This window comes from Rhinolophus sinicus, chromosome 15, assembly GCF_057876585.1.
Source record: "Rhinolophus sinicus isolate RSI-liver-muscle chromosome 15, RSI-T2T, whole genome shotgun sequence".
NCBI lineage: Eukaryota > Metazoa > Chordata > Mammalia > Chiroptera > Rhinolophidae > Rhinolophus > Rhinolophus sinicus.
In genome coordinates, this window is record NC_142515.1 from 29,855,307 (window position 1) to 29,991,255 (window position 135,949).

At 36.4% G+C, this 135,949-nt stretch overlaps 2 protein-coding genes across 2 annotated transcripts; one reads left to right on the plus strand and one right to left on the minus strand.

Moving 5' to 3' along the window:
- Positions 1 to 11,653: 11,653 nt before the first annotated feature.
- BTAF1 (B-TFIID TATA-box binding protein associated factor 1) lies at positions 11,654 to 96,230 on the minus strand. The gene is made up of 38 exons (XM_019739276.3): positions 95,909 to 96,230; positions 83,082 to 83,205; positions 79,333 to 79,447; positions 77,539 to 77,685; positions 73,330 to 73,493; positions 71,002 to 71,138; positions 68,667 to 68,796; positions 68,324 to 68,392; positions 66,914 to 67,003; positions 66,191 to 66,286; positions 65,917 to 66,093; positions 65,064 to 65,204; positions 64,168 to 64,292; positions 61,597 to 61,717; positions 50,146 to 50,250; positions 48,878 to 49,027; positions 48,440 to 48,582; positions 48,002 to 48,176; positions 46,278 to 46,481; positions 40,409 to 40,835; positions 39,201 to 39,391; positions 37,067 to 37,220; positions 36,524 to 36,633; positions 34,984 to 35,185; positions 33,822 to 33,970; positions 26,231 to 26,383; positions 25,882 to 26,003; positions 25,627 to 25,794; positions 23,980 to 24,057; positions 23,712 to 23,841; positions 21,861 to 22,002; positions 21,641 to 21,771; positions 19,781 to 19,906; positions 18,161 to 18,313; positions 15,780 to 15,991; positions 14,332 to 14,491; positions 13,813 to 13,983; positions 11,654 to 11,933 (listed from the first exon to the last, which is right to left on the minus strand). The coding sequence occupies exons 1-38, from the start codon at positions 95,920 to 95,922 to the stop codon at positions 11,790 to 11,792; spliced, it is 5,550 nt and encodes a 1,849-aa protein (XP_019594835.1). The 5' UTR covers positions 95,923 to 96,230; the 3' UTR covers positions 11,654 to 11,789.
- Positions 96,231 to 106,701: 10,471 nt separating this feature from the next.
- FGFBP3 (fibroblast growth factor binding protein 3) lies at positions 106,702 to 108,948 on the plus strand. Its single transcript, XM_019738544.3, has 2 exons — positions 106,702 to 106,824; positions 107,163 to 108,948. The coding sequence occupies exon 2, from the start codon at positions 107,252 to 107,254 to the stop codon at positions 108,017 to 108,019; it is 768 nt and encodes a 255-aa protein (XP_019594103.3). The 5' UTR covers positions 106,702 to 106,824; positions 107,163 to 107,251; the 3' UTR covers positions 108,020 to 108,948.
- Positions 108,949 to 135,949: the final 27,001 nt, after the last annotated feature.

Below are 135,949 nucleotides of genomic sequence, written 5' to 3' on the forward strand. Positions count from 1 at the left end.
ATACCTAGGAGTATGACTGCTGGATCATATGATAAGACTATGTTTAGCTTTGTAAGAAACAGCCAAACTGTCTTCCAAAGTGACTGCACATTTGCATTCCCATCAGCCCTGGGTTCCTGTTGCTCTATATTCTTGTCAGAATTTAGTGTCTCGGTGTTTTGGATTTTAGCCATTCTGATAGGTGTGCAGTTTTAATTGGCAATTCCCTAGTGATGTATAATGTTGAGCATCTTTTCATCTGTTTATTTGCCATTTCTATTATCTTTGACAAGAAATCTTTCCAAATCTTTTGCTATTTTTTTTTTTTTTTTTTAACCTTGGGTTGTTTTCTAATTGTTGCGTTTTAAGAGTTCTTTGTATATTTTTGGTTAAAAGTTCTTTATGTGTTTTGCAGATATTTTCTCTGGCTTTTGTTTTCATTCTCTTCACAGTCTTTCACAGAGCAGTTTATAATTTTAATGAAGGTCAACTTAACAATTTTTTCTTTCAAGGACCATGCTTTTCATGTTGTGTTTAAAAATTCACCAAACCCAAGATCATCTGGATTTTCTTCTGTGTTCTCTTATAGAAGTTTCACAGATTTGTGTTTCACATTTAGGTTTATGATCTATTTTGAGTTAATTTTTCTGAAAGGTGTAAGGTTTGTGTCTAGATTTTTTTGCATGCGGATGTCCAGTTGTTCCAGCACCATTTACTGAAAAAACTGTCTTTTGTCCATTGTACGGCCTTTGCTCCTCCGTCCAAGACCAGTTGATTATATTTATGAGGGTCTATTTCTAGGCTCTATATTGTGTTCCATCAACCTATTTGTCTGTTCTCTCACCAGTACCACACTGGCTTGGTTGCTGTAGCTTTAGATGGTCTTGAAGTCAGGTAGTGTGGGTCCTATGATTTTGTTCTTTTTCAGTATCATGTTGGCTATTAATAGGTTTTTAAAACTTTATATGCAAACTTTAGAATCTGTCAATATCTACAAAATAGCTTACTGGGATTTGGGTTGGGACTGCATTGAATCTATAGATCAGGCTGGGAAGCACTGACAGCTAAACAATATGGAGTATTCTTATCCATGAATATGAAGCAGCTCTCCTTTGCTTTCTTTCATTAGAATTTTCGTTTGTCTCATGTGTCTTGCACATATTTTTTGGATTTATACCTAAGATTTCATTTTTGGGTGCTAATGCTGCTATAAAGGAAAGTGATGTCCTTTTTAGCCTTATATCCTGTGACCTTGCTATATAATCACTTTAAGTTGCAGGAGTTTTTTATTTTGTTGACTCTGGGATTTTCTACATAGACAACCCTATGTCATCTGCAGAAAAAAGAGAGTTTAATGTCTTCCTTCCCAATCTGTATCTTTTCTTTTAAGTGTAGTAGCTAGGACTTTCAGTATAATACTGAATAGGCGTGGTGAGAGGAGATATCCTTGCTTCATTTCCAATCTTAGAGGAAAGCATCTATATTATTAGCATTAAGTATGATATTAGGTGTATGTTGAAGAAATTCCCCTCTATTCCTAATTTGCAAGTTTTTATAATGAGTGGGTATTGGGTTTTGTCAAATGCTTTTTCAGCATCTATTGATAAGATTGTGATTTTTCTTCTTTAGCCTGTTGATATAATATGGATTGTATTAATTGATTTTTGAATGTTGAACCAGCCTTTTATACCTAGATTCTCTCTAATGTATTCTTCATTTCAATTATTCTATTCATCATTTCTGACCTTTTTTTTATGGTTTCTATTTCCTTGTTGAGGCTCTCACTGAATTCATCTATTCTTCCCCCAAGTTCACTGAGCATCCTTGTATTCAGTATTTTGAACTCTGTATTTGGGGGAAAGGGGGTAATTGGGTGGGGTGGGGTCTTAGGGAGAGAACAGTGTTAGCCGGGTTAATGGAGAGCACAGATTTGGCACCTACTGGCACCTGCCTGTGCCTGCTGACAGGTGAGAGCAGAATTCAACAAAGGAATAATGAGGAACTGCCCTATCCCTGCCCCTCCAGCCCTCGCCCTGAAGTTAGTCAATTTAGTTCTTCCCTTATATCCCCGGTACTGTTCAAGCTGCAGCCCCAGCGCCGGAGCTCAGAGCGAGTAAGTTTGGGAGTGAGTCTGTGCACAGGCCTCTCAAGAGATACGTCTCATTGGACATAATCCCTGCTGGTTTTCATATGCAAATGTTATGGGCACTCCTCTTCCCGGGACTGGTGCCCTAGGTTGGGAATTCTGGTGTGAGGCTGAGACCCCTTGCTCCTCAAGGGGGACCTCCATAGCCGAGATATCCTTTCTGATTCCTTTTTGTTTTTAAAGGAGGGCACAGCTCACAGTGGCCCATGTGAGGATCAAACCGGCAACCTTGGTGTTAATAGCACCACACTCTAACCAACTGAGCTAACCTGCCACCCCTCCTTTCTGATTCTTAATTGCCACACTGTGGGTGTGGGACCTGCCTATTCCACATCTCTGCCCCTCCTGTCAGTGTTGATATGGTTTCTTCTCTATATCCTTAGTTATAGGACTTCTATTCAGGTAGACTTCAGGTGGTTCTCACGGGTGGTGGTTGTATGATTTAGTTGTAATTTTGATGTGGTCATGGAAGGAGGCAAACTGTTTACCTACTCCACCATCTTGACAGGAAGTCATTTTCTAAGTCCACTTTTAAATAACACTATAGCATGCCTCATGGGTAATGCAGATACCTTGTGACATTTCTAATTCCTCTCTCCTGTCCCATATGACATGGCAGTCATTCATTTCACTTATATATAAGCTTTACTCATCAAATACATTGTTGGTATTTTTGAAATTATCTATTAGAGCAATTAAGAATGGAGAGAATAAAAGGCTTTATTTTACCTTAATTTTTCCTTTTCATGTTCTTCCTTTCTTGGTGTAGATCTGAGTTTCTGATCTGTATCATTTTCCTTCTTTCTGGAGAATTCCTTTATCACTCCATGCAAGGCAGGTCTACTGGTGACAAATTCCCTCTGTTTTTGTTTAAGTCTTTATTTCTCCTTCACTTTTGAAAGATAATTTTGCTTGAAACGTAGGTTGGTGGGGTTTTTTTCTTTCACCACTTTAAATATTCCACTTCACTCTTGCATGTTTTAAGAAAAGTCTAATGTAATTTTTATCTTTGTTCCTTTATCGGTACAAACCTTTATAGGTAAAAACCTGTATTTTATAGGTAAAAACCAGGGGTGGTTTTTACCCGTCTTCTTGTTTTTGGTTTTCTGCAGTTCAAATATATGCCTGGGTGTAGGGTTTTGTTTTTTGTTGTTGTTTTTTGTTTTGTATTTATTCGTTTGCTTGCTGTTCTCTGAGCTTCCTCGATCTGTGGTTTGCTTTCTGACATTACTTTTAGAAAATTTTCTCATTACCATTTAAAATATTTCTTTTGCTTCTTTCTCTCTCCCCTTCTGATATTCTGGTATGAATCTGTTTGTTAGTGTCCTTCAGTTCTTAGATATTGTTGTATTTTTCATTCTCCTCTCTCCCCCCTTTGCATTTCAGCTCGGGAAGTTTCTATTGACTTATCTTCATGTTTACTGACTCAGTATCAAGGCCACTGGTGAGCCCATCAAAGATATTTTTCATTTGTTAGTGTTTTTTATTTTTAGCATTTCCTTTTAATTCTTATAGTTTCAGTCTCTTGCTTTATATTACCCATCTGTCCTTGAACATTATTCACTTGTTCCATTAAAACCTGTGATACATTAATAATAGTTATTTAAAAATTTCAACATAATTCAAAATCTTTGCCATATGTAAGTCTGGTAGTGATTCTTGCTTTGTCTCTTCAGATTGTCTTTTCTTGCCTTAGTTTGTTTTGTAATGTTTTGTTGAAAGCTGGACATGATGTAATGGGAAATAGTAACTGAGATAGTAAAGAGCCTTTTAGTGTGAGATTTTATGTTTATCTGGCTGTGAGTTAGGCTCTGTTTAATGTCTGCTGTAGCTGTAGGTGTTGGGGGCTTCAATTTCCTCTAGTATCCTTGTTTTTGTCTCCCCTTTTCTTTGGGTTTCCCTAGAAACTCTTTTCCTATACCATATAATTCACCTATTTTTAAGGGTACGGGTTCAGTGATTTTTAACATATTCACAGATATATGCACCCATCACTACAGTCAATTTTAGAACATTTTCCTCACCTCACAAAGAAATCTCTACCCTTTACCAATCATCCACCTATTCCATACTCCCAGCCTTAAGCAACCACTAATTTTCTTTCTCTATAGCTTTCCCTGTTCTGGATGTTTTGTATGAATAGATTCATATAATATGTGGTATTCTGTGACTGACTTCTTTCAATTAGCATAATGTTTTCAAGGTGCACATGTTGTAGCAAGTATCAGTACTTCATTCATTTTAATGGCCAAGTAATATTTCATTGTATAGATATGCATGCAGGAGTCCCCCTTCATCCCTCGGGATACGTTCCAAGACCCTCAGTGGATGCCCGAAACTGCAGATAGTACCTAACTCTACATATACTATGTTTTTTCCTATACATACATATCTCTGATAAAATTTAATTTATAAATTAGACACAGTAAGAGATTAACAATAGCTAATAAAATAGGACAATTATACTGTAATAAAAGTTATGTGAATGACTTGGGGCCATTATTAAGTAACGTAAGTGTTACTTGAACATAAGCACTGTGATACCAAGGCAGTTCATCTGATATCTGAGATAGTTAAGTGACTAATTGGCAGGCAGGTATACAGTATGGATAGGCTGGACCAAAGAATGATTCACATCCCAGGGGGACAGAGCAGGAGGCATGAGATTTCATCAAACTACTTAATACAGCACACAATTTAAGACTTATGAATTGTTTACTTCTGGAATTTTCCATTTAATATTTTTGGACTGTGGGTAACTGAAACTGCAGGTGAGGAGGGACTACCGTACCACATTTTATCTATTTGTCAGTTAATGGACATTGGGGTTGTTTGCATCCTTTGCCTATTATGAATTATGATGCTACAAACATTTTTGTGTGGCCATGTTTTCATTACACTTGGTTAATACCTAGGAATGGGATTGGTGGGTTATCTGGTAAGTTTATGTTTAACTTTATAAGAAACTGCCAACCTGTTTTCCAAAGTGGCTATACCATTTTGCATTTCAAACAGCAGTGTACGTATGAGTGTCCCAGTTACTCTGCATCTTTGTCAGCAGTTTGTGTTGTCAGTTTTTCAAATTTTGAGCCCTTCTCATAGGTGTGTAATACACCACTACACATTCATGTGCTTATTTGCCTTCTGTATATCATCTTTGTTGATGTGTCTAATCAGATCTTTTGCTTGTTTTTAAATTGGGTTGTTTACTTACTGAGTTTTGGAAATTATTTATATATTCTTTATATATAAGTCTTTTATCAGATACGAGTATGTGATTTGGAAATATTTTCTCTCACTTTGTGGCTCTTCATTTTTTCTAAAGTGTCTTTCAAATAGTGGAAGTTCTAAGTTTTTTTAAAGTACAATTTTTTCTTCTATGGATCATGCTTTTGGTACTATAGCCAAGAAATCTTTGCTTAACCCAATATCACAAAAATTTTCTCTGCTGTTTTCTTCTAGAAGTTACACAGATATAGGTTTATCAAGTATGTCCATGATTAATTTTTAATTGAATTTTGTGTAAGATATAAGGTATATTTGAAGGTATTTTTTTTAGCATATGGATACCCACTTTTTGAAAGAATTGCCTTAGCACCTTTGTATAAAATCAATTGACACATAGTCAATTTGTAGTATATTTGTAGGCAATTAATTCTGTTCCACTGATAAATCTTTATGCCAATACTATAGTCTTAATTACTATATGTTTATAATGACTTTAAAAACTAGCAATGTTAAGTCTTCCAACGGTTCCTTTTACATAGTTGTTTTTGATTATTCTAGTTCCTTTGCCTTGCCACATAAATTTTAGAATCAGTTTATTGATTTTAACAAAATATCCTTCTGGAATTTTGATTGGAATTGTTTTGTGTCTACAATCAATTTGGAGAGAACTTAAATCTTAACAGTGAGTTTTCAATCCATGAACATGGTTATGTATCTTCATTTTTCAAGGTCTTTTTGGTTTCTTTCCTCAGCATGTTGTTTTCAGCACACAGACATATTTTGTAAGACTTATACCTAAGTACTTTATGACTTTGGGTGCTGTTATATAAAGTATGTTTAAAATTTTCAATTTCCAATTTTTTATTGCTGGTACATACAGAAATACATTTTTTTTTTTGTATACTGAGCCTGTGAACTGGCTTAACTCCCAGTAGCCATTTTGTAGAATCTTTGGAATTTTCTACAATCATTGTAAGTAGAAACAGTTATCATTCTTATTTCTGAGCTGTGTGCATTCCTTTTATTAACTTATTGCACTAGGAAGGACCTCAAAGATATCTTTGATCCATCTTTATGTCAATACTATACTTACTTGAATAGGAGTGGAGAAAGTAGACACCATGTATCATTTTAATTTCTTGAAACTTGCCAGGAGTTGCATTATGGCTCAACATATGGTCAGTTTGTGTTAATGTTCCATGTAAGCTTCCAAAGACTGCATTCTGCAGTCATTGGGTATATCTATCTATACTATTTCCCCCAAAATAAGACCTAACTGGAAAATAAGCCCTACCGTGATTTTTCAGGATGACATCCTCTGAACATAAGCCCTAATGCGTGTTTTGGAGCAAAAATTAATATAAAACTCAGTCTTATTTTCAGGGAAACATGGTACATGTCAAGCCATAGTGTATTAAAATCATCTACATCCTGCTGTTTTTTCTGGTCTGGTTGTTCTAAGAAGAGGTGTGTTAAAATCTCTCACTGTGACCATGGACTTGTCCATTTCTGTAGTTTCGTCTATTTTTGTCTTGAGGTATGTATCAATTTGGAGTTGTTATACCTCCTGGTTAACTGAATTTCTTATTATGAGATAAAACTCTTTATTGCAAGTAATCCTTTTTGCCTTGAAGCCTACTTTTTCTGAAATTAATGTAACTATACTAGCTGTTGGCTTCAGTATCCTTCCTCCACTGGTCTTTGAGCTTCTCCCATTGTGTTTGGCAGAGTAGGAAATGATCAATAAATGTGCATGTGACTGTCACTTAATTTTCTATTTTTCAAACATGAAATAACCATATATGTGATTCGTCTGTATATCCCTAAAGTTGTTTCATTTTTGCCTGTTTTCAGTCTTTATATAAATGAGCTCAAACTATACCTTCTATTTCTTTCACTCACCCATGTTTTTGAGATTTATCCGTTTTATTACCGATTTTTCACTGCTGTATAGTATTTCATTATATAAATAGTCCCAGGAGCATCTTATTAAGTCCCATACCTTAAAATATGACCTTCCAAATTTGTAACTCTAGTTGTGACCTTTCCTGTGAGTTCTAGATTCCTATCTACTATCTAGAACTTGTCTACTCAACATATCTCTTTGGTATATCATAGGAATCTCAAATTTAATGACCAAAAGATAATTTTTGACTTCTTATCTTCCCTCTACCACTCCCAAATTTGCTCCCTTTTGTCTTCTGTTATCTCCCCAAAACACCATTCACCCAGCTATGCCAGAACCAAAACCAAGACGGAAACACATCTGGTTTTATGTTGAGGTATAAGCAGGAGGACAGACTGACTTGACTGAGGTAAATATGGTGGGATATGACGAGACAAAGTCCGGGAAGTGGGCAGGGGCCAGAACCTGTAGGACTTGTAGACCATGGTAAGGAGTTCAGGATCAGTCTGAGTGTTATAGGAAGCCACCGGAGGATTTGGCAAGCAGGAAGACCAGTTAGAACAGAATAGTCCAGGAGTTAAGATGATGGTGGACACTACAGCGACAGCGGTGGAGATGGAGAAAAGTGAAGAGATTTGGAAAATATTTTGGAGATGTAAAACTTGCAAATGGATTGGATGAAGGGGTGTGCAAAAAATAGACATAACTCAAAGGTGACTTCTTATCTCTTCTCCCATGATATCCCTTTCCTTCCGGACCCCCTGTTAAGTGTACTCATACATTAGATACTCTCATTCCTTTTCCCATGATTTTTGCCTGCTCTTTCAAACTTTCAATCAATTCATCTGTATGCCATTGTAGGTGATTTTGTAAGATCAGTCTCCTGGTTCACAAATTCTCCTCCTCAAATATGCATTGATAACTATCAAATTCTGAATTTCAATAACTATTTTTCATTTATAGAATCTTTTTCAAATTTGCCTAATTTTTTGTTTTCCTTATTTTTATATCTAATTTTTATTTTATGATCTTTCAGATTATTCTATATGCAGTTCTTAAAGAACTAGTTCTCCTATTTGCATCTGCTGACTTTTCCAGTAGTTCATTGCCTCCTGTAGATTTTGTGTGTGAGTATGCGTGTGTAAATTTAATCTTAGAATCTTTCACTCTATGGAATTCTATGAGACCCTATCTGAAACTGTCCCTATGGAGCAGTTTTGTATTTGCTTCTGTTAGGGTCCCAGAATTTAGTTATTTTCTTGATTTGTGGTTCCTACAATATACACTTAGCAGCAACCCAGACCTTAAATCTACCTGTGGTGCAGGCCAGGGATTCTGATTTCTCATAGATAATTTTGTGTTTCTGGGCTCTTGGACAGTTATGCTAGTCCTGTTTGAATCATGAGCTCTTTGTGACTTTATGGAGGGGATTAAGTTATTGTTCAATTTTCTCCTGTAAGCCACGTCTCTTGTCCCAACAGAGATTTTAGGATCTCAGCTCCTGTATTCTTCAACAAAGCTTCACTGGTTTGAGGGAATTTACCAGAGACTAGGAACCCTTTCCTGAGGCAGCAGGCAATTTTTGCCTCCTTAGAGATGATGGCTGACATTGATTTGTGTAACTAGCAAACATTTCCTATTAATTGGCAAGTTTTTGATTTATGGATCCACACTGAGTACTCTGGCACTTGATAACAGATTTTCCTACAATCAGTTTCACTTTAGATCCCAATGATGCCAGCATGTATTCTGGGAAATTGAGGCGGTCTGTCTTTAATCAGGGAGTATAAGATTGTATGGAACGGATGTGTGACGTAATGCTTATTACTTCTCTATAATTTCTATTCTTAGAGGCAACAGTGGGGGAACTGTAAATGGTCACATTCTCAAACAGCTTCATGGGAGTATTTACTTTTGAATATGCTTATTTAACCATCTAAAAGGAATAAGGATACACTATACTGGGTTGGTCAGTCCAAGATCAGAGACGTGCACCCTTGTTACCATTATAATAGCTCTTGCTGAAAGACTAGAATATTTTTTTGAGAAACATTTACAAAAAATTATACTCAGAACCCCCAAATTTTAGTATTTCTTTAGTGCTAAAAACTTAAAATATTCTTATAGGCAATGATAACTCTGATACTCTGAATATATAATTATTTTTATATAATTTTTTATATGATAAATTTTCTATAATAAACTGAAAAGGGGAGGATAGTACAATATGGGTATCCATAAACCCATTACCCAGCTTAACATATTAACAGTCTTTCATGTTTGTTGTTTCCCACATGCATACATTTTTAAAAACATTATCACATCCACAAAATTAACGGCTATAAATTTAATCATATTCACTACTCAGTTCAATTTTCTCCATATATCTATTATTGTTAAGCTGCACTACACTCTAACTGGGTCACTTAATTGAGAATACTTAGTTCTTACTGTTTGTGTTTTACTCTTTGTGTTGTGCTTTATTTGGAAAGCTGGAATGTGTGATTTAATTTTGTGTAACTCAAAAGGTTCTTTTTAAATGTTATATAGTCACACTAAGTCTTCTTTTTACCTCCGACCCTGTTGTCCCACTCAGAGGCAATGGATGTGTGATGGAATGCTTATACTTTTCTATAATTTCTATTCTTAGAGGCAAAACTGTGGGAACTATAAGCGGGCAATTAACATTACCCTGTCTCTGCTTCTAGAAATAGACTGTTCTTAAAATTTAAACTGCTTAAACATCTGACTTACAGATCTGTCCTTTCAATTTGGAAAAAACTTGAACATTTCTTTAATGTATTGCTCCCTACATATTTGTAGAAAATATCAATTACTATGAGCTATGTTAAATAGTCTGGCTTATGGAAATAGCAAATAATAAATAACTTTAAAAATTCAACTCAAGTATACTGGCTCAGCTACTCAGTGCTATATACAGTGGATGTTCTATACGAAGTCAAGAGTTTCTTTTTGGTCTTTTACAATTTGAATATAATTCCTAAACAGTGAAGAAATTAACCATTTAATTAGTAAGAAAAAAGGCACTGAGCTTTTTTAGAACCTTTCTATATGAACTAATAACTTCAATCTTTTGCTTTTTCTAGTGCTCATTTCCTACAAATAACACACAGTTGCATGTTTTACAGTTTCAATCTTATTTATTATTCTCTTGTGGAATGCTAGGTTTAATGTTACAGTATGGTTGTCAAAGCTACTGAAATGTGACAAATGTCATGTCTAAATGCTGCAGAACAGTGTAACTAATGATTTTAAACAGAAAAAAGTTATTTTACAGCTGAGGTCTGATGGTTTTTAAACCAATGCCTATGTGTATGGCCAGCCACAAACCTTGGGGATGTAGATTACCTGTACATGTATATACAAATATCTCCCATACATATATATGCACACAGGCATGTATTAATTTATGTGTGAAATTTATAAAATTATATACATATACATACATGCACATCTATATACATATACCCACCCTCACCATTGAGCTCACTTTTCTAACACTGGTTAATCAGCTTCAGGCCCAGTATAACTACATAATTTTAGTGCCAATACCAAGCACCTTTTCGGATGCAGGATAGGTATGTTTGTGCATATAGTTATGTGTATTTATGTATGTTTGTATATATATAAGGAATTATTTCTCCCAATCATGCATTATTTCAATAAACAGTCCTTTTACCATAGGTTTTGGAACTCTAAACAGTGTAAAATCTACTTCTGGAAAACTGTATATGTTCATAGTTACAAAAAATATATTATATATATATATATATATGACCGAAACCTATTGCGTACATATGTTCTCTGAATCTGGCTATATCCTAGCCATTAGATAAATTAAAAAACACCCTCTTAATAGGATGTTATTATGATAGCTTTAAATAGACCATTACCTGTAGAACAGCTGATATATTTTAAAAGTTGACAAAATGGTGTTAAAGATTTGAAAAACACTACACATCTGCATTAAATATATAAAGGTTTCCACCAAGGGCCTGGTTCAATTCATTGTCAAGGATTTTCATGTTCTAAGAGTGACCATTGTCAGTCATTATTCTTAAAATTATGGCTCATTAAGGCTTTTATACAAAAAAAGCCCTATTTTTAATCATTTATAAAAACAAGTTCTTTTTAAAACAAAAAATGTACATGAACACTAAAGTATGCATGGATATTAATCCTGTACAAAGTGACTATGTAAAGATAGGAGGCTCGTTTCCAGTAGGAACGCCTCATGGTAGCACTTGTAAACCTGGTTTGATTCCTCTGCTCTGCAGCTATTCAGCATGTAAAATTTAAACCATTTCACATTAACATTTAAATTTAATACAGTGCAAATATTTGAGAATAACTTGTTCCTCCCAGTGAAACAAGAACCAGCGTTATGCTGAATATTCTTTGTATCTATTTACACATTGAGCTAAAAGTTCACCATAAACTTTGAAATTTGCTGAATATCAGCAGAAATGTAACTGAACTAGCAGCAACTGCATTTACAATATTTGATAGTTACTTGAGAGAATGCATAAAATTTTCCAGGCTGTACTCTGACTCATATTGCTCTTGATCCCAAAGATCACTCAGGTTTTCAAGAATTGATTTCATACTTGCTTTTCCAGAAGTAGAGGTGTCAGCTTTTTCTGCTTTGCCATCCTTAAGAAAAATTGGCAGAAAGATAAAATGATTAACTTCAGAAATTGTATTTTCCTATAAAATATCACACTTGTTTCTAACATTGCACTTATTCAAGAGTTAAATACTTCAAGTGATGGAGAAGTTCATGATCTCCTAAGATAGGTCTGTGGAAAAACAGAATAAGCTAATAATTTGATTCATCATTTTAAGCCTTTTATTTGGAAGAATTATAAGAACATTACAAAGAACTCATTGTTTATTGTGTCACATTGGCTCTGTCATTCTCTCCCCTGTATATATATGTGTATAAATGTATGTATAAGTCAGCTATATAGTCAAATAATCAGCTTTTTTCCAAAACCATTCAAGAGAAATTTTGTAGCTATGCCCCTTTCTTCCTAGACAGAAATAAGCATGTATTCCTAAGGACATTCTCATAATCAAAGTAGAAAGATAAAATTAAGGAAATTTAATTGATATATTAAAATGATCATATATATACATATATATATACATATATACACATATATAATATATATGTATATATATACACATATATAATATATATGTGTGTGTGTGTGTGTATATATATATATATATATATACACACACACACACACACACACACATATATATACACAATTGGCAAAATTTGACTATGGCATATAGTCAAATATATGGAATATATATATATTCCGTAGTCAAATTTTGCTAATTGTCCCAATAGAATCCTTTATGGCAATAGCTCTTGCTTCCCTGGAACATCCCCGAGCCCAGTTCTGCTCACTGAAAGTCACCCGTAAGAATATTCTTTCAAACAGAATAAAAGCATTTGAAGATAGCAATCCATGTTTGAGTCTTCTTTTTTCTAAGTTACACATATCTTGTTCTTTCAGCCTTACCTTATGACATGATTGAAGAACCTTCCTCCATTCCGGCCATCTCTTGGGGACTTACTAATTTGTTACTGTTTAAAATATAGCACCCAGAAGCAGACATAATATTCTAAATGTGGCTTAGTTCCACTGTACAATCTCTCAGATTTGGACATTACAATTCTGTTATTATAACTACCGTGTTCCCCTGAAAATAAAACCTAGCTGGACCATCAGCTCTAATGCATCTTTTGGAGCAAAAATTAGTATCAGACCCAGTCTTATTTTACTATAATATGAGACCCAGTCTTATATTAATGTTTTCCTCCAAAAGACGCATTAGAACTGATGGTCCGGCTAGGTCTTATCTTCGAGGAAACACGGTAGTTTATCAAAGGCCAATCTCATCATAATTATGCCAAGTGTGCAGTTCATTTTCTGAACCTATATAGGACTTTAAAGCCAACCTTATTAGTTTTACATTATTAGACTGACCAGTATTTCCAGCTGGTGCATCTTTTGATTATGGACTGTTATCTGATATATTAGTTCCATCATCCACAATAACAAGAATGTCTACTATTTATTGAGAATCTATACTAGATACACTTTCTAAATGCTTACGTGTATGATTTCATTTTACCTTCCTAACCATGTAGTAATGTAGGCATTATCCTCCCAAGGGTATAGATGCTCAAAGATGTTAATTTGCCTAAGGTCACCAGTAATAGGAGGCAGGGCAAGAAACACACACCCAGGTGTTTCCAGTGACAGCGTCCTTTAGCAAGAAAGGACTAAGAAACTTGGGGCAAGACAAGGGAAACATCAATCAGAAAGTCAAAACTTCAAACATCCCCTAGTATCCTGGAGCATTTTAGCTGGCCATCAAAAATCCCCTCAAAGAGTTGTCTAGCTGATACTGAAGTGAATACCTTTTGCTGCTCCCTTCAGTACTTTCACCAAACAGTCCCAGGAAGTCTGTAAATGCATTAAAGATAGAGCAAATTGTGTATGTTCTTTACCTTATCAAGAGTAAACAGATCAAGAAGTTGATCTGTCCCCATACTCTGCAAACTAGAATTCTCTTGGCTGATAACTGTATTCGCTATGTTCATCTTGAATTTCTGCAAACCCATTATTTTCTCTTCCAGTGTTCCTCTGGTTATCAATCGGTACACGTTAACCACACGTTTCTGAATGAGAAAAAGAAGTTAAGCAAGTATAGCACAAATAAACTGATAAGCTTAGAGGTTCACAGTCACGGGGCTTGCACCAAGCACTTACCTACTATCTAACTAGGACTGAGCTTAAAATGTTTGCAGAGAATCACAGAATATTAGGAATGGATAGTGTCCCGGTTTTCTTAAGACCAAGATGTCATATTTAATGCATGAGGAAGTGGTGCTACAGAATTAAATGACTTGCCTAAGTGAAACACTTATGAACATCAGAGTAGGAACGTAAACCAAGGCTTCCTGTCTTCTTAGGGGAGCACTTTCCCCAGTTCACAGGTTAACATCTGTTGAGTGGTGACTTTTTACCTGCCCAATGCGATGGGCCCGGTCCATGGCCTGTAGATCACGCATGGGATTCCAATCATGCTCCACAAATACCACTGTGTCAGCGCCTGTTAAGTTAAGCCCCAGGCCACCAACATGAGTTGTAAGTAAGAGAACGTCTATAGATGGATCATTGTTAAACCTAAAAGTATAGATATTAAAAAATCAAATTAGTACATGTCTTTCTAAGGTACCTATATAATAGACATTGGACTATTTAACAGAAATTAAAGGGCACAAATGAGAACATTTCGTTACAAATCCATAATATAGACATCTGTGACCATTTGATGAAACTATCTTCTTTTAATATATATAATATCTTTAGTCATAGAAAGAATGTATTCTGGAACATGTCAGATATTTCTTAAACAGAAGTAAGTCCAACTGGATTGTATTTTAGAATAACAGATAAAGACTAAGTTGCAAAAATGTAATTAAACACTAATTATAATTGAACAAAACCCAACTATGAACCATTAATGTATGGAGACAGAAGAGGATAATGGGGGAAAAGGCTAGACCAGTCAGGGAAGGTAAAGGACGAGGGTGTTGAGGGTTGCTGCTATTGTACTTGTCCTAGAAGATAATGACAAAGGACATCTAGTAGCTTCTAGGAAAAAGGAAAACTAACATTATCACTAACAATATTACTAAGCTACCATTTATTACACTCTCACTCTGAGTCAGGCAAGAGCTTTGTACTTTACATGCATGTTTTTAATTGTTACAATAGCTCTATAAGGATAACATCATTGTCCCTAATTTAGAGACTCGGGCTCTGTGCATGACAAACAGGCCCAGAAAACGCTGCCTAAATAGCACAGTCAGGCATCAAACCTGGATCTGTCTGCCTCTGAAGCTCATTCGTGGACTCTGAACTTTGCCTAAAAATCTCTTGGGGATGCTTGTTAAAAGTGCTGACTCTCGAAGTGAGCAGGTCTGGGACAGAACCTAGGAATCTGCATTTAGAAATATGACATTTCTAAAGCAGAGGGTGTAGGCCACACTTGAGAAACACTGCATTAACCAGTTTTGCTTCCTAGCTGGGCCAGCTTCCAACTTGTTTTCAGCAGAGACTGAGATTAGGCTACAGATCTCAGCTAAGCCACTTGTTTGCTTCCTGCTACACCAACTCCCCAGAAAAAGGTGAGGTGGAAAGTAGTTATCTCTATTTTTTGTTGATGCCTTAAATTTCTTTCATATCCTTCGAAGTACCTTTTCTATATAGCCACACTGTAGTTTTTAACTAAACAAACTATCCAATTATATTTCTGTAGTAATATATTTCTGAAAGGGTTTGGGTTCAATTACACAATAAAACACAGTTGCAGATATTTAGCCAAAGAAAATACTTTGTGAGGCAAACTTTGAAGTAAGTAGTAATACACTGACTATAGCTTGACCTACGAGTTTTAGAAGCCACTTACCGTGAAACAATGGAGTGCCTCTGACCAGGAGGTATGCTACCATCTAACCTCAAGTAAGTGACAGAGGGTAAGTGAGGTTTGAGAAGATCGTGTTCTACTATATCCAGCATACTTTTAAGCTGACAGAAGATCAGTATCCTGTGCTGGGCCACAACAGACTCTGTGCCACTCTCCGAAGTGCTGCCATTTCCCAAACCACAGTCCAACAGCAACTGGAGAAAAAGAATCAATTATTACATAGGAGTTCAATAAAAGTAGGCAACCAAGAGTTTTTCAAGCTGTTCCTCATACAAAATGGTTTCTAGATTTTATTATAGTTATATACTTATAGTGTCCCAAACTATAAATGATACTCAAAATTTGGCCTGACTGATATAAAATACAGTGAAACTATGATGCCCTCATTTTGGCCATTACATTGTTATTAATCCCATCCAAGATTATTAGCATTATTTCCTGGCAACTAATTCACACAGCCCGTTTACACTGAACATGCCATCATATCAAACTCAAGTTTACCCTGTATGAAATGTTTGCTAAGTCTGGCAGAATCTATATTTATCTAAGTGTTTTCTTTTAAAATTGACTCTGCTTATCACCATTAAATTTCACCTAGAGTTTCAGTTCATTCCAGTATACTGAAATTTTTAAATTCTGGCTCTGGCCATATTAGATATTTTTGGCATTATTACTTGCTGATAAACATGTTTCTCTATTTCTATTGCCAGATGTTTAACAAGTAAATAAGATTTCTCCTCTACTTCAGAGAGCAGACATATTTTAGATGAAAGCAAGCAAGCTAGTTCTCTCCTGAGACAGAACATTTATTCTGAATGGCTGAAAAGAACTGAGCAAATAGAAAATAAGGGTTCTGGAATAGCCCTCCTTGAGGGCCATTATTTCTGGCCCTCCATGGCCAGAAATAATCTGGGCCTAAGCTGCAGAGTTCCTAAGCTTTTTAATTCCAGACAGTTCAGGGTAACATGAAGCACTCTAAAATGAGAGATTAGTTTAACTAACAACTGCAGGTAAAAAAGTAATGTATAAAAATATACACTAAAAATAATTTAAAGCCTGTAGTATAATTAAAATGTGGATGAAATTCAATTTTTATTTGACAATACACTCACACTAACACACATTATAATCAAACCATTGAAAGACAAAGATAAAGAGAGACTCTTGAAAGCAGCAAGAGAAAAATGACTCATCACGTAAAAGGGATCCTCAGTAAGATGAGCACCTGATTTCTCATCAGAAACCATGGAGGACATTATGAAGAAAGTGAAAGACAATAGAGAGAATGGGAGAAAGTATTTGCAAATCATATCCGATAAGGGCTTAAGATCCAGAATATAAAAGAACTTCTAAAACTCAACCAAAAGACAATCCAATTAAAAAACGGTCAAAGAACTTAGACATTTATCCAAAAAAGATATATAAATATCCAATAAGCGTATGAAAAGACACTCAACATCACTAGTCATTAGGGATAGCAAATCAACAATGAGATACCACTTCATACCTGCTGGGATGACTATAATATAAAAAAACTGAAAATAAGTGTTGGGGAGGATATGGAGAAATTAGAACCCTGGCACACTGCTGGTGGAACTGTAAATGGTGCAGCTACTACGGAAAACATTTTGACAGTTCCTGAAAAAGTTAAAACATAGAATTGCTCTATGATCCACCAATTCCACTCTAGGTCTTTATACGAAAGAAAAGAAAAACCCAAACAAACACTTATAAGCCAATATGCATTGCAGCATATTCACAATAGTCAAAAGGTGGAAACAACTCAAGTGTCCCATCAACACATGACTAGATGAACAGAATGTGGTATATACATAATAATAACAATAACAACGGAATTCAGCTGGAATATTATTCAGTCATAAAAATGAAGTACCAATACATGCTACAACATGAATGAACCTTGAAAATAAGTGAAAAACTAGCCAGTCCAAAAGGACGAATATTTGAAATGAATGATTCTACTTACATGGAATATTTAGAACACATAAATTCACACAGACAGAAAATAGATTAGAGGTTACCAGGCTTTGGGGGAAAAGGAGAATGGGAAGTTATTGCTTAATGGGGACAGAGTTTCTGTTTCAGTGATAGAAAAATTTTTGAAATAAATAGTGATGGTTGCACAACATTGAATGTAATTAATGCCACAGAATTCTACACTTAAAAATAGTTAAAATGGCATATATTATGCTATATATATTTTACCACAATTTTCAAAAAAGCTATACCCAAACTTTAAAAAGCCAAATTAAAAAATAAATGGTAATCTATTGGAAAAGCCCATTTACCTAGTGTTACACATCAGGAATGTTCAACACACATCTAACATTTAAAATACCTACTTGTTTCAGTGCTGAGAGTTTAGGGGCATGTTGAATGTCATGAAGAGAAGAATTCTGAACTGCCAGTTTTTCAGTAGTACTCTTGAACTCTGGATGTTGAGGTGTTAAGACTAATGCTGGATGGTTGCACAGTTTACGTAAGTACTGTAATGCCTTTTAGGGGAGAAAAAAAGTATACACAAGTCCACTTCATATGCCACAAATGTTTGTATCTCAGTACCTTTCCCCACGCTATTCTGTCTACAATGTCTTTTTTTCTCTTTTCACATACTCCTACGTATTCTTCAAGAAACAGCTCAAGTATCTCATCTGTGATGCCTTCATCTGTGCTTCTTGTGCAGCTGGTATTTTATGAAAGCATTTATTACTTGTATAAATTGTACTGTTTATGTCTGTTTCCTCCACTGGACAATGAGCTTCTCAGGGCAGAAAGAGTATCTTATTCGTTAGCTTCTATACCTAACCCTTTCGCACTCAAAGCGCTTGATAATGCTTGCAGATGCTTCTGGAACCAGGCATCATTTCCCAAAGAAGGGTTTCTCAAACTTAAGTGGTATAAAACTTTCTTAGGACCTTATAAATCTGCAAGTCTCTCCCTTCTACACAGTATTCTGATTCTGTAGGTCTGGTGGTGGGGTTGGGGGGGTGGAGCTAGGTGGTTGTTTTAAGTGATTGTGTTTGAGAATCAGAATCCTATAGGATCTCTTTTTTCTTTTTTTTGATTCAGCCACACCCTTTCTCTTTTGCCTTTTACTTGGCTTATGATTTGGGTCTCACCTTTGGCACAGAGATTATATTAGTAAGCTCCGCTAACAAGGCTGAAGAGACTGCTGGACACTACGATAAAAACTATGGGAGAGGCATAAGCCTTTACAAGCACCTTTTCCCTCTTCTATCTTTAAAAGTGCTACAGTACTTAATTGATTGGTGGCAAGGGGGTGCGGAGGTTTTCTATAGTGGAATATTTAAAAAGGAAAAGAAAAAGTGAATTGACACTTTTCATCTCTTTCTCATCTGCTATTCCCTTGAGCACAGAGGCATCACGTTTCAGGACTTCTGTACTTTTTGTATCCTCTGCCCAGAATCCCTTTCCCCCACATATCTGCATGCTTCAGTCCTCCTTCAGATGTCTGCTAAATGTTACTTTCTCAGAAGTGAGGCCATCCCTGATCCCTCTATTAAAGATCACAACCTTTCCTGACTCCTATACTATATAACCTCTTACTCTGTTTTATTTTCTCTTACTTATTCGTTTTTCATTTCTACAAGGGAAGGAATCTGTTTTGTCCACTACTTTAGTTAATCACTGAGCTTAGAAAAATTAGTGCCTTGTGGTAGGTGTTCCAATATTTTTGGAATGGAAAGCAAAAGATTCTGTCTTCTGAAACCCTTTTTTTCATGTAGTAAACATACTGCATTTTGTACATTTAATTTTAATATTAAATTACTTATAACTAATTATGAATCAGTAAGGAAATAAATTGGTACTTTTATCTATTTTCAAGACTGTATACAATTGAGAAAAACTGAAACAACCCCGTATTTCAGTGTTCTATGTAAAATTTGCTGCACTGAAGAACATTCTCCAACAACATTTAAAGAGTAGATTGTAATCTGTACCTGGAATACATGTCCCGTAGCTTTAAGCTTTGGTTTTTCAGTTTCTTCAGAAAGTGCTGCTGAAGAAACTGTTTCATCAACATCACACTTGGCGCGAGACTTAGCAAAATCCTCATAGAGCTGAACCTGTAAATTTTCCCCCAAGAAAGAAGTAATTTATTTTCAACTGCTGAAAACAACTAGCACAAGCCAATAAGAGGAATAATTTAAATCAACCCTCATTAAAGAAAATAAATTATAATACCTATACTTTGCTACTGATTATAGATTATCCACTGCATTTTGGTAAATTCCTTTACAATTACATTTAGAAAACAAGTATGACATATTAAGTTTGACTGCTAAAATATTAAAAAATGAGTCAAATAGTCCTAGACTCAATTTTTCCACTCTGTTCAGCAAGAGAAATATATTACCAATAAAAGGAACCTGAATCCTCACAAGTAAATGAGAAAATCTCCCTTACATGAAGTTATGTGGTCAAGCCTTGATAGGTACATTCCAAGAGACCAAGTTTTAAAATACTACTACTGCCTAAAAGAGATCTCACAAATATCAAGTTGAAAGCATTCCCCTGGAATCTGGTTTCTGCTTGTACACACTAAAACAACGCAAAGGGGAAGAAAATCTAGAGTGCTAAAGAACAGAAGTCAGAATATAAAAACCCATGAAAGCTAAACAAAGCCAAATGCCACTTCCCTCCACAAGCTCCCTTCCTCCAGACTACTTAAGTGTGTTTTATGCTGATAATCATAATACACCACCAGTATATCACCACTGATTTTCTTTTTTTTGGTACCTTTTCTCTGTACTTACTTTAAAATGTCTTCATCTCATTGCCCATAAAATATTCCTTTCAAGAAATATTAACCCTATTTTTACAAATAAGGAATGGAGACCGAGAGAGATGAGGTAGGTAATATAAATGATCACAGAGTTCTTAGCATGTAGATTAGTGCCCACTAAACTCAAGTTGTACAGATAAATACTCACTAATGAGTTAACTGTCTATACACTGGAGGGGAAAGAGGGTAAGTTTTCAGGGTGTGTCTATATATCTTTTATTCATTTGACCATACTAAACCAACTCCTCATACTGAAATAGAATGATGAATGGTAACTTAGAACATAAACACTCAAACAGAATTCTGATTATAGGCCATGTCTTACTAAGACAAGGGATGGTTTCCCTTTATAAAATATTAGGTTGGTGCAAAAGTAATTGCGATTTTTGCAATTATTTTTAACCTGTTAAACTGCAAGTACTTTTGTACCAACCTAATACTACAGAAGGAAAGGCATACAGTAAATTCCTTTGATAATGGTCTCTATGTATGAAATCAGAACTGTGCACACACCAAAATTTATTGGCAATGAATAATAATACTTTAAAAGGGATGAGGTCCCCACTTCCCAAGATTTGAAACTAAGCCCTGATATATATTAGCTATATAACCTTGAGCAAGTTACTTAACTTTCTCAGATTCAGTTTCATTTGCAAAAACGGGGATTGACAGTATCTATAATGCTCTTGTGAGGATATGACATTATAGGTAGATTTTTGGCCCTTATAAACATTTCTTCATCAGTTTAACCTTATAACTTTTTCAATTAACTAGACATATAAGAAAGCAGCTACAATCAAAATGCACATATCCAAATGTATCCACACATCCAAAAAGATTCATTTAGGTCTTATCTACTTCTGTTTGAAACAATATTCCTAGTCTCAAGACGTAGAAGCTAGGTTAGAATGATAAAGCCAAAGGCTATTCCCATTCAGTCAATACTTCTGTGGCTTATTCAAAGCATTCTACTAATAAACATACTACCAACAACCATCATCACCAGATTCCTAACCTGGAGAGGACTAAGAATACAGTAATAGTCTTGAATAATTTTGGGTGGAAGATCCTGTAAAACATCTTCTTTCATTCTTCTCAAAAGAAAAGGCAGGACTTGGCGGTGCAGTGCATCCATCGCGAGAACACCTGTTAATAATAAGAGAAAATGGCTTCAAAAAAGTTAGGAATCAATTATATTCACTTGCACAGAGTATGTAATTATATCTTTTTCGTACCTGCTTCTTGTTCTCGACTGGAGCTTCGAGCATCCCTACTTGCTAATATAGGTTTACCATATCGAGCAGCAAACTGGCGTTCAGTCCCCAAAAATCCTGGCATGAGGAAATCAAATAATGACCACAGTTCCAAAACGTTGTTCTGAATATAAGAAAGGAAAACCAATTATCTTTCGTAGTGGGATTATTTCCTTATTCTTTAAAAAAATGAAACATTAATTAAAGTGCATTATGACGATACAGATGAGTGATTATCACCACATTTTTTAGGTACACAGTATAAGTCTGCATTTTAATGTGTAACATTCAGGTTAGCATTCTTGGAGAAAATACTTTGTCCTATTTGGGGAGAAATTTTCAAGACGACTCTTCCTGAATAAGCCTTGGTTCATAGTATTTAAACCTTACTGGTGACAAAAGTAGTAAATAGAAGAACTAATTAAGATGAAGATGTTTCTGATTCTACTGACATTCAAATTAACAGCAAGATCTAAGGAATTTGGCCAACATCACTGCTTCTTCAACAAAGGAAAACCTAAAAGAGTTTGGTTATAGGTCACGTCTGCCCCATACTTATGGGTTCCAGGAATAGGCACAAGTTCTTTCCAATTCTGTTGAAATTTCATGAAAAAGCAACAACAACAAACAAACCAGCATGTTTTCATTTTTGATGCTTTCTCAATGTGGTATCCTACAGTACCATCCTACCCTCTTAACCCTTCCAGTTGCCCTCCCCACCCTGCTCAAGCTCTGGCTCATGATGCTGGGCTGCCCTCCCACATGATGGACACCCTTCTAATCCCACTTAGACTCTGACCCCCAACTCTGGGCTCTTCGGTGCAGAAACCCACCTTATAGCTTCAGAGCTAAACTATTTAGGTGAGTAAATGGGAAAGAGAGATGGCCTTTAAGCAAACAAAAAAACAAACAAAAACAAAAACAAAATGTTATGAAAGCAATAACGTATTTAAAAATACTGTGAAGTTTCCATGTAAGTTTAAATGGAAGCAAAGTCTTGATAATTCAAGTCTAAAAAGCCTTTTTTACCTTTTAAAGGTACTTTTTCTTAGTTGTATTAAACTTTTAAATACTTGTAATTAAGTTATCTTCTGTGGTCATTAACATCTGTAGTGTTCACTTAATGGACAGAACCCTAGCACTTATAATCAGTCCATCACCAAAAATAATTTTAAAGAGAACAAATACATAAATAAAAAAAATCATCAATTATTTCAGAGTCAGAGGAACTTTCAAAGGCCGCTTGGTGTTTATCCTCCCACTAACTGGAGAGTGATGAAGGGTATCTTCCCATCAGAGCTGGCTATATACAAGCTACATATGAACATTTGGAACAAATTCCTCTGAAAGATAACAGATCTCTCCTAAGTACCGAAAGACATCTACACTCTCACCCATCTCCTTCCTTTTCCAAGATAAACTTCTGCAACCTCCTCCCTTAAATTGTCTCTTAACCTCAGGTATTCACGCTTGTTACTATACGATGATTCACCTTTGAATCAACACTAGCTTTTTCAGTGTTAAATCAGACTGTGGTGTAATACTACAGAAGGAGAATAGCCAGTGTGAAAGAGTCTGGCTAATGTCTCCCACACTTTGGACATAAGACTTCTGTTTACATAGCCTAAAATTATATTTTAAATATGACTTTGAAAACCTAGTTTGCTCAGATCCTGTTACATACCAAATGAACCATTATAAAAGCAAAATAATTACTGGAAATTATCATTCCTATAAACTAAAAAAAAACCTCTTATTTAATTCACTGCCAAATGCCAAACCTTCTCTTCATGTGGCAAGAAAAAAAAAAAAAGGAGACTAGTAAATAATTACCTGTATTGGTGTTCCAGAAAGAATAATCCTGTAATTAGCAGTCAGTTGTTTTACTGCTTTTGACAATTTCGTTTTTCCATTTTTAATGACATGGCCTTCATCAAGAATGCAGTAGTTAAATTTAATATTTCTAAGGGAGAATAAACAAAAAATTTTAGCATCTTTTACTGTATGTTGAGAACTATATGAGGAGTTTTTGAGGTAGGAAAATATTAAGTTTCTTCAAATTTGGTACTAAGTTTTTCTTTAAAAAAATTTTAATTCTTACCTAAAGAAATCTATGTCATTCCTCACAACATCATACGAAGCCACTATCAGATTGTGCTTTTTTACTTGATGCTGTAACCTGTATTTAAAAATAAGTAAGATTAGGAACAGGGAATCCGCAAAATCTGTAATACAATTTCAAAGGAGAAACTACAGCTACCATCATGCTTTCAATCTGCCTACTAAGCTCAACATTCCCTTCTATTTACATTTATGACCCTGCTACGTAAAGGCCATTCTTCTTATAAATGGCCATATTGCCCTAACTTATTCTGAAGAGTAAAGAGATGAATACCTGACTCAAAACGTGGACATTTCAAGTTTATTTGCCAACATCTCTTCTTTGGAGGCACTATCCCTCTACTACTCCATGTTGTGATGGGGAGGGGAGTAGAGGGAAGCTGTCAATCACAAGTCCCCATAATCATGAAAGAGATAAAGCATCTGAATCAGGTTGAGCCATTCAGAGTGTTTTATTTCCTGACCACAAAGGGCTTCCGGTCATGACACAAACAAGGTCAGTCAGTCATCTCCAGAATCAATATGTTCATGATGGGAGACAGAAAATTTGTTTACTGTCATCACCCAGCAGGATAATGTGGGTCTAAGACTGCCCACAGTCATCTTATCCACCAACTGTAGACCAAAGTCCAGCAGAAGCCCATAGAACAAGTTATGTATGAGGAGAAAGAGCAAATGAGAGTAATCTAGATGTGCCTGAAACAAGAATTCACCCCTGCAATTCTCAATTTAGTGAATTACTGGATTTCCTGTTTGCTTAAGCTAGTCTAAGTTTTTATCACTTGTAAATGAATGAATATAGAACAGACCCTACAGTAAATTCCTTACTTGTGTAAGCTGTTAAAGCTGCCTGTATGCAAATCTCACTCTGCTCATTTAATTAGTGGAATGACTTTGGACCTAGATCCCATGTCTTAGACTCCTCATCTACAAATTTGGAACAATAATATACCTATACCTCATAACGTGACTGTGAGAATACACAATATATTTTACATAAATGTAAAACTGCTTAGAACAATGTCTGGCCAGTAAGTGCTCAATATATGTTAGCTATTCTTAATATAGAAGGGCAGCAAATCTATGGACTAATCAGCAATCTATGACTATCCGAGTTTTAAAAGGTGAATTGAAATCAACAAAATTCCCTCTTCTAAATTTGTATTTAGGAACATAAGAGATGTGCTAATTAATACAGAGAGGGGAAAGCTAATAGAACTCTAGCGTTGCTATGGTATCAGGGAAGCTAGAGCAGTCACTGTGGACCAAAAGCACTTCTGGGGAGAGGAAAGGAAGAGAGAACGCTTAGGTAAAGCTGGTAGAGAATGAGAATATTAACAGAAGCACCTAGGAGATGCTATGATCACAAAGCTCCCAAGAAGGACATGGAGAATGGCTTTGGTTCCTAGATCCAACACTTACAAAGCCCAACTGATTGTTAGCAATGGCTCAAGTCCTTGAATTTCGATGAGTCTTACTGATTATATCTTTACAGTGTATGTATACTCACCTTTCTTACATTTCTATGTCTGACAACAAAAAAAAGCTAAATTCATTTTTTATCAACTTTATTCTTCCAAGTTACTTAAAGCAAAAGTTTAACATTTTTGGGTTGTACAGTCCTTACCTTATTCTTTCAGTAGGAGGTCCAGTATAATGCAATGGATTGAGATATTCTCTGGAGCAAAATTTACCTACTTCATCCACCCAATGACCTGTTAATGTTGGTGGACAAACTACCAAGGAAGGAAGTGGCATACATTCTGCCAGTTTTGATCTTGCGTATTCCTGGGCCCTTTACAACAGCAAAACACAGTAAATTAACCAGCTTATTTACATTTCTCAGCATCTGGAAGCCTTCTTTTAAAATAACTTATATTACCTGTGACAGTGATCTCCTGCTAGAATGCAGATGGACTGTAAAGTTTTTCCTAAACCCATGTCATCGCATAGAATTCCATGAAGTTTATACTTATTAAGAAATGCTAACCAGTTCACACCATCCTGAAAGGTTGAAAGACAAAAATTATAAATATGAACAGATCATAAACAGCTTTTTGTCAAAAATGTTTGCACAGACCAAAAATCTGTATTTTTATAGGCAAAAGAGGAGTAAATGAGTATAAGACACTAAATACAAGATTTTACTAAATGAATTTTAAAAACTCTTCAAAGTACATTTGAAAGGGATCATCACTACTTATATTTACAAGGTAAGTAAAAAACCTTACCTGCTGATATTTTCTGAGTTCAGCATTGATTGGTACTGGAATTTTGTAATTTTCTAATTTCTTCCCATCTAGCAATTGTTCCAAAAAGTGTCGCTCCTTGGCTTTCAACTGGATTAATTCTTCTGACATATTTGGAGGGTCTGGAATGCCTGCCTAAAATGATTTTTTAAAGTGTATCAAAACTATTTGCTCATAATTAATTTTTCATCCTATTATGAAATAATTTTAAGTCTTATCAAAATATAAATACAAAGAAAAAAGTAATTCAAAAATAGTATAATTTTAAAGACTGGAAGATAGACTTTAAAGAATGTGGCAGGTATTAAAATGCTATAATGAAACTAGTAAACAAACACATTTGAGGTATTTTAAAGAACACACCTACAACTTACTTTTTCCCACACCATGCATTATTTGATAAAGAGGCAATTAAGTTGTATGGCTTATTTTAAGTGAAATGCTGTTACTGGAGCTTCTCAGTTTCAGTTATGATGTCCCAGGATATTGGTTCTCAAAATGTGGTCTGCAGACCCTTCGGGATCCCTAAGACCTTTCAAAGGGTCATTGAGGTCAAAACTAGTTCATAATAAAAGAAAGATACTGTTTGTTTTCTTCACTGTGTTGATATTTGCACTGATGCTGCAAAAGCAATGATAGGCAAAACTTCTTGTACATCAGAAAGAATCAAAGCAATGGTACCAAATATACCAATAGTCACTGTATTTCTCACAGCCATGCACCAGCATTATTTTTAAAAGCTGGTTTCACTTAGGAATGTCCTTGAAGTAGTAAAAATAATTTTATTAAACCTCAACCCTTGAATGCACATCTTTTTAACATTCTGTGCAACGAAATGTGAAGTATACGTAAAGCACTTCTGCTCCATATCAAAGTACAATATGCTGGGCCGGCCCGGTGGCTCAGGTGGTTGGAGTGCCATGCTCCTGCCAAGATCACTGGTTCAATTCCCACATGGGCCAGTGAGCTGCGCCCTTTATAGCTAAGATTGTGAACAACGGCTCTCCCTGGAGCTGGGCTGCTGTGAGCAGCCAGAGGTCAGCGTGGGCTGCTATGTGCTGTCACAGGCTGCTGTGTGCTGCTGTGGGCTACCGTGTGCTGCCAGGAGCGGCCTGTAGCTAGCATGAGCCGCTGTGGGCTGCTGTGAGCAGCCGACCGATGACCTGCCTCAGCTGGGGGAAGCGCGCAAGGCTCATAATACCACCAGCATGGGCCAGGGAGCTGTGTCCTACACAACTAGACTGAAAGAAACAGCGGCTTGAACCAGAATGGGGTGGGAGGGGGGAGGCAGAAAAAAGGGGGGGGAAAAAGTACAATATGTTGAGGAAAAGCACTCATGAGATTGTTTAGATTGAGCTAACCTAGCCATTTTTCATAGAGCAATATTTTACTTGAATGGACTGATATAAACTACAGGTATTCTGACTTGGGTATTTGACACATTTTCTCAAAAATAAATTTATCACTTCAAGGAAAACAACTGATATAACTTGTTGCAAATTTAAAAATTCAATATTTCAGGAAAAACTAAGCACTGTGAACTTGAAGGCTTCTGGATACAAGGAATTTTCTGTTGATTATATTAATGAATCTGATTTTTTGCTACTGTATGGTGGAAAGTATCAATCTTTAAAATATTTATTTACATAACTCAGTGAACCAATACTTTCCAAATGACCAATGTTACAAAACATGTATAGGTAAAAGACCTAATCAAAAGTATCAGATAAACCAATTAATTTTAAAGTAAGAGATAACCTATATGTTGACATAATTTCGGATTCTACATTGCAAATAAATTTAACAAACTTTCTCTTTTTGAGTTTTGTTATGCTATCAGATTAAAGAATATACACAGTTATTTTAAAAGGCTGTTAAAATACTACTCACTTTTCCAACTACCTATCTCTGAGGCTGAACTTTCTTCATATACCTCAACCCAACGAACAAGTTGCAACAGACTTGAATGCCCAAGAAAATTCAAGAATCCAGCTATCTATATTAGTCCAGGCATAAAAGAGATTTGCAAAAAGGTCAATGTGATTTTTCTCACTAACTTATTTTTGTTTTAGAAAATATTTCTCATTAAAATGTTACCTATGGTAACATCTAATTGGTTTATTATTTAAATGAATTACATTTTACATTTATCAGTTTTAATTTCTATTACAGAAAATATGATAAACAAAAATTCTTTGGGATCTTCAATTTTTAAGAGTGTAAAGAGGTCCTCAGACCAAAAAGTTTGAGAAGTACTGCCCTATGCCGTCTCTTAAGAAATGTAAAACTCTGGAAACAGCATTTAAATTAAATTAAAATACATATTCCATATAACACCAGAAATAGTATCAGAGGAGTGAGGTATGTACACTGAGTCTTAAAAATGACTGCATGCTATATTTTCAAAAGGTTTCGGAATTAACTTTAGAGTAAGATAGAAACTAACATTTTAGTGCATCTAATACCATAAAGATAATAATTAAAATGAGGCCTTTCTGTATAGTGCTTTACAAAGAAATAACAAAATCTTCAAACATTTATTCTCATGGAATTTTTAATAAATGACAATCAGATATAAGGCCATATAATGAGATCTTTTCCCTAACAATGAAACCCTAGGTCCAAGAGTCATAAATATTGTTCAGTGCCAGGAACCCTTCCTGTTGTAAGTATAAAATCAGCAAGAGTTACTAATAGTGAAGGGAATTAAGAGTTTCTGTCAGAATCATTGGTTGATATTCCCTAAATCCTTGACAGTATATATTTCAGAAAAGTACAAGATTCTTCCTATGAAGATGTAACAAAGGAAATCAAGATAAAGTGTTAACAGGAATGAACTGCATGACATTCTTGTTTCTATTACTATGTCTTCAAACTCACTAATCTTTTCTTGTGAAGTATCCAATCTATTAATCCCATCCAGTGTGGTTTTACAGTCATGCATCACTTAACAACAAGGATACATTCTGAGACATGTGTCCTTAAGCAATTTTGCCATTCTACACAAACCTAGATGGTACAGCCTACCACACACCTAGGTTATATGGCATAGCCTATTGCTCTTAGGCTACAAACCTGTTCAGCATGTTACTGTACTGAGTACTGTAGCAATTGTAACACAGTGGTATCTGTGTATCTAAACATAGAAAACATATAATAAAAATACGGTATAAAAGATAAGAAACGGTATACCTGTACAGGGCACTTACCATGAATAGAGCTTACAGAACTGGAAGTTGCTCTGGCTGAGTCAGTGAGCGAGTGGTGAGTGAATTTGAAGGCTGAGGACATTATTGTATACTACTGTAGACCTTATGAACACTGCCCCCAAGCCCTTCCTCCCCCTGCTTCCTTCTTACAGGGTCAGAAATAGAATATTGAAGCTGTCAGCAATGCTCCATGAATAGAGATGTGGGCTGAAATGACTGGAAACACTGAGGAGAAACTGGCTGGGTAAAGTGTAGATCACTATGGTAGTGACTGTCAGGAGGCAGTGAAAAGATCAGCAGGAAGAAGAAATCAAGATGGAGAGATAAAGGAACATAGGGGATTGTCACGACAATGTGGTTTTGGCAACTGCATGTTGGAACAGTGGTCAGATTGAGGAATTCTGTGGTATTCATTTAAAAAGAGGGTGTTTAATATGGATAGGGTGCAGAAATGAGGACTCAATATTTTTACTTTGAAAATTTGTTTTAGGGTCCACTGACTCTATCTGGCACAACAGGCTAACACTGACATGGAATTGATGAAAGAAATAAAATTTATCTATACTTTACATCACTATAACCTGAAAATATTTCCAAAGTACAGGGACAGGATGGCTCTACACTACTACAAAAAGCTTTTAGTAAACGTGGCAGTGGCACTTAATTCTTATTAAAGTAGTTCCTGTGGACCTGTGCCCTTGTACAGGATCTCAGGTCCTCAACAAAGAATTTACAGGAATGTACTCTGAAGACAATCAAGCCAGATCTGGAAGGGCTGTAGCGCCCTCTGAATACGTAGTGCTGGGAGGACAGGCTCCCCCGTGCTGAAACAAGTAAGTGGCTGAGTGATTGGGATGTAATCTGTACACTCAAAATTGAGGTGCTATGAGTGAGAAGGAATCTATTGTCAAAGCACCATAGATATTGCTCCCATCAGAGGGAAAAAATTCCTCCTGAACCACATATCCTTCCTTTTTTTACAGGAAATTCAGCTCCATTATAATCTTATTGGACCACTGTCATATATGTGGTTTACTGTTGATCAAAATGTTATATGGCACATGAACATGACTACTTTTTTCATCTCAAGTTCAATTTGAGTTGTTCTTTTATCTTCCATTTTGTTCATTACACTCTTGCTTTCCTCTATCTTCGTGAACATATGGAGTGTATTTCAATTTCCTTGTCTATTAATTCTATTATCTGAGTCATTTCAGGGTCTGTTTCTATTGACTGACGTTTCTGTTGGTTATTGGACGTATTTCCATACCTGGTAAATTTTCTGTGGATGCTAAATGTAAGTTTTATGTTGTTAGGTGCTGAATTTTTTTGGTTTAAATATTTTAGGTTTTCTTTTCTGGGGTGTAGTTAAGTTACTTTAAATCAATTTGATCCTTTTAAGGCTTGTTTTTGATTTTTGTTTTTTGTTTGTTTGTTTTTGATGGGAAAGAGAGAGAAATTTATTATAGATACGGCTTGTTTTTAAACTTTGTGAAGGTGGGTCCAAATCAGCCTTTTGTCAAAAGCTAATTTGGCCCCAGTACTCAGGCAATATATTTCTAAATACCATACTCAATGCTTTATATGGTAGAAGGTTTTCTGACTCAGCTTGGTGGACATACAAACTATTCTTGGCCCTGTGTAAGCTCAGGGAATTCTTCCACCTACTCCTTTCTATGATTTTCCTCCCTAGTCTCAAACACATATTCTTATACATATGCCCAGATGAATACTCAGCCCTTATGGGGACTGCTGGAGCCTCCTCTCTGTACAGCTACTTTCTCTTGGGTACTCTGCCTTGTAAATTCTAACCATCTTGTCCTCCCTGCACTCTGAACTCTGACTCTTCAACTTGGTAAAACCACTAGACTCTGTTTAGGTCTCACTTCTCAGTCTGATAGCCTGGAAACTCACTCCAGGCAGTAAACAAGTGTACTTCATTTGTCTCCCTTTTCTCATGAATCACTATCCTGTGCTGCCAGTTGTTCAACATCTGAAAACCACTGTTACATTTATTTTGTCTGGTTTTCTAGTTAAGGTAGGAGGAAAATATGGTCCCTGTTCTTCTATCATGGCCAGAAGCAAAATATGCATCACATTCTTGTAATTTTCACATCAAAGGGAACCTTACTTTTTTCTATCTCTAAAATCAAAATCTCTTTTCTTTGCCAATCTGTTATTAAATACTGTTATTCTCCCTTAAAAAAAAAAAAAGTTTAGCTCCTTTATCACCTCACAGTGGATCTGGGCTGATATGGAGGCACTTTCATTCTAATCTACATTCAAACAGAAATTAAATTGATTTTCCTACGACTCTGTTTTGAGCGGTTAGACTAATTTTCCTAAAACACTGCTTGCATCATCTATCTACTCCTTTGCTCAAAGAACACATGATGGTTTCCCATTACTCATTGATTCCAAAGATAAAAAGAGCCAATGGGGCCTAGTATAACCAATTTAGTTTACACATAAAATGATGCAAGGCCTTTCAGTTGGTTAGAACACGAGCTCTGAACAACAGAGCTGCCGGTTCGATGCCCACATGGGCCAGTGAGCTGCATCCTCCACAACTAGACTGAAGACAACGAGCTGCCGCTGAGCTTCTGGAGGGGTGGCCGGATGGCTCAGTTGGCTAGAGCGCGAGCTCTCAACAACAAGGTTGTCAGTTCAATTCCCACATGGGATGGTGGGCTTCGACCCCTGCAACTAAGATTGAAAACGGCAACTAAACTTGGAGCTGAGCTGCGCCATCCACAACTAGATTGAAGGACAACGACTTAGAGCTGATGGGCACTGGAGAAACACACTGTTCTCCAATATGCCCCATTAAAATAAAAATAAAAGAAAAAAATGATGCAAGGCCCAAGAGTTAAAGGATATGAATAAATCCTAGGAAGTAGAAGATGAAAACAATTCTAGAAATGACGCTTGGGTCCTTTGATATAGTAGTGTACTTTTTGTCATGGTGGTTATTTTAACATTTTTATTGTGAAATAAAATATCTATGTAGAGAAAGATATTAAAAAAAATGTACAGTTTAATTATAAAACAAATGCCTTTATAATCATTACCAGATCAAGAAAAATAGCCCTGCCATCACCTTGTAAGATCCCATATGTTCATTACCAGTGATAGACAACTCACTTTCATTTCCCTAAAAGGTAATCACTTTATTTACTTTCACAGCAATTTCCTTCTTAACTTCTCTTTATACCTTTATTACCTAAGTATGCATCCCATATACTTTTGCCTATTTTTGAACGTCATAAAAAATGGAATCTTATGTTGTTGTATATGTCTGTACTTTATTCATTCTTATTACACTATAATAATCCAGTTAACATATCTACTCTACTGAAGATGAGCATTTGAGTGGTTTTAGACTACTATACATGATGCCATAATAAATATTCTTGAAGATGTGTCCTGGTACACATGTATGAATTTCTCTAGGGCATATACCTCGGATGGATTTGCTGGGTCATTGGCATGGGAATCTTCAACTTTTCCAGATAGAGCCAAACTTTTTTTCAAAAAGGCTATCCAACTTATGCTCATACTTAGCTGGTAGGAATGTAAAATGATTCTTAAAAAGTTAAACACCACATGACCCAGTAATTCCATTCCTAGCATACACCCACATAAAAACTTACATATGCATGTTCATAGTATTACTCATAATAGCCCAAAGCTAGTAACAGTTCAAATGTCCATCAACTGTGGAATGGAAAACACAATGTAATATGTCCACATAAGGGAGTGCTAATCAACCACAAAAAGGAAGAAGTATTGACACATACTACAACATGGATGAACTACGTATCTACTTAGTTCCTGAGTTACAAAAATTCCACCAAAATGCTTTAAGTGGCTTGGTGGCAGGGTTCTAGCTCTTCCTTTGCCTCAAGCCAGTTCTATTTTCTGTATTGGCCACATATATTATTTCTGCCACATGAATATACTCCAAAATTCTCCAACTTTTCTAGTCTGCTTTCTCCATACTCCCACAGACTTCAGTTGCTTTACACTTCAATTATCATCTCTCAAATTTACTTTTTTTTTTTGTTATTGCTCACAATTTATCAAATTTACTTTTCATGTAATCTTCAGTATGGATGTTACAGGGACACACAGGAACAATTCTATTTCTAGAATTGTTATCAATGAATTATCATTCTTTTAGGAACCACAGTTTTACTTAAAACTCAGTGTTAAAACATTACCCATTAAAGTATAAAATTCATAATGCTGATAACATAAACATACTGTCTTTTTAATAATCTGATATGTTCTTTAAAATGGGTTACATTTATTATGAAGTTATAGAAAACATTAAGTCCATAAACCAATTATTTTCAACTTACCTCAAGTGGCATGAGTCTAATTAGTGTTGCAAAGCACTGCGTAGCCATGAATCTTACACTGTCTGTCTGATCGCTCATTCTTCCCAACACAGGCACAACTAAAAGGACAATATATGGAACGATACCAACATCCAGTTGTTCCATTACACCTGAGTAAGTTATTAAGGAAATTTCCAAATGGTTCTGAGGTAGATGTTTTTGCAAACAAACTGATACACCAAGATTGTAACTTCTAAAACAATTCTGCATTTCTCAACTGTATTATGAGGAAATAGAGTGACTGTCTCTCAAGGTCTATGATTAAATTATAACAGCATTTGCACTGTTGCTCCTTTGTAAATATTATATAACTTTCTCATGCTTAAGAATATAATGTTTTTCATCTGAGGAAGGCTGGAGGAAGTTTTACTAACAAGATTTTTTTCATTCCTAGAAGTTTCTAGACTTCCAATACCAATATAAAGTGAGTCACATCACAAGCAAGGGAGCACAACTCAATGTCACTCAAAGATTAGTTCTAAATTTCCCACCAGGATCTTGACAATCATAAACTGAACATAGCAGGCAAGTTCGGTCCTCCTGCAATCTTCAACATTTCTGAGCCTGAGTTTCTACTGATTTGATCTCCATCAATCTTTCTTGCTCTTAGAAATATCTTTCAGGTACTTCAAGTTACAGAATGTCAGTGGATGCCACACCCTTAGCAAAGAGCTTGCACGTATATTTCTAGTATTTTAATACATTTAGTCATTTTCCACCCAAGTAATGAACAAATTTTAGAAACATAATATGTTTATAATATAAGAACTACCTACACAGTATCTGACTAATACTAATAAAACATTGATTATAAACCAAATAAATAGATCAGTTATTACAGTTCATAAAATACATAAAATTACTTTTGCTTATTAAAAAGACCTCAAAATTAATAGCAATTCTTCAAATTTTCTGTTTAAAATTTTTAATAATAAAATGTATATTTATAATATATTTATAATGTAATATAAAAATACTTCAAAATAAAATGTAAAAGACTAGTTTTCTTTTTGGAACAAGCAGGTTATTTATGTGCATACTTGAATAAATCAATTTTATTTCAGTCATCCTTAAATAAAATGAATATAATTTCTGAATAGCTTGTCAAAACAAAAAAGGATACAGGCAAGTGCTTCAATTGCACCCTCTTGTTTGATATTGTCATCAATTGCTCCCAGCCATGGAAGAACCTTCTCCAAAAAAATATTCATTGTTTCCATGGTAGCTATTTTGCTCATGATACCTACACAACGAGCAGCCATGTGCCTCACTGCAGTGCTGGGGTACTGAAGGCACATATAAAGATGAGGCAAGTGCTGTACCAACTGAAAAAAAAATATTTAAGACAATCAGAATACTAATTAGGAACTCTAGTGTTTAAAATATAACTATAATAGCAAATACTCAGAGGTTCTCAATATTCTAAGTGACTCAAAATCCAAGGGTATCTCCAATTACCTCAAAACACTGTCAAAACAGCCTCAATTAAAAAAAACTAATCTAAATCCAAACTAAGGTATTACAACTCTTCAAAAAATAAAAACAAAAAAGCAAGCAAGCTGCAGAACTTCTTCCCTGCTCAATATCCTCTCTTAGGCATCAGGGAACACTTAATTCATTCCAAAACTAACAGGGAACACATCAAAAGGCACTTGCAAGATTGTCCTACTGATGCTGGGAAAATGACACCACACATCACCAGCCCCCTCCAAATCTGGTAGCACCGGCATAGGTTGAGGTACATACTTTTTATTCCCTGGATTGAGTGATCCTGATTTTGTTCTAGGTACCCTGTGGTAGGTGTATTTTCCACTTTAACTTCCTGGCTTAGCATAGGCATTATGATCACAACAGCACGACATATCCCATTATTAAATGCCTGCTGCATGAAACGCCAGGATTAATGTTGATGAGAACGAGGTACCTGCTCAACAGACTAGCCTTACATCTCAGTTGAATGCATGTTGTTGATCATACAGGGTAAAAGATACGGATGGATTCTGTTCTTCTTTACTAATGATAAATCAACTCTCCTGGATTCTCCCTTTTACATTAGATATGAAGAGAGAATTGGAGCTAGCACCCTTCCCAACACTATAAATTGCAAAGAGCTTCCTATTGCAGTTATATGGAAAGAATAATACTTTCTTTTATGGAAAAACTAGATAATTCTCTAGTCTATTTTTGTCTTCCCTTTGTCTTATTTTGTAAGAAATATTTTAATAGTCAAAAAACACAAACCAGTGTTCTATCTTTGCCATTAACTAGTTTCATCCAGGGCAGGTAACTTTCTTCTATCTTTACACTTACCTTGGGAAGATGTTTTGTTATACCTGTGCTCTTCCTTTGTTAAAGCTATATTATTAAAATGGTATGAATGAATAGGGCTGCAGCTTGGTTTCCTGTTTATAACTGTCATCAGAGCCCTGTCCCCACTGCCCTGTATGCTAAGGTCCCAGAATGGGTTTTCTATCATTCATGCAACCAACTCTGCCTCAAAGCCCAGACGAGTAGTTGTGTCAGTAAAGGAATCTAGTTATACTATATAAAAGAAAATGCAATTAATTACTAGGGATGACATCAAAGTTGCGTTTTTCAAGTCTTACTATTTTTCAATAAGACCACTTGTTTTACTAGAAGAAAACTACATTTGTATTAGTTACCAAGGGATGAAGCTCAGAATCCATTGAGGCTGCTGCTGTTTCAAAAACTTGCAGAGAATTCACCAATTCTTGGGCAGGGCCATCTCCCTTTTCCAGGAGAGACTTTCCATCTATTAAAAAATATTGATTTAAGTGCATATCACTTTGCAAATAATTTTTCAAAGTCGAGAGCCCACAAAAAATTTTAGCACCTCCCCAGCTACTGTGGGAAAGTCTATTTTGCTTTTCTACAATAAATTTTATAAAATTAAATTCCACGTCCTGAATTTAAGTGCTGGTGTACTATACTTAAAGCAACTAAAGAAGTTTAATATAATTATCCACTTCAGTATTCCTTTCTAGATATGTAATAGAAAAAATAAAAGGCAAAAAATATACAAAATGACATGAATATAAATTAAATGTTTTCACCAACCTTCCATTTTAAAACTTACCAGCTGCTCTGGGATAAAAAGGCATAGGCATTTTTATTTTATAAGAATATGTTTAATGGAAATACTCTGAAATTTGTTAAAAATCCAACTCAGAAAAATATATACACACCAAAATTGTTTATGTCGATCATATTCCTCAAGGGACCAACCATAGCATCCCAGAGATGTGGCAACTTCACTGCCATTTCACCACCAAAATGTTTCACTATAGTTGTCAAGGCAAATTCAGCTCCTCTCCGTTGTACCAGGTAAGGTTTCTGGGCCTAAAATTAAATGTTAGTTGAAAACAGAATTTCAGAAAAAAGTGTTAATGCATTTGAAATTTCATTAAGGGATTATATAAGTCACCATCTAAGAATTCATAGTGTTACCATTAACCAATTAAGCAATTATTGAATATAGTTATTACAACTATAAATGTTTTTCAATAATTAAACTTACAGGTGAATAAAATCCCAAACTAGATTTTTACATCCAGAGTAAAATACTTTTTGGGGTTGGGGATAAGGAATAGAAGAATATGTGCTGTTTCTAGAGAGAGTCCTAAGTCACCTGTTTGATTTTTCTCCCTACCCCAAAGAAACTTACCAGGTAGCAACAACATTAGGAGATAAAATGATCTGTCCTTATTTATATTTAAGGGATAGAATAACAGCATCTATTTAATCTCACCACAAGATTAATAACTTCTTACTTAGCAGTAGTTTTATTATAATACAATAAACTGCCTCCTTCCAGATACATGCATATATATCTTACAAATTATATTTAAGTGGAAGAAGAACTACATAAACCATAGAGGTATAAATATCAAAACCACAGTAAATTTTTGATTAAAATTATTATGGGAAGAATATAATTAGTGAAAAAGCCTTCATTCATAGAATAGTTTAAAAGAAGTATAGACAATTAGTTAAGATTTTGATTTAAAAACTTAAAATAGGCCCATGTTTATAGAAATATATTAAACAAATGTCTTTTAACACTGATAGTTTACTGTTGAACTCAAGTTACATTCCTATGTCTTGTAACCAAACGAGCTAGCTAACATTCCATTGTTAGTAATGTGACAGTAAGATTTTTCAAAAACCACTTTTTTGTCATCTTTAAAGAATATTGTACTGTAGAAAAAGTAGACCAAATAGATCCTCACATATATGAAGTATGATATATAAGAGGTGGCATTATAAATCAGGGAGGAAAGGATTCAATCTGGCTTCATAGAAAATAAATTTAGATCCCTCACATTATACATTTAATAAATTCCAGGTTGATGAAAAGTCAGGTAGGTGACAATTATTTGACACTTAAAAGCTTATCCTCTGAGGGCAGCCAGATGGCTCAGTTGGTTAGAGCATGAGCTCTGAACAACAGGGTTGCCAGTTTGATTCCCACATGGGCCAGTGAGCTGCGCCCTCCACAACTAGATTGAAGACAATGAGCTGCCACTAAGCTTCTGTTGCCAGTTTGATTCCCACATGGGCCAGTGAGCTGCGCCCTCCACAACTAGATTGAAGACAATGAGCTGCCACTAAGCTTCTGTTGCCAGTTTGATTCCCACATGGGCCAGTGAGCTGCGCCCTCCACAACTAGATTGAAGACAATGAGCTGCCACTAAGCTTCTGGAGGGGCGGCCTGATGGCTCAGCTGGTTAGAGCACGAGCTCTCAACAAGGTTGCTGGTTCAATTCCCGCATGGGATGGTGGGCTGTGCCTAAGATGAAGGGCGCAACTAAGATTGAAAATGGCGACTAGATTTGGAGCTGAGCTGCGCCCTCCACGACTAGACTGAAGGACAGTGACTTGGAGCTGATGGGCCCTGGAGAAACACATTGTTCCCCAATAAAGAAATTAAAAATAAATAAAACCAAAAAACTTATCCTCTGAGCATAAACAATAATTCTTGAGAAAAGTTAGCTTTCACTGTTACTTAACATTTCTGCAGTCACTGCTGTAAGACTGAATTAGTTTACACTGATGAATGACTTATGTAGCCACTATCAAGAGGTGTTCTTGCCTGGGGAGATAATCAGTGTTAAGGTGGTAAAAATATGAGGCATGAGAAATTGTAAGAAGTTTGCAGTTTTTCTGAAACATGTTGCTGGAGTATTCCAAAGGCTATTAATCCCAGTTCTTTCACGCAAACCATAAAAATATAATTCTGGAAGCAGATATGACAATTTAGCTCTCAACCTGAAAGATATTTGTTTAAAAATCAGAGTACGCAAAGAAAAAACTATTTACCTCATCAAGTTCAACCAGGATATTTCCACCGCTTCCTGCAGGAAGATCTGCTATTTGAGCTTTTACTGCTTTGGGGGTAGGACCTCGCCTACTAGTGATAGCAAAAGCAGCTTTCTGATGCCTATAGAGTGTAATTATACCTCTGTGCTTGGTGACAGTATGGTGCATTCCATCTTTCTCAGAGTTGGATCCTAATAAGAAAGTTAAAGAACCTTTTAAGCATAATGCTTCCTGCTCCAAAATAGAAACAACATATTCAACTGTCCTTTAAGCCTCAATTTTTATAGGTAGGCTGAAACATTTTCTTTAGACAATGAAATGGGAGTGAAACTGTCAGTAATTTACAACATTAAATGTTTTGATATCTGCATAGGTCCATACTTAATACAAACTTGCAGAATTATGTTAACAAGAAATAACATATGCAAGAATGATTGTGCCTTCAAGTTAAAGTATATTCATTTTTAAAAAATGATTGTTTCTATGCATAAAAAGAAACATTAAAAATATTGCAAGCAAGTTCTCTCTATAAGAAATGTCCATAATTACCATGCATTCAGAAACAATGACCACCGCAAAATATTGCTGCCTCACATAGCACTGGGGATGGGTGGGATTTTTTTCAAAACCTATATTGCTCCGAAGTTATAAGTCTATTACCTTTTGAATAGTTTGCTTTTCCAAGATCTCATTTAGAAACAAAAATCATATAGGACTAAGGCATATGAAGGAACACCGGTCCTTGAGACCAGCCTTGAGAGAGCAGTTCTTATTTTCCATATAAATTCTCCAGATAAAAACAGATAAGTTGGTTAAGCATTATTTGCCAAAGGTAATAGAGTTCACTTATTTCATAAGACGCACTAAATTAGAGAAACCAGAGTTTTGTAGGAAGAACTTTCATTCAACATTTGATACAATTAAGTTTTCTAGCCCAGTTATCCCTATCATGATGGTCTTGAAAGAGAAGGAAAGGATTAACACCTATCTCAGATTTCAGTTTCATACATGAGATACAAGGTCACTTATGAATAGCTTATTTGGGTATAGAAGGTTGTGATTTGATTAGCAATATGTGCAAATTCTCTCAAAGTGGGAGAAAGCTTTAACATAATTGGGATTTGTGCTTAAATTATACCTATAAGTAATGAAAATAAATTTAAAAGGTTAATTCTTTCTCTACCACAAATGAAAGTTTAGATATATACCTTTAGAATTTTCCTGGCCACTTTGTGTTGGTACTGGACATGTGACACAAGGAGTTAGATATGGGTCCACACAAAGTGAGCTACAAAGGTTTTTAATAATTTTTGAATTGGGACAGGGCGTCCTTGTTGTACACTGCTGAAGTAGTTTGGCTATGCAATGAGCTGCATAGTTTTGCACTAGTGTATTCTCTTCCTTTTTAATTGTCTCCATTAATGGTTTTATGATAGGATTTAATTTTTCTGGAAGCTGCTGCAAGCTCACAACTGCACATGCAGCAAAAGTATGCACTCTCAACTGCAACACTTGCCACTCCTGGTTGGTCTCTGTAACTGTCATTTGGACCTGCTGTCGTTTACTATCTAACTGCTGTGACACTTGAGGATTTAAATCGAAAGATGATGTGACTTCATTAAAAACAGTAGTGACCTATTAAAAAAAGAGAAATTAAAATCATTAACGACATTAACCCGAAAATAGTCCATAAACTCCTAAAGAACAGACAACAAGATTTCTGTTTCAATTTTACATTTCACAATATCTAGTATTACTTTAGTATTCAATAAACTAAATAAATGTCTAAAAAATCCCAACTACACTTTACTCTGACTTAACGTTAGAATTATAATTTTTAAGAAAGACACAGTTTCTTGAAAAGAACAAAATTACCTATCCCTTCCCTTAAGTGTATCTAGTAAGTATGAGAGAAAAATCATACTCAACGCCCACATAGTACTTTGGTGAAATAAGAAAGATATAAGCAATATTAACAAACTGTTAATTAAGGAATTGCAAAATTCATGAACTTTCTTTTAGGGAAAAATATTCTTCTCAACCCCAAAACTTGTAGAGTAGCTGTTAATAAGTGGTTAAGTGTTGCTAACTGGATTATTTTCATTCTTTCTTTGTCTTCCCTTCTGGTGAAAATGTCCAAATAATAGGAGGGGACAGGGAAAAGAAAATGATGCAATAGTCATTAATTCTTTAATCACCAAGAGCTGCCTAAAGTTATAAAACTGTAGCATCAGACTACTTTACAAGCCCCATTAAAAGACTATTCACAGAGGGTAAGGAGGGTGGGGGGTGGGAGATGAGGGTAAGGGGGATCAAATATATGGTGATGGAAGGAGAACTGACTCTGGGTGGTGAACACACAATGGGATTTATAGATGATGTAATACAGAATTGTACACCTGAAATCTATGTAATTTTACTAACAACTGTCACCCCAATAAATGTAAAAAAAGACTATTCAATACATCTTTTTTAACAATGCTATTCATATATAATTCATATACAATACACCCATTTAAAGTATACAATTCAATGGTTTTGATTATATTCACAGAGTTGTGTAACCACTGCCATAATTTTAGAACATTTTCATCATCTCCAAAATAAAACCCATACCTCTTAGCAATCATTCCTCGTTTTCTCCCAGCCCCAGTATGTAATCACTTACCCACTTTCTACCTTTATAGACTTGCCTATTCTGGATTTCACATGAATGGACTAATACAATATGTAATTGTATTAGTGACTGGTTTCTTTCATTTAGCATAATCCTTTGGAGATTCATCAATGTTGTAGCATGTGTGAGTACTTCATTCCCTTCTTTTGCTGAACAATATCCCACTATTGTATTTATCCATTCATTAGCTGATGAACGTTTGGATTCCTTTTTAGCTATTATGAATAATGTTGCTATGAATATTTATGTACACATTTTTGTGTGGACTTTTTTAATTACCATCTAAAGATTGGCTGATGGCTTACATAACAAACCTAGTCTTCTTGTTTGATAGGTAAATACAATCATAAAGAGTTCTACAGATACAGTCAGAATAATATTGGTCAGAAAAGCCTGTAACACTGAAGAACCTAACTTTTTCAAAAATGGCAAACCTAATTTTTCAGACTTAGAAATGATCAATTGTATTATGGACATGAGTGATAATGCTGGCCTCTTATTATGAAAAACAAAATAGGCACACAAATAAGATCTTCTCTTATCATTATAAAATACCAAAGACTTTAAATTGAGCTGTATCTGCTTGACCTTGTCAATCTGCTCCCTGCAAAGGAACACAATCACATACCACTTCCGACTCATACTTTCCATTTTGTTTTATTTATTCAAGTTCCGCATAAAATTTATTTGAAACTGATTTTCACTACTACTAGAAGTTTGTAAACACTATCTTAAATACACTATTCTTCTGTCAATTTTCAATGATTCTAGGCAGCTAAGAAAAGCTTTCCAATTACCTCAAATTCGCTCCATTCATTCATCAAAAAATATTTATTGAGCAATACTAAAAGATGTCTTCATACACTCAAAAATTGTAGAGACTAATGTAGAAGGTAGATACAAGACAACATAACATATAACTAGGTAAGTGCAAGTTGCTGTGGGAGCACATGAGTTGCTTAACTCTTCTTAGGAGACAAAATTAGTGGACACTTGACAGGAGGTTAACACCTGTGCTGGGTTTTGAAATAATGCGTAAGTTAAGTGTTGTAGGGACCTTGGCAAATAGAGTGAGGTAGGGGAGTGGAAAGGAGAACATTGTCCAAGGAACTGAAAACAGCTTATCATGGCCTGAGCACAAGGTGAAGATGGAGGAATGTCAAGAGATGAACTTGGGATGAGCATAGACGGTTGAGGGTAGGGAATTCCTGGCAAAGGAAACAGGAGCTTAGACAAAGAAGTGACAATGAGAGACATACAGAAAGTGAATGAGTGTGGTGTATTTCTGCAAGAAGAAAGCTAACTAGGTTTAAGTGGAGGAAGTCTGAGAAATAATGAGAAAAGAGATGAGGAATTTAAAGAAGGTGCTGAAAGTAAGGAAAAAACCCTAAAATCAAGGAAAAAGAAAATAATGTTTTTAAGGAGGAGAGGGATGTATTTAGAGTGACACTAAAGTACTTTACTAGTCTGGCACAGTATACAGAATGAAATCGACCAAGACTGTCTAGCAGCTTAGAGATGAGTCAGGATCCAGTCATAAAGGACTAAGGCCTTTGACTGAGTTGTGGCTATGGAAACAAATAAAGGATACACATTATGAGCCTTTTTGAAAGGAAATGTTAATAAAACTTGTGACTGTAGATAAAACTGCTATTTTTCTGTAAAAAAAAAAAATTCCAGTTTTAGTTGTGTTAATTTGAAGTGATAGTGAGATATCAAGTAAAAATGCGTAATAGAACATATAAAAGATGAATAGAAGATAGCATAGCACATACATAAGAACTAATTGTGAGAATGTTGACAAAGGAAGACCTTAGGGAAATGCCTGTATTGATAGATAAGAGAAAGATAGGGATTCAATGAAAGATACAAAGAGTAGTAGCTCTTAGCCAAGGCCAAGACTAATCTTTTAAAACTGCCCTTCCCTCAATACTCTTTCTCAGACATTCTGATATCTCAGGTCAAAACCACTAGACTAATGAAGTTGAAACAGAACAGTAGTTTCATTGGGGAGTTAAGAGTGTTGAATAACAAAAGCTTGAAGAAGGGGCCATTTGATAGCTTGAAAAAGAAAAATTGCCAGAAGTAGCAGGAAGGGAAACCAGACCATAAAAAAGAAATTTGATATTTCATTCCAGGCAGGCATACAAAGGGGAGAAGGGAGGCAAAAGGACAAATTACAGAACAATCAGAAAAACAACTTTATAAGAGAACAACACAGAAAAAAAATAGCAATTTTAGATTTCTCTCACTGGTGAGAACAAAAAAACTATATAATTTTTTAATTAGAAAGGGGGATAAAAAATGAAGATTGCTATTTCACAGGGAACAACACAAGTGAAGTGACTCAGTTGCTGATCCTATAACTCAAAACACAAAACAAAAAAAACCCTCATTTACACTATCTAATCTCAAGGACTTACTAAGTACAAAGTTACAGTAACCAAGACATTGGTGATAGTATAAGGAGAGGCAGATAGGTTGACCAAATAGAGCCCACATAGAGACCCACACTTATATTTCAATGAATTTTTTACACAGGTGTCAGAGCAATTCAATGGGGAAATCTTTTCAATAAATGATGCTGGAAAAATTGGATATCTTTAACAAAAACAAACAAAATTCAATCTCTATTTCACACTATACATGAACATTAATTCAATGTGGATGATAAATCTAAACATAACAGCGAAAACTACAAATCTTTAAAAGAAAATGTATGTGAATACTTTCACCACTTGTGGATAAGAAAAGGTACCTTAGGTCACAGAACACAATAACCATAAAAGAAAACTGATAAATTAGACTTCATCAAAATTAAAAATATCTGCTCATCTAAAGACACCATTAAGAAAATGAAAAGGCAAAAAAAAAAATTAAATTAAATTAAAAAAAGAAAATGAAAAGGCAAGCCACACACTGGGAGAAAATACTTGGAAAGCATCAGACAAAAGATTGACATCTGGGATATATAGAAACTATACCTCAATATAAAAAGACAACCTAATGAAAAATAGACAAAAGATTTGAACAGACACTTCAGAGAGCAACACCTACAAATGGCCAATATGACATAAAGTGTTGAACATACTAGTCATCAAGAAAATCCAAATTAAAACCACAATAACACTATCAAACAACCACCAAAATGGCAAAAATTAAAAGGAGTGAGCACACCAAATGTTGGTGATGATGTGGAACATCCAGAATACTCACATATTGTTGGTTAGAATGTAAAATGATATAGCTACTTTGGGAAAAGGTCTGAAATTTTTAGAAAACTGAACAAATACCTACCCTATGACCCAGCAATTCCACTCCTATGTATTTACCCAAGAGATATGAAAATATATTATCTACAAAGACTTGTACACAAATGTTTATAGCAGCTCTCTTCATAATAGCCAAAAACTTTGGAACAGCCCATATGTTTATCAACAGAAAGACTTATACTAATTGTGTTATATTTATACAATGACATAAAACGCAGCAACAAAAAAGAATGAATTATTGATACATATAACAACATGGATGAATTTTAAAAACATCATGCTGAAAAAAATCCTTACACCAAACCGCACAGAGTATTATGATTCCATTTATATGAAATTCTAGGACAGGCAAAAGTAATCTATGGTGGAGAAAAAAAATCAGAACAAAGGTTACTTGAGGCAGGTAAAGGAAGGGATTGACCAGGAAATGGTGATGGTACTGTCTGTATCTTCATAGGGGTTGGGTTTCATAGTAGCATTTGTTAAAATTCATCAAATGGTCCATTTAAGAGTTGTGCACTTCATAATATATAAATTTTAACTCAAAAAAGAACAAAAAAATGAAATATTGAATTTTAATTTACATACATGCTGAAGTGTACTGATATCTGCAACTTAGAAATACATCAAAAATATAAGATGGATTCATGGTTGGATAGAGGGGTAGACAGCTGCATACATATGTGATAAAGCAAATTCAGTAAAATGTTAACTGGCAATCTAGTTGGTGGGTACATGAATGTTCATTGTGTAATTTTCTTACCTCTTCTGTTTGAATATTTTCAATATAAGTTAGGAAAAGGGAGGAGAAATACTCAAGAACATATAGAAGCAGTTTTTTCTATACTTTGCCAGTCTTAAGCAAGATTGAGAAATGACAAAAAAATGTAACAGCTTTTCTAATAAAAGTGCATTGGTTTGTCAGAATCTGAAACTTGAAAACAAATTTCTTCCCCATCCTCTATTTCAAAAAAAGTCAATACAATGACTTTATAAAGGGTACAGATGATAGGATATCAAGCCACAGATGGAGGCAAGGAATTCATGTTTTTGTGGTAAACATGATATGATAAATTCCTAATCTTTATTTCATGCTCTATATAAAATTAAGAAAGTTACTTTACTCACCAGGTCATTAGCTTGATCTATTGTAAAAACACTGTTGTTTACTCTATCACCAACTTCAATCTGTGCATCAGCTAATGATGAAATAAGCTGTTTACACTCATTCTGCATTCGTGTGAATGGAACGGCAATTTCATCATAATATAAATGTTCTGAAAGGATATCAAGTAAACGTGGCTGCACAGCTAGGGTAACAGCTTTACACTCCTAAAATATAACAGACAACAAATATTCAGGGCAAATATATAAACATAATTCTAGAGATACATAAATCTTTACTTGCCAAGTTTTAAATTCCTATTGATTTTTGAATCTATGTTCTGTTATCTCCCAGAACAACACAGTTAGTTGCACAGAGAAAAGGTATCACACTCAAACTACTCTAAAATGTAATATGAATATCTACAGAACATGCACATGGAACTATTACATTCCATTAAATTTAGCGCCTAATTATTCTTATTTTACTCTGAATTTACTACAAGTTTACATATATATATATATATACACATAGCACAGATTTTAAAATATATAACTAAATTAAAAAATATATAACTGTAAAAAGGAATCAGTCAGATAAGAACACTTAGCATGCACTAAAAATGTTATTTAAAAACTCATTATTAGATTTCTTAACAGTAGAACCCATAGCTTCACATGCCATACTGTAGAAACAGATATATAATTTAAAAGCTACTTACCTGCCCCCAAATTTAACTAACCCTTCCCACTCTCTCTGGTTGTTGCCTGCCCCAACCAGAGGGGGAATGGCCTCAGTGGTGAGCCATGAGGGGTTCTGTGTGATCTGGGTGATCAGCCTGGGCTTCACAGAGTAAGTCCAGAGAAGCTCTGTGAGGGTCCAGAAACCGAACTGTCAACACTTGCTGCTGAGTCTGAGAGGCACAAAAACACAGCATCACTGCCTCTCCAGCACACCGAGTCCTGCCTAAAAACAGATGAGCCTTGCTTCTTTCCAGAAGCAAAGCTGGGGTCTCAGTTGCAATAGAGCATGGCTCAATTACTTTTAGACACAGCTCTGACAAACTGCTAAGAGGCAGTAACAAGCAACTCTCACAGCAAGTGCAGACAGTTAAATTTCCAGAATTCCAGTCAATGGAATAAACAAAGCCAGCAGGAAGTTTCTTTAATTTACAGAAGCAAGTCTTATACAAAATCATACATATTACTAGAAGTTAAAGTTAAAGGGGCTACAAGGGCATGGCTTATTTGAAAACATAAAGACTTTGATTTAAATGTGCAGATTATTCTTCCTGTGACCAAAAATTCTGCCCTTGCTAGACTACCCATATAAATGGATCTCTAGTAGTACTCAAAGCCTCTTTGGTAGTTTTCAGTGATAATCTGAGAGAGAAATAAAGGAATAAACGACCAACAGTTTCTGGACTGCTTCCATACATACACGTTTTTTCAGGAGGCACATTTCTTAACAGATTATAGGATCAAGATCAAATATTAAATACAGTAGGCATAACTAGTAGTCTCAGGTACGAGACTAGGGTTTCTAAGAAAAAGGTCCAGGGTTAAAGGCAAATGGGAGAGAAACAATGTTTCAATATAATTTGGAGTGCTTTTCTAAAACTGTTGGATTTTTATACAGAGAAAACTTTCACTTTTCCATTTTTTAGAATATAATTAAAATAATCCTAACAGCTAATGAAAATTGGTTTACTTAATGTGATTTCATTACTTTTTGGGCAAAATCTTACCTTCTGTAAAGCAGCCCATTCACAGATTACCAAAGCAACACTAATTCTCTGTAAGGCAGATTTGGAATTCAAATGGAAGAGTAGTAACTGGCCAAGGGATTCAGCTGGTTTAATTTCTTGGGTTACTACATTTACACCTGGATCACAAATACAGCAACAGAGTGCTCCTAACAACCTAAGGGAGAGAAAAGAAGAAGTTACTATAAAAATCACTTGAAGTAGTTTTCTCCTAAATTGAAGCTAAAACTTTTCCCAAGGAAGAGATAACTCTAATCTTATCATTATAAAAATATATAAATCCTACTTAAAACTTCAAAAAATTAAGTTTTCTTGTATTTTAATTTTTTCTTACTTTGTAATTAGTGTAATGGAGGAAGAACTGACAGACACATTACAGGAATCTCTGGATAAACGACTTTTGAATTTATGTATACTCACTTGGCTGCCATCATTCTGGCCCGCATAACCACAAAATCCCTGGTGGCAGGCTCTTCCATGATGGTATCTGCACCTGCAATGTACTCCTGAAGTACTTCTTTACTCTGGCTTTGGCCTTGGCGTACCTTACCACCTGTTTTTTCCTAGAGGGAATAAAGGAAAAAAAGCCCAAAAAAACCACAATAATTAAAGATTAATCATTAAAGTTTAATAGCAACATAAAAAATACTCTTTGTTATTGTCTCAGTAAAAAACAGTTATTTTCACAACATTTTAACAGATAAAAACTACTATGAATTTTGTCAAGATCCTAATGTTTTCCTTACATTAAATTAATGAAATCACACCTACAATAAAGCGATACAGATTTCTTACATGGTTACCATATTAATAATTACAAACTGAACATACAAATATAGTGCATCCCTATACATTTACCTTGGCTCTAGCTTTTACTTCCAGCAACATATTTAAATCAATGGGTAAATGTGAAGGCTGCATCATTAAACAAAGCCAAGCACCCATCCATGGACAAGCAGCTGCTACCACGTACTGAACTGAAGCCTTGCTCAACAATTCCATCCAAACCTACAGAGTGAAAGGGGAATATGAAAGTGAAATGTTTCTAGTAAGGGCTAATAAAACCATACTTAACACTTAGGGATACTGAATTGAAAAACATAATTCAGAAATAGCATAGAGATTAATTTTAAAATTCAATATAGAGGCCTATTTTTAAAATACTGTTTTTGGTAGGTTTGTATCCTAAAACAGGTAATAAAAAATAAAATTTTTCAAAAAGGGAATACAAAGAATTTTCTTCAGTATTTTATGAAAGGCATTTAAAATAAAAGATACTCATACAAATACGAGTTGTCAAAATATCATTAAGTTACTGAAATCCTTTATATATATCATAAAGCTCAATATTAATACAGTCCTATAATCAACTTACACTTTAAGATATAACAGCTCCTGATAAATATCCTCTGCTAACTAAATACCCCAATAAATATCGTAGTATAAATTAAGAACAGTGTAAGTCTTAATTCATGATCTTACTCAGTAAGGTACTTCTCTTGATGCCAAGCATTGAATGGCCTAGGACCAGCAAGTAGAAATAACACCACTGCTAATCTAAGGCTGTTATTAATACCAACGAGCCACCTCAGAGGCCAGTAATTCTAGACTAACTTAACAGGTTAAGGGTACGACAATGCCATTTACTCCCATAAATATTATTAACTATGTCACATGGTTCTTCTTTAAAGATTCCAACACATACAACCAATCTTGCTAAGGGGGAAAAGCACAAATTTAAACTATGGAAATCAGACTTTATATATTACCAATAAATCTCTGAAGATATTTTGCAGGATCAATAAGCATTCTAATAAATAGCAAAATGAGTGATGGAGAAAGCAGACTTTCCTTCATTTTACTTTCTGTATTGCGGTTATCAGAAAGTGCTTAAAACACTTGCACAGGTCACATAATAAGAGACAGAAGCATGGCCACCCAGGACTTAACTATTATATTGCATACAAAACCTATTTTCTTGTCTCACCTTGCAGATCTCCAGACTTTTCAAATCTCTTGAGTGATTTCTAATTTCTTAAAATCCCTGACTAACAACAGTACAGCAATTATGAAAAATTTTAAACTACCAAGTTACTGGGGAAAGTACAGATACATTCACTGTGTACCTTGTGAATGAGGTCCAGAATTTCCTGGCTGCTTTCTAAGACACAAAACTGAAAAATGTGTCGCAGCATATCAGGCAGGATAGGTATAAGCCAAGATGAAGAGTTCTGAAAACAAAAACAATCAAAGCTATCACACATGATTCTTGGGTACTAGCTTATGTGAAGAGCTATAAGTCAAATAAAATTATTACCATGAAAACACTATATAGCTTTAAAAGCTTCAACTAGTGATAAATTCTGATAAGATTTAAGAGCAACAACAGTACCATGTTTATCATATTAGTTTGGTGCAAAAGTAATTGCGGTTTAAAAGGTTAAAAGTAACTGCAAAAACCGCGATTACTTTTGCACCAACCTAATACCAATGGCTTGGAGAAACTTAACCGGCATATAATTGCGGGGAAGCTGGAGAAAGTCTGATTATGATTAACAACACTAAATTTTCCTTCAAGTAAGTTTAAATCATCCTCCATATGGAAGCAAGCTCTATATATATATCTCTGCTTTGTCAGAGAAATTTGAAGGATGATCAGAGTAGTGTTTTAGTTCTATTGTACTCTCCAATAATGCAAGTAAGGAATTGTTAAGATGATATCCAATCTAGAAAATTCTACTTTGAATTCACTACAAAATTAAGGTTAAAGTTCTTAATCTATTTTGGGTCAGGGACCCTCTGAAAATCTGATGGAAACTATAGACACTCTTTTTTCTACAAAAATACACTTGTATACTCATACATATTTAGGTATAACATTTGGTTTTCAATTTCAGGGGGTTCAGGGATTCCCTTAAGCCTAGGTTTAGCACCTCAATCTAAGGAATTTTTCAACAGTTCAAAAGTCCACCCAAATTAAGCAATCAAATAGTTCTTAAACAAATATCTATTGTGTACTCAGGATTCTCAGAAAAGGAATCTCACATGTTGTCTATTGTTCAATTAATTACAGGATCACTGAATAAGACTAACAGAAAAATTTTAGTAACCAGTTCACAGTACCTATCACTACACCCCAGCATAATTTTTTTAAGCTATATAGATAGATAGATAGATAGATAGATAGATAGATAGATAGATAGATAGATAGATAGATAGATCGATAGATAGATAGATAGATAGATCTAGCTATCTATATAGATATTATATATAATGTTATCTGGAAGCAACTGAAATCTGAAAATTTTAACTGAAATTCCAGAAAGCCAAAAGTTCTAGGGATAATGTGTAACTTAAAAAGCTACCTATGGGCTGGCCTGGTGGCTCAGGCAGTTAGAACTCCATGCTCCTAACTCTGAAGGCTGCCGGTTGGATTCCCACATGGGCCAGTGGGCTCTCAACCACAAGGCTGCCAGTTCGATTCCTCGAGTCCCGCAAGGGATGGTGGGCTCCGCCCCCTGCAACTAAGATTGAACACGGCACCTTGAGCTGAGCTGCCTCCCGGATTGCTCAGTTGGTTGGGCTCTCAACCACAAGGTTGCCAGTTCAATTCCTCAAGTCCCGCAAGGGATGGTGGGCCGCGCCCCCTGCAACTAAAATTGAACACGGCACCTTGAGCTGAGCTGCCTCTGAGCTCCCAGATGGCTCAGTTGGTTGGAGCGCGTCCTCTCAACCAAAAGGTTGCCGGTTTCGACTCCCGCAAGGGATGGTGGGCTGTGCCCCCTGCAACTAGCAACAGCTACTGGACCTGGAGCTGAGCTGCGCCCTCCACAACTAAGACTGAAAGGACAACAACTTGAAGCTGAACGGCACCCTCCACGGCTAAGATTGAGGGGACAACAACTTGACTTGGAGAAGAGGCCTGGAAGTACACACTGTTCCCCAATAAAGTCCTGTTCCCCTTCCCCAATAAAATCTTAAAAAAAATAAAAAATAAAAAGCTACCTATAATTTTCTAGCCAATGGAAAACTAATAAATGACAAAGATAGGGTTATATGTTCTCAAAATAGTTTTAAAGAAGTTTAAAACAAACAAAAACATTAGCTGGGGGAGCCTACTCACTGATTTGCTATGCTTTAACTACTTTTCATTGAAAGAGAAAGGGAAGTTGGGAAGAAGAAAATTCTCTTTCTTTTCTCATCAGAATTAGGGACAATCCTAACAGAATTAAGAAAGCTATAATAGCAACCAGCAAATAATTTAATATTCCTCTTCCATAATCTCTTCTCACTTATTATTTTCCCTCATCATATTTACCAACTCTCTTAACCCATCCCTAACCCCATTATTGGAAATCCAAACAGTTGCTTACAGATCCCAAAGCCATCTGTATGGAAAATTGTCTCCCTTATATTTATAAACAGTGTGATATAAATTGTAGTAGTCTTCTCAGGCTACACACTTACTCTAGTGAATTTTACTTTACTTTATAATTATTAAAAACAACGAGGGGGAGGAAAGGATGAATAGGCAGAGCACAGGGGTGAGGGGGGAGGTTCGAGAAACTATTCTATACGATACAATGGTGAAGAAATGTCATTATACATTTGTCAAAACCCACAGAATGAATGTACAACATCAAGAGTGAAACCTAGTGTAAACTATGAACTTTGGTTGATAATGATGTGTCAGTGTTGGCTCATTGATTGTAATAAATGTACCATTCTGGTGTGGGATGCTGATGGTGGGAGAAGCCGTAAATGGGCACTCTGTACTTTCCATTTAATTTTGCTATGAACCTAAATCTGCTCTAAGAAGTAAACTCAATAAATAAAACAAGAAAATAAAATTTTAAAAATAAAGACAAAACAAAAACAAAAATCCAACCGAATGAAAAAAAACCACCCCAGAATACACAGGTCAACATCATCACAGGAATTAGTATTTGAAAAACACAGATTCTCCAGTAGCATAGCATAAAGTCTGGTTATTAGAAAATCTTAGGTTGGTGCAAAAGTAATTGTGGTTTTTACAATTATTTTTAATCTTTTAAACCACACTTCCTTTTGCACCAACCTAATATAAGGTTGGGAAAACATGTACAGGCCAAATCAGTCCACCTGAACAACTGTGCAAGTATCTCCTTTTAGATGTGGTTGCAAAAAGTAACAATGGCTTTACCTCACTATTAGTACTATCATAAAGATAACAAGGTATAGTTTGGCCCATCCAGGGTCAATGTGTCCATTGTAAAACTGAAAGCAGGCCCACCTATTTTCATTAATTTTGCACAGGTCTTCCAGGAGGCACTGATTTAGGCAGATAACCTAGTGCTATTGCTTTGTACTTATAGGTTTATTTAACTGAATGGGTGAGGGAACAGGGCACAGTAGGGAGTGTATTATTTTCAGCCCTTTAGAGATTATACACCTCCCCCTCAAATTTTTAAATAGTTCATGGACTTCTAGTGTGCTACTAAGTAGGACTCTACTAATCAAAAATTTCTTCACTAATCTAGGCAAAGTCTGGAAAGCTTTGGTGAATGTTTAGTATTAATCTAGCACAGTATGAACTAAAATACAGAAAAATTCCTACCACAGACTATTTAATTCACCAGGTTTAAACTAACTATAATCTGGACCACAACACAAGTTGTAAACAAATTCATGTTTTAAAAGGGCTTTATTTTTTTGGTTTGTGTTCAATAATTAACACAATATTAGCACTTCATGTTAGTGCTAAATGTAGTCCCCATTTGTGTAATTACTCAGGGAAATGACTGGCAGTTAGTGTGACACGGATGGGGAAGTCTCTTCCTAGCTATTTTATTCAGATTGACGTTTCCTCCTGTGTTCTGCCTTCCTGGAACCAAGAATAGGAGACTTGGGGACAAACAGGAATAAGTTATCAGCTGTCTCACTGTACCTGAAAATCAAGGTGAAACTTCTAGCCATCTATATACTCCCTCACACTATCGTCCAGCCAGGCCAATTCCTTTCACCTCTTTACTGCCATCATGCTCTCTCCTGCTTTCAAAGTTTCACATACTGTACCTTTCTCTGCCTCTTACACTGCTCTTCACCTGGTTAAATTCTACTTATCCTTAAGGTCTCAGCTTAAACTTCATTTTTAGCAGGATACCTTCCTTGATCTTCACTCACCGCACTAGCTAAGATCCAATAGCACCATCTACTTCCCCTACCAGATACTTACCTCATTATGTTATCAGAGCTTGTCTGTCTTCTCCTGTCTTGTTTAGTTTCCTATTTTAAGCTATAGAAAAGGAGACCTTGTGTCTTACTGATCAGTATCTAGAAAACTGTAGGCACGTAGTAGGCACTAAAATATTTGTTGAATAAATCCATCTTTCTTATGGAAAATGGTCCAAAGTCACAGGGAGTAATTGGTAATATAAAAAATTTCCCAAAATTGTAATTGGCAATACATCCCTGACTGGCAAAACTGGCATCTTAGGTGGGGTGAGAACTTGCCAGTACCCTTTTGCTATGGCTCCTCTTTTATCTTTCCACAAGCATTCCCACAAAATGGGTGGATGTGGAGAAAAGCAGCAATCAGATCACCATTATCATGAACACCTGATTCCTGCTTAAAGGCAAATTAATCATAATTTCTATCTCCACAATAAATGAGTTAGGGTTGCAGGGAAGAAGAACTGGAAAAAAGCTACAACAAAGTGATGACTCACATGGAATTCTTTTGCTAACTTGGCATGAAATCCTATTTTGGCCCACTGCCACACACACACACAAAAAAGATAATTCTGTATTTAGAAAACTTATAATGCCTTGTTCTATTTATATTTATTGAAAGTCAGCTAAGTATTTACACTTTGTTTCCCCTTTTCATATCTTCATAAATTCTGACCAAACCTAATTATGCTAATGTTTTCTAAAGCCAAAGTCTTAGTCAAGTCTATTCTTTTGGTCTTTCTTTCCTTCACTACATATGCATTATGTTACATTTTCTTACATTCTGGATTAAGTATGCCTCAGATTCCAACTCAGTCTCATGTATATCTTCCTGCTAAATATAAGTGTCATGCCAAAGCCTGCCTTTCAAAAAAAAAAAAATCAATGCTGTATGTGTTAGTAACTGAAATTTTGAAATGACTCAAAGTGACTGTGATGAAAATGGAATGGAAAAATTGGTCCAGTCAGCAGAACATGGCTAAACAAGAGATTAACGTACAGAAGCATACCTTCCTATATCGTGGACTCAACTCTGACTACAACAGTTAGTAGTTATCTACACTAAAAATCTAGATACTTCAGTAAAGTAGTTTACTAATAGACATACACATTCACAGATATACTCTTGCATGTATAAACAGTCATAGACTAAAGAGAGAATACAGAAAAGAAAAAGAAGTGGTAAATTCCTTCACTTTGATTGCCAAGCTGCTAGTTTAGCAAAAAAAGTTACACCTTGATTTTAAGTCATTACCAAATGAAACTAGTTTGGTTTCCTTAAGAGTTCTTATTTCATGATCCCCAAGAAGCCAAGCATGCAAATACTTTTACTTGTTAACATCACAGATAAAGGCACAGGGATGTGTCACAGAGAAGTCCAATGGAAATAAGATTCATAAATAACTGTATTAACTGTAATTCTATTAAAGGACATTTTAGAGATATACATGCCTGCATACATACTTATGATGGAATAAATTTTAAAATTAAGGATATCTTCCTTATAAAGTCTTCTAGTTTTATAAAGCAAAACAAAACAAAAAATTACCGAAGATTAATACTGTAATTTTTTTTAAATAAAATACTTTCAAGGGAACAGAGTCATCAGTCTTTATGAGGTATTGATGCACTGAGCCACAGCCAGGCTGAGCCTCATCATATTACCCTGGAATTATTGAGAGGAGTAAGTTGAGAAGTTAGAAACTAAAACCAGAATAGAGCTACTAGTAATTTAGAGATGAAGTTCATTTTTTCATTTTGTACTTAACATGACTTCAGATTTAAAAGTAGGAAAGCAATTCAATAAGACACTTAAATCACTTTGTCTCCATGTAAAATTAAGAGTTGAAAGTTAGCCAGAATTAGTTAGATCCGAATCTGAGTTGAGCGCTTACTGTGAGCTGTGCAGCTATGTGAGCTTGGGAAAGTTTCTTAAGTTTTGACCATCAGCTCCCTCACCTGAAAAATAGGAATTGGAGTAGCCACCCCACGTAAAGTGCTTACCAGTTCACAGTGCCTAACAGTTCATAGCATATAGTAATCCCTCAATAATAGTTTGGACTATTATACTACAATTCAGTATCATTCTTATACCCAGAATATAAGTAAGATTTCCAAATTGTTAGAAAAGAATTCCGAGAAGTGGAAGTGTTAGTTATTGCTCTTACTATCTGTACTATTAAATATTTATATTTGTACACTATTAACACTTTTAAAGCACTTTCATATACAATTATCTTATTTGGCCCATAGGACTCTGAGAAAGGCTGGGTAGAGATTATCACCAGAAGGGTTAAATAAACTTGACCAAGGTCACAAAGTGAACTAATGGTAGAGCTAAGGTTAAAACCCCAATTCTCTGTTAAGTGATCTTTTCATGGCAAGTTGAAGTAAGAGTAGAGTTTATCATCACCACAGGTCTATCATCTCTGGTCCAAATTCCCTGGAGCCAATGTGTTTTGAAATTCAAATAAGAAATCATGGATTTGGATTTCAAAAGAGTTTGCTCGTGGTTATGAATCAATCAATAATGATCTGGCAATGCATGGAAAGGAATATAATAACAGATAAAAGCATCAGACATGGTTTACTCTGATATCTTTGCAGAAAGCAAATAACGTTGGTGGGATCACAAGATTAACAATAACCATTAAATAAGTAAGTGTTTCACTGAATAATGACTTTAAGCAATGGTTCAGATAAAGAAAAATCAGTGAGTTGCAGAAGTTAAAATAGCTTTGTGGCACCAGAGATTTGATGTGTTCCCTGAAGGAAAGCTGCAGAGAGGAAGAAAGGGAACTAATATTTAGGAAGGAGGGTGGGGGCGGGGGGGGCAGGGTGCGGGTGGTGATAAAAAGGCAGGTAATGAGTCATATGCAAAGATAGTTTGATCAAATGAACATAACATGGTTACAGTTGGGATACAGGGATACATTCAGGAAACTTTGACTCCAGGTTATATATTAGGAAATAGTAGGGGAAAAGGTTAACAAGAGCCAAATAATAGAAGACCAAAAAAGACAGGAATTCAATTCTAATATAGTAGGCAGTGACAAATTACTAAGAGTTTGCAAATAACTGAGGCTATGATCCTCCAAATTATCCTGAGACTTAACTCAAATTCTCCCCTTACAGAAATTCTATGACTGTGTTGAAACTAAAGATACAAAGCCTGATTACAAATCCTAAGGAGTAAACTACCAGGGAAAGGAAGACAGTATTTTCAATATATAGAATGAAGAGTGTGAGCAAATTAGAAAACAGGTAATGTTCAAAGGGGATAACTTATTCTTAATATTCTGATTATAGAAACTTGAAGCAAATAAGACATAATTATAACAAATGCCAATTACAGATGGTGGATATATGAATGTTGTTTTATAATTCACTGACTTTTTTTTCTATTTAAAAAATATCCCAAAATTAAAAAAAAAAAGAAAAGGAATTAGGTGGTAATAGTAAAAAAAAGTTTTCTAAAAGGATTTGACTTTGTACTATTACTTGAAAAAGCAGAATACAAAAATCAAACAAAAATAATAAAGGATTTATGTTGGAGCCAAAAGCAAAAGGTATTGAGACTGGGTGACAAGTGCCATGGTTATAGTTTTTAATGGTGAGGATACTGGAGAGCAAGGCTCAGGGCAGTAACAAAACACAAAATAATCTATTACACATCAATATTAAGTTTTACAGACAGTAGGATTTTCAGTAAGGAGATACAGTGAAGATAAAGGCTAGATAGAAACAAGGGGGAAATTTCCTTAGTGATACCGTTATAGGGAGAGAGAAGGGAAGATTCGGGTTTTTTTTAAGATTCGGGTTTTTTTTAACCTTATCACCTGAATCCTCTTGATCTTTCAGCACTTAGTCTAACCTTCAATGCTGCTTCCTGACACCTGTCATATTCTGGTCTTTCATTATTTAACTCTTTGCAGAGGTTATTAAACTTATAATGTAAGAGTCTTATCACAATCGTACTGTAAATTTTTCCAAAGAACCACAGAGGATTTTTTTTTTAATTTCCCAAAGCACCCTGCATAGAATTTTATACAAATTTGTTTAATAAATATTGAGGGCCTATGCTTAAGTGGTGACTGACAGGCCACAAATCACACACAAAGACAATAGAGTTCTGGTATGAAAAATAATAGTCATCATCATCAATTCTTTATATGTGCTATGGCCAAAGTCTTCATTTAAAAGCCAGCAAAGGCAAATTCAAAAGACAAAATAAAACGCCAGGGATAAGAAAAACAACATAATTCAGAACATAGATGTTTTCACAACCATGTAATTTTAATAGCCAATATCAACAATCATTGAGGGACTAAAAAATTTGAAATGGGATTTGGAACAATCTTGTGATCTTATCTAAACTGTAAAAATTTTAAAACACGGGAGGAGACATCACATTAGAAGACTAACAAAAGTGAGAAATCACAATTGACAGCCGAGAAAACTAGGAAAAAGCAACTGAAAAAGAATAATTCAATCACTGAGAGAAGTGACTCTTACGTATCTCAGTAGTCCCACAGTATACTACATTATGCACAGTATAAAAACTAATGACCAATAAATAAGACTGATTCATCAAAAAATATTATCTTATGTTTAAAATACTTTAAGATGATGATCAGGTGTGCAAATCATTTTAACAGTCAACAACTATTTTTGGTAGCAAGAAAAAGCATGTTCTAATTATTTATAAAATTCATTTATATAAAATACCTTATTCCCTAATAATGTAAATAAAGTTGACATTACTAAATAATAAAAAGTCACAAAAGTAAGTTAAAAGACCCTGAGGTGGTTTAATCAACTTAGAAAGGCTAAATAAGAACAATGTGGGACTCATATCCAAAACGTACAAAGAAATCTTAAAAGTCAAGAAGAAGACAACCCAATTTAAAAATAGGCCAAAGATCTGAACAGACACTTCACTAAAGAGATACAGCTGGCAAATAAGCATATGTAAAGATGCTCAACATCCTATATTAGGAAATTGCAAATTAAAACAATCACACACTTATTAGAAAGGCTAAAATCCACAACACTGACATCAAATGCTGATGAGACTCTGAAGCAACAGGAACTCTTATTCACTGCTGATGGAAATACAAAATGGTACAGCCACTTTGGAAAACACTTTCTTATAAAATTAAACCTAATCTTACCATATGATCCAGCAATTATGTTCCTTGGTATTTACCAAGTGCACTGAAAATGTATGCCTGTACAAAAACCTGCACATAATGTTTAAAACTTTATTCATAATTGCCAAAACAAGAAGCAATCAAGATACACTTCAACAGGTGAATAAATGAACTGTGGTACAGCCATACAATGAAATATTATTCAGTAATAAAAAGAAATGCAGGCCAGCCCGGTGGCTCAGGCGGTTAGTGCTCCATCCTCCTAACTCCCAAGGCTGCCGGTTCGATTCCCACATGGGCCAGTGGGCTCTCAACCACAAGGATGCCAGTTCAATTCCTCGAGTCCCGCAAGGGATGGTGGGCTGCACCCCCTGCAACCAGCAACGGCAACTGGACCTGGAGCTGAGCTGCACCCTCCACAACTAAGACTGAAAGGACAACAACTTGAAGCTGAACGGCACCCTCCACAACTAAGATTGAAGGATAACAACGTGACTTGGAAAAAAGTCCTGAAAGTACACACTGTTCCCCAATAAAGACCTGTTCCCCTCCCCCAATTAAAAAAAAAAAAGAAATGAGCTATTAAGCCACGAAAAGACCTTAATTTCATACTGCTAAATGAAAGAAACTAATCTGAAAAGACTACATACGATACGACTCCAACTATATGACATTCTGGAAAAGGCAAAACTGTGGAGACAATAAAAAGACCAGTGGTTGCTAAGGGTTTGGAGGGAGGAAAAGAGGGATGCACAGGTGGAGCACAAGTATTTTTTAGGGCAGTAAAACTATTCTGTAGGATACTCTAATGGTGGATACCTATCATTGTACATTTGTCAAAATTCATAGAATCTACAATACAAAGAGTAAACTCTAATGTAAACTATGGACTTGAGTTAATAATAATGTATCAATATTGGTTAATATTGTAACAAATGTACTATACTAATACAAGATGTTAACTATAGGGGAAACTCTGGGGGGTGCATGCAGGCATATGGGAACTATATACCTTTTGCTCAATTTTTCTGTAAACTTAAAACTGCTTTTAAGTAAGTCTATTTAAGAAGGAAGAAAAGAACAATGCGAAGGGAAGAAATTTGATAACTTCAAGAGGACTATCCAAAGTAAATTTAAGAATTTAGTACTTATATATAAAACATTTAGGCAAAAACCACAGAAGTAAAACAAAAATGAAGTGAAAATTCAGAACAACCTATGCTAGTTTTGTTGTATCAGCCCATGCCTGATCAACTGAGGATTATAGAACAGACCTGATAGTTTTTCCTCAGGAGACTCTGACTAGACAAAAATTAAAAAGATAATGCAAAATAAAATTCACAGATGTTGATCCACAGAAGTGCAACACAATATCATGCTGCAAATTAAAGTCTATGTGGAATATGCCTAATTCACACAGAAATGCATGGTTAGTGAACAGAAAAGAGACATTTATTCATACTATAATCTGTTGTCTAAAAAAGTTAACCACTGCTTTTTAAAGAGCACTGGTTCAAACTGTAGTACCTATAAATAACAACATGATAGAAGAACAGATTCCTTATATTTCCCTAAAATCTGGTATTTCATTTGACCTATAGGATTATTTGAAAAATAGGAATGTGAAGCCTTTTATAGACAGGGCAAGGGCTCCGAGGGTCATCACAGCTTCCATTCACACACACATTGATTATTTTCTGAATGATTTCCGTAGGCATTTAATGTGTGACTCCTGAAGTATACTATCCTTGGAAATATCATGCTTTTAGGATTGAGTAATCCTTAAGAGGAGGCAATGCCTAACAATGTCATCATCAGTCTTTACTTCTTGCAGAGCTTCAAATTCAGCCTGCTAACCTAGGACAGGTTCTGTCAACCATCCAATTACTAACCATACAGAGTAAGCAAAGACAGAATAACAGGTCTTTGAAAGGAAGGGACTATTCAATCTTTCATTCAACAAATATTTACTGAGAGCCTCCTATAGATTAAGCACTATTCCAAGTGCTAGGAATACAACCTAGAGCAAAATATTAAAATATTTTTGCCCTCATGGTGATTCTATTCTTATGTGTCTACATGGTCACCATATCATTTCTACCAGGCCCAGCATTCTCCTGTCTTTGGAAATGTAGCAAGGGTAACTTGGTGGTCTGATTTATTTTGTAAAATTTATATAAATTTCAAGATTACTATATAGTTATTACTTCTTACCTGGTCCTGTGTTGACAATAACGTAAACAGAGTTTCCAATGCTGCTCTTCGAACAGAGGATATAGTGTGATGCAAAAAAGGCCAGACACGTGGAACTAAAACTGTGAGTGACTGCTGAATACTAATAAAGAAGATACAAGTTAATCTTACTCATTCTCAGTTGAAACTCTGTTGATACATTATTTAAATATCATTTCCTTGTGGAATTAGTATCTTTTTTGATGAATAAATTCCTAACAGATAATACAGTTTTCATATGAACATTCATTTAAAACCCTCATTCAAAACTGTTATAGCACAAGAATAGCTGGAGCAAACAGTCATAAAAAGTAGTAGAAATATTAACATTAGGTCTGTCTGTGGTACTAATGTCATGAATTACCTTTATCAAATTAGAATTTTCCAATATAACTGCCCTTATTCTCAATCTGTTCTTACTTAGGAAAATGGGACATGTATCTTACGGGATTACTAATCCTTACCCCTTTCCCACGGCTAACCCCAATGGGTAGCCATTAGATGCACATAACTTACACCCCCCTTTGAGGCCATCTCTGCCACGTATCTAATGAGCAAGAGGTGGTGTGGTAGTAGCTTTTAAATTTTTTAATCCTGATTTAGCATTACTAAGAAAACTCTTCTTTCTTACAGATTTTAAATGGGAAAGCAAGCATCTAGGTTAACAACTTGGACCTGAGGATTCCTGTCACATCCATGAGTAATTTGTAAAAGTCACCTGGAATTAGGAAATGACTTATAAGTGGGATGTGAAATATACACACTTCTGTAGAAGAAGATATGAATAAAAAAGAATATGTCAGTATAACTATTTATCTATTCTTTTGTGGTTCCTCTCAGGAGGCCTACCTTTTAACATTATTTTCATTACTTGAAAGTTTGTATAAATATCACTTCTTACATTAATTTACATATTTAGTACACATGCACATACAGACAAAACCGACTCAAAATATATAAAAACATTATAACAAGGTCTTGTTAGTAGTATAACTGTTCATGCTCCAAAAGACGTGCTGCATTTCTTTTTACATAAGCTGGAAAGTATCTACCAAATATCACAATGTATGAAGCAAATTTTCTAATAAGGCAATTTTGAAAAACAAAATCAAAATCTACATTATTTCACATTGCACTAACAGAATTTTCACTACATTCTTTCATTTTCTTACATTATGCAGCTTTCCTGACACTATCTACTTGGCAATTTAAAAAATAAAAAAAAAATAAAAAGTCCTTTATTTAGAGCAGGTGTCAACAAACTAAGACCCACAGTCCAAATCCACTCTGCCTGGTTTTTTAAATAGTTTTATTGGAACACAGGCACATTCATTCCTTTATTTATTGTCTATGGCTGCTGTTGTACTATAATGGCAGAGCTGAGTAGTTTTGACAGAGATTATATGGCCCACAAAGCCAAAAATAACATCATCTGGCTTCAAAGAAAAAAATGTGCTACCCCCTAACTAAGGGTACTTAAAAACTGTTGTATTTTGCAACTTGAGTAGGGTTTCACATAGATTAACTCATTTATTCCCTAGAGACTTTATTATTTATGAAGGCATCTGAAAATTAGGAAATCTCATATATATACCACCACCTCAATTTTTCTCTTCATTTGCGTTCACAGGCACTTATTTCGCTCTTCCAACTTGTGGGCTGTCCAACTAGCATAAATTTAACATTGAAGTACTACCACTACGTTAGTATTATTTGAAACATTCTCTACATGTTTTTCATGTATCTATGCTTTTCGTTGGTAAAAGACTCATCTACAGAGCCAGAAATCGTTTATAATCATAATCATATGAATATTCACTGAACACCCTCACTAGGCTAACAACAGTAATTAATTTTCCCATCTGTACTTTTTTTTTTTTTAAGTTGCATATGAATTTTTTCTTCTTTTTCTCCAAGGATACTATTAATAGAAACAATAACATTCAGGAGCCAGTCTAAAAGACATTAATCAATTGAGCTTCATTTCACATATCAGGTCAGGAAAATAGGTTACACTTTAAATGTTTTGACTTATGTTAGTGGCTTTACCCAATCTCTGCCTTTGGACGTTACATTATTATGCATTCCCTTCCTGATGAGTAATTCTTGAAATCAAGAAGAGTTGAAATGAACATTATAAAGAGAAAGTTCACAGAGCAGCAAATTTTGGAAAATGTAATGCTGATGCTCAATGATAATTCTGTTAACTAAACGTCACTAAATTAGGTTAAAATTCTATATTCTAGGGGTGGAGGTGAAAATAATATGCAATAATTATATTTCTAAAGTCAACTATTATAGGAGGACTAAGATGAAAAATTCTATAACTGAAGTAAACCAAGTGTAAAAGAATATGACCTTTTAAACTCCTGCCTCAAATGTGCTGGTCATTAGATAGTAAAGAAGAAAAGGCCTCCTGAAAATAGTAGTCTGTGCCATCCCCAACTTACAATAATGTTCTTAAAGGGGCTAGACTATTGTACTTTAAGACTTAATTATTTGGAAATTTATCTAAACACTTTTTACTTTATTCCACTAACTAGAAATAATTACCTGCATTGTTGGACCTGAGGATAAGTTAACAGGGATGAAAGAAGAGTCATAATGCTATTTGTTGAAGCTGTTAGATCATCCAGTTCCAGAAGAGCATCCCATAATGTATTTATAATGAAGGGTACCTATTAAGATCAGTTATCAAGAAAAGTTATTAATTTTACACGAAATTGTATCCCAGAAGTCACTATTGATTCAACAACACATATAATCCCAATGACCTTGGATAGTGCCAGTTGTGAGCAAAGTTAAGGAGACACTATTTGCCTTTAACAGTCCCCTACCCCTCTTTTTAATGTCACTCACCATCTACTCTGCACTTCCCTTCCTAATCAGACGCATAATGGGAGGGAGAATTCAGGACATAAGATAGTCAATACTTCACTTTATGTAAAAAACTAAACTTTGAAAACAATACAGTATAGACACACAAGACATGACCCTATAATTTTAATTTATTTAAAACAGTACGAATCATTACAAAAACAAATTTCATTTTTTAAATACTACTTGCTGCACTCCCAAATATATGTATTCGGGTTTTGATAACACACAGGAAAGTCAGACCTTAAAAGATGCACTTCAAAAAAGGAGACCAGATTTAAAAACCAAAATCAAAACAAAAATCTCGTATGTCTAAAAACCAGGAGTAAAATAAAGAAGAAATGTTTGCTTTCTTCTCAGGGAAGTTCCCTACATACTATGTACATGAAGGAGAAGTAGATTAATAGACACATTCACTTTTCCCAAGGATAATGTATAATCGAGATCGCACACATCTGTCACAAAAAAATGGAGGATGAAGGAGAAAAAAGTACTCAATGTTTTTCCTAATACTCTACACCCCAAATGTAAACAAGCTTTAATGGAAGAATATGTAAAAATATTAAATTTACCTTTTGTGTCTGAAGATACACAAGGCTTTCTACCACAGGTACTAATGATGCTGCAGCAACAGCTCTGACATCATCATCAAGGTCCTGGAGTCCTTCAATTATTTTAGTTAGAACTTTAGGCAATAAAGTATTAATCACATCCTATAAAACAGTACATCAAAATAGATTAATTTTCCATAGGACAAATGTTGTGCTTAAACATTTTTTATTAAATTTGCCATATGAAAACATAGATTCTAATCTTTATTTAAAAAGAATCACAAACAGAAAAGAAAAATAACATCAGAAGACTATGCAGTTAATCCTATTTGACAAAGACTACAACAGTATTACGTACATTATTATTCAGTGACTTAAAACATCAGATCATCCTCTCAAGGTAAGACTATGAATTCCCTGTGTGAACACACACACGCACACAAACATACCCCTGGTACTAGAACCTTAACTTCTATTTCTCATTTAACCCCACTGAACCAAAAAGGGTATGAGAGAAGAGGGAAGGGAAAGCCAGCCCCTTCCTGGTTCTCGTTATTCCAATCCACTCTCTTTTCAAGTTCTCCAACACAGTCTGCCTACAGAGGCCACTCCTGTGATCACAATGGCATCTCACCTAGAATTGGTCCTGCTAAGAAACAGGAAAAGGTTTCCAAACCTAATTACTCATCTTTAGATTTGTACTTAAATTCTTATTAGCAGCACCTATCTCTATGACACTACCTCACGAAGGCAAATCTTGAAGGGCTGGCTTATCTGTAACACAAAGTATCTAAGGCCTTTTCATGTTATTAATGAAAATAAACTAAGAGGGGAAAATATTCTCCGTATATGCTTCAAAAACTGAAGTGTTTACCTGACGAACTGCCAAGGCATATTTTATTCCCAGTAGACCACCATGTCTAACTTCCCATTGCTCTTGTGTAAGTAACTTAAGCAGCACATCCACAGTCTTATGAACTCCTGTTTCATTCATGTGTTTTAACACCACACCTAATGTTTGGGCACATGTTTCACGAACTGGTGCCACAACCTACAAATGAGAAAGAAAGAAAACTCCTATTTACAAAAAACTTATTTTGTTGAATCTGAAATTTGGTTGGGCAAAGCCTCCCTTAGGTGATACTTACCTCATCAGAAACAAAGTCTCCAAATCTGTCTAATGCAAAAACACAAAGGAGTCTAATAACCAAGTCTTCCAACCACTCTTGATGCTGCTGAATCATCTGTTAAACAATCAATTTTTTGTAACAAAGATCACACTTTGTATTAGGGGTTGGAGAAACATATTAGGTCCAAAACAGAAACTAAAATATTGGGATGGATTATTTTATTAATAGCTATAGGAACAACAACCAAAATATATTAGAGTCCCAACTTTGATTATTAATTAGATTCACATATACTACAGCAAAATCTTTAAAATTCATGAATTCTATATTATTTGAGCTCCAAGAGAAATTAAGAAACTTAAGGTTGCTCTAATATCAATTCTATTTTTCATTTATCTATTATCTATCCTATTACCAGTGTCTCCACTGCTCACTGACCTCTAACCTACCCTCTTATACCTCTTACTCTACTTTCCAATCCATTATATCCTGCTCAAATACTTCTGCTTATACATTTTTCCACTCAATGTGTCTGAATATATCTTTTCCCTGAACTCATTCTTCCCGTCCGTAAATAGATTTCTTCCTAAACTTTTTATTTTTTTCTTCATAATTACTTTTCCTCATTTCTTCTTATTTACCTCTCATTTCTATTTCATGGCACATGCTCTGTTACTTCCCTGTCTTGGAAAAAGAGACCAATAACTGAAACTTGGCGATAATTGCTGCTTTACTACTTACCTCTTCCAAAGTGCTATCTCCCATTTTACCACCGCTTTTACCATGAGCTTTAAGGATTTCCCTAAGGCCAGTGCCTGCACCATGTCGAACCTAAAAAGAACCAAGAAGCAAATGTCAGAGGTTAAATGCTTAAGAAACTGAGTTTAACTTCAATTTGAAAAAGGAATTATTAGATTTTTAAGAAATTAGAATAAACTAAGTAGCACTTCACAAGAATGTCTTTTTCTTCTATTATCCAAGAAGAATGACATATATGAATCTTATAATTTTGCTTATGTGGAACTTTTTTTTAATGAAGCAAAGAAAAATAGCTATTCTAAAATCCTCCTGAGATATTACCCATTTGGCTGTCCCTCCTCTACTGTCTACTTGCATTTAGCATGTGATAAGCAAAGGAGCAGAAAGAAAGTATCATATATTGTTCTTTACAACCCCAGCATCAATATTTTAGAAATACATGCATCAAAGCTAAGTTTTAAAGCTTCCAGTGTTATGTGTCAAAGGAAGACAATTCAAATAAAATATCTTATGACTAATACTTCACCGAAGCCCTATAGCCTTCTGAAGTGTCATCTTGAGGGAAGAAACAGGCCACTGACACTGCACCAACTTATTCAAGACCCCATGTTGAGTCGAGACTTGAATAGCTTTAAGTAGAAGTACATCAACGAGCAGGAAGGCTACTAAAAGGTATTCCAAACTAGTGTTTTTTTCAATTACTCAAGGGCCAAGTGAAGTAGGACAAAATAGTTTGAAACTACCAACTCTCAACTTCAATCAGAGGAACTTCACTTTCATCTCTTTTACATAATGGGACCTGTTAAAGGTTTTCTTTGAAGAAATATTTCTGAGGCCAAAACGCTGGTGTGGAAACTAATGCTTTTAATCAAAACTGTCTACATCTAAAGGAAATGTCTGTCTGGGAGAGATATTATAGCTAAAAGAATGAAACAAACAATTCACTAAAGAAATACACCAAAAAGGATATGAAAGGTGAAAATCAGTCTAAAGTTTTCTACTTAGAAGGTGAGTGATATTAAGTACTCTGACCAGTGATCCTGAGGGACACAAGGGAAGAGTAAGGACCATGAAAAGATAGGTTGTGCCTGACATGGTTCCCTTCATGAGCAAAGAAAATAAAGCTATCATTGCTAAAAAATAAAAGTCACCATTTAAAAAGTAAATAAGGATAATGTGAACCACAATGAATGTAAGAGGATCTACTATTTGAACAAATGTTTTGCCATATTCATTTATATGGTTTATTTAAAATTTCATGTATCAAATAATTAAGATTAACCACTTAATTTCTGAGCAAAATGTATCTTACTACTCTTACTGATGAACGTAAAACAGGTCAATGAATTCTTGCTGATCAAATTAGAGAGAATTGTAATGAAGAAATCGTACCTCCCAGGAGGGATTAAAAAGATCATTGCAAAGTTCTTCGCAAAAGCTTTCCAAGGGCCATTCATTTGTCTGAATAAGAAAAACAATATTACTACTAATTCAAAAGGTCTATTTTATGCTAATGGTTTAATTAATTTTAAAGTGTACTTATTTGTAGGTCCAGTAATAATAATCAGGTTTTTAAAATTTTTAATAACTAATATTTTTACTAATGAAGTAAAGATGCTTACAAGATTTTTATAAAATTTCTTTCAATTGACAGATTAAATACTATCTACTAACAAATTAATATGAAAAAATTATAAACAATTTCAAAGGACACTTTAGAACATTTCAATAGTACCTCTTCAATTAAGGAAGAACTGTCTGGAATATTATCAATCAAGACTTTGGAATCATTTGCAGACTGATTAATAACAACATTCGCTATTTTTCGTCTCTTTTCTTCTGGTTCCCCATCAGTGCTATCATTGCTAAAAAATAAAAGTCACCATTTAAAAAATGAATAAGTATAATCTGAACCACAATGAATAAGAGAATGCATTGTTTGAACAAATGTTTAGCCATATTTGGCTTATACGGTTTATTTAAAATTTCACGTATCAACTATTAAGATTAACCACTTAATTTCTGAGCAAAATATATGTTATTCTTATTGATGAATGTAAAATAGGTCAATGAATTGTTGCTTTCGAATTAGATTTCAAATTTAACAAGTCTTTTTTTCTCTTCCTCTCTACAATCAGCTCCTCTTTTTATTTTAAATTCCCTTAGTCTAACAACCTAAATCAGGCCCAGGTATAATTTTTTTAGGCTGTTGTACCCTGGTGAACTCTAATATAGTAAGTGATACACTATAACCTTCCTAGTTCTTGAAAAACAGAGATAAGCCAATAGAAAATTGAAAACTATGTCTAGAAAATCTGAGGAAATGATATTTTATGACTAAAAGACCAAAAATATTGAGGCCAGTCTAATAAAATATTACAAAGGAAAAGACAAGTAAAAGTATTCAGAATTAACAGAAAGGAATAGTTAGCACCGGTAAGGTATATACAGCATTATTTTCTATAAATATTCCCCCCATCTCAATAGTGTAATTTATTTGGCCAACCATTTTTTCTATAAAGTGATGAAAGAAATCTAAGCCTCTAAGCCTTCCTAATCTCACTCCCTATTATTTTTACCCTATTTCTTTCTAATCTAGCCACACTGGGCATCTTACTGTCCTTGAACTTGTTTGGCATGTTTCCACTTCCAGGTATTTGTCAGATACTCACAGAGCCAGCTAGCCTAGCATCCTCACTTCTTTCACATGTTTATTGAAAAGTCACCTCTGTGAACCCCTCTTTGAACAGCCCACCTAAAATTTCAAAGTCTCTACCCACAAAACATTTCACATGTTCATTCCTTGCTTTATCTCTTTTTTCCTTCTTACTCCTTATCATTAATATGCAATTTACTTATTTATCTTGTTCCTCATCAATCTTTCCCTCTAGAATGTAAGCTCCACAAAGACAGAAATCTTACCTATTTTACTCACTACAGTACCCTGAGGGCCTAGAATAGTATCTGGCACACAGACTGTACTCAGTAAATATTTGTGGAATGAATCATAAACTCTGAAAAATAAAGTCTAATATTTCCAACATTCAAATATTTGAGTAAAAGTGCTTATATAAATAGAAGCCAGGAGAAACACTTACTAAGTAACTCTATGATCCTAATGAGCAGCTAACTTAAAAAACTCTATAGTTAACAAGCTCAATCAAGTTTTTATATTTAAAAAAGCCACAAATAAAAATTTATACCAAGTAGATGTTTATTATTTATCCCTCTTTGTGCTTAGTTTTTAAATAAACACTTTTCAGCTTTATATGAATGGAAAAACAAAAGTTTCTGTCATCTGCAATAAGTTTATTTTCATAGGCTCCCATGTGTTTAATTCATCAATTACTCAAGCATTTCTTGAATACCACTACAGATTCTGATTTAATAAAGATAAGTGGCCCAAGAATCTGCATTTTAACAAGCCCCTCAAAATGCTTCTGAAGGAGGGTTGTTCTGAACCACCTTTTGAGAAATGCTGCTCCAAGCCATACACAGATACCACTTTTATTAACTCATTACAAAAGTGAGGACGGTGACTTGAACCAGAGTTCTTTCCTACAACAGGACTAGGTAAACAAACCTGGATCATCACCTGTTATTTGGTTAGCTCCCAGCCTAGGGAACAGGTGATGCAATACTATAACAGTTCTCACTTTAAGAGTACAGTATTCTTAACTGGTGGCCCTTGGACCATCATCTCTCTGACTTCACTCTTTACTACTCTCACTTCTGTCCACCCATCCTAGCCATATGGCCTTTCTTTCTGTTTCTTGAATATTCCATGATTAAGGCATTTACATTTGTTCCCTCTGCCTAGAATACGCTCCACTTGGAAAACCTTCAGCCCTCACTGGAGCTCATAATTAGCAAGAAAAAAATCTGCATATGTAGATTTTTCTGTGGAAATTGTCCTACTCCCTAGTAATAGTAAATGCTCTGAAAATCGGGCGAGACAATCCAAATGGTATTCCACAGTTAAAGACAAAATGTTTTTAGAAATCAAGCAGACACAGATTTAAGCTATGCAGCATACTGGTTTAAATGAATAGGCAGAAAAAGATTACTACCTCTTCTCATTAGTTTCCACAGCATCCCTGGATCTCTGTTTTGCAAATAACTTGGCCATTCTTTTAGCTTTGTTTTTTTGTCTATTGCTCATTCCTGCTCGAAATTCTGAGTCAATCAATTCAGCTGCCTGGAGAGTCTGAAAGAATAAAAGAAAAAAAAAAGTTTGACCTTCAAAATTTAAAATAAATATCCGTAGTCTCAGCCTCATAAGAGGAGTAAGTCTATAAATTCCACTATATACAAATTGATCATTATTTTTGACAGCTTAATTCTATTCTTCCTTTCCTATTCTTCCAGTTCCCAAGAGATGCTCGTGTGTTTCTTAACTCTTCTTATGTCACAGGTGTGGCACAAATGTATGATCCTAACTCACTTGAAGAGATGAGATTTCAAAATATCCATAATACCAGGCAAAAGAAAGAATGTCAATGAAAGAAACTGATCATCATCTGCTGAAAAAAATAAAAAATATTACAGCCAGAATTGATCCAGCATCCTATAGTCAACTTAGCCCATAAGCTCCCTTCCTCTTAAGCACTCATGCCTACTATTTTTTCTCTTTTCTACTCATGGGAAGACATTATAAAAGCTATGAGATAGAAATGCTCTGAGCCCAAGCTTAAAAGTCCTTTCTGCCCTTAACTGATTAAGATTCAAGTGAAATTTACAAGCTACAACCAATTAGGGTATAGATAGCATTGGTCTAGATAGCATTGGTACACAGATAAGGCAATTCAACAGTGATAAGCCTATGGCAACAACTAACCATAGGTTAGTTGGGCCTATGACAACTCCTCTCAAAGGTCCACGACAACCAAACTTGGATCTTGCGAACCCTAAATTGGCTGTTGCCAATCCATATCCAACTATTCTTTATATAGACTATTTTCTCTAATATACCTGCCCATTCATTTTCTTACAACATGCCCAATTACCATACTGTGATCACATTACTACATTTTTGTTCTTCTTTATTTTATTATATTTTCTTCTTCATTTTTTATTTACTTCTTATGCTTCCCTTTGTACCCCATTTCTTTGCATTCCTTCTTGCCATTATATTTTCTGCCTCTTTACTTTTTTTTTTTTAATTTAATTTTATTAAATTTATTGGGGTGACAATTGTTAGTAAAATTACATAGATTTCAGGTGTACAATTCTGTATTACATCATCTATAAATCCCATTGTGTGTTCATCACCCAGAGTCAGTTCTCCTTCCATCACCATATATTCGATCTTTCTGCCTCTTTATACTCTTCTTTTTCCCTTCGGTATGTGCAATTTTTTTTTCTTGTCTGCAAAAGTTATTTATCATCACACACACTCCAACCCTAAACAATGTAGTTTACAAATCTAATGGTTTAGAGAACAACTATTATGAAGGCCCATTTTCTACTTAAGCAACAGGAAAGCCCAAGGGAATGAGAAGGGTTTCATAATGACAAAGCAGGAATTCTAAATGGGCCCCATGGCACCCTAAAAGGATATTGCAGGGGCAAGAGGAAAGAGAACTGAACAGCTTGAAAGGGAATATTTCACTTGCATGTGAATTTTTCTGAAGAGAAAGCCACAGCTTTCACTGGAGCTTAGAAAGAGTCTGGGGCATAATGAAAGAAACACATAGCATCCATTGGGAATTGGACGAAAACAGGAAAAAGAAAGAACACAGAGCAAAATTATGGTATAGCCATAAAACAAAATAGCATGAAGCTGTCAAAAAAGAATGTGATCAATGTGTATGTATTTGGAAAAGGTAAACATGGTTTAAAAGGACACATATACGTGTGTACAATTTCAGGAAGGATGTACAAGTAACTCAAAAAGGGTTACCTATGGGGTAGGGGACATGGGTGTCCATCAATTGTTAGAAAGAAACTTCTTTTACTTCATATTTTATATCCTTTTGCATTGTTTAAAAGTCTTCTTTTTATTATGTTACTTTCTCAAATAAAAGGATGAATCATAGCTCTAAAGATTTCTAGTATCATTATATCTGACTGTGATACTATCTCCCACTCTCTCAGTTTCTTTTCCTTTAATAAAGAACAAAGGAAACAGCAACAGGTGCCACTAGGCTCTCTCAGTACTGTGGCTCAAAAAGATCCACCACAGCTTTTATCTAACAGTCCAGTGTCTATAGGTTGAACTTCCATCTCAGTAAAATCTGTCACCAGAAATCTAATTTATGAAGACACTAAATTATGGTGGCACTAAGCAACAATAAGCAGAATCAAGGACAGCAGTTTGTTTTTTTTAAATTGCAATTGCATAGTAAAATGAAGCAAGCCCTTTGCATTACTTTCAGTCAAACAAAGGTTTTACCTACAGGTTGTTTGTTTACAAGGGCTGCTGATGTTGGAGTATAATCCAAATCTTCATCATTGAAGAGCTCTTCAGTACTCATTCCAATGGCTTCTCCCATATTAAGGCCAAGTTTCTTCTGTAATAATTTTCGCTGGCGTGCTATCCTCTCTTTAGGATCCACTTCACCTTTAAATAGAAAAGAAATACATTTACTCCACATCAGTTATGTTTTCTAATACATGAAGATCAAACTCAATTAAAATGAAAAATAAAAAAATTAACTATTAAAACACCCCTCCTGGCAATAAAACAAACCATGCTTTCAGTCTCTAAATGTGTCATAAACTATATTACCTAACCATGACTGGAACAGTGTTCTAGCTAACAAAACACTCTAAGAGTTTTCACTGAGACTCCCTCATTTGTCATACTGTCAATTATCAAGTTTATATAAAATGAGCTCCCAGTCCTATGGAAATAAAAATCTTATTTTATAGGTACACCTTGTACGTTCTCTGAAAGCTCTAACCAAGCTAAAAAAAAACAAAAAAAAAAACTCTAGATTTTATTCAACAGAAAAAGAGCTCAACAAATACATGTTTATTCCAAATGTGGCCTTGATGAATTCTGAGATGATGTAGACCTAATAGCCCAAATAACAAAGATAAAGGCATAAAAGTAGATGGATTTTGAATGTCCCAAGTAAAACCTGTAACTACAGTGGAAAACAGATCAAAAGGTATTACTTTAAAAATAAAAATTTGGGCTTAAAATAACTAAGTTGCAAGAGACAGTTCTACACTATTGGGAAAAAATTTAACATTTTAAAAACAATAATGATCCTCCTCTACCAATGGCAGAGTAAGCTCTAATTGGATTAAGTGCTTCTTGATTTTAAAACTTACCAGAAAGCCAAAGTAATGAGGTGTTGGCATAAAGACAGATATCAATGGACTAGAACTAAGAGTCCAGAAATAAAAGTATGTGTCTATAGCCAAGGGTGCCAAAACAATTTAGTAGGGAAAGAATAGTTCTTTTCAAAAAATGGTGTTGAAACAACAGGATAACCAAATGCAAATGAAGTTGGATCCATAACATATATAAAAATTAACTCGAAATCAAAATGAATCAAATACCTGATAGTAAGACCTAAATAAAGTCTATAAAACTCTGAGAAGAAAACAAAGAGGTAAATGACCTTAGATTTGGCAATAGTTTCTTACATATGACTTCAAAAGCTTGAGAAACAAAAGAAAAAGATAAATTGGACTTCTTCAAACTTAGTAAGTTCTGTGCTTCAAGGAATACCATCAAGAAAGTGAAATGATAACCCGCAGACTGGAAGAATGTATTTGCCAATCAAATACCTAACAAATGGTTTGTATCCAAAATATAAAAAGAACTCTTACAATTCAATAATAAAAGAACAAATATCCTACTTTAAAAATGGGCAAAGGATCTGAATAGACAGTTCTCCATTCCTGGGATCTGTAAGTCATAACCCTTGTGGCTTTATTTCACTTGTGTGAGTATATTGAAAGTGTGCCTTCCTTCAAAACAACCCTGGGGTTTTCACTTCTGCAAAGTGGGAGCTCATATGCTGAGGGAGCTACTTTCTGACCCCATGTGGGTGGCTTCTGCCTCCTCATTCACCAGGTCATAACCTGCAAATTCTTAATTTAATATACGAGTTATGAGGCCCCCAACACAGCAAGGATATGGAGAAACTGGAAACCTTGTGCATTGCTGGTGAGAATATAAAATGGTGAAGCCACTACGGAAAACAGTATGACAGTTCCTAAAAAAATTAAGAACAGAATTACCATGATCCAGTAATTCCACTTCTGGGTATATACCTAAAAGAACTGAAAGCAGGAATTCAAACAGAATTTGTATACCGAAGTTCATAGCAACATTATTTGCAATAACGAAAAGGTAGAAGAAACCCCAAGTATGCACGGATGGATGAATGGATAAACAAAAGGTGATATAAACACACATCGGAATAATATTCAGTCTTAAAAAGGAAAAACATTCTGACACATACTATAATATGGATGAACCTTGAGGAGATTACACCAAGTGAAATAAGCCAGCCAACAAAGGACAAATACTGATTGCACTTATATGAAGTACCTAGAGTAGTCAAATTCATAAAGACAAAAAGTAGAACTGGTTGCCAGGGGTTGGGGGGAGGGGAAAGGAGGAAAGGCAATTGTTTAAAGGGTATAACATTTCCATTTTGCAAGATGAAAAGAGTTCCGGAGATTGGCTGCACAACGTGAATGTCCTTAATACTACGGAACTATACACTTAAAAATGGTTAACATGGTAAATTTTTTGTTATCTATATTCTACCACAATTAAAAAACAGACATATCCTATAATAGTAAAAACTATTTAGGAAAAAATGAAATAAGTACTGATATATACTACAATATGGCTAAACCTTGCAAACATTCTGCTAAATAAAAGAAGCCAGTCACAAAAGACCACATATTATATGATTTTATTTATATGAAATGTCTAGAATAGGCAAGTCTATAGAGACAGAACGTTGCTTAGGGCTGGGAAGGGTAAGCAAGTAGGGGGATAAAAGAGTGATAACTAAAGGATATGAGGTTTCTTCTTTAGGCAATAAGGTATTCTAAAATTGACTGTATATATCTGTGAATATATTAAAACCACTGAATTATATACTTTAAAAATGGGTGAATTGTACAAAACATGAATTTTATCTAAATAAAGCTATTTTTAAGGCTGCTTTACCCAGAGGGAAAAACACTAGAGATTCAGAAGTGAAGACTGCTGGATCCCAAGTCCAGTACACTTACAGAGAGCCCACCGTTAGTCCTCTTGTTCCACAGAAAGTCCTACTGGAAAAAATAATCTACACAGCTGCAAAGGAAACCCAGACCAGCACCTACACTAATCAAGTATGTATTCTTTGTATATATGAGAAAACAAACACAGATGAGCAGATAGTTAAAAAAAAAAATTATAGGGTTTTAAATGAGCACTATTCAGCATGCTGTGACTTACCAGCATTTAAAACTGAGTTCCGAAAAATTGGGGTTTCCAATCCTGGTTACATATTAGAATCACAAGTGGAGTTTTTTCTTTTAAATACAATTTCCTAGAGCTCTCTACACATCTATTAAATCAGAATCTCTAGGATAAGACCCAAACACATTTTCTTTTTTTAAATGACAAGGGTGACATTGACTTTCACTCCTGGATTAGGACCACAGATCTCTGGTAATGTCCAGGGATGCCCTAGTAAGATTATAGTTAAGATAAGTAAACTTACTGTTTAGAGATAAGTTTTTTCAAATTGGCAAGTTCTTGAAATGACTTCTACCTTCCTTATTAGGAAAACTATGCTTTTATGGAACTTAAATTTCCCTCTTAATTTTCTCCAAAAACAATTAAACTAGATCTAGAAACCATATTGAGCAAGAGGAATTGAATGGGTACTTGGCATTTTTTTTTAAATGTACAAATTGAAGATCATTTCATTAACTTTGCTAGACAGATGTATTTTGAATAATGATTAATTTAATTAGAACCAAAACGAAACACTGTTCTGTTTTTGTTTTAGTCACGAGAACTTATTTACTTACAGAAATCCATTAAAAACATCAAGATTTTTTCCATTCAAGGCATCAGTCTTGAACGGCCAAAACATTTACTTTACATCCAGATAGATTCTGTAAGTTTAAAGATAATGGGACAACTACCTACCCAAGATTTATTTTTCATTTTTACTTTTTGCTTTGGTCACCAGCATGAGTAGATCCAATTATTTACATATTTAAAACATACAATAAAAAGAAAATTATCATATAGTCTCTCAAATTTCCAGAACTGTGAAAACACTACCACAATCTGCACTAATACTGGATGCTAAAACTATTCAACCGAGGCTCTTGGGTAATACTATATAATTCCTATATTCCACAATAAAATGGCTGCTGAAATATTAATATGTATCTCTTATCAACGCATATAGTAAATACTCACTTAAGGGAAGAAAAATACTCATAGGGTAGCTTAAACCAAGTACTTCTGCTTATCTTCTACACACATAGCACCCCCAACCCCCAACTGCAAAGTTCCATTTATATTTTGTGACATGTTAGATTTTGCGTGACTGATACATAGCATACCAAGTAATACATTAGTTTGAACAAATGCATTTCAGACTTTCTTCTATAGGACTACTACATACCTGACTTTTCATCCTGTACTTCAAATTCTGCACCAGCAGATCCCAATAGTGATGCCCCATGTTGTAACAATCTACATATATCAAATCTGTCAAAATTCAATCGATCTGTAGTAGATGAATCCTCCATAGCACTTTCTGAAGTAGGTTCTAGATGAGGTTTAAAAATATTTAATTTGATCATAGAGTCAAAGTGTAAAATGAAAGAAAATAACATCACTTATAGTGTATGGGCAATATTTTAAGAAAAGTAAAAGGTGAAGGAAGTAGAAAAGCTACTGAGAATTTACTTACGATCAGCTTCTAGTTATTTATGAATAAACTATTTAGTTGGTGGCTCCACTCCTACAAACCATCAGAATGTTAGTGGGTGTATGTATGGCTGTTTTTTACTACAAAAGCATGATGTTATATGAAGAAATGCATCCCCATGTTGAAATATGTACGTAAATATCATGCTGTCTCCACTTACTGTCAAATTGTTTTAAAATACCACAGTAACAGTATGAGTTTATTATAGTGCTAAACTGGAAGATAAACAATTCACATAACATATTTATAAACAACATTAATAAGCATCATCCCTCCCTATACCTGAGGAATATCTAGGACACAAAGCAACTACTCATTCAATAGAACTCACTTCTCATAATATGAAGCAAATTACAATCTCCTGGTAAACTGCTAAAATTATATATCCATCTGAGGCCTAAAAATAGCTATAAAATGTTCTGTATTCCTACCAAAAAAAGGTTATGCCATTATAAATTTCAAAATATATTGTAATTGTCCACAGACTTAATGGTTTGTTTAGCTGGCATTTACATATAATTCATCTATAAAGTATAATTGCTTGACTTAAGGAGAACTGCCATAGGTATTTTAAATTTTCTAGTGATGACAAGCAATCTTACTATAAATTTTAATGCTAGTGTAACCTATTTAATAAAGTTTTGTAAAAAAAAAGAATCTGAGTTATAATATCTCTATATACCAAAATAAGCACAGATAATAAGCTGGAAAAGAAAAAGCTCTTTTCTAAAACAAGTTATAACTTCTTCTGGTTATGTATTTCATTTGATGAGAGAAAAGACAAATTAATATAATCACTCAAAATAATAGGTGCCAGCAAATTAAAGCAAAAATTTTAGACAAGCTAAGACTTATAAGTGGTATTATCAAAGCAACTTGAAAATGAAACCCAGTTGCACCATATTAAATTTTCAGTTAATTAAAATGTGTACCTTTACACATTTTTAAAAGCATACACTCATTTTTAAATATCATTAAAGGCAGTAAGAAAAATAATGTCTACTACAAGATATCTAATGGAAACATAAAAAACTAAACACTGACCTGTTCATATATCTATACATGATTGTACTTAAATTTAGAAAATAATTACACTATTCTTTCAGCAACAACAAAAAATAGACTATTTCTCTCTTTTTTTTTTTTTTAAGTAGACTATTTCAAATATTTATTTTGTATTGATTTAATTTCTTTTTTAGGACATAAATTCCTTGAGCAAAGTAATAATCTCTATAATCAAGCACGCTGAAGAATTAATAATTTAAAAAGTATATATGAAAACGTTTTGCCTATCTAGTAGTTTTTTAAAATGTGGTGAAAATCACCTTATTCAATGTCATTTCCTGAAAAGGCAATACCTAAAAGCATGAAAATTAAGCCTTTAAATTAAAATTGAAACATTAAAATATAAAATGTTTTAATTTTATGTACAGTTAATTCTACAGCTAGGTTTTTACTGCAAACAAGTTCTCCACTTAAAAGCACCTTGTTTGGTTCTTGGCACTGGATTCCACTCAGGTACATTTTTCACTATAGCTTCAACAGCTTGTCCTGCTGCAATCCGGGTATCCCAATTAGTACTCCGTAAGTACATCAACACCTTAAAAAATTATGAAATACAATAGTTATATACTAAAAAAATTGTTCATTCAATGTAGAAATGAGAAATACAAGTTTACTTGTTATTAATTTATAATTTAGCAGCCCTCGAATTTATATAAAACATCTTGAAATTATTAAAATCATTTATAAGATCCCATCATTCACAGGAAATATGACACCTTTAAAAATGAAATAGGAAACTTTTAATCAAAGAATGCTTAAGTGCATTTGAAAAATAATATAGCTTTTAACACACTAAAAAGTAAAGTGTATATTATTAAGTCCATTATTTAATGCAAAAGGTTATAAAAACTTGCAGAAAGAATGAGTTCAGCAAGACTGAAAGATATAAGATCAACATACAAAAATCAACAGTGTTTCTATAAACTTTTAATTAACAATCTGAAAATAAAATTAAGAAAACAATTCCATTTATAATAGTATCCAAAGCATAAAATACTTAAGAATAAGTTGAACAAAAGAAGTACAGTACTTGTATACTGAAAATTACAAAAATTCAAAAACCGTTGAAAGAAATTAAGTAAGATCTAAACAAACAGACACCTCATGCTCATGGATCAAAGACTTAATACTGTTAAGATAGTAATACTCCCTAAATTGATCTACAGATTCAACACAATTCCTCATTTTTTTACAGAAATGAACAAGTTGATCCTAAAATTTATATGGAAATTCAAGGGATCCCGAATCACCAAAACATCTTGTAAAAGGATAATAAAGCTGGTATACTCACACTTCTTGATTTCAAAACTTACTACAAAGCAACAATCAAGACTGTGTGGTACTGGCAAACGGAGAGATATATAGATTAATGGAATAGAATTTAGAGTCCAGAAATAACTATGTCTATGGTCAACTGATTTTCGACAAGAGTGCCAAGACAATTCAATGGGTAAAATGTAGTTTTTTTCAACAAATGGTGTTGGGGCAACAAAAAAATGATTTTTGAACCTTTACTTCACACCATACACAAAAAATTAAATGAAAATGACCATAAGTCTAAAAAAAGAGCTATAAATTATATAATTCTTAAAACATAGGGATAAATTTTTGTGATGACCTTAGGCTAGATAAGTGTTTCTTAGATATGACCCCAAAAGCACAACTGATGTAAAAAAGAAAAAAAAAAAATTCAACTTCACGAAAATAAGTAACTTTTGTGCTTCAAAAGACACCATCAAGAAAGTGAAGACAACCCACAGACTGGAAGAACATATTTGCAAATCAAATACCTGATAAGGGGCTTGTATCCAAAATATATAAAGAACTCTTACATTTCAATAACAGAACAAATACCCCACTTTAAAAATGGGCAAAGATCTGACTAGTTCTCCAAAGAAGATATATAAATGGTAAATAAATACATGAAAGCATGTTCAACATCATTAGTCATCAGGAAAATGTAAATCTAAAATACAATGGGATTATCACTTCACACTCATGAGTATGGATATAATCAAATATAACAGTTAATAACAAGTCTGGCAAGGATGTAGAAAAATCAGATCTCCCATACGCTGCTGCTGGGAATGTAAAACAAGGGAGCCAGTTGGAAAAAAGTCTGGCAGTTCCTCACAAAGTTAAACATAGCCATACTCATATGATTGGGCAATTCTACTCCAGGTATATACCGTGTTTCCCCAAAAGTAAGACCTAAACAAACAATCAGCTCTAATGCGTCTTTTGGTGCAAAAATATAATATGATATAATATAATAATGTAATATAATACCGGGTCTTGTACTAATTTTTGCTCCAAAAGACGCATTAGAGCTGATTGGCCGACTAGGTCTTATTTTCGGGGAAACATAGTATGTCCAAGAGAGATGAAAACATACATCCATATGAAAACTTGTAAATGAATTTTCATAGCAGCATTATTCACTGTAGGCTAAGAGGTGAAAACCCAAAAGTTCATCAATTAATGAACAGATAAATAAGATGTGGTATATCCTATCTATACAGTGGAATATATTTGGCAATAAAAAAGAATGAAGTAACGAGACACGCTAAAATATGAAGGAACCTTGAAAAATACTACTTTAAGTAAAAGAAACCAGTCACACAAGGTCTCACATTTACAGAAAATGTTCAGAACAGGCAAATCTATAGACAGAAAGTAGATTAGGGTTGCCTAGGACTGGGTATGCAAGGGGGAGTGATGGAAAGTGACTGCTATTAGGCATGAGGCTTCTTTGGGGGAAGATAAAAATGTTTTAAAATTAGATTGTGGTGATGGCTGCACATATCAGTGAATTATATAAAAATCAATGACATACACTTCACATGCATGAATTCACGGTATGTTAATTATATTTCAATATAGTTGTTTAAAAAACAAAACTGAAAGGCAACATGAAAACACTGAGGGCAGAGAAAAGAGAATGGCAGGTAGAAAGGTGCTAAAGACAAACTTTGCCTCTCTTGGAATTATTTGATGGCAGCCTTGTACGCTGGGGTCTGAGTTACAAAGACCATAACTCACTTGGAAAGCTGGAAACCTTTCCTCAGTTCAGTACAGAACAGTCTCACTCATTGTTTAAAATTTCAGCTCATTCAGTCCTCCTCTCTTCCCTTGGGATGAGAAATGGGTATGCTTCTCTATCCCTCCACCTTACACAGGAGTATAATATTGCCTAATATGCATCCTTCTCCATTCTGAGAACATGGAGCCTGTATATGTCAAATCACTATCATTTCATCTACATCTTGGTTAGAAAGTTCTGATAATATCTAAGCAGGGAATATGTTGGAAAAGAGAGTCACTGTTAGCCCTTATGGTAGGAACCATATAGTACAGATTTGTATATATCAACAAAGGGCTTAGAACTCCTACTCATATGAATCAGAGAGAGACAAATGAAAATGAAAGGAGTGGGTAATATGGCAGTAAAAGAGGCATCTTGGGGCTTCCAACGTCTGGGCTATCATATTGCTCCCCCATCCTATCTCTATTCTCCCCACCCCCAAAGCACTCCTGTTTTCACTGTGCATGCCGGAGAATGAAACATGTGGAACTTGCTGCTCACTATCATACAGGCACACTTCTACAAGCCCAGAGAGTTCAGTAAAAGTACAGCCACTGCTTAGGGAAAGAACATGGGCTACGATTATGAAAACACTGATCCACTAAAGCAGAAAGTCTCCACTTTCAAAAAGCTGATAACTAAGAATGTAATGACAACCAGCTTCTCACACATTTTAATCACTGCCCATGAGTACTCATCCATTTGAAGACTGCCAACTATGATATAATTATTAGCCGTTAAGAACAAGTTAGACCACTAACAAACTAGATTAACAACTTAGTTCATTACCAAATTGGGTCAGATTCAAATTTGTGCCATGGGTAAAAGGTTCTACGTTGTCAAATCCCTTAAACAATTAAACTTGATGCAAAAACCAAAATACTTTAAATCTCGTGGCAAACTAAATAAATAAGAAATAGCAAAAAATTAAAAATATCTGGAGAAATGTGAAGATATTTAATGGAATTTGAAGACCACATGTTGTCACTAAAATAAGAAATTTCTGTCTTTAATTTTATGTTCTTATCCATGGACAAATTTCTACAATTGTATTATACTAAAAGAAAAAGAAAAAAGTTCTTACTTTAGATAAGAGATTATTTAGTTCATGGGGATGAAGCTTCACCACTTCTCCAAGTTGCTGTGCAGCAGCTTTTCTTGTAACTGGAGTAGTGCCAGTATCCAGTAAGATAAAAAGACGGTCAAGCCTAAAATAACAAAAATATAGTGGTTACTCTGAAACTTGTTTTCTCACATGTATAAGTTTGAGTCAATAAATGTATTGAGTATCCGTGAAAAAGACCGACGCTAGAGATGCAGGAGAATCTCTACTCTCGAGGGACTTGCTGTGGGAGGTGGGGTGACTGATTAAGGCAAATATACAAATAAGTAGAATATAGAGTACAATAAGATACATATCGGAAAAGACGCACAAAGTGCTTTAAGGAGCGGGAACAGAGAGAGCAAATACTATATACTAGTATATCCTCAACTGTGTAATACTGAAGAGGCTTCATAAAAGAAATGGTGTATGAGAAGGACTTTAATGGTAGAATAAGATTTCAATACTGGTGGAGTTGAGGTGGCGATAGGGAAAGGGGGACAGACATCTGGAAGAGCAAATAACAGCAGCACAGAAACAAGAAATGTTTAGGGAAGTGAATAACAGCTTGATTGCAATTCAGGGTACACATAAGAGAACAGTGGACAATATCACTACAGAAGTAGCTAGAGCCCTACCGTGAAGACTTTTGAATGCATAGTTCAACCATGAAGGTCTTGGGTGAAGAAAGTGATGGGACTGGAGTTATGTTTTAGGAAGATTAATCTGGCAGCGTGAAGCATGAAGTAAAATGGAAGGAAACTTTTAAAGAATTTTAGGCTAAAAGTGCAGACCTGAACTATAATCGTGGCAACAAGACTAAAAAGAGGTTGGGAGAAATGTTGCAAAGTAAAACACACATGGTACAGTAATTAAATATCAAGGAAAGGGAAGGATTCTGAGACTCTGAATCCTAGAGAACAAAAATGTCATTAAAAGAAATGGGAAGAACTAGTGAGGAAATGTTATAAGAAAAGACGACAAGTTTACTAGTGGCAGAGATGGAATAGCTAGGAGAGACAACAAGGATAGCTGGAATAGATATCGGAAGCTCAGGAGAAAGTGGAAACTAAAGGTATACAGGTCTATGAGTCATTTGTGTAGAAGTGACAGATATGGCAATAAATAAGATCTCTAAGGAAAGAGTTTATAAAGGCATATTGCATAATGTCACAAATTCCAGAACCACAGTACCACGGTTCAAATTCCACCAATGAATAAAGTTTGGAATTAAGTTACAATACCTTATAAGTGGGAAGAAATGGAAAACCATGTTACTTTGCTTTTGGGATACAGAAAAATCCTAGGGTTTTAGAAATGCAAAATCCCAAGTAACTACCCCCAGTTGTCCACATATCATGTAGACCTGGCCTTCCCATAACACTATTAATCGGGCTTAATGAGGCAAACAAATAATGAAAGGAAAATGGGTTCATACATGGACTAAGTATGTACTTTAAATAAGACGGAGGGTGACAAGTGGCAAGGTTATATTGACTGTGCCCAATCCTATACAAGGGGAGATTTAGTGAACACACCTTCAAATTTTATCTAATAAAGAAAAGCAAGCAAGGTCCTAAAGCTAATCATGGGCATTAAGCATTAATAAACTATAAAGAGGCTCATATTTTTGTGAGATTCTTTTTCTTTCATTAAGAGCTTAAAAAAAAAATCACAAAACAAAGCTCTGAAAGCCGTTTATAAGATAAACCTATTTGGGGGGGCAAATTAAATAGGCAGGGTTTTTTGTTTTCTTCTTTTTTTCTGGTAGTATTTTTCAGACTAGCCATTCACTAATAAGTACTAATGAAATCATTATAACTGGTAAGAAATATAACTAAAGCAGATCTTTTTCAGTCAAAGCTCAGGATACTATGAAAACTTTTCAACTGCTTTAGGACAAAATACTAAAAGGCAAGATTCAAATTTTATAGTTAAAGGTATGTAAGAAGGCCATATATCAATAAAAATATCTGATGTATACCTGAAACTAATATAATATTGTACTTCAACAGTAATTGAAAAATAAATTTTTTAAAATTAAAAAAAATAACCTAAGGCAATTAAAGCTAATGACATAAAGTAAAAAGTAATACAACACAGTTTTTGCTTGTGATATACTGAATGGCACAGTGATTATAAAGAAAATTTTTAATTAAATTTATTGGGGTGACACTGGTTAAATATCTTTAAGACATGCAAAAATTAATTTACTTTATACATACACTATGCATAGACACATCCCACATTATTCATTCAATATCATCTAAATATTTGCCTTTACCCATTCATTCATCAGTTTTTGCTACAGGATTTGGTAAACAGTGACTCAGAAAGATAGTGGGACAGAAGAAAAGGGAAAATAAATTTTTTCTGACAGATGGTGTTCTTATAAAGTTCTAAGAAGTAAAACCAAATCCCATACCCAGAAAATGACTTCCCTCATACATCCCATACCTAACTCTCAGAATACCCCTTGCCTTATTTTCAACTTTAAAATTAGTTGTAATGTCCAGGTTTATGAGAATTCTCTCTGAACATTCACAACAAATTCTTCATAGTGCTATAGCCATATGATTTTGAATGCCTATACTCAATGAAAACAAATGTGTGAAAATTTAAACATCTATGAACAACTTTCTGTAAGTATCCAAACAAATATTCATTTAAATCTTCTATAGTCTATGACAGGCAACATTATTAAAAATTAAATTAAGTTTTACTACAAAGATAATAGTCTTAGATCAAATCTATGCTACAGTGGACTTATAACTGTATATGCTGCATGTATTCTTTGTAACAGTATCAGGCTCTCTCGTATGTATACAGTTCACATAGATGCGCAACTTCCCTATGGGAAACAGCGGCAAATAGAAAACAAACGACTGGGAATTAGGAGACCTTTAAAGGCCCTACTTCTGTCCCTTATTAGAGGATTCAGGAAAGCTCACTTTGCTTAACCTCTGATTTTGGAGGTAAAACTAGATAATTTAGCCATATTTTAGAGCTTCACCTAATTGCAATATTTTTTGTAGTTTTTTTCCTTATATAACATGTTTGTCGTATCTTTGACTTATTAAATGCCAAGTTCCTTAGACTGAACCTCCGCAAGGATTTCAACGACTTCATAATTCCTTTTCCATCATGGAGTTTCTGCTTTTTCATGACCAAAAGCAAAGATGGCTGCAAAATGAACACTCTAAGGAAGTGACAATATTAACCTGTTTATAAATCCACGTGTAAAAAGTTAAAAGAAAACTGACACTTTTCCAAGTTTGCTCCAATCATTTCCATGTTCCTCAAGCTCCAATTACCATTCCCTATGTCTTCAAAAGAAAAGGACTACTTCACTGAGTAGATCTCTAGGCTGTGGAACAAAAATGATCTCAAGTTCTCTTCTCACTACTTCTGAAGATTGGTCTTTACACTTACCCTCCCTTTCTATTTAAGGTGAAAAGACAGTCCTCGCTCCTCATCAAGACTTAGATATTATCCCACTGTTTTCTTGATACCATTCCCTTCTATCCTCATTCAATTATCCTTTCTCCAATATCTCAAATCATTGACTTATTAATCCATTCCTTCTGTCTTCCAATATGCAGAGGCCTGTCTCCAACGAGAAAATAAACTGTTCGACCTCCACCTTCTAGAACACTTTCTTTGTACTGTCAAGTATGGTGAACAAGTGTTAAAAATCACTTCTTTTCTTTCCTCATCATACACAATTTACTCCTAATCAGTCAAGTTTCTATCCTTCTCTACTACTAAAATAGCACACCTGAAAGTCACCAATGAACTTGTAAGATCCAAATCCAACTTTTTTTGTAAATCCAATTTTCTTGACTCTTCTAAGACATCTGATTATCAGCAAATACCCCATTCTTGTAATACTTTCCTTCCTAGTTTTCATATTATGTTACCCTGTTTTTCTCTGAACTAATTCTTTCCTTGGTTTCCCTACTCTTACCACTCTTAATATCAATGTTCTCCCAGATTCAATCTTTGGCTGCTCATCTCTCACCAATTTCTCCCTTAGGAGACTGTAGCTGTTAAAGCTATAACTACAAATAATCCCCAAATCTGGCCCATCTGGAAGGTCGAGTGCCACACTCTCAACTATCTGGTAAGTATAACCCCATACTAATATGATCTTATTGCCAGATTTACTTCCTAAAGCACCCTTTGATCAAATTACTACCTTACTCAAACTTTTAATGGCTCACCCTTACCTATCAGATATCAATCACAAACAAAAAAAATATCTTTCAAACGTGAGCCTTCTGATGTCCAAAATTTGGCTATACTGTTTCCTCCACTTGCAATGTCTTTTCTTGGTTCAACTCTCCAGCTAGCTCCTATCCACCATGATTTAAAGTCCTTTACCCTCTTGAAACCATCACAAACTACTAAACCATACAGATTACTTCCTCTTCTGAAATCCACACGAATTATCATCTTGAATAGCCATTTTGGTATTTATTATGCCTTGTTTTGTGGCATCTCTTACACAAAGTTATCACATGATGCCTTATGCTCATTAAACTTCACCTCCTTCAAGGTTCTTTTTGTCACCCACAGTACTTTGCGCAGTATCTTTGCACAGTATTCAAATACTTGTTGAGCAGTTGGTGTTTATTATAATTAAAATTATAAAGAAAAGTTAAAGTTTTGGGTGGACAAGTTTAGGCACCATTTTTAAGCAAAAAAAAAAAAAAAAAAAAAGTGTGCTATATTACTTTTTTTTTTTGCTTCCTTTGAAAAACATCCTTAATCTACAACAGACGTATTACATAAAAACAAGTTATAAAAATAACAGAACTGATACTAAGATAATGTTTCAGTAAATGAAAAGATCAACACAGCAGTACTTCAGCACTCTGAAAATCAAGGCAGTTATGTCTGCTCCAAACATCAAGTGAAGTGGATACTGTATTCCTTCAATAATTTCCACCCTTCCTAAACTTTCCTTTAGTTCCCTGCTACCATCTTCATTAGACTCACACTCCTTCCCCAAGACTTTATGCTCATCTCTAACCTAATGCTGATTCTGTCTCACAGCCACATAGCTCCTCATGCCTCTCCTTTCTGCAAAGCCTTGTATCCCAATGCCATGTCATGTCACCTCTGCTCCTTCACCAGCCAACTGCCCTGAGGGTAGGAGATCAGCTCACTCATCTAATCTCAGGCTTGTTTGTTCTCACATCTTCCAGTTTGGTGGTAACCAACATGTCTCCCTAAATAGACGAATGGGGACACAAGAATGCGTCTTTGGTCCTCTTGACTCAAAGTCCCTTTCGGAGTTCTCCATTTCTCTCTCCAGGACAGCAGATTAGACACCACACAAAAGGAAGACTAAAGAGATGCGCAGAATGGGATCTGACAAGAGGTAAGTCTGACCTGTTACCCTAGGACAGAAAGCTAAGAGGCAAGCAGGCTAGGCAACAGGGCCAGGCCAATGGAAAAGGCTGGTATAGTAAACTGATGGGATGGGGGAAGGGGTTGAGACAGGATCAGTATTATGTTGGAAGGCAGACGGGGCCCTTGGTGAGGGAGAAGTCCTGGAGAAAGCTAGGCAGTCAGCAGAGAAAGGAAGTTAAAGGAAGACCTGATTGAGGGAACACAGTATTTACCACAATACTACTTTTGGCTAAACTTTCTTACAGAACAACTAGTAGGGAAAAAAATGTCATTCTTCATTCTTTGAAGGACAAACAGATGGAGAAGAAAGAAGTAACAGATGTTCAACTGAATGGAAAGTACCAAAGACTATATAGAAGAGTAATTTAAATAAAACATAAGGCAATTATATTTGACAATATCCACTGCTTATTGATGATAAGAAATCTGGCCCATTGTCAATTTGGATTTCAATTCAGAGAGATAACTACAGAAGACATGATTCATGTTTTGTTTACCAACCTGTGATTTCAGGCAACTGCTCTAAAGATGGCCCAGAAAAAGGAAAGAGTACACGGAATTTTGTAGAGGTTATGTTGGCAGCTGCAATCTAGCACTCTTCTCTTCAGCTCTTTGCATTGTAATTCATAAAGACATGAAAAGAAACTGAAAGAAATCATATGCATTTTGAACTGTGTCCTAGTCACTACTTCATCATTATTAAACAAGTATATGTTGCATTTCCACCCTTAAGCCATTTAAAGATGAAAAGGTATATAACTTCAACCTACTTCCAATCTCAATATTCTCAGAATAAATTTAATCTCTGAAAAATTGTGGAAGGTCAATGGACAGAATACCTCACAAGGACGGTTTTGTAACCTTAACTAAAAGAGAACGATCAGTCCAGTTTGTCCATTTTGTTATGCATATTTTACATTTAGGAAAAGTACAGTAAAATTTAAAACTATTTGAATTTTTACTTTTCTGTTACATAGAGAATAGAGAAAGACAATATCTGATACGAACACTGTACTAAGTCCCACATATTATCATTAAGCAAGAAAAGTTATGGTCAAAAGATACAACTTCCAAGAAATTCTGTAGACTGGTGTTTTAAAATGCCTATTTTCTAGTTCATATTGTGGGCAATTTGAAACTATGTCATGTCCTTTAAAAACGAAAGCAGATTAATTTAAGATACCACATAGAACACTAAGAATCAATATGACGATGTGAAACCACACAAAGGCAGGTGCAGGGCCAGGTGCATGCTAGATAAACTACACTTCCCTGACTCCCACCCTAGAACACAAACTCCATGGCAATGGAGACTCCATTTTTGTTCTCTGCTATATCTCCAGCACCTAGAACACAGAAAGCATTCCATAAATACTTGTTAAATGAATGCTGAAGAAAATAGAGCCAAGCTGTGTTATCTCCTTTGGGACTATTTTTTCTTACTTCCACCCCATCCAATAACCCATAGCCTTTTGCGTGACTATCTCTTAAAGATAAAACCTGGGTTCTTTAGCAGAAATATCTCTGTTTTAAAACTTCATACAAAATTGTACACTTTAAAATGGTTAAAATGGGGGAGCATCTGAGATCTTGCTCCGCAGCATGTAGTCAGTTTGACACAAATAAACTCATAAAAATTCTCAAAAAGAAAAAAAAAAGGTTAAAATTGGTGAATTTTATGTTGTATATTTTATCACACTTAAAACAAAACAAAACAAAAAATACTTTATACAAGTACTTCTAGTAATAAACCAAAAAACAGGAAGGAATTACAGTAAGGATTGAAATAGAGAAGCTTCTATAATGCATCCTTTACCTTTTCTGGCTTTTTTGTCCATAGATTTGTTTAAATATGAAATATCTGATATACAGTTGCTCCTCAGTATCTGACGGGGATTGGTTCCAGGACATCCCCAACCCACCCCTTAGACATCAAATCTGCAGATGTTCAAGTCCCTTATGTAAAATGGCAGAGTATTTGCATATAACCTACATACATCCTCGTATATCCTTCCACATACAGCACGTCCTCGAATAACATCATTTTGTTCAACATTGTTTCATTACAACGTTGATGAGATGATGTGATGCCACAGAAACTTATTTCTTGTTTATTAGCCTAAGGTAAAATTGGTTTCGTTATACATCGTTTCCTTTCACATCTCAGATCCTTTCAACAACATTAAGTGAAGACTTACTGTACTTTAAATCATGTCTAGATTACTTATAATATCCAATACAATAAAAATGCTATGTAAATAGTTGTTATCCTGTATTATTTAATGACAAGAAAAAAATGTCTGAATATGTTCAGTACAGACGCAACTATCGTAGGCCTCACTACATAGTACACATCAGCAACAACTTTTCCGATATTCAATCTGCAGTTAGTTGAATCCACACATGCAGAAACTATGGACATGGAGGGCAGGCTATATTGTAATTTACAGTAGTATCTTCTGTCAATCCTATAATGAATTGAAATTAACAGTAAAAGAGGAATGACCTAGCAAACACAAGAAACTGATGTTGTCCTACAGGTAATTAAGATCATTTGAGCATTTTCCGTCATTAGGAAGGATCTATTGGAACTTGCTCCGTATCAAGAAACTTCATTTGGGGGCCGGCCCGGTGGCTCAGGCGGTTAGAGCTCCATGCTCCTAACTCCGAAGGCTGCCAGTTCGATTCCCACATGGGCCAGTAGGCTCTCAACCACAAGGTTGCCAGTTCAACTCCTCGAGTCCCCCAAGGGATGGTGGGCTGTGCCCCCTGCAACTAACAACGGCAACTGGACCTGGAGCTGAGCTGCGCCCTCCACAACTAAGACTGAAAGGACAACAACTTGAGCTGAGCTGCGCCCTCCACAACTAAGATTGAAAGGACAACAACTTGACTTGGAAAAAAGGCCTGGAAGTACACACTGTTCCCCAATAAAGTCCTGTTCCCCTTCCCCAATAAAATCTTTTAAAAAAAAGAAACTTCATTTGGCAGAACAGATCTGCTGAAACAATGTTTCTGTGAAATATCAGCAGTACAGACAGAAAATTAACAAAGTTGAGCAAAGTTTTGTTCATATGTAGCAATTTGTTTCTTCCATAAGAAGGTCTTTTCCAGTTTTTTACTGAATCTTTTCTGAACACTGCATCATTTTCAAATGCAAAAGTATGTCATAGACCTAAGGTATAGCTTCCAATGCAGTCAAATCATAATGACTGTCTAGACATTTTAGACATGACCTTTATAGCTTAGCTCACTGAGGAAAAATTCTCTAAATTGTATTTTAATTTTTTTGCATATGATCAAGGAAAAACTATGTGCATATTAGCCAGTCAATGTACAACAGTTAGCTGAATCAACTGTGGCATAAACAGGCAAAGGTATTGAAAACAACCTTTAAAAAATCTGTATTAAGCCATGGAACCCAACAATGTCACATATTTACCATATTCTGTAATTAGCATAATACGCCTTAACAATCCTTCTAAGGTTAGTTAGTGGCCCAACCACAACTACCGTATTTCCCCGAAAATAAGACCTAGCCAGACAATCAGCTCTAATGCGTCTTTTGGAGCAAAAATGAATATACTTATATTATATAAGTATACTTATATTATATAAGACCCGGTCTTACCTTATAGTAAAATAAGACCGGATCTTATATTCATTTTTGCTCCAAAAGACGCATTAGAGCTGATGTTCCGGCTAGGTCTTATTTTCGGGGAAACATGGTAGGTGACAGATGATACTGGGAGAAAGGCAAAACAGCAGTTAGTATTCAAAGATTTAACAACTGTGATTTCAATTGTTTGCAAGCAACACTGAAAGCTGTAATATATACTAATTTGTCTTTATGCTGTAGTTTTGTGGGAACAAGTCAAGTACCTAGTGAGTGAGTTTAGGTGACTTTCCAACATTCACATCTTAAGGACAACATTGTTCTCTACTCCTATATTTGTATACTGTCTCTTTTATTAAAAGTCTAAAGGAGTCATACGTTTTTCAGTAATATTTCACTGAATCTTATGGAGAACTTCAAATGTTATCATTGTATTTGCAATTTTAGAGAGTCACAGAGTTTACAGTATGTTTTGTTTTTTGCAAAATTTAACTCACCCAAGCATCAAGAGTTGACCATGAATTTCATAATTTGCCACACTCTTATAATTCAAAGTACAGTAAAACTAGGCCTTTATAAAACTATAAGCAAGGTCTAAAAATGTTGCTCATACAAAATACACGGTTATAGTATATCCAATTTGCAGTTTAAAATGCCATGCTATCAAAGAATTGCACTATATTATAAACTTCTATAAATAGTTCTGATAATATTTATTATGTTTTTAAAGTTATAAGCCTGGCCAATATTCAAAGCTATGGTTGAAGTTTATCTTCCTGACAAAAAACTGTAGCTAAAATCAGAAGTACTCGCTGAAAAACACTGGGAATAGTCTACTGTGTGTGTGTGTGTGCGCGCGCATATACGTATATTATATACACACACATATATATCAATTATGGTAAATTATGACAGGTATTAAAACAAGAAACAAAATCATTCACTTATTCATTTTTAAAAAATGTATTGAGCACCTACTAGGAGCCAGGCACTCTGCTGGGGATAGAAAGATCAGACATATTCCCTTCTCTCACAGAGTTTATGTTAAACCAAGCAGGAGAGAGAATAGATAAACAGTCAATTATAGAGTATGATAAATATTATGACTGACAGAAGTATACAGTGGTGCAAATAGCTCAGATGAAGTAAAACCCTCTCAGGGAAGGCTTCTTGAACAAAGTGACAATATTGGCTTAGATCCAAAACATAAATTGGGAATTAGCCAGGCTTGGAGAAGGGGTGGGGCACAAGAAAGAAATGTTCCATTGATAAAGATTAAGAAGAGGTAAGAGCACAGATTCAGAATGAAGGGGAATGGGGGAGAGATGCAGAGAACTCGACACAAGATGAAGCTACAAAGGTGAAGTAGGAGCCAGATCACAAAGGATGTGGTAAAATGTTTAAGGAATTTGGACTCTACCCTAAGGCAATCGAAAACTAGTGGGTTATAGGCAGAAAAATGACCACACTAAAATTTGTATTATCAGCAAATAACATAGCTGAAAACGAATTAGAAAAAGATGCCATGGGAGGCAGGAAGAGCAAGGGCTGCTGTTGCAAATGTCTTGGATTAAAGATGACGATAGGATGGAGCAGGATTGTGGTAATTGGTATGGAAAGAAAAGACTGGCCAGAAAAAGATTAAAAGATTAGAACTGACAGAATTGGGTTTGGTGACTGATTAGATGGGGACAAAAGCAGGGAGGGAGAAGTCAAATATTATTTCTGAACCTGGCAGTTGAAAGAATGACGGTATCAACTTACTATTTCCCCTCTGTAGGAAATATTTACGAGATCCTAAAAATATTACAGTCTCTTTTCAGTTATGCACATTGATATAAACAAAGCAAAGATATTTCAGATTGGATTCTGGCAAATATGATTTTTATCTCTTGAACCATCTTCCAATTCTGCATAAAATAATATTAAAATGAGTGTATTTCACAACCATACACCAACAGGAGAAAACGGAAATTCAGTTAGTAAAGAAACGTGCTGAGCACATGGAGAAGGCCAGCTTGAAATTAAAGTTTGCTATTCAGACTGAATCCACAAATGAAAAAGGTGAGAACTGACAGTATCCTCACACACACAAGTCTCAAAACTGTTTTCTTTGAACCTATTACTCAAACAAACACAGGGGTAGCTCTTTCATAAAACTATGATGGATTTTTTAAAAGAAGAATTTAATATAATTTTTGCAAGGCAAATAAAGAATCTACAGAAAAAAGGGCACAACCCTTTGAAATCCAATGCTGAGAACAAAAGGCGGTAGCTTTCGAAACCCAATCATTCATACAGAAATTAAGGTGCCCTAAACTTCTGTAAATAGATTAGCACTGGCCAAACCGATTAGGCTCTTTTAAACACTTTCACTTTGTCTCTATAATACTGTATCTAATGCTGTGAAAACACACACAGTCAGCTGTAAGAATGGAATTTCAAGAGCCACTCATTTCCTTAAACATTAGATCTATCACCTGATAAATGAATCTCATATAAACTTATGTGTCTATGTGTTTATAATGTATATATTTATATGGGAGGTAACAAATGGGAAGATACACTTTTCTGTATTTGCAAAAAATTGAAAATACCACTTGTCTCTGAAGTCACTTTTATAGATCACAAAATAAAGATTTCCTCACACTGAATGGATTCAATTAATCTATGAAATAAATTACCCTTACTCTAGGTACCTAGCAAGCCCCTTCACCCAACTCCCATGGGCTTCTTCCACAGACTATTTCATCATCAGTTATCTAGGGAGTCTGTGAGTGATGGGTTATCCTTTTTCTTGTGTAACAGATAACGTCTGAGCACATATTGTGCTCAAGGAACGTGTTCAATTATGCAAAACGGATGAAAACTATTTTTCTGAACTATCATTTATCCCTTCAGTCTCTGTGATAGAAGGACCCCCTTCTCATGAAAACTTAACTCATCAACTCTAATGAACTTGGTGAATCTTTCTGATTGCTATCAGAGGGACTATCCCCTACGTACATGACCATAGGTCCGCTCAAATCAAACCTGTGACAAAAAGTTTTCCCACCCTTCTAGCATACTGCAGAAAATGATTTTCCTCCTGTAGCTATGTAGATAGATGTCTTGTTCGTTTTCTTACAGTTTTCCTAGACTTTTCTGTTCATAGGCAGCATTTTTACCTAATTTAAGCTTTGTGTTGTAACTTTCACGCCTTAGTTAAGGAAAAGGGTACTAACACAGTAATTTGCCAAAGATTACAATGCTGACGACAGAGTGTTTAGTGCGAAACAAAAGGAAAAATTCTACTGTAATGTAAGAAAAAAAGTCCTCAGGAAAGACCATATCCATAAAGCCGTAAATATAAAATGTAAACGTGCTGAGAAGGTCACGTACTCAAATCTCCCTGACTTAAGACAGTTACTGCGAAGTTTTCCCGTGAAATGGAGGTTAGGGATCAGCCTTAGAATACTAAGAAAGATAAAAGGCTCTCCTAGAACTGAAAGAAGGAAGAGAAACCAGACAAGAGAAACATGGTGAAGAAAGGCAAACACGAGCTCTATCGTGGAAAGGGGTCAATTCCACAAGAAAAACGACATTTTTGAACGGGATTTACGAGTAACCCGAGCCCAAACCCCTGCAGACTGAGAGGCGAATTCCGAAGTCTGTGGCAGAAGGCGCCCGAGCCCAGTGACAACGGGAACCGCTCATTTCTAGGAGTGGGGGCACCGAGAGGAGACGGTGCCTCGCCTGAGCCGCCTTCCCTCCGCTCGTCAGGAGCGACACCCACCTGGAGACCGCCATGGCCGGGCGCCGGCGGTTCGAGGTTCCCCGCGAGCTAGGGGCCGCGACGCTGAGGCGCTAGTTTCCAGGGAGCAGCGAGGCGCAGGCCCAGGCCGCGGAGCAGAGGGGAGCGGCCGGAGCGGCGCGGGGCGTCCTGGTGCGGACCCTCGGGCATCTGCCCCACCGCCTACCCGAGCTCGTCCCCGCCGTGGCCCGGGGACAAGGGTCTGAGACAGCGGCGGAGGCGGCAGTCCTCCGACCCGCACGACTTCAAACCCGGTGCCCCCAGCCCCGCTCTTTGCTGACGCAGGCGTCGGCACGCCGGACTGAGCGTCAGCGCGCCGGAAGTGACGTCAGCTCACCGAAAGGGGCTCCGTTCCTCGGATGAGGGCGCGGAGTACGGACTGCGTTGGGCTGACGCCGCGCCCGGAAAAAAGACAGTCTCTTTGTGCTCATCTGGAGAGGGATGTTAGTCTTAAAACGAGGCTGGAATGGACCCCTTATTTTCTAGAGAAGGAAAAAAGGCGATTTAGCCAAGGTTCCTGAAGTTCAAAAACTTGGTTTGTAATTCTTTATCTTTCCATCCTCATCCCACCAGACTGCTTCTAGAGAAAAGAGATAAGACTAGCATGCACTAGTCTAGGTAGAGATGACAATGGGAGGGATGAAATTAAGAAAGATCTGCAATGGCACTTAAGACATGGCTCAAAGGTTTGCTATGTTTGCCCGAAGTTCTGCATAGGTATTGGAGGGAAGGTCTTCTGGCAACCATTTGCCAAGTTTGATTTCTTATTGTTGGTACCATCATTTTCTCAACCAGATGTGAAAACTCCCAGCCTTTTTTCGGGTGGCGGGGGAGGGGGGGGACTTACATGCCTATTCAGTTGCTTAATTAATTAGGCTCTCAAACTTTGTCACCTAGTGCGAGCCCTTATCACCTTAAACTTGATTTTAATGATAATAATCAAAGTAATATTTTTCCACCTTCTTCAGTTGAGTACATCTTATAGGCCACCAACAGATTAAGCTTCAAAAACCACTGCTTTTATTAAGTCACTACTCTGCTTGTAAAACGTACATTGGCTTCTCATGACCTAAAGAGGTTATGTCTCAAACTGTGAGTCTGTTTTTCATCTGTAAAATGAGGCTAATGAGAAAGAAGTACTATAGAAGGTTATGGAAATAAAATGAGGCCATGTAGCTGGAAGAGCTTACAAGAGCTTCATAAACCATAAAGTAGAATATAAATGTAAGGGGAAAGAAACTAACTTAAGTACCTGCTATGTGGTAGTCATTTGGCTTGCATTATCTCATTCATAGGCTAGCACTGTAAAGTAAATTTTAATCTTCACTTTATAGGTGAGGAAACTAAGCTTAGAAAACTTTAATTTGCCCAAGATTCAAGCTACTAATACTATTTACTGTTGTTCATTCATTCATCAAATATTTATTTGGCACTTATGATGTATCAGACCCTCTGATAGACACTGTTTATACTATTAGACAAAATCTGATTCAGCTGATGTTCAAATGTCTTCACTTTTCACAGCCTCCTACCTGCCTTCTCAATTTATATCCCACCCCTGAAAGTAACCAGCAAGTACTATTTGCTGACTGGGTAGTACATTCATTTATTCAGCCAAAATTAAGCACCTACCATGCGCTAAGCACTGTACTAGAGATTAGGACTTCAAAAGAAACCAGAACAGACTAGGTGCTCACTCTGGCTGAACTTACATTCTAATGGAAGGAAAAAGAGTAAACAGATAAACAAGAAAATATGTTTACATGCTATGTGAAACAATAATGAGACTGAGACTCCAGATTGGGTAATTAGGGGAAAACCAAGGAGGTGCTTAGGCTGAGGCCTGAATGACAAAGGGGAGCCAGCTGTGTGAAGACCTGGGGAGCCTTCCAGATAGAGGATACACCTAGAGTAAAAGCCTAAGAGAAGTCAGATGTGTTGAGAGATAAGCTGTGAGAAATAGAAAGGGGCCATTGCAAGGAATTTGGATTTTACTCTAGATGCAATAGAAAGTCATAGGAGGGTTTTAAGCATGTAAGTAAAATGATCTTATATTTTAAATATCTTACTCTAATATCCAAGAGATAATTATATATATATATATATATATATATATATATATATATATATATATATATATAGTTCTAAATGACATTTAGAAGACAGGAAAGGGCTGATATTACAGGTTTGTAAGGGATAGTGTAATAAATATGTTGATGTTAGGCTGAATTGCTTTTAAATCCTTTCTCACCACACTTAGCAGCTGTGTGCCCAGGGGAGTTGTATAACCTTTCTAAGTTCCTTCATCTGGGAAATGGGGGTAATAATAGTACCTCATAGGGTTGTGGTGAGGATGAACTGAGATAATGAATATACAGCATTTAACCAAATGACTGTCACAATAAACACTGAAAATATTAACTACATTACTTATTCTTTTTGTTAACAATGCAACCTTAAGCAAATGATTTAACTTCTGTGTTTCCATTTCCTCAGCTGTTAAATGGGGATAATAATAGCATTGGTCCACAACCATTACCTGAACCCCTGCCAGATGGTTTTCTGAATTTAGAATTCTTTCAATTTTGAAAAGTTATCCAATGCACGTACCTTGCCTATGTCCCCCCATCAGCTTCTAGAGCAGCACCCTATAATCAAATATATTTATAGTTCTGCCGCACAATGTATGAATAGCCATACTAAAAGGAATAAATAAAAGACTGTAAATAGCTCCATGCCAGTTCAGTTCAGGTTTTGCTGCAAAATACATTTTTTAAAAGTATAGATTTCAGCCCTTTTTCAGTTTCAGAATTGTAAATAATGATTACTGTTGTAAAGTTGTAAGGATTAAATCAGTAGATACATGACACCCTTAAAAAATGTTAAATACTAAGTAAATATTAGCTATTATTTTTTTACCACCAGAAAGGTGGCTTCAAAAATTAATGGCAAAAGACAGAACCATTGAGCAAAGAATGTTGGACAATTGGCTCTCCATGTGGAGGGAAAAACCATATTCCTACTTCATACCATCCCTAAATAAATCTCAAATGGATTAAAGATCTAAAAATGAAAAAAAAGATAGAAAAAAAAAGAACTCTTGAACTATTAGGAGACTGTGTTGAAGAATATTTTGGCTTTGGTAGGAAAGGATTTCTCAATGACAAAAAATATTTACATTGAGGAAAAACTAGATAAACTTGAACCCACTAAACTGTAAAACTTGTATATTGCAAAAGGAAAACATCCAAGGGAAGGTGGAGGAAGATTGGCTTTCCATGAGTTTCTTTTAAAAGCAGGGAAGAACTTTCTTACAAGCTGACAGCAAATTTCACAAAGTGTGCAGAATTGGGTCACACACCCATAACTAAACCAACCACTGGCAATGGGGATGGAATTAGCTTTAGACCAACCAGGAGATGAAAATAGTCAGCTTCCCCTGAGATAAGCTCTCTGGATTGTTTCATTTCCAGGCATCAGACATCCAGGAAAACTAAGGAAAAGGAAGGAGTAAGAGGCAGTGTTTGTCTCAAAAAAGCAAAAATTGTCCCATTAATTCTTAGCAGACTTATATATCATTGGCCAGAACTGTGTCATGTGGCCACTACAACTGCAGGGAATTCTGGGAAGATGGTAGAATGATACATCCACTAACTTTATCCTTCTCATATAATCAAAGGAACTTTGATATGAACATAAAAGTACAAATTATGAAGTTAAATTATTTAGACTTCTACGTCAAAGTTATTAGACCTACAGTTATATTGTTTCCTCATGCTAAACACAAAATAAATTTTAGATGATTAACAGAAACTTTAAACATAAAAACTTAATATAAATATAAAGAGTATATACGAGGTGCCAAAAAAATGTAAACAGGGGCCGGCCCAGTGGCTCAGGCGGTTGGAGCTCTGTGCTCCTAACTCTGAAGGCTGCCGGTTCGATTCCCACATGGGACAGTGGGCCCTCAACCACAAGGTTGCTGGTTCAACTCCTCGAGTCCCGCAAGGGATGGTGGGCAGCACCCCTGCAACTAAGATTGAACATGGCACCTTGAGCTGAGCTGCCTCCCAGATGGCTCAGTTGGTTGGAGCACGTCCTCTCAACCACAAGGTTGCCAGTTCAATTCCTCGACTCCCGCAAGGGATGGTGGGCTGTGCCCCTTGCAACTAGAAATGGCAACTGGACCTGGAGCTGAGCTGCGACCTTCACAACTAAGACTGAAAGGACAACAACTTGACTTGGAAAAAAGGCCTGGAAGTACACACTGTTCCCCAATAAAGTCCTGTTCCCCTTTCCCAATAAAATCTTAAAAATAAAATGTATACAAGTGGACACTTTGGTCCACGTTGCTCAAGCAGTAGTTCACTGTAATCAGAAGTGTCTGGACGCTGATGGTAACCACTCTGAGCACCTCTTGGAATCGCAGAAGTCAAACGTGACTTTGTTATCAGTACATATTGAGTATTACAATTTTAATCCAGTTTTCCTTTCTTAAAATGTGTATACATTTTTTGGCACCCTGTGTATATTAAATATTATGTATAAAATCTCAAATGAGATTTGATGTGGACATGAACTGTTGCCTTTCTATATAGTCAAGTAAGAGAAGGGCAATTATGAAAGGAGGTGAAAAAGGAGGACCAGCCTAGTAACCCAACAATAGGCCCATACCAAGGCCTATGGTTGAGATAAACCTATGGAGGAAAACATGCACATGCAGGTTGAGGTTCTTGAAATCAAAATTTTAAAAGTCTACTTAGGCCTATACACTTCTTGAAGTTTCAGGGTATCCTCATGGGTACATGTACTCCAGTTTAAAGACCACTGCTCTAGGGAAACACTCTGTAGACAAAAAGATCTCTACATGTGTGTTCACTACAGCACTGTTTATCATCTAGAAATCCTAGAAATGGCCTCAATGTCCATCAGTAGAATGATGAATAAATTAAATGTAATACAGCCATATGATGGGATGCCAATAGCAGTAGTTAAAGTGAGTTAACTAGATCTACATATGCCAATATGGACAAAACTCAAAAAACTGTAAGTTGAGTAAAAAAAGCAAGATGAAAAACAATATTTACAATATCATACAATTTCAATAAATTCTAAAAACTATATGTACAAAGAAATATTATTTCAATTTTTAAATTATGGATTATTTTCAACATACAGAAAAATATAGACTAAAATCCACCCACTTACTCACCCCAGGTTTAAAAAATATTAATACTTACCATATTTGCTTCAGATAAAATTTTAAGAAATTGAAGGTGAAACTGGAGTTTTTCACTCCTCTCTAATCCCATTCCCCTCCTTACCTCCCCAGAAATAACTATTATGAAGTTTGTGTATGTACTTCCTGTACATGTTATCATTTTGCTACATATGTGTATCCATAAACAATGAAAATCATTTATAAGCTTGTTTTTAATTAATTAACATGTTTCCAAGATTTATCCCACTGTATGAAAATCCATAATTTATTCACTCCTCTACTGATTGATATTTAGATTTTTTCTAATTTATCATTATTATTATTATTATTATTATAAATAAAGCTAAAATGACTATACTTTACATGAGCTTTACATATATTGCATAAACAAGCATAAAATCATTACAATAAATATTGTTTACCCCAAGGTGGTAGTGGGATGGGGAGGAAAGTGGGATTTGAAAGAGGTAATGGAAATGGAAGAGTTATGTGACACTTTTTCCTTAAAAAAATTATGAAATACCTATGATATTAGTGTATGTTAATTCTTAATGGTACGAATATAATCTTTAAATTATGTTTGTTTTTGTTATTTTCTATTTTTTCAACATTTATTATGAATATTTTCAAAAACAGAAAAGCTGAAAAAAGTTATGCAGTGAACATAATATGCTTACTGTCTAGATTCTACAATTAATTTTACAATATTAGTTTATCACATATCCACTAACTCATTTCCCTCTATTCATATCATACTTTTTTTTCTGCATTTAAAAAAAAGTTGCAAACATCAGTACACTTTACCCCTAAACATGTCAGCATGGATATCGTTAACTTGGGTTTAATCATTTAGAGGTTTGGCTTCTTTTTGGGATAAAATTTACATACAGTGAAATACTCAAATCTTAAGGGTAACCCAAATTCTACTAAGACGTAATGTATTGCCATAACCCCTAGGAAGTTCCTTTATATCCCTTTCTGGTCAATACAAACCCCCAGTCATCCCCCAGAGGCACCCCTTTTCTGATTTTTTTCCACCAGTTTTGTTTGATCTAGAACTTCATATAAATGCAGTGATATAATATGTACTCTTAGGCGTCTGGCTTCCTTTGCTCAACATTATGGTTTTGAGATTAATCTACTTTGGGCATGTTGTAGTAGTTCATTTATTTTTATTGCTGAGTACTAAACAGATTGTATCACAATTTGTTTATTCATTCACTTTTTGATGGCTAATTTGATTGTTTCCACTTTGAGGCTATTATGATGAATAAAGTACTACGAACATTCTTGTGCCTGTCTTTTTGTGGTCATATTTTTTCATTTATTTTGGGTAAATACCTAGGATTCAACTGGCTGGATCATAAAGTAGGTGTGTATTTAACTTTATAAGAATATGTCAAAATTTTCTGAAATGATTTTACCATTTTATACTCCTACCAATAATGTATGAGTTTAAGCGATCAACTTTTTGCCTTGAGCACTGTATTAGCTACAAAAGAAGTAAAAAAAATTATCCTTGTCTAAAAAGCTTACAGTAAGTAGTATAATTTGTGAAGTTAGGCTTCTACACATTAAACAAAGAAAATTTGAATATTAAACTTTTCAAAATGTATTTAACATGCAGAAAGAATTATGTAGTCTTAAGTAACCAAGAGGCAGAGGTTCCCTCCCCCTACCCAATTCATCATAGAAATTTGTTGGGTGAGATGCTGCAGCTAACTTTCTCCAGGGAAAGAAGGGAAGGAGGTGCTACAGAGACTTTTCCTTATACGACGATTTTTTTTCTTTGTAGGATTAACTAAGCAGTTAATCACTGAAACAATCAAGGAATTTCACCCCATTCTAAAGTATTAGGTAGTACATGGTATGATTCCAAACAGGCCTGTTGAATCACTGAAGCAAACAAGATTATTTTAAAAAATCAATATTAAGATAATATATTTCATGCTTTCTTACACATCTCACATGACTTTTTTTTTTTTTAGTTTTTGTTTTCCAAGTCAAGTTGTTGTCCCCTCAATCCTAGCTGTGGAGGGCGCCGCTCAGCCCCAAGCCGTTGTCCTTCCAGTCCTAGCTGTGGAGGGCGCAGCTCAGCTCCAGGTCCAGCCGCCGGCGCTAGTTGCAGGGGGTGCAGCCCACCATCCATTGTGGGAGTCAAACCAGCAACCTTGTGGTTGAGAGGACACGCTTTAACCAACTGAGCCATTTGGGAGCTCAGCGGCAACTCAGCTCAAGGTGCCATGTTCAATCTTAGTTGCAGGGGGTGCTGCCCACCATCCCTTGCGGGACTTGAGGAATTGAACTGGCAACCTTGTGGTTGAGAGTCCATGCTCCAACCAACTGAGCCATCTGGGAGGCAGCTCATCTCAAGGTGCCGCACTCAATCCCAGTTGCAGGGGGCGGAGCCCACCATCCCCTGCAGGAGTGGAGGAATCGAACTGGCAACCCTGTGGCCCAGAGCCCACCGGCCCACGTGGAATCTAAACGGCAGCCTTCGGAGCCAGGAGCATGGAGCTCCAACCGCCTGGGCCACCACCGGCCTCACACGACATTTTTTAAAGTGTTTTCCTTTTAAAATTTAAAATTTCTTTGCATCAAGGGATGATATGAACAGAGTGAAAAGACAATCAATGGAATGGAAGAAAATATTTGCAAATCATATATCCGGTAAGAGGTTAATATCCAGAATATATAAAGACTCCTACAACTCAACAACAACAACAACAACAACAACAACAAAACAACCTGATTAAAAAATGGGCAAAGGACTTGAATAGACATTTCTACAAAGAAGATATACATATAAGATATACCAATAAGCACACAAAAAGATATTCAACACTAATCAGAGAGAAATGCAAATAAAAATCATAATGAGATACCACTTCAAACTTATTAGGATGGCTATTATTAAAAACAAAAACAAGCAATCAATCAAACAAATAAACAGCAAATAACAAGTATTGGCAAGAATCTGGAGAAATTGGAACCCTTGTGACTGTTGGTGGGAATGTAAAATGGTTCAGCCACTATGAAAAACAGTATGGAGTTTCCTTAAAAAATTAGAAACAAAATTACCATATGATCCAGTACTTCTAGTTCTGGGTATATACCCAAAAGAATTGAAAACAAGATCTCAAACAGATATTTGTACACCCATGTTCATAGCAACATTATTCACAATAGCCCAAAGGTGGAAGCAACCCAAGAGCCCATTGACAAAAGAATGGATAAGCAAAATGTGGTATATATATATATATATATATATATATATATATATATATATATATATATAAAATGGGATATTATTCAGTCTTGAAAAGGAAGGGAACTCTGAACACATGGTTGAACCTTGAAGATATTATGCTGAGTGAAATAAGCCAGTCGCAAAAGGACAAATACTGTATAATTGCATTTACACGAGGCATCTAAAGCAGTCAAATTCATGGAGAAAAAAGTAGAATAATGGCTGCCAGGAGGTGGAGGGAGGAAAAACCAAGGAGTTATTATTTAACACGTTGCGTATGGCGGGGTTTAAATCCCTCATACCCCTCTGTTCCGGCAGGTTTTTAAAAGAAACTACTTTAAAATGCACTCTTCTCTTTAAAGCGTAAATGCTTCTATGTCATTTATTATTTTTCTATAAATAATAGATTCTACAAATAAATTATTCTATAAATAATTATTCTACAAATAATTCAATAAAATATGCAAAGTAAAAAGAGTCAACAGTAAAAACGAGAATTCTCATTATTCGTCCTTAACGCATGGCTCAGAAAAAAACGAAGATTCTCGTGATCCGTACGTAACGTGTGTATAGCTTCAGTTTTGGAAGATGAAGAAAGTTCTGGAGATGAATGATGGTGATGGTTGCACAACAGTGAATGTACATAATGCCACTGAACTGTACACCTAAAACTGGCTAAAATGCTAAATTTTATGTTATGTATATTTTACCTCAATTTATAAAAAATAACTTCTGGTAGGAAGTTACCCCTTCTAACATGGCACAGCCCATCTGTGTGTCCTTACTGTCTCCTCTGGGAACAATGTTTCTGACAGAAAGCATGGTCTCTGGAATATATAATTATGACTTATCAGATAATAAACTTTTTCATTGTAATTAGTGCAGAATGTCATAAGATGTCACTCTTTAGCTGAGAAACTATTCCAAATTGGTTCAGTAACTGATAACAAAAAGCAATACCAGAGCAACAGACAAAAGTCTGTAATTACTTATCATCATTGCTTTACTCATACAGACACGGTTTCCGGGGAAGAGGTTTTCATCTGCAAAGTGTATTAAGAATCTACTCTTGTTTATGAAATTTATGTTAATATTTGTTAGCTTCATAGATACCAATTGCTTTTCATTATATATCAAATTGGTGTAATTAAGACATAACTAATTTTGAAATAGATTGTAGTAATTAATACAAAGCAGAAATGCAAACAAACATCATTGATCATTGAAAGTCAGGTGGCTTATAGTTTTATCACTCAATGATGTGTGTTTTAGTCAAGTAATTTAATCTCTCTGATTTCACCAGAGTGGTAAAAAACGTCCTTTCTTAGGTCAATATACACTACGATATATTTAATATGTGGTAATACATATTTAAGTACATTCTTCTAATTTAAAATATTTTGGTTTTATAGTAGTTATCAAATTATAACTGTTCAAATACAACACCAATGGGAGTTCAGTAATAGAAAATACTGTCCACAAGAAGACATTAGGAAATATGAAATTTCTTGACATCTTGGGGAAGTATTTTAGAAAAATATTCACATGTGTAAAACAATTATAGTCAGAAGTATAAACTCTTGAAATTTAAAAAATCATTTATTACCAAGAACATTTTTAAAAAGATGATGGAATATCTTGAAGTATATTTTAGCGATGCTTAAATATAGAAAATTTCAAGATTCAAGAACATGTTAAGTCTTAAAGATTATACCATATGAACTGGTAAACCTTGCAACTATAACCCAAATAAGTTGTTTTTTAAAAAAACTTCTAATTTTTATAAGAAGTTTAGAATTGATTTGTAATACCTAAAAATAATCAAAAGCCTGAATGTTCATCTGTGGGTGAACTGCTGAACATTATGGTATATTAATAAACTAGAATATATTTTATTAGTAACAGTTATTAGATTAAGTTATTAGGATAAAAAGCTGTGGGAAATGTTGGGTGAAAATATAGACTTCAGAACGATATGAAAAATAGTGTAAGTAATGCCTGGTTTAGAATATTCACAGTTTTTGTTTCATTTTATTCTAACTCTTAAAACGTAGATCTTTCTGTTTAACTTTTATGTTCGGATGATTAAATATGTGAAAGGAAAGAAAATAATGACTTTTAAAAAGTCGCGTGATTATTTTAAACATTGGAACTAAATACAAGATTTATGTTTCCTGTTACAGTGCCACTTCTATGATACATCTGGTGTGTGTGTGTGTGTGTGTGTGTGTGTGTGTGTGTGTGTGTCCCCGGGTGGTGGGAAACCTCCCAGTGTGAAAGAAATCTGGGAGGGGCATAGTAGGGGAGGCCCCTTCTGTCCCATTGATATAACACGTTCATTCACTGGGAGCTGGCTAAAACAGACTAATCTCTCCTGCAGTCATTCCCTCTACCCTAATAAGGCTCCGCCACCTCTGCTAGAACTCGGTAAGTTCAAAGCGCAGAAGTACATGTTTCCAAGGAACCTTCTGAAGTGATTTTGCGAGTAGTGTATGCAAGGATGCGGAAGGGAGGGGGTGGAGGTGGTAATTGTCAGGTATTGCTTTGCTTTCATATTTGCACTAGGTTTCAGAAGTATTTTAAAACGATGATTTAGACAGTGATTTTCTTCCAGGAGTACTTTTCAGAGGGGCCCCTCCCAGGCTGCTGCTGCCCACTGGAAACCAGCGCTCAGGAAGTCTGGGGAAAGGGATTCGCAGGTGCATGTGCTGGGGCCAAGGGCTGCGCCCGGGTCAGTCAGTAGCAGTCTCTGCCTCTGTCCCCAGGTCTGAGGGATGCTGCTCTCCTGGCCCTGCCACCACTGAAGCACCCAGGGGTCCTGGAAGAACCGACCTGAGTGCAGACATCGCGGGCTATGAGTCCTCTAAGGCTGCGAGTGTCGCTTTTGTTGCTGCTGTTGCTGGGTTGCTGCCTCCTCGCGGCCGCCGGGAGGAACGAGGGGGCGGGAGGCAGCGTGGCAGAATCCGCCCGGGTTCCCGCGGGCGGCTCCTCCGGTCGCTTCCTCAGCCCCGAGCGCCACACGTGCAGCTGGCAGCTCTTGCTGCCCGCCCCCGGGCCGGCGGCGGGCAGCGAGCTGGCGCTGCGCTGCCAGGGCCCGGACGGGGCGCGCCACCAGTGCGCCTACCGCGGGGAGCCAGAGCGCTGCGCCGCCTACGCCGCCCGCGGCTCGCACTACTGGAAGCAGGTCCTGGGGGGGCTGCGCAAGAAGCGGCGGCCCTGCCAAGACCCCGCGCCGCTCAAAGCCCGCCTGTGCGCAGGCAAGAAGGGCCATGGTGCGGAGCTGCGTCTGGTGCCCCACGCGTCCCCACCCGCCCACCCCACTGCGGCGGGCTTCCCTGGGTATTTCAAGCCCCGGGCCAGGAGCCGGGGACGGCCCCGGGAGCCTGCGCTCGGCTTCGCCGCAAGGGCCCCCATTCTCCCAAGCGCGCTGCCCAAAGGGAAGTCCTCTAAGAAGGCTAAAGGGAGCAAGAGGAAGGTGGCCTCGGCCGCAGACGAGGAGCGATCCTTGGGGGCCAGGCCGGATCCCGACGGGCTGGACGAGAACGCGAAGCTCACGGAAACCTACTGCGCTGAGAAGTGGCACTCCTTTTGCAACTTCTTTGTCAATTTCTGGAATGGCTGAGGCTGCCAGCCTAGGGAAGGACAAGGCGGCGCCGGGGCTGAGCAGCTCGGGAAGGGAAGCGTAGAGTATCTTAGGCCAAGAGATACAGGCTAGAGAGTGGGAAGGAGTCCAGGTTCTAGAATGGGGGTGCAGGGGTGGGCTTGGATGAAAGTGTAAGCGGTATGGAGAATTTCTGCGACACAAGAGAAGTTAAAATTTTTTAAAGAGTCTCGACCCTGATTAAGAGCAGAAGAAATAGTGGAAACAGAAGTAGGCATACCTTAAACGTGTGAAAACCATAGACTGGGGAGAGAGAGATGGGTACAGAGGCTAAAAACATAAGGGGAAAAAAGTGACTAAAGTGACGTGAATCTTGTATGGAAAGCAGGATACAATGTATAGTGTTGAGCACATTTACATTAAAACGTAATCATGAGCAACTGATAGCCTGAGCCAAGCTGAACTGTTTAGTGTCTTCTCACTTAATCAGCTGACAAGATTACCAACTTTTTTTCTTTCTGAATTACAGTAGTGTTCAGGGTGTTACTTGGTGTAATAGATGACCTCTACAGGGATAGAAGCCATTATTGGTCAAATTGACTCCAATGAAAAGATTTTCAAGATGGTCAATTGCCCTTGAATTCTTTTAGAAGTGCTACTTTTAAACAAAATGCTGCCTAATGTTCTGAAACTTTCCCATTAACCTTCTAAATTCAGAAGTGAATTGTAAAAGTTGAGTGCTTCAGTAGGTTTTAAAAAACCAATTCTTTTTATAATTGACATTTTAAAAAAACAGCTAAAATGTATGTATCTCAGAGTCATTTGAACCCTTATGGAACTTGTATTTCTGTTTCATGTAATTAATTGTTAACATATTTCATTTTAAACAAGATGTAATAATGGACTTTGCACGTTAGGTGCTCAATAAAAACTGTATGGATAGATTTAAAGAACTGGCAGGGTAATGGAAATTCCGACTGCATTTGATCTAGTTGTGAGTGTATCTTGAAGTAAGCTCCTAAACACGTCTTGAATTGTTGAGAAAAGACAAGAAAGAAGAAGTCTGAATATGTTGAGTCACAAACTGGCAAAACCTGGGTCCTATCATTGTTCTGTTTGGCCTGCACGTGGTTCTTTCGTTTTTCCTCTCTTCCTCTCTCTCTCCCAACTTGGATTTGTTGCCAGCATTTAAAAATTAGATAATTTCATAGACAAATCCAGATTTTTCTCTTTAAAACTCAGATCTAACAATATTGGACCCACTTTCCTGCATGGCAACAATTGGTTCACACAGAATATTGCCTGCCCCCTTTACACTTGGCATATTTTCTAGAATCCTCCACTGTTCCTACACATCTTACCAATCAATTTTATTCATTCATATTACAGATCTGAGCCCACGAGACATTTAAGCCACTGCCCTATATAAGGTTTTCATCTTTTTTGCTGACCTTCTGTTCCCCCTTTAAAATCATGGTAAATGCAGCAATCTTACAGATACTGAACATCTCTTGAACTCTTTCCTCTTTTGACCAGCCTCTAGGAAATGCAAACGGTCTTTTACCAGTTCTGTACATTCTTGTATTCATACAGTTGGTAAAAACATGCAGATTGCTTAGTCCAGGTTTATGAGGTCACATTCTGAGTAATATTAACCATTAGCTAAAATTCATCTTAGCCAAGGAAAGGAGCTCAGAGTAGCTGGAAACTATTCCCTAAAGATAGGAACCAATGTATACTTTCTCAAAAGAGGTTGGCAAAATGTGGGTCTCATCAGAAAAGGATATTGGAAATGAAACAGCACTGTCTAGAATCAGAGCAAGAATCACAGTTTTAGCTCTCTATACAAAATGACTGCCAACTCCTTCCTGTGTACCCTTTGGCGGGCTGTTGAACTTACCTTGATGGAAGAGGGAAAGGCCAAACTCTTTAGGCCCAAGAACAGAATACAGGCTGAGTATTTGCTCTTTAAGAAGAGCTTTACTAAGACTTTCTCAAGAACAGAATACAGGCTGAGAGGGGCCAATTGCTTGCAGTGGAAGGGAAATGAACAGACCCTACAATCAGCTTCTGGAGTGACTTGGGTTAAATCCCAGTGTCTCTGATATGTAAATTGAGGGAGGGGAGTTGAGCTTGGTTAAATCTGAGGTCCCTAAGTCACACTATTAGCCTTATAGAATCTTATATGTAGCTTTGCTTAGAGGTGATAACATGTGAAAATTAACAAGTACTATGTTTAGAGTACTACATGTTATAACCCAAGAAAGTTTATGGAGTTAGAAATGGTCCAAAAAAAGACAACTGAAATGGCCAGGGAAATAGAGAAGGCTTCCATACTTGGAGCATCTAGAAAGATTTGGAAGGTTAGGCTAGAAGGACAAACCTGCAGGTGGGAGAAAACAGGATCAAAATCTCTAAAGTAATGAGGAGGATGGACATGGGGAACATGGGAATTTTCCCTGCAGGTGCCATTTGGAGTGAAGGGAAAGTTGCCAGGGTATATATACCCAGGTGAACTGTCAGAGCTGAGATCAGCAGGGGCTCAGAAATAGCAAGTCATCTGTAACTCAGTCTGTGGGAGACAGAATTTATTAAAAATATTGCACCATTTTATTCTGGTTGTGCTTCCCAAGTTATTTAGCAAAGAGCGGACAGGGAAAAGTGGAATTGCACTCCATACTCAGTTTGCCTTTCTGAACTCATCTCAACTAGGCAAAATCTTTCCAGCCTTTGAAGCCCTCCCGTCCCTCTCTTTTTCAGGTGGCTCTACACACCACCAACATATTAATCCTAAAACGACGCTTTCTGCCAATGACTCAGCTTACAATTTTACATACAGACAGGATCAGTAACAGTGCTGTGGGAAGCTATATTGGAGCCTGGGGTAAAAAGGACAATCAGGAATAACGATCCTTTCTCTTTCTTTAAAATTTTATATTTTGTTCATCATGGATTGATGTGCGTTAATTTTTATTTTAAAAATATATTGCGTTAAAACATTATTTATGTTGATTATTGAGTTTGTTAGTATTCCCTTATATTTTGCAGCCTAGGCAAGAGCCTCGCTCCTCCCCCTTCCTCCTCCTACCCCTGGCCCTAGGAGGCAGTCCTGTGATGTGGCCCTGCACTGGTTTTGGCGTGAGGCACGGCTGGTTTGAGGACTAGTTCGGCCGGCAATTTACTCTGGGTTACGTTGAGAAGGTTTCTTAATCTTTCCATGTTTCTCTCTCTTCTCTTGTTAAATAAGATTAATGGCCAACTTGCAGGGTTACCATGAAGAATAAATTACATGACACATTGGATACTGCCCAGTATCACACAATACTTGGAATATAATAGGAACCCAATAAATATTACCTCTCCTTCCCTTGCAGAACAGTAAATTCAAAAATCAATTGATTTACTTAAACAATAAACAAATACGTTTTGATGCTGTGCCAAATGCCCTGGCTCTGTTTGGTGCTAAGCGGGGTGAAGAGGAATACCCTGACATAATGCCAGCTTTCAACAAAGTGGAATATAGGATTACATCATGAAACCACTAGAAAACAACAATAAGAACAATAACAATAAAAATTAGGTTTCTACATGTAAGAGATTAGAAAGCTGAAAAGTGAGTGTAAGTCTGGTTATCTGGGAAGCCTATCTAGGAGATGATAGCTTGTAGTAAATAAACAGGTGTGGGGGAGAAAAGAAATGATGTAAACCTAAAATTCTTGGGCCAAGCCCCATTCTACCTCTAAGTCTAATTCTGAGCAACTCATAAAAATTGTTGTGCCTCAATAAGGCATACTATGCTGCTGGAAGGCTCTAGGAAACAAATATTCTCATGTAACATTGGTGGAAGCATAAATGAGTACCTTTCAGAATTAGAAACATATCTTTGGCATCTTAATGATACTTTGTGGTAAACTGCCAGTTATTTACCCCAAATCTAATCTCACTTTCTTCTTGAGTGCATGCCACCCAGCCAGACACATTTTCTAGCATTCCTTGAAGATAGATATGATCAAATGATTAAACTTTTGCCAGTGATGTGTGCAACATCAATATATATTTTTAATTGTTTACGTTGGACTTTCTCTCCTTTTCCCTTCTGGGAGGTGGAACATAGATGTTCTAGTAGATTAATGTTAACCACGAAGAAGAATACAATACCCTAAAGGATGGCAGAGCAACAAGATGGGAAGAATCTGGGCCCCTGAATAACCTTCTGGAAAACTCCTCATTACTCTATGTGGGTGAGACTTTTACATGAAGGAAAAATAAATGTACAATCAACCTTCATTATTCGTGGATTCTGTATCTTTGATTTTCTCATACTCACTAAAATTTGTCACCCCAAAATAAATACTCATGGCATTTTTTCAGTCATCTGTGAACACATGCATGCACAAAGTGGTGACAATTTTGAGCAGTCCAACAAGCGTGTTCCCTGCTGAGATATAAAAAAGTGACACTCTGCCTTCTTGCTTCAGTTCTTAAACTGTAAGCAAACTTCTTTTTTGTGGTATATGAGTAGACGACCTGAACGTTTCACCAACAATTCATGGCTCTTGCATCACAACAAGGTATCAGCTCACATGGCACTCACTGTCTGTGAGAGAGTTTTTAGCCAGTAAACAAATAACTGTATTGGAACACTCTCCCTAATCACCTGATCTGGCCCCCAAAGACTTCTTTCTCTACCTGAAGATAAAGGAAATATTGAAAGGGAGATATTTTGATGACATTTAGGACATCAAGGTAATACGACAACAGCTCCGATGGCCATCCCAGAAAAAGAGTTTCAAAATTGCTTTGAAGGGTGGACTAGGTGCTGGCATCGGTGCATAGCTTCCCAAGGGGAGTACTTCAAAGGGGACTGTAGTGATATTCAGCAATGACGTATGTAGCACTTTTTCTAGGATGAGGTTGCGAACTTAATTGTTCGCGAACTTAACTGGGTAACTTTTTCACACAGCCTTTTCAGCACTTCCAAATAGTAAACTTGGTTAACTGTTTGTCCAGTTGGTACAAATTCATAATGAATAATCCTTCTGATATCAAAAAAGGTTAGCAACATTGTTGCAACAAGTTCGCGAACTTAATTGTCAGACCTTGTATAGTGCTATTGGCCATGAGTTCAATGTTAATGAATCAGCAATATAGATTAAATAAGGTATCTTCTTAACAGAAACACAGATAAAACAAGGTTATGTATGGATCAACTGATGAGAATGTTATGGACAGAGGCTTGCAGAAACCTAATCCTGTATTCTCCCTAAGAGCAATGGTTTAGTATTTACTAATTCTGTTCTCACACCAGCTTTATAGAACATACCTATTGCAAATTACGTAAATTGACTTATTTCTTATTTAAGCCTTATAGTCTGAGATTAAACTTTACCTTAACTAATACAAGATTCTAATGCAGTTTCTCTTAGTAGTTGGAAAGAAACACATTTATAGATTCTAAAGTATATATTGTATCATCAGTGTTCCTATAGGAAACACACCACACAGTCAGAAGGGGGTAACAGAAGAGTTTAATTAAGGAACTATTAGGTTGGTGCAAAAGTAATTGCAGTTTAAAAGATTAAGAATAATTGCAAAAAAACACAATTACTTTTGCACCAACCTAATATTTATAAAAGTGTGGAGTAAGAGCACTGTACTGGGTTAAATAGTGTCCTCCAAAGATTCATGTCCTTCCCAGAACCTGTCAGTTTCATCACTGACAGAAATATATTAAACACCATTTTCCATCTACTGTACAAGTGAGGAAATGTGTAGCAAGTGAAGACTATATTAACGATGTGGCCCAACTGACAGATGAATATTTTATAACCGAGTGCATGTACATGTGTCATGCAGGGTGTCATACGGGGTCTCTGGTTCCGCTGCCCACATAAGAACACAGGACATGGTGAGGCCAAAAAGGAACACCCATGGAGCCATAGGTAGGGGAGTCATACCACTATATTCTCGCTGGCGGCTGGGTTGGAGACACAGGAAGCAGGAGCCACATGATCCGCAACCTGCCCTCTGCTTCTCTGCCAACCAACCTCACTTGCTAACTGCAATCTGCCTTTTCTAATCCGCAATCCACAATCCGCGCTTGCCAGCCACCATCCGCTGCTAGTGTAGCCACGGCAGTTATATTAGTGGCCAATGGCTCACTGGTTACAGCTGACAGCCAACTAGCCACAGCTGATGGCCAGCTAATCACAGTTGATGGCCATTTACTACCTGAGTCAGCACCTTCCCACGTGAGGCCGAGAGCCTGGAAACTGCACTCCTGGCTCTGTCCCCACAACATGCTAAACTGATCTGTTGATGCCTGGGCTAGAGGACAAGCTCAGGGCCCATAGCATGAATATGACACTTGTAACCAGTTTCATTGCTGCTCATTTCTGACCAGACTATGCCATATGTCCCATCCTAGGGCAACGAGAAATATAGAAACTTTGAAGAGTGTCACAAAGATGATAATGTCTTTGAGGAAAGGTACAGCAAAGTGAGTCCTCTAAGAATTAGATGGTAAGACTTACTGGGGGAACTGCCTGTATATGATAAAAAGAGAGAGGGCAGGGATAGGTGAAGAGAGTCTCTGAGTCTTGCACAGGGAGAACGGGAGGAAGGAGGATTGAATAGAAAGACACTTAACTCTGTGCTGCTGAGGAAACCTCAACCAGGCTGGTGGGGAACCCCGGCACAGACCAGGGAAACCCCAATTTGGACAGGAGTGGCCTGGTCCCAGCTCCCTTGCAGACACAGTCATTGGCTGGGAGTGGCCCAGGGAGAGCATGTTCATGGTGTGAACATTCTGGTGGTTTCTGAAGATGCTGCGGCTGGGCACTGTCAGCGAACTACACCACTCAGAGCGGGCTCTCACTTCAAGGGAGACTTGAGCAGAGCACTCCCACAGCTGCCACAAACGTTTAACAAAAGACTAATGGTTTAGTTTGGCTGAGGCATAATTTAGGACTTTTTTCTTCCACCATCACAAAAATATATTATAGCTAAAAGCTACTAAGAATTTAGGTGACAGAGACCAACATGCATGGGTTCAGATCTTGGTGTTACCACACTCACCAGCTGTGTGACCTTGGACAATTGATTTCTCTGAGCCTCAGTCGTCTTCTATGTAAAACCGGGAGGAACATAATAGTAATTTCCTCATGGAGTTGTTGGGAGGATTAAATGAGATGCTCGTGTAAAAGCACAGGGACTGGCACATTGGAAGCATGCAATAAATATATCCTTAGTGTTCCTATTTCCTTTAGTATACCAATGCAGGCAACTTTCCACCTTAAAGGACACTTACACAAAATGGTGATCAGCAACTCTGCCTCTCAGCTGGGAATAGCACAGAAAGAAATGAGCAAGAAATGTGTGGTTGTAGAAAAGAGATTCATCTGGTGATGAGAACAATATACAGTGCTCTCATCCTCAATGTGGAAGCAAGGGGGTATGTGAGATATCCTTCAATGAGGACGACTTGAAAGGAAAGGAGAATGTTTTTGGTCTTGGAGATGTGGAGACACAGCTGACCTCCCAGCTCCCGGGCTTTCTTATAGCTTCAAAGAGCAGCTCTCCTTACTCCCTGGCCAACACTTACAGCTACAGGATTTTGATGAATTTACTCCTAGTTTGTCCTTCCTGTGACCTCTGGCTCACCACATTCAAACTCTTCCCTATTTCAGTTTTTAAAAGCAGGCATAAAAGCAGACCAAAGCCTCCATCACCTTTTTAAAGCAAGAAGGCTGCTTCAGCCATATTAAAATTATTGGGTGGTCATCATACGCAGACAACAAGCTATTAAAAAAGATAATAATAGCAACACAAGGTAAAATACCTACGGATAAACTCAATAGGAAATATTCAAGTGCTATATGTGGAATACAGAAATACTTCTGAGGGCAGATAAGAAAGACCTGAATAAATGAAAACATATATGGATATTATTGCTATTATTATCATACAAGAAGTCTTAACATTTAAAATTTTTCAATCTATACATAATCTATACATTTAAACATGATTATGATCAAACTAAACAGCAGGATTTTGGAGTGTGAGAACTAGGCAAACTGATTCTGAAGTTCTAAAGGAAAACCAAAATGAATTTGGGGGTTGGAGGAATGCAGGGCTGTAAGTTTCACAGAGAGAAAAAAAAAGGATGCTTTCATTAAGGGTACAAGTTGAAATGGCTAAACACAGAATCTCTCAAAGGACTGTTGGCAGCACAGTGAAGGCAATGGAAATGACGTGAGGGGACTGTTTCTAGGTAACCACAGGGACTGTCCATGAAAAGCCAGAAGCTTCCAAGCAGCCCTCCCCAATTGACAGTTGCCTCCTTTGAGCTGGGTGGTCATGTGATCATGGGGGCACTGAAGACCCTAAGTCTTTGATCCGTATGTTCTTTTGTTCCTGTGCACAAGGATTACAATGACAAGGATTCTTCTCCAAATCCAGACAGGGATACAGCCCTTATGCATTGGTTTCAAGATGTGGGGAGAGAGGTGAAGAGAAGATAGCCAGTGTAGAACCCCCTGGAGGGTAAGATGTCATAGTTTGTGTTTAACCATGTATAAGTATTGCTTGGCAGTGCCCTGGGATGAAATATTTACCAGCATTTAGAGGCAGTTATTTACTCTTCTCTCTTTTTATCCTTTCTGATTACTGCCCAAGGCTCAGGGATGCTCTCAATTAAATTTAAAAAACAAACAAAAAAAGGCAAAACAACACACAACACAGCAGAACACACACACACACACACACACAGACACATACACACACACACACACACACCCAGGATTGCAGTATTTTGAGAACTTACCAGCAGCAGTGAGCCTAGAGGAAAGATGTTTAGGAAAGTCACATCCTTAATTCCTTAGTTCACACCAGTGGTCTCAACCATGTGGGTATGCAACCAATTTCTTAGGTGGGTTTGGATGTTCCTGCCAAGCCCTATTAAAATCCACAATGTAAACCCTCAGGAAAATCTGTAGGATGAAACCACTTTGAGTAACTGTGAACGGCTGGTACCTACAGTGTTATAAAAACTTTCAGTGAATCATGCAGAATAAAGAAGGACCTCAGTGTTAGATGACAGCATGTGTGCCAAAAAGCAAGTAGGCTGCCTGACTCAGGCTGGCGACAGATTGAAGGCTGGAGAACTGAAGTTATTTGCAAGCAGGATAATTAGCCGACTGGGACCAGCTGTAGAGTTTAAAAGGGGAGAGGCAGGAAGGGGCCAGCAGGGGTATTTATTTGGCTGCAGCCTGAGGTTCCTAGCAACCTTAAAAGGTGACTACTGCTCAGTGGCAGATTTGTTCAAAACAGCAGAAGAGGTCTCTTTTAATACGCTGCAGTTTCATTTGCCATTAAAAAATAATAACAACAACTATTTTTTAATGACTAAATGATCTTGAATTTTGAAAATAATTTAGAAAACAATTTAGACAGGATTGGTGTGTTATTTTGTTAATGCAAAATTACAAAATTCAATATCAATAACATAAAAGGGCCTTCCTTTGTCATTTTATTGTTTATCTCAAAGTTTGCCATTAGATCCTCATTGAAATTCATAGACTTCCTGGTACTTGCTAAATATTGAAATTGAGAGCTCAGTTCTAAGGGTGAGAGGGTCTCTTATGAGATCTATGAGCTTGTGTTGGTGGCCTGTTCTCAAGTCTGATCTGTCCCCAGGTTTGAATTCTGCATGTGGCTGGGGAGAAACTGCTGCTGGTTTACCTCCCAGGTCTAACAGTTAGTGGGGATCAAAGGCACCAGCCTACGATAGGTGGGGTTGATCTGATTTGCAGTCAAATCCCCAGGAAATTGTGCTAGGTCCCCAGAGAGTGGTAGGCTGCAGTAAACTGAAGAGGACATCCCAAAGATGTTTTGTCCCACTAGTAGCTTTTCAGAGACTCAAGAGGGAAAGGGTGATACTCCAGGGGAAGCCACCAGGGGAGGTAAGGGATTAGTACTCAGTGCTGTGGAAATAGGGGTGACCAGTACTCAGATTATTTAGCCAGAGACATCACACCGAATAACACTTGCCTCTTATGTCTTCCTCCAACATTCGCAGGACCTGGGGCAAGAGTTTCAATACAGGAAAGTTCACATATCATATGTCTAAATATTAAATAATCATAACTCAGGCTAATAAATATATTCTATCCTTCTATCTTGACTATACCTTCAAACAATGAAAATTTAAATACATGCATATGAAAACTATGATTTTTATATGAATGGGAGTGGGTTAAAAGATCAAAGACAATGAAATTTAATGATCATGGTGCAGGTCTGGTGTTCTGTTGATGGGCCAGTGAATGTGGGATGAGTAATAACGACATGTATAATTCACAAGGTATATATTTATCTTTTGTCTTAATTTCAGCAAAATTGCTAATTATGCTGTTTGCATTATAACGGTATGATTTGTGCCATTTGCCAGAAATGCCAAATTAGATAATAATTTGTGAGTCGTTATAATTCTTAGGTGTTTTTTTTTTTTTATTAATTTCAATTTTGAGATACTTCATTCTGCTGAGGCAGTAGCTACTGGATTTGTCAATAAATTTCTCTGATTCAGAAATGAACCCTAAATTTTACAAGTTACATTCAAGCATTGTATTGGAATTGCTTATGATAAATTAATATTATTGCAGAAAACATAAAATATTTTAATATATTTATAAAATATTTTAATTTCATCATATAAGTTGCTATCACTTATATTGCAATGTTTCATGCAAACAAAAAATGTTTACCTTTTTGGTAAAATGATGGTGTTAGCCTATATGGGAAGTCCCAAAGTCAGTTCATCATGAGGGTTATATTTGTCTACCATAAAAGGACAATATAGTGAATTTTGATATAGCTGAATTTATCAGATTAAGGATTATTCTTTATTCTGAGATTATGTCCCTCCTAATTTTTTTGTAGGCGTGGAGAGACACAGGTTTTATGAAATAATGCTAATATTATATAGATGGTAATTTAAAAAATTTAATATTCACTTGGAAAAGTAACAAAAAGTGGACCTTATGTCTTTCCCCAAAATGTGTAGGGGGTTTTAGTGGTTTTGGAATTCCAGCCATTGGGACATGGTTTAGAGGATGGCTTAATAGTCTCTGACTCCCAGGGGTGTCACCAGTGGTGTTCTGTGGCCTCAGCAAGCCAACAGCTAAGCTGATATGGGTTCTCCAAATGTCATTTGGTTAAAATGTTAGTCTTGTGCTCAACACACAGCCTTAGTATATGAGTATCACCAATTTCTACTGAATGACCTATAAAAATAGTGACACAGCAAAGTAACCTGATGGATAAAATAGCTCCCAATTATATAGGTGCTTTATGTGTTGAGTAAAAGGAAGGCTGTAGACATGCTAATGTCTTAAAGTTAGTATGTAGTGTTCAAAACATGAACTGTAGTCAGATAGCCAAGGATCAAGTCCCAGCTCTGTGTCTTGCCATGTCACACCCACTAGACAAATTACTTATTCTAAACTTCAATATCCTCATCTTTAAAATGGAGGTAATATTAATGGTGCCAACTCTATAAGATTGTTCTGAGAAATATATATTCATATATTATATATATGTGTATATATATATATATATATATATATATATATATATATATATATGCTTAATATAGTGCCTGGCATATAGCAAGCACTCAACACACATTTATTACAGATAAACCAGGAAATAAAGGCAATAGGACTGTAGGAAAAGAATTCTGAGGTCCACATATGGGATAAGAAGAGTGACAGGACTTAGCGGAAATTCTAAAATATTTTTTTTAATTAAAATTTATTGGGGTGATAATGGTTAGTAAAGTTACATAGGTTTCAAGTGTACATTTCTATAATACATCATCTATATATCACATTGTGTGTTCACCACCCAGTCAGTTCTCCTTCCATCACTACATATTTGACTCTGTTTACCCTCATCTACTACTCCTCCTCCCCCCTAAAAATGTTTTTAAAGCTCACTCAGAAAGACAAAATATAATTGTTAATTTGGGTTTGATCAGAGTTATCGTAAAGCAGCAAGGAAATCATGAATCTAAAAGGGAGGTAAGAGAAAATGGAGAGACTCAGAGCCTTTATAGGACACTTGGCTCTGAAAGCAAGAGCCTAGGAAAGGGAGCTTTGTTGCATCTGGGTTGGGTCAGACCCCAGGGCAGGGAAGCATGTTGGTCTGCATATGAAAACCACAATTTGTACCAGAAGCTTAGCAACAAAGGATTTCTGTCAAAATCTTGGCTTAAAAATGTGCTAACTAGCCTTGGGCACAAGACAGATCTGGAATAACCACAGTCCCCAAATTTAAACTCCAGAAATATGCCATGCAGTCTGAAAAATAACAAAAATCATATAATAATATTACCATAAAAAGTAAATAACATAACTAGATGAGATGCAATCCATCTTTATTGGATGTGGATGCTGAATTAAAAAAAAATTAGTTAAAAGGCATTTTTTGAATAAGTGAGAAAATTTAAATATGGCCTATATTTTAGGCGATATTATTTAATTAGGGTTAATTTTCTTCGGTATTATGGTTATGAAAGGAAAAGTCCTTGTTCGTAGTTGCTGCATGTGAATTATTTCAGGGCAAAATGTCATGAGATCTACAATTTACTTTCAAAGAATTTAGGAGAAAAAAATCTATACGGAAAGTTGGTAAAGCTAATATGGCAAAATGCTAACACGTGGTGGATCTAGGCTCGAGAAATGTTCACTTGTGTTATTGCACTACACTTTCAACTATTTTGTAAATTTGAATATTTTCTAAGTAAAAAGTCTGAAAAACTAATTGGAAAAGGATCACGCCTCTACTCGTATTTACCAATACAATAGTTGCGGAAAAGGGGAGAAAAGAAAAAGAGACAAGGCCACTGACTGCTACTCCCCTCTTGCAAAGTGTGGAGGAGGAGGCTGCAGTTCCAAGAGCTTGTCTGGGCGCTGGCTTCCCTCTTCTGGGCGTTGTGCTGTGACCGCCAGCGAGGGAAGCCACCTACATTGCAGTGGCTTCCTGGGCCCCTCGATGACCTTAACATGTTTTCTGAATAATTTGAATTGTAGTGAGAGTATGTGGTTCTGGTGAAAAGTAATTATGGTGATTAAATGGTGAGGGGGAAAAAAGTGAACAATACCAAGAGGGCCACATGTACACGTCGGGAGAGGAAAAGGAACTTGGCAAGTGGCAGCCCCGCAGGCGGTGCTGAGACAGCACGCGGTGCTTCGCGCGCCGGTTGATACTCAGCGCCCTGGGTGATGCTCCGCCGCGGGCGCGCACAGGGTTAAGGCTGGCAGAGGGGCCCGCGCATCCTTCGCCCGCCCACATTCCGCCACTGAATGGAGGCGATGGCCTGATGCCGGTGGGGTGATGTCGCCGCTCCGCGTCCGAACTTCCCACTGGCCAGGCCCGCGCCGCTGCCGAAACCCCCACCCCCACACCCCTACCCCCCGCCTCCCCCGCGCTCCGTGGCCACGTTACTTTCGCCACCATTCACTCGGCCCGATGGGGTTACAAAGCGGGACATTAAGAAGTCTTCGAGCGTCGCAGAAACTAGAAATGTGGGGCCCAGAACGTGGAGACAATTACTGTGGTTCGGAGTCTCCCCACCCACCCCATCCATCGCCCAGCCTTGTAATCTGACCCTTTCCATGATGTTACAGGGGGTCTGTGTTTGCAGATCTGTTTCTTTGTCTGAATTTGAAAGTAAAGCATGGTACAACTTCAGAAATTGTGTGTGTGTGTGTGTGATGAATCCATATGAAACGAACAAAATGGAGACACTTTTACTGATATGCCTTTGTCTAATTTTATAAAACACATCTTATAAAATATAAACTTTAATAGGAGAAAGAACAAGTTTTAAGTCTACGGAAACCTAAGTGAACATACATATTTTCATAAAAAACGCTCCTAAACCAAGTCTAATCATTTAACCTTCTCTTGTGACAAACCACACTTTTGGATCTTTAATTTGAGAGCTTCAGCTGGCAATATTTCCTAAAATATTTTACAAGACATAGAAAACATAAAATAGTGCAAATGCTTCATTTTTATTATCCAATGACCATGACAAAATGTGAGTAAGTGCGCTATACTCAATGACATTCATGATCACCATCACAATATATAATGACATTTATTAAATCGGCATGAAATACGAAAGGAAATATCCAAATAGAAAATTAATTCACTCCTTCGACTAGTACTAAGTGGGACACTGGTCCTGCCTTCAAGGATCTCCCAGGATTCCCAAGGAAGGCTGTTGAGTACAGTGGTCAGTACTATGAAAAGGTAAGTAGCAGTGAGCCTACAGAAGAACACCCACAGGATCGGGGTCATGGGTGTGTGTGGAGGTGAAGGGAGAGGGGACTCAGGGAAGGCTTCTTGAAGGAAGAAATTCTGAGCTGAAATCTGAAGAACAGAAGTTAGGCTAGTGGTTCCCTAACTTTGCTGGACATTACACACACCTGAGGAGCTTTTAAAAATCCCTGTGGACAGGTCACACTCCAATTAAATCAGAATGTCTGGGAGTGAGAGCCTGGCATCAGTATATATATATTTAAGATCCCACGTAATTCCAATGTATACTAAGGTTTGGGGAACTACTATGGCAAAGGGAGGGAAGCTGCTGGTTTTCAGTTTTCTGCAAGGAAACATTTGCGGAGCGGCATGTAGCAGGTGCTAGTAATTGCTCTTTGCTCCCCCCTTCTCCTGTGCACTGCCTTGCCTCTAGTAAGCATTCTGGACATGTTTACTGAAGTTGGAGCAAAAACTAATCAAACTCTAGATATACAAGAACACCAGGTCTTCCTAAAGACTGCCCTTTAGCACTCACTGAACTAACTAGGGTGTAAAACTCATCATGGCAGGTCCTCACCTAAAGAGAAGGGAAAAGGCAGCATTTTGACAACTGGGGAAAAAAAAATACTCTTCTCTCAATTCACCTCCTCCATCTTCAGTCCCATGCTATAGTTGTCACAGCAGAGACAACAGTGCAAGAACTATTGTTTCTATCTTCAAATGGCTTCCCCCTCTTTATTGAAAAAAGCACAAGACCCCCCAAAATTATGAGTACATTAATCACAACAGGTCAAGAACAGCCTAAGGAGGAGGCTAGATGGACGAATATTCCTTCATGTTAGTGGAGGCAAGCTGTGCAAGCTGGAAGCTAAGGCTTTCTTTGCCCTGGGTGTGAAATGGCCTCTTGCAATATATCTCTTGTTCCAAATGGTAGTTCCAGGCCTATAGGCACTTTAAAAGGAAGAGGGGAAAGAAAACTTTTTAATCCAGCTGAGGCAGACTGCATTTTTACTAGATCAGAGACAGAGAATATGAACTCCTACTTTGGGAGCAAGAGGCTCACTGAAGCCCTTACTAAACAGCATGATGTCACACCACTCACGGAGGGCAAACCCCACACTGGCTCTATCGTATTAACCTCTAGGAACCTTTGCATCTCTCTGTAGGAAAGTGAGAAGGCAGATGCCAGGTGTTTATTCCTTTTCATTGGTCCTCCCATGAAGCACTGGGTGCAACTGTGACCTCATAGGATTAACAAGGGCACTTTTGTGACCTAGGTTCAAGCCACAATGTCACTCAAAATTCAGGGGAGCGTGAGAGGACAGGGCCAGGAATGGGTCTGGAGGGAAAATACTCTTCCTTAGTTCCATACTCAATGCGATAAGTAGTCTGAGCTTCTGAAAACAACCAATTAGCACAAAGCCCTGGAACACAGAAGCTGACCTAAAATGAAGCCAGTCTTAGGCAAAGCCCATTGACAAGGAAAGAGTGTGTTTAGTGGGAAAATAAGTATGGATTTTGAAGCAGCCTCCCCAACAGTAGCTGGGAGTTTCTGCTGAGCCTTGAAAATAAATCAGGCTCTTCCAAATATCTTCTCTTGAGCACAATGAGGTAACACCTCCTTACATTTAAATGCAGCTTATACCGTGCCGAGTATTTTCAAAGACATTACCTTATATGAGCCTCATGGCCCTGTGAGTTTGGCGGGGCATGGACGACCTTTCTCCTCATTTATCACTGTGAGAAACTGAGGCTCAGAGCGAGTAAGTGTCTTGAAGTGAAGAGCTGCCCCCTGAACCCACGTCTGACTCTAATATGCTCCTTTTACTCACTGGTACTTCTTTAAATCTGGGCTGAGCATTAGCTCTATTTGAACACCCAGGGAGCTGGTAAAAATACAAATTTCTGGACCCCACTCTGACCTTCTGAAAGTGACCCTCTGCAACAGCACTTGGGAGATGAATTTTTAACCTGCAGATTGCCCAGATGATTCTAAGAATTAAAATTGATAACTACTATGCAACTGACCTACACAAGACCCAGGAGTGTTTACTTTGATTCAAGGTTCTTGTGATCTCTTGGATCTAGCATTTCCTTGGTGTTGTACCAATTAGACCTGTGTGCTGCTGGAGAGATCAAACATCTATCTACTGCTGCCTTCCCCTAATATCCTTCCTATGGTTCTGCCACAATGTCTGGAACGTCCACTCTATAAGCAGGTATTTGGGTTCAGGTGGGGTGGCGATCACATGCACAGATGTCACCTGGAGAAGCCAGTTAGATGCTCCGTTGTCAATTTAGGACACAAGCTGTCCTGGGAAGGTGGATGCGGATCCTTGCATGAGGAGAGAAGGACATGGCATTGCTTGAGAGACCCTCGTTCTAGTTGCTTATATTAATTGGGTGGCTTTGGGTAAGTTGTTCAACCTCTCTTGACCTCATTATGCTCGTTTGAAGTCCAAGGGGGGGGTATATCAGACACAAATCCTTATTTCTAACATCCTAGGCTGATCACCGATGTGTAAACCAGGTGAAGGCTGAATGGGGTTGGAGCCCTGCAAGACCTGGTATGACAGCTTCCTGGAGCCCACCAGGACTTAGCAATGTCCAAGAGTGCAGAGCACGTGGGAGGCTTCTGAAATGGTTTTACCTTTCCGAGTCATCTTTCTTCCCCCAAATCATGGTTCACTGAGATATAAATGCAAATAAAACAAACACCCAAATCACACATATCTTAAAAACAGATGTAACCTCTAAAAGTTGTTCCAACTCTGTGAGAATCTCGTACTTGAACTAAATGCTTTCTAGCTGGATGAGAAAATAAAATAAAAAGAATGAGTATAAGGACCACAGTGGCGTATAATTAGAAAATTCCCCCTTAGATTGAGGCTATACATACTGACATGGAAGTATCTTGGAGATGTATTGGATACATTGTGGAGAGAGAAAAAAGCAAGTTGTCTTGTGTCCTACTATTTGTGAAAAAGAAAAAAAAAGGAATAAGATAAAAGAAACCCATATATACATATTTGATTATGCACAGAATCTCTGGAGAAATACACCGAAAACTGACGATGCTGGTTACGTCTATAAAGGGAACTGAGCGGCAGGGGATGGTATAGGAGGGAGGCTGTCTTTTCTCTCTATACCCTTTTATACCTTTTGATTTTCACTACGTGCATTTTACTTTTTTAAATTGCACTTTGGTTTCCCCCATCACTTCCTCTGACATTTTGACCAGCAATTCCCCTTCTGGGAAGTGATCCAACAGATATACTTACACATATATTTAAAACATGACATGACCATATAGTTGTTCACTGAAGCCTTTTGTTGCTGTTGTTGTAATGACAAATGTTTGAAACGTTGTCATTGCCCATCAATAGGAAACTGATGAACTAGATTGTGGCATATTCACAAAATGGAATGCTGTGCGTGTGTAAGGAAGCTGAGGATGCTCTCAATGTACAGGATGGAGAGACCCACAAGATATGTTGTCGAATGGAAACAGGAAGATGCAGAATAGTGTGTATAAGATGAGTTTAAAAGGGGGGGTTAAAATATGTACATTCATATTTGCTGGTATATGCATTAGACTCTCTGGTAGGTACACTAGAAACAAATAATAGCACTTATCTAATGTGGGAGCATCAGATGACTGGGGAATGGGGATAGAAGAGAGACTTCATTGAATATTTTTTTATATGTTAACAGTTTTGAGTCATGTCAATAAAATACTATTCAAAAAGTAAATAATTACTGTTTCAAAACAAACAAATATATAAAAATAACACTTTGGCTTCCCCTTCTTTATGCCAAGCACTGCCATTACCATTTTGCTTCAGGGCCAGAATACAAAACAATAGACTCTTTTAAAGAAGCCAGCGCTTGGGCCTCACTTTAGCCTTTCAAATAGTGACTTGCAGAAAATCCAAAGCAGCATCTCTTCCCTTTGTCTTCCTAATCTTTGAAACTGTTCAATGCCAGTTTTTTATGGCCCCTTTCCCTATCCCCACCACCCCAACTCAATTCTCATCAGTCTTCCCTGGGCCTCCCCTCTGAACACTGCTGTAGCCGCCAAAGCTCTGATTTATAGCACAACTTCGTGCCTGGAATCATAGGATAGCAGACACATGGCTCTGGACGTGGGTGACGCAACAGCCCTAGGCTTGGCCAACTCCTGTCTCTGTTGTGAACTCCTAACCGGCCCACATCTCACTTTCCTCATACAATTGACATCCCAGGGCCCTTCAAGGGATAAATCATTGCCTTTCACACTGAATCAGTCTTCACTCTCAAGGCCATCTGAACCTGCCTCCAACCCTTGTTAAATCCTCGCATATCCTGGTACCTATTACATGCTTATCTTTAAATACACCCAAACTTGTCTCAGCCCAGTTCTTAGAGCCTCCAGCTTCCCCAAAAGACATTGGTGGGTCTAAATAGACTACCACTCAGGGCTGAATCAATGAACTCCAAGGGCATCATTGCATTCATTTAATACTAATGTCCCTGGCTTTGGGCTGGACGTTGGGAAGACAATCATGAACAAGACTGATGTGGTCATTGTCTGCATGGAGCCAGCAGCCCCCTTGGGAAGGCAGTTTAACAAAAGATCGAATACTATGGATCTCAACTCTGGCTGCATATTAGAATTTCCGAGGACCTTTTAAGAAATACTGATACTCCAATCCACTTCTGATCAACTGAATCAGAATCTCTGGGGGTGAGGCCCAAGCAGCAGTGCTTTTAAACCTCTCTAGCTTATTCTAATGACGGCCAGCATTGAGAACCCCTTTCTAACACAATGGATTTAAAGGCAACATCGTACTTAATAGTACAGTCTAAGCGATTCCCATGTGATAATTCTTAATTGAATCATAAAAAGTTACTTCCTATAGGTACAAGGCTAGGAACTATGGTACTGCTCCGAAAGCCCATTTCATATCACAAACAAAAATTTAATCCTGAGACTAAAAGGCAAGAAGCCCAAAGACATGCTTTAAATAATATCCAAGAGACAGGATGGACTACGTTGGTGGTTAGAGCTCTGCAGAATCAGCAACGCATTTTCCAACCTTCTTGATTCATAAGGTTTTGGATTTCTTAGCTCTATTCCATTCCTTCGAGGGTTCCCATGGAATTTCAATTATATAAATAAAGTTCTACCATTCCAGTCATCCCTTGCCTCTACACGTGGGACCCAAGTATGTGGTGATAAGATGTGACTCTTCAGTCAGTGGGGCCTTACAGCATGGAGTATCACTCCTTCCACACTCCTTGTGGGCAGTTCTGAAGATTTCAGAAGGCAGTTAAAGACCTGTGAATGAGGATTTTCCTCTACACTTTCTTTGGGGTGTCATTAATGCTTTTAATTTATTATATGTATTGAATCTAATCAGGTCAAATGGAAAAAAAAAACAATACATGGGAAACAGGGTCAGAACAATTAAATATATACTGCTTACAAATATCTAACCCTCCCATTTTCTCATCTGTAACATGGGCATCAATACAGATGAAACCACATAGGTCTGCTACGAAAATTAATGGTGATCACTTTGGTAAAGAATCTGACATATAACACCACACAGTAGATGATATGTTATTATTTATTTTAATATCTAAAAAGGCTGGGAAGTGCTATTTTATGATTTTATGTATTACAGATTTACAAATTGCCCTCCAGGGGGCATCACTTTACACACCCCCACTAGCAGTATATGAGAGTGCCCATTTTTAGTACCTCTACCACAGAGATTTCTTCTTAAAAAAAAGTTTTTTTTGCTAATTTGATAAAGTTGGTACTAAGTTGTTTTATCTTTCATTCATTTTATTAATTCTAAGGTTGAACTTTTTTCTTGCCATATCTCTGGTCTATTTTGTAGTTTTTTTGTAGTTTTGTATTTTTTATATATCAAATTAACACTTTTTAATGTGATCATATCTCTTAATCTTTTGATTTTCAACCTCTTTTGCTTTCATGCTTCCTTATCTTGAGATCATATAATACTCACCTTTATCATCTTCTGGTTCTCTTTTTTTTCTGAATTTGACTTTTTAATCCATTTGGAATTTACTATAGAATATGATGTGAAATAAGGATTTAACTTAATTTTAATTTTTCCTTAAGCAGTTAATCACTTATATTAGGACCACTATTTATATAATTAATTCATTCCCCATTGATTTGAAATACCATTCCATTTTTTGTTTCAATAATTTTCACTGTCTCTTCGTATAATAATAGCACATATTTTAATTATTATAGTCTTATAATATGCTTTAGTATCAGGCAGTGCAAATTCAGGGGGAGGGTCTTAATCCTGCATCTTGTTTGTGTGGCGCAATTACTCATGCACATTGTCCCCTGAAGCAAAACACATTACTTTGGCTAATGCAACCGTGGGGAAGAAAAACAACAAATTTTCCCCCCCACCTTCTAAGTTCTTTTGGCTGGGTTAACAATCACATTAACGGAGACAGGTTAGCAGGAGAAAATCAAATTTTAGTTACATACCTACTGGGAATTCACAGAAGCATGAAAATTCCAAAGACAGTGAGGCCACATTGGGTATATATGACATTTTGGACAAAGGAGAAAAGGTGGCGACAGGGTAATAGATTTCAGAAGTGAGGATGGGCGATTAACAGGTAGTTGAGGAGAAGGGGAACACACATGACAGGCCACTTCTTGCCAGGCAACTCAGAAACAATGGGACACAAGGGGTAAACTAGAAAACATCCTAATGCTAGGGTGAAAATGCTTAAGATGATTGATTATGCCAAGGTTCCTATCCTAAAGCAGGTTTTTCTATCTGAACCTCTTGAAGAAAAAGGGGAAGTAAAAAAATCTTCCTGAGCTTGTTAGGCTTTGATTGACTACAGGTCAAAATAATCTGCCTGCCAGGATGGCACATTCCAGGGACACTTGTTCTTGACCCCCACACAACCTAAGTTGAGATATTATATTCTATATGATGGAACACAACGCAGTCATTACAAATAACCTTTTCCAATAAGAAATATTTAGTAATAGGGGAGAATGCTTTGGATATAGTATTAAAAGATTCAGGTTAAACAATATGATCTGGCTTTGTTAAAACAAAAACAACAAATTACCTGTCTCTCTGCATAGAAAACCGGTGGTAAATAAGTACACCAAAAATGTTAATGGTAAGCTATTTCTAAGTAATGGGATGATGGGTGCTTTTTACCTCGCTGTATTTTTTAACCTTTTCAAATGTTCTATAATGATGTGCTTTACTGTTACAATCCGTAATTAGTATTACTTAAATGGATGTTCTAAGGCTCACCCCTAGCACTTTTCAGGGCACTTGGAGGAGTGAATCCCATCCCAGAGAGAAGCCGGCTCGCTCTTTCTCTCCATGAGGAGTCATGGACGGGCATCCAGCCCTCAGGGGGAAATGCAGTCACCATTTAGTTTCAGTCCTTTTGAATGGGAGATGCTGCCATTAGATGGTAAATGCCAAAGTAGCATCATCTGGAATCTCTGGTGACCCTTTGTGTTGCCAGCTGGAAGAGGAGTGTGTGGTGTCACCTCCTACTCTCCCTCTCCAAACCCCACCCGGAAGAGCTGGGAAGACACAAAGATGGTGTGCTACATCAGGGAGGTATGCAAATGCCAGCTTGTCTCTGACCCTCTAATCCTATCAGGAATGCTTAGCGTGTTAATTTGACCATCTTTCACAGTTCATAAATCTGCTTGGGGGCAAAGCTTGAGCTGTCAGACACCATCAAGCAAAACTTCTTCTGAGGCTGGCAGTTTGAGTAAAACAGCAGGGATCATGCCTCAATCAAGTCCAATAAAGAGCTTTGTATGTGGGGGACTGGAAAGCAGCTTCTCACATTTGGATACAATAGAACAAAACAGTGGGAAATGTGAATGTCTGATTATCTGGACTGGTGGTCTCCCCTATGCCCTGCCTGCCCACTGAGCCATGGAGCCTCCTTCATTCACAATTCTTTGCACGCAGATGGATCTATCTTGCTCCCAAACAATTGCGTGCACAGACTCCCTTCGGATTAGTTTATTTAATCCCTGTGTGTAAATACAAATTGACTATTTTCGCTTCCACTGGAATCTGCTAGCCTTTTCATATTAAAATCTTTTAAATTTTAGCCAGGTCATTTCTGCCTAGATTCATTCTCTTTATTCATTCAGCAGTCAGAACAGAAACATTCTCTTTCTGGGACACAACACGCTACTCCCTCTTCACAAATATGTATGGTTGAAAGCTTCAACAGAAATCAGTTTCAACCTCTGGATTACAGCTTCGTCCAGAACGATCTGTTCGTCTTTTGGTCAGTTTACAATTTAGCTGAGTAGAAATTCTAAGTTAAAATACCCTTTCCAGCATCTAGTTCAAGAGGGAAGGCACCGAGGCAGGCAGTTTGATTTTCAACTTCCTCCTCTGTCCAAGCCTCTTCTAAGGCAAGTCGGAGTGGTTTTCTGTCCTAAAGGACCTAAAGCTCCTCTGACCGAATCTGCATGCTGACTGAGGTGGGAGGAGTGCTGGCTCCAGGAGAGACAAACGGCTGTTACCACCCAGGACCTGAGGCTGGAAGCACCAGAAAAGTCAGAGACCTACCCATTCTGCATCTCCCTATGGTACAGGCACCAAATGACTCCTGTCTCCTCAGGCGGGGCTGATTTACTGCTCCCAAGGACACAGCAGATTTAGGAAGGTTGAGGAATTTAGCAGAAAGGGAATCCGAAAGACTTAGCAGACTTGGCTTTGGGTGAGATTAACTCTTGAGTTCTAGTTTCCTTACCTGAAAGAGAATCCACATGGGATTGTCTGGCTCATAGTGCAGGCATTTATTACATGGTAATTTTGATGATTGATATAACTGAATGAATTTGATAACTGTGATTATTGATATTATAATTAGGAGTGAGTTTGAAAAATGATAACTATGATAGATGCTATTACTGGCAGTGAATAGGGTACATAACTATGATTACTGATATTGTTATTGCTGGTAGTGAATTTGATAAAAAATGATGTTATTGTTTACTGCTGATAATGCCATCATTAGCTATTGCCGTCTCCGTGTAACGAGTAGACTTTAAAAGAACTGATTGAAGATCATATAAGCCTACTCACTCACTTTAATCAGTGCTTGTTGAGCACCATCTATCTATGCACCAGGCACTGTTCCAGGCACTGGGCTCCATCTTTGCGAAGTTTACCTCTTAGTGGAGGGAGATGGACAATACATATAATAAATAAATTACGTTGAATTTAGAACTTTAGGCAGTTTAGATTAATAGGGAAAAATAGAGCAGGGTAAAGAGGGTGGGAGTGAATTGGAGGAGAAGGGGAAGGATGCGATATAATTTAAAATAAGGTGGTTCTGGAAGGCCTCTCTGAGAAGGCAGTATTTGAACAATCAGGAAGTGGGGGAGTAAGTCCTGGGGAAAGCTGGGAGAAGAGCATTCTAGGCAGCAGAAAGAGCACTGCAAAGGCAGGCGTGGGGGTTGGGGGTGCTGAGGAGGGGGTGGAGTGGGGTGGCAGGGGAGCATGCCTGCGTTTTCAGAAGGCTGGAATGGCCAGGGGTAGAGTGAGAACTGGTGTCACAAGGGTGCAGAGGCCGGTCATGTAGGTTAAGTTGGGCATTTTAAGGACTTCAGCTTTTTATTGCAAGTGCAGTGGTAGTTTAAGATTTAATAAGGAAACTATTTACAAAGATATAGACCGGGTGAAGGGAAATAACAGGGACAATGCAGTGGAATGAGGCTGTTACCACCCCTAGGCCTGAAGGCATAAGTGGAGGGAGTGGTACTGAAACCTAGAAGAGTTATGTAAGAGGCAAGACCATTCTGCAAAGAGCACTGACTTTTCTTAGTTAAGGGGACAGCTAACCCAGTGGTTCTCATCGAGGGCGACTGTGCCTTTAAAGGGATTTGGGCTGTCACAACGTAGGGAAAGCTGTTATTTGCATCTAGTCGTTAGAGAGATGCTACTAAACATCCTACGTTGCACAGGACAGTGTCCACAATGAAGAATTATCCTGCCAAAATGTCAATAATGCCATGGTGGTCCTGAGATGACTGGGCAAGATGCAAGCTGGGGAAACTGCTCAAATCTCACTCTCTTCCCTCTCTCATATCCTGCAAGGATCCCCCTTTGGCAAAACTCAACAGGAAGCCGGATGGCAAGTGAATCTGTCCATGTGGTCCATAAAGTATTCCAGGGCAGAAAGGAGGGTGAAGTGATGAGTGAATTAGGATGGCACAGAGTAGACAGTTACATAAACATCACTGACACTAACGCTATGTATTCTTTTACATGCCTGCTGGAGCCCCAGCACAAAGTTTTTTTTATATATACCCAGAAGTAGGATTTTTCATCTTACCAGTAATGCCAAATTGTTTTCCACAGCGCTTGGACCCACAGCAGTATGTAAGAGATCCATATCCTCTAATACATGCATTGCCAAGTTTTTCACTTTTGTCAATTCTAGCAGGTGTAAAATGGTATCTTATGGTACCTACTTGGAATCTCCCTGATTACTCATCAGGCTGAGCGCTTTTTTTTTTTTTTGAATGCCTAGTGGTCATAGGAGTTTCCCAATTTGAGAAACGCTCCTTTTCTGTTGTCTTTTTCTTATTGTAGTTTTTAATATATCCTGGATATGACTCCTTTGCCCTTTATATGTGTTGCAAATATTTTCTCACTTGGTGACTTGCCTCTTTACTTTTTCACGGAGGTCACTGGATGAACAGATGTTAATTTTAATATAGTCAAATTTAACAATCTCTTCTTTTAAGGTTAGCATTCTTTGAAGCTCAGTTAAAAGTTCTTATCCCCAAATCACAAAGTCTTCTATATTTTCTTCTAAACATTCAAAACAGTTTGCTTTTCATATTTAAGTCCTATATAAAATCCATCTGGAGTTTATTTTTGTGCATACATCCAGATATATCTTTTTTCTATATGAATAACCAGTTGTTTCACAATTTATTGAATAGTTCCTCCTTTACCATGACCTGTAATGCTATTCCTGTGGTGTATATAAAAATCGTACATATACTCTGGTTCAGTTGGTCAAATGAATCTTTTCCTGCAATACTACACTTAGTTATTACAGCATTAATGCCATTCTTGATCTCTGGTCCTCCTGCCTTATTATTTTTCTTCAGGAGTGTCTAGCCTATTCTTAGGCTTTTGTAGACATTTCCTAGTCACTCTAGATTCTTTCATAACCTTTGGGGGAAAAACTTCATGAGTCACCTGTTACTTCCGTTTCTAGTGTTTTGTTTTTTTTTACTTTTTTTTAACCTTTATAGTTCTATTCTACTCTTTTAAAATTTATCCTTAAAAATTTAACAAGCATACTTAAACTCTGGAGTTCATCAATATTTGGAAGTTTCTCCTATCTTCTATATTATTGTAAAGCAGTACTTTAAATTCCACCGTTTTTAAAATCTCAAATCTATTTATTACGTCTCCAGTATTTTTATAGACAATGTTTATAGTGTTTTATTTAAACAGATAAAACAGTCCTGTTACAAAATTCAAAAGGACATAGAGTGGAAAGTTTCTATTGCCTCTGTCCCCCTGGAAACCAGGTGTCCTCCCAATAAGTTTGTGTATCCTGGAGGTATTTTATGCATAAAGCAAATGCATATTGTACTTTTTTCTACTTTACACAAATAGGGGCAAATTGAACATATAGGTCAACCTCTTTCTTTTTCGTCTTGAAGATTATTGCACATCAGTTAATAAAGCACTTAATATTCTCTTTTAACACACGAGTATGTTTTCAGTTTGTTTGCAAACATGTTTACTAATTTCTTTGTTCACCATGCTTCTTACACGCCATTCCTTCCTTCTGGATTCAATTGCCTTCTTTCCTGAAGAATAATCCTATGTAAGTTTTTTCAGTAAAATCTGAAAATGTTTTTCATCTTCTCTTGAACACCAATGTATCTATGTATGGAATTCAGGGTTAACGTCAATTTTTTTCTCAGCACTTAAGAGGTATTTTATTGTCATCTGCCCTACACTGCTGCCAGTGAAAGCCTGCTGTCAGTGTGATTATTCCTTTGTAGGTCAAGTTTTTTCTCTTTGGCTGCTTTTCGATTTTACTCCTTTTGCAATTGTCCTACATGTCTGGAAGCAGACTTGTTCTTATTCCCCCTACTAGATATTTATTATCTCGAGGATTCACATCCTTCATAAACGCTGGAAAAATCTTCAAACCTCTTCTATCCCCGTTCTTTATGTTGGATCTTCTCGTTCTGTTCTCTGTGTCTCTCCGAGTTTCCCACCTCCTCCTGTTATAATCTGGTTATGTTCCTGATTTATCTCCTAGTTCACCAATTCTCTCTTCAGATACACCCAATCTGTGATTTAGTCTGTTCACTGAGTTCCTAATTTCATTAATTATATACTGTTCAGTTCCAAAAGACTTAGCTTTCCAAATCTACTTTGCTATTTTCATTGTCATCTTTTCTAATGGGTTTTATGCTTTCTTCTCCCCTCCCAATCATTTTAAACATTCTTATTCCACAGTAATTCTATCTAAGTTTATGGGAATGCTAATCCTTCAAGATTGTGCCTGCTGATTTGTACTCACAACACATTAGTTTGGATTCTTGATCATGAGTCCATTTGAGTAGGACTTGTTTTTTCTTTACTGTAGGAATATGATACAACTTGGGTTTTGGGTATTATCTTCCTTCCCCAACCAGGCTGCCATAATATCTGGTGCTTTTATCAGTAATTTTCAAGCTGAGATCCTCAGGTACCTAGGGATTTATATACTTTACATTTTGAGCTTCTTAAGATTTCATTTGAACAAAGGGATCAGTGGCTAATCTTGCTGCTTTCAGATTCTATGTTCTATGTCTCCACGACAAGTGAGAAAACTCAACCACTACTCCTGGATAATTCAGGGAAATAATATGTGCCAGGATGTGCTAAGTGATGAGTCTAGTGGTAAACAAACAGATGTATTTCTTATACCTTTCAAATTATCTATGAGGGACCAGTTTTTTTTCCTTTTAATTTCCAACTTGCTGCAGACCAATATTTTGCTTAAAAAAATTAAAAACATTGCAGCAATGTTAAACTGTTATAACAGTTTCCCCCTGGTATTTTCATCTCTTCATGGGTTGGTAATGAATAGTTTGTAGACCAACGCCACCTGCAGGCCATTTTTGTGTAGCACTGCTCTGCAGTATCTATTGGCAGACCATTTGGGGTTCTGAATATTTGTGTGATGGGGATGACAACTGTAGGTAGATTAGGAATCAGAGATTAGGAATCAGATCATTCCTTCTGATAATGGTCACTTGTATGTGGAGAGCAAGAACCTTCTAAGAGGGTGTAATTGAGTCTTTTAGGTTATAATCTGCCTAAGCTAGTAAGCATGAAAAGGGGAATGGGGCGGTAGAGATTCAGGAGATAGTAAAAAGGCCACATTATGGTCTAACAGTTCTCCTGACGAAAAATGGGTATTATAATTTGCCTCCTCTGTCACTCTAGTCCTCTACTAGGACACGACAGTAGGTAAAGGGCCAGTCAGGAATACTAATCACAAAAGCTTAAGGAAATTTATTTGCATGTTTTCTTTTTTCATCACCCT

Bases quoted from the DNA above. Each gene is read 5' to 3' on its own strand.
- BTAF1 (XM_019739276.3), bottom strand. The intron at 35,186-36,523 runs GTAACTAATACA...TTTTTTTTTCAG, and splicing joins ATTCTGAGCTTCATCCCTTG to TTGGTACAGCACTTGCCTCA. The intron at 33,971-34,983 runs GTATCCTTTTTT...TAACTTACTCAG, and splicing joins TGCAATTGAAGCACTTGCCT to GTGTAATGGAACAACTGGAT.
- FGFBP3 (XM_019738544.3), top strand. From the start codon at position 107,252: ATGAGTCCTCTAAGGCTGCGAGTGTCGCTTTTGTTGCTGCTGTTGCTG.